General features: G+C 37.9%; 7 protein-coding genes and 1 pseudogene across 7 annotated transcripts; 2 read left to right on the top strand and 6 right to left on the bottom strand.

Moving 5' to 3' along the window:
- The first annotated feature begins 7862 nt into the window (after positions 1-7862).
- Positions 7863-36406, top strand: LOC121414520 (sodium/myo-inositol cotransporter-like). The gene is made up of 16 exons (XM_041607726.1): positions 7863-7931; positions 10279-10372; positions 11367-11438; positions 11943-12047; positions 13924-13983; positions 15439-15543; positions 18459-18564; positions 20028-20108; positions 21909-22126; positions 22370-22505; positions 23455-23562; positions 24451-24616; positions 27983-28154; positions 28899-29111; positions 29425-29563; positions 34874-36406. The coding sequence occupies exons 2-16, from the start codon at positions 10298-10300 to the stop codon at positions 35119-35121; spliced, it is 2004 nt and encodes a 667-aa protein (XP_041463660.1). The 5' UTR covers positions 7863-7931; positions 10279-10297; the 3' UTR covers positions 35122-36406.
- Positions 36407-54392: 17986 nt separating this feature from the next.
- Positions 54393-74686, bottom strand: LOC121414519 (zinc finger protein 345-like). Its single transcript, XM_041607725.1, has 5 exons — positions 74439-74686; positions 68270-68326; positions 67594-67677; positions 62555-62653; positions 54393-57427 (listed from the first exon to the last, which is right to left on the bottom strand). The coding sequence occupies exons 1-5, from the start codon at positions 74452-74454 to the stop codon at positions 55242-55244; spliced, it is 2442 nt and encodes an 813-aa protein (XP_041463659.1). The 5' UTR covers positions 74455-74686; the 3' UTR covers positions 54393-55241.
- A 2509-nt stretch (positions 74687-77195) lies between these two features.
- On the bottom strand, positions 77196-81926 carry LOC121414518 (annotated as a pseudogene).
- Positions 81927-103862: 21936 nt separating this feature from the next.
- On the bottom strand, positions 103863-108344 carry LOC121414517 (tubulin alpha-1 chain-like). The gene is made up of 3 exons (XM_041607724.1): positions 108189-108344; positions 105781-106003; positions 103863-105013 (listed from the first exon to the last, which is right to left on the bottom strand). Exons 1-3 carry the CDS (start codon positions 108189-108191, stop codon positions 103878-103880), a joined length of 1362 nt encoding a protein of 453 aa, XP_041463658.1. The 5' UTR covers positions 108192-108344; the 3' UTR covers positions 103863-103877.
- Positions 108345-111680: 3336 nt separating this feature from the next.
- Positions 111681-115711, bottom strand: LOC121414516 (tubulin alpha-1 chain-like). Its single transcript, XM_041607723.1, has 3 exons — positions 115570-115711; positions 113710-113932; positions 111681-113026 (listed from the first exon to the last, which is right to left on the bottom strand). The coding sequence occupies exons 1-3, from the start codon at positions 115570-115572 to the stop codon at positions 111891-111893; spliced, it is 1362 nt and encodes a 453-aa protein (XP_041463657.1). The 5' UTR covers positions 115573-115711; the 3' UTR covers positions 111681-111890.
- Positions 115712-120899: 5188 nt separating this feature from the next.
- Positions 120900-127338, bottom strand: LOC121414515 (tubulin alpha-1 chain-like). The gene is made up of 3 exons (XM_041607722.1): positions 127230-127338; positions 123616-123838; positions 120900-122649 (listed from the first exon to the last, which is right to left on the bottom strand). The coding sequence occupies exons 1-3, from the start codon at positions 127230-127232 to the stop codon at positions 121520-121522; spliced, it is 1356 nt and encodes a 451-aa protein (XP_041463656.1). The 5' UTR covers positions 127233-127338; the 3' UTR covers positions 120900-121519.
- A 2358-nt stretch (positions 127339-129696) lies between these two features.
- On the top strand, positions 129697-133823 carry LOC121414514 (tubulin alpha-1D chain). Its single transcript, XM_041607720.1, has 3 exons — positions 129697-129840; positions 131927-132149; positions 132523-133823. The coding sequence occupies exons 1-3, from the start codon at positions 129838-129840 to the stop codon at positions 133653-133655; spliced, it is 1359 nt and encodes a 452-aa protein (XP_041463654.1). The 5' UTR covers positions 129697-129837; the 3' UTR covers positions 133656-133823.
- Positions 133824-137785: 3962 nt separating this feature from the next.
- LOC121414513 (tubulin alpha-1 chain-like) lies at positions 137786-143521 on the bottom strand. The gene is made up of 3 exons (XM_041607719.1): positions 143412-143521; positions 139159-139381; positions 137786-138934 (listed from the first exon to the last, which is right to left on the bottom strand). The coding sequence occupies exons 1-3, from the start codon at positions 143412-143414 to the stop codon at positions 137802-137804; spliced, it is 1359 nt and encodes a 452-aa protein (XP_041463653.1). The 5' UTR covers positions 143415-143521; the 3' UTR covers positions 137786-137801.
- Between the last annotated feature and the right edge of the window lie 658 nt (positions 143522-144179).

Here is a 144179-nt window from a genome sequence, read left to right as displayed (position 1 = left end):
TTGAGATATGATATTTCATAGGTTGTTTTCTACACTCATAAAACAACTCCTGGGAAAAAATGAGATCGATCGGTTGAGTCATGCATAAGTAATTAAAGATCGAATTAAAAATGACCATTTTTAAAAGTCACAAGAGTCGTTTTTCAGTTTGTTTAAATACAAAGTTGGGCAAAAGTTGTTTTTAGGTGGATATTATGGTGTTTTTACTATCCATCATTCAACCACTTCAGACCAGATTTTGATATCATATGTTCATGGTTGAGTGAGCACAATGTATTGCAGGGGCTGGGGAAGCGGGGGGGGGGGAGGTGGGCTACAGCCCCCCACTTTTTTCCAAAAGCATGTACAAAAATGTAAAAATGACCATACGATTGCGATTTTTTTTTGCATGGTCAACCCCCCCCCCTCACTTTTGGCTCAGTCCTCCCACTTTGAAAACCGTTCCGTGGCCCCTGTAATGTGACGTATCATCATAGGGGTTTATGGTAGTATCCTCTACAACTTGTTAGATCATGTTAAAATTTGAAAATGTTGGTAGCTCCCCCGATTATAGGCCCCTCCCCATTTTTAAATTCTGGATCCACCTCTGATTTGTCCATACATTCAACTGATTCTCAGAAATTGTTAGGAAAAGAATACATTTATGCATGCATTATAAAGAGTATTCATTCCTAAGTTTTCGAATTTGCTCGTTAAACCCTGAAAATGTTTAAAGTTTGGAAAGTGTGTGGTGATAGAAATGATGGATGTTGAAAACAACAGCAATTAAATTTACATTCAAAACCGAATTTGCCCCCAATATTTACGTTATTACCCTTTAAAATGAGTCTGTGACATTGAAAATACCAAGTTTCCCACTTTGATGCGTGCTCACTCATCCATAAAAAACAAATCGATTTCATTTTTGCACAGAATTTTGCCCATAGGTTGATAAACATTACTGTCAAACGACATTGCTGAAGACAGCCTTGAAAAAAAGTTCCACCATATTGAAAATGAGGTTACTTATTCTTAAACATAAGCACCCATAATGTACACAAGTCTATGAGAGAGGAAGTCAAAATTTTAACAAATATGAAATGAGGGTTTGTTTCATGGACGGTTTTTGTTACTTCTGCCAACAGTTATTTCATGAAACTTCGCACATGGCTTCAGAGTACTATCCAAAAAGGCGCGCACACCAATATAACCATTCGATACGGCACAGAGTGGGGCCAAGGCCTTGAACTTTCTTCTCAATTGCATAAATTTCGAGTATTGTGTGCTCACTGATGCATTAAACATCGGGATTTTCATAAAAATCAAATCAAATTACCTATGCAAGGAGGTTTGTGACAAATTCCCATAGTTACAAATTGCATTTTTTCCAATAACGTAAAAAAAAGCTAATCACATTCCACATGTTCATTCAAACGTGAATGTTTAATTAAACGCCTTTGAATCATTGAAGCATGTTAATTGGTCATGAACACAACGAAAAAGTTGAGAAAAGATCATTTTCAGTAACCAAAATGAATCAATACTTGCCTATGATATTGAAAATCGTATTTTGTGTTTCCAATGAATGTTCATTGAACCGTGAAACGATGAATATTGTTGAAGAAACTTTTCCCAAAAATAACTGTCATCATATTCTATCATTTTTATTGATAGAAGTGTGTAAAAAATCCAATTATAGCAAATTTGGACTTGTGTTTATTCAACCGTGAAATTTAGCCCCCAAAAAATTGTATCGTCTTTTAGAAAGTATCTTTTACAAGCCTTCTATTTTTCATGATGTGAATGTGGAATTAGTTCCAATGAAATGGAATCAAAGTAATGATATTTGGCTTGTGACTTTTGAAAAGTGACATTTTTGCCTTCTGACGGTGGTCACTGAAGCATGACGTAAAATACGTCCATAACATTTACTCGGAGGGTAGCTTATAAAATTACCTACACTCAGATTTCCAAACTTTGTTTAGGGTTTTGTATATACAGTTATGCTCAAAAGTGAGTGAACCCCACCACAAAATGTACTCCTTCATGCGGAGTGTTGTACATATTTTTGAACTAGAAAATCAGCACTCGTAGTGCAGTCATTATACAAGCACTGAAAGTGCTAAATTAGCATTTCATTTTTTACAGTGTAATACAGTGTAATTGTTTGACCTTTATACCCCTGCAGGTATACAGAAAACATAAATAATGAAAGCATGGAGTAATTAAAGGAGCTTTTCACTGACATTGCAAATAAGAAGGGACGCATCAAAGTTGACCTTTATTATAGGCAATGGCACTTTTTATACGTAATTTTTTTTTGACCTATACACCGATATCGATACAGCAAACACAATGATTAGAGTTTGAAACCACTCAAGAAGCCTTACACTAGCATTATTTACAAGTAAGAATGGTCGCAGTAAATATGACCCTAGCCCCAGGCGCTGGTTTTGATATGTAACTGTTTGTCCTATTAACCACTACAAAAACACCAAACATAAATGATGAAAGCATGAAACTAATAATAAAAAAAAGCCTTTGCCTTGTACTGACAATACGAGTAAGAATGGTGGTGGCAAATTTTCAACCTCGCCCCCTGGCGCTGTTTATAATATTTTTTTACCTATAACAACGCAACAGTTACAAAGTCATGATAAATGAATGACGCTAATTTTAGTTACATGAAAAAAACATGAACGAAATAAAGAAGGCTTACCCTGGCATTACAGGAAAGAATGGTAAATGAAAATTCGACCTTGTTCCTGGCGCCGTTGTATTTTTTGTCTAATAAACCAATGGAGATACAGCAAACAATGATAAAAGCATGAAACAACCAAAGAATTTTTACACTGGCAATGCAGGTAAAGGCTTAGTCCACGTCCTGGACGATTTTTACTGATTGGGCAAACCATATAACCAACACACACACGCCCGGGCCCGCGCCCTCCACTGATTCACTTTACCCACTGATTCACCTTACCCACTGATTCACCTTACCCACTGATTCACTTTCCCCGACGATTTTTACTGATTGGGCAAACCATATAACCAACACACACACGCCCGGGCCCGCGCCCTCCACTGATTCACCTTACCCACTGATTCACCTTACCCACTGATTCACTTTCCCCGAAAAAAAATCGTCCAGGCCATCTCGGCAGAGAGAGGGAAGATAATGAAGTTGTGACCTTTGTCTGACCCAGAGGTTACGACCGCCCCTCGCAGATATTGCGCAAGGAGCACATGAATATTCAAGTTGTTTGAACGCAAGCTAGCGCATTGACCTCGCAGGGCGAGGGCATGTCCTGTACTGTGTGCACAGTATACAGTACCATTGGTACAATGAACATAAACAATGCACGTGAGTTTGGATTGGAGAAAAGCATAATGGCTACCAATGGCATAGGCGGATCCAGGGGGGGGGGGCAGAGGGGAGCAAAAAGAAAAAAAAGGGGAAAGAAAGAAAAAAAAGGGGAAAGAAAGAAAAAAAAAGGGAAAAGAGAGGAAAAAAAGAAGGGAAACGTAAGAGGAGGAAGACGATTGAATAAAATAAGATGGGGGAAGACTTGGAAAATAATTTTTAAAAATCGATCCTTCATGTTGGGATGTAAAATTTTCGCTCGCGCTCGCATTGCCTTTTAGCTGAAATATTGAGCTTAGAATATCAAATTTTGAAGTCAATATACACAAACATATTTCAGGTCGGAAATTGAACTTTCATTATTTTTTTTTATTTACAAATTGAATTTAAGAAAGTACTCTGCAAAAATTTATGTTTTACTACTGTGGTCTGAATATTAACAATTTCTGCTTGTGCTGCACGCTCGCAATATTTGTTTGTCAGGTACCTTTTATTTTCGTGTATTCCATAAAGTTATCAAAATATCCCTTTTCAGGTCTGATTGCCAAAACGTATCAGCTAGCGCTGCACGTTCGCATTTTCATGTTTCATTGGTAAGTTATGTATATCTCAATATCAATTCTAAAACAAACTACTTAAAATCCCCATTTGATGACAGTTTATCAAAAATTTCTGCTCGCATTGATTTTTGAAAGATATTAACTCATGCATCATATTCATAATTACAAATTGCTTTAAATGTCCAGTTTTTCAGGTATAGTTTCGCGCTCTCATGCTTTGGAAGCGAAATAGGAAGATAGTCATCATTTTCATATTATGACATAATGTCTTTATAGAATGTCCCGGTCCTATGTCAAAACTCAAAGTAATAATAATGAAACATATCAGCTCTTTTTTTTAACTGTGATCCATATCCACCTCACAATTTTCCCACAAAGTGCTTGAAATACATAGCTTAAATTGACCTTTTTTCAGATCAGAATATCATATATTTCTTAGCTCGCGCTTTGCGCTCGCTTTACTGATTTTCATAAGAAAGATATTTAGAATACCAAATTCTAGGTCACGATCGAAATCTACAACATGCGAGTGCACATTCTTCAGATGCGCAGCTGGTTCTCTATCTAAATCATTATCCAGTTTCAGATCACAATATCAATAATTGTTTGCTGGCGATTTGCTCTCGCATTATTTTTTTCCGCTCGCGCTTTACGCTCGCATCAATTGTTTAGTTATATACTTATCCTTTTCATGATTCAAAAAAAAAGCTTAGAATTTCCATTCTTCAGTTAGAAATGTCAAAAATTTTCAGCTCGCGCTTCGCGCTCGCATTATTAATGTACGTTGATTTCCAATTACTCATCCTTTACATGATTTAAAAATATGAGTGTTCCACTTTTGGGTTTAAATCTCGAGGTTTTTAGCTCGCGCTTCGCGCTCGCATCACTTAATATATGTAACGTCTTCATGGCCTACAAGCAGCCGTTAACAGATCCTTTTTATCAGATCAAAACGTATATCAAAAATAAGTAAAAAGAAAAAAATCTGCTCGCTCTTTGCGCTCGCATTATTAATGTAGGATGATTTTCAATTACTCATCCTTTTCATGATTAAAAAAATATGAATAGAGAGTCTCATTTTTTTAGGTTTAAATCTCGATTTTTTCTGCTCGCACTTCGTGCTCGCATCAATTAATTAGATATATACTTATCCTTTTTCATTCTTCAGGTAAAAATGTCAAAATTTCAGCTCGCTCTTTGCGCTCGCATTATTTGATAGTTGAAATATGTAACGTCTTCATGGCTAACAAGCTGCCGTTAACAGATCCTTTTTTTATCAAATCAAAACATATCTTAAAAATGTTCTGCTCGCGCTTCGCGCTCGCACTTGAACTAAGGCTTATGATATTATATGAATATATATATATATATATATATTTAACTTAGTGACTATTAGGACTACCCCTTCAAAGAAACAAACAAAAATTAACTTTGAGTGGCCGATCGGGGAAAATGTGGCTGAAAAAAAATTCCGGCCCCCCCCCCCCAATTGGCGAAGGCTGGATCCGCCCCTGAGATGGTGTATTGTTTGTGACTCGCAACTGGTAACTTGTAAAAGTTATGAAAGGATAAAGTCTGTGAAAGTTGCTAGAGCTGGATTTCAAGAACAATTGCAAGAAATTTTCGGAGATATTTCGTCCAATTCTTCCGACTGTATTTGCGACAGATGCGTGACAAATGTACGGAATGTGCACAAGTCCATTGAACTTTGCCAGGAACTGAGGGATCGATACGAGTCAACAAAACGTAATCATAGTCACAACCTGTCATCTTCCATTTCTACACCATTAAAGACTATCCCCAACAGGCTGAATGTAGGAAGGGAAGCTAATGAAAGAAGAAAACGTAAAATTGCTTTTTCTCCAGGAACTCCACCTTCTCGAGTAAGTACAACGGGTAGATCTAACTAGTCAAGTTCATGTGCCCATGCTGTCTCGTACATAGTAACTCGTCAAAATAAAAATATGTTTTTATATCGATCATGTCGATATAGCCTGAGTCTGAGTGAAGTTAAAAATCCCAAAGTTTAGGACTAGATTCTAGACCAATCTGACTTTAAGCCCTTATTTAAAAACAGACGTCTAGAAAAGTTGTCTTCCGCTTTCCTTTGAAAATAATCAAATAATAAGTATGGTATATTACGACAGTTTGATAATACCAAAAATAAAGATTTTCTCCAGTGTAATGAATTATGGGTTATGTTGATCTTATTAAGTTATAAGTGATGAGTGATTCTGCAGCATCAGTAGACCTAGTCTGCTATGCAGACTCGTTGAATCAGCTGAGGTACACACACTGCAGATGTGGGTCTACATTTGTAGACTAGCATGGTCCCACTGCACTTACGGATGCAGAGAGGTTGTAAAACGGAAAAGAATCTTGTCACCCGTTGGAAAACGTTATGTATCCGTTGTGTATTATTTGCAACGGATGCATATGCGTATTCCAACGGATGGCAAGATTTTTTTCCGTTTTACATCCGCTTTGCATCCGTAAGTGTTGTAGGACCGGGTGGGTGTTTCATAAAGCTGTTCGTAAGTTAAGAGCGACTTTAAGAACGACTGGTGAACCTTTCTTACGCGCGTACCCATCTCCAATGAATATACCATTTACCACAAGAAAGAATCACTAGTCGTTCTTGAAGTCGCTTTTAACTTACGAACAGCTTTATGAAACGGCCACCAGGCCTTAAAAAGTAATTGTAACCCTAGCCCCTTGCGCTGTTTTTTTTTCATCTATTCACCGCCACAGATAAAGTAAACATATCACTGAAGTGAAAAAGCATCTAATTTAACCAAGGAGTTTTCAGACATGGAGAACCAACACTACGTTCCCTCTATAGCCAGTTTGATGCCGCAATGATAAAATGTGCTACACATGTGTTTCATTGCATATTTCTTGCACATTGTAGACAAAAGATTCCTGCCTAACTACAGACTTGCAAGCGAAAGGAAACATGCTTCTGTAATACTTTACGCTACTTCTGGTCGGATAATATGAGCAGACACATTGCTCACCTTTACAGTGACAGCAAAAATAGATGTTGCATTATTTATTGAAATATGTTTTGAAATTACTCGACTGGCCGCACTTCTGACACAAAGCATCACAAATTGATACAAGTTCAACAAACTAATCATGTGATTTTCATAGTGTGGAATTGTGTGTGATTTTGTAAAATGTTGATCTTTCAAAATGTCGAATTATTCCTCTTTCATCACATTTTGAACCTGCAATCATTCAATATTTCGCCCAATATCAGGACACATTACGCCTTCGATATATATTTCGTCATGTGTTCAATATCTATGTTTGTTCTCAAATAAAAATGGAAATATCCCAGTTATCTTTTTTTGGCCACAAATCCTTTTTTCAGTTTTGCCATGAAACTGGCGGCATCACAGGTCGACACCAAGGGCTTCATTGCACCTGTGTACTTCTTTTGAAGTTCATTAGAAATTGGAAGCTATTTGTATATTGCTGTCTCATCCATGAAGTCACTAAAGAAGCATGAACAACTAAAGAAGCAAAGAATGCATTCAAAACTATCGAATGGAGGCTGCATAGGTCTATTGTTGATCTTTGAACCCATGGGCGGAAATCCCAGGGGGGGACAGGGGGACATGTCCCCCCTACTCAAAATAGTAGGGGGACACAATATCAAATGTCCCCCTACTACATTTTTATTTTTGGTCTTTTAAGCCCGGGCTTTTATGATGGTAAGAAATATATATTAGGACGAGAAGACCTTACTTTTGGGATAACCTTTTTTTGCTTGTCAAATTTATTTTCGTATAAATGACCTTTGTCCCCCCTACCTTTTGGGAGAGATTTTGGCCTCTGTTTGAACCTCGAGCAAAGAATAGAGAAACTTGAATAATGTCGCAGAAAAGAGTGACCCGGGCCTCGTGAATGAAAATTAGACATGGAATATCGAAAGCTATAAAGAGGGTGTTATAGACGACGCTCACACCGTGTTCCGGAGGTTGTGCTGCATATGACAAGTACTAAACTCTCATCAAAAGCAGGTATAATTTTTAAAAATTCAGTCATTTTTCTGTTTTCTAATTGATTCTATTAGTGCTATATTTAATATTTCGATATATATACATACATTTGTTTTGTGTTAAGGATACTGGTAAATAATGTTGGATATTAACTGGTTGAAACTAGATCTTGTTGGAGATTCATGTATATAATTTAGATGTTAAGTGAAAACGGCGCGACTCGCTCAGGCTTGACTTTTACGCGGTTGGGATTGCGTCCCCTCCCATTTCTCAGTTTTGTATAAATTTGTTTCAAATCTAACGCTTTTGAGGCAAAGACAAAATTTAGACCAATCACCTTTTCTATTTTTATCTACCTACGTCTACATACTCAAGCGAGCAAGCTACATTCTAAAGAATGTATTACACACACTAGCGCACCTATGGGGGGCAGGGGGCAGACTGCCCCCCCCCCCGACAAGTCACAAGCAAAAAAAGGAAGCAAAAAAAAGGGAAACAAAAAAGATAAAAAGGGAAAAGGAAAGAGAGAAAAGGGGGAGAAGAAAGAGTTTAAGAGAAAGGGAAAACAAAAACTGTACCGTGCAAACTGTCGGCGCTCGCGTCAATTGATAAGTTAGAAACCAATTTCTTCAAGGTTACCAAAAGTGCTTAAACTATCAATTTCTTAGGCCGGAATATCCAAAATTTCAGCTTGCGCTTCGTGCTCACATGTAACTGTTTAGTTATATCCATCCTGTTCATAGTTAAGTGAAGTGCTTAGAATGTCCGGTTTTCAGGTCGGAATTAAAAAAAATCAAAAATATAAAAATATATCGTTAGAAACCAATTTGTTCATGGTTACGAAATGTGCTTAGAATATCCAGTTCTTAGGTCGGAATATCGAAAGTTTTAGCTCGCTCTTCGCGCCCGCTCGACTGTTTAGATACCCATCCTGAAAAACTGCTTAGAATGTGTCCAGTTAGGAATATCAACATGTTTAGTTCGCGCTCTGCGCTCGCATAATTTATTAAGGAAGATACCCATCCTATTCATAATTAAGTGCACAAAATGTAACGCTTTAAGTCTAAGTTTTCAGAAAAAATTCAGCTCGCGCTTCGCGCGCACTCGCAATTATTATCTTTATATTATTTCAGTGTAAATGTAAACTTTTTTGGGGGGGTGGTGGGGCTTGTCAAAATTATTGCTATACCCCTGCTTACACATTCCTCTGGTTATTACCGTCCCCTTTCTATCCTACGTACCCGATGCCTCCGTCCGCCTATCTTTCTCAGATTTCAATTCCCTCAACCTTCTGACATCCCTGCCAGTGAGTGAGTGATTTTCCCCATATCTAGTGATATGTCATGTTACCATGGTTACAGTCGCATACATTTTCACATTCACATTTAGTTTTTTATGAGTGAATGGATACATTTATTTTTGTTTTAAATCTGTATATGGAAATAAAACAAATGCAAATCTATATATGAATACAACTGAGTTCAATGTCAAAAACCTCTTTTATAACGTCTCCAAATGAGCAGAATTAGGAATATAATGTAACACCTTCAAAGAGGAATAAAAGAAGTATTTTAATATAAACATTGCAACCTTCACTTGATTAAAAATATATCGATTACGATCCAAAACATTTCATTTCTGGAATGATATACCAATAAAAAATTATTTCGACAATAAACATGATAAACATGATAAAGTGCAATCACCCGATAGCAAATATCAATAGTAGCAAGATCCCATTTTTTTCTTTTGACACCCCCTGGGAAACCTTTCCCTCCTTCAGTGCCACTTCCAGACCTATACATCCAAACATGTAAGAAGGGGGGGGGGGGGCTGCAAAATGCAGGGCAACGAGGCCTGCAAGGTACCCAAATATCCTCGTGTATTGGTTATTTTTATGACCGAATGTATAATTTTTGCTCGTTTCACATGTAAAAAGGCTAAATCATAATTGAAAAAATGTTCGCTCGCTCGAAAATTAAAGACTGTGAATTTGATTTTGGGGCAATGATTATCAGCCCCCCTTGAAAAATGTGTGCGTATACGTCGATGCCTACTATCCCCTCCCCCACCTCCCCCACCTTGCTCATCTTTGTCGCTTGCCCCCCCCCCCCCGGACGATATATGCCAGGTATGCCACTGACTGATTATACATTACATTCAAGTGGATCGAACTTTACCTGTTTGTAGCCATTATGTAAAGGTGTATTCACATTTCATTGTGTGCAATTTCTTTAATGTGATATTTCTTTTAGATGTTTTATTTGGTATTCTGATGTTTATTGACTCGAAGTTGTGAAAGAAACAAATTTCCGATATGGATGAATAAACACGAATTTTGAAGTTTTGATAATTTCTTGTCTTTTAGAGCCAATCTTCACCAAACGATGTCATCTCTGACCACCTTAGATATTATCGTCATCATCTGTTATTTTGCCATCGTATTGTGCGCTGCTTTCGTGGTATGTATTCCAACACTTTGACGTCACAATAACGGTCGATGAACTGCTACTGGTTTGCCGAGCAAACCTTTTTTCAATCGATTTTTCCTTTTAGATTTGACTTTTTAAATCGACCGCATGAGGTCAGGGCACTTGCCGAAAGCTAGAAAACGTGAATGTTTTTCTTCAACGATATGTCAATATAATCAATAAATTACCCCAAACTGAAGCAGTTTGAATGCCGAACAAGAATTGAAATTGATGGATCACCGGAGAAAAGAAACTTTCAAGCTCGGAAGTTAAGATCTACCTATACAATCGATACGTCTAACTTCCGAGCTTAAAGGTTTCCTTTCTCCGGTGATCCAGTTACTGATGTGTCTTCAAACTAGGATATATATGAAAATGCTTTACAAGGAATTGGAGAATCTATATATCTTTTTATATTGACGGGTCAAAAGCAAAAACAAGGATGATGAAGTGTTAGGGTTGGACCCCAAAATCCAACTTCACTAACTACCTAGATGGAATTCGTTTCGCGAGAATTTGAAATCAAACTTTATCGGTTGCTCGAGAGCTGAATAAAACTTTTTTTCTTTTTCAACAACTTATCTCCTGAATTCAAAGATGCAGGAATGCCACTTCAGAAAATAAATTCAAGCTAAAACCATTTTGTTTAAATCGTACCAATTCACAGAATTTTACAGCACTTTTTAATCAAAACTATGTACTTCGCGAGATAAGAGGACAACTGTACCCCTTCTGCACAAACATCTTCTATTTATTAGGTCCTTTTATCATAGAAAATGAGCATTGAATTATGGTCACATATACGGAGAGTTTTTCAACCCTCAACATCAATAATTATCTAAATAAAGCGTTGGATTTGTAAAATTACCGTATAATTTCATTCTCCATGTCCTTTTCCCTCTTTCTGTTTGTCTGTTTGCCCCTCTGTCTGTCCGTCCCTATCTCTCTGTTGGGCTCTGTTTCTTTTCTGTTGGTCACGTGATAGGCGCTATGGGTAACCAACAGGAGTACCGTCAACGGATACTTTTTGGCGGGAAGATTCATGACGTGGATCCCGGTGAGTGTATCATAAATACGTGAAACGAGATGAATTCATCAATGTCGTAAAAACAATATAGTCATTTTAATTTGACGACCCCTTTAGCGCGGAAATGATAAAGGCACAAGCCTCATGCCTCATCACTACATACTACACTGTACAACAATACCTTACGATCATCGATGATTAAAAAATTCATAATTTCTTCATTCTTGTTTAGATGAAAACTTTCGTTATAGCTTTGACCAAAGCAGTGTATCCAAATTTGAAGAAATGTGGAAAAAATCGTCACGGTACATGCTATAAGTACGAACATTTACACAAAATATTAAAGTTTCATCTAACGATAGTGGATATGATTATACAGATAATTTTAAAAGAAATGAATAGAATTCGAATGAGTTTCGAATACAACATTAAATCATCCGTTTAATCATCTTTATCACGAGGATGTTATTTTCGTCATTTATTTCAGTAGTCAAAATCTGTTATCATTATACATGCACTTCTGTTTTTTCAAAGGTTGGAGCATCCCTCTTCGGCAGCAACATTGGCAGTCAACATTTCGTTGGTCTAGCTGCCGATGCAGCCAAAAGTGGCATATCTCCCGCCGCTTTTGAATTAAATGTAAGGTATTGTTTAACTTTGTGAGCAGCCGATTTAAAAAATTCTCAAACCAAGATGAAACATGTGTACAAGCTAGTGCATGTATTAGAACTATGAAACCCTGAAAACAACCATTATTGAGAATGAAAAGCTAAAACTACGAGGCAAACCCCGATTTTGTAAATAGGCGTCTTATAGACACCTAAATAGTACACATAAGTGTATGGGATGAAATTAAGATGTTGTTTCCGGTCACTTTATATTTGAATTTTTGAAGCACTAAATAATTATTTTCGAATGCAATTTTTTCTGAGCTTCATTTTTATATCACAGACACAGGTTACAAGTGTGACCTTCTCGCTCAGATTTTTTACAAGTCAAATCAATGTTAACCAATCACTTCAAGTCCCTTACTAAGTATTCCTTTTTTATTTCATAAATCACCGCAACAGTCACACCAACGAAACTGACTTCAAACCGACCGATGGTTTGTCATTGGTAATAATGTAAGGTCCCGTAACACAAAGGTTAGCGATTGATCGTACGCTTGATTTTTATGATCGATTGTACATTGTAGTCAATGCAATCAATCGTCAGATCGTAGAAAAATGTTGTGCGATCATCGCTAAGCTTTGTGTTACGGGCCCCGGGTCGGTCTGGAGTTGATTTTGCCGTCTGACTGCAGCAACATCTAAATCGATCAGACACTTTTTTTTTTTTTGGGGGGGAAGGGGCATGTTAAGGGTATTTTGGAATTCGCTGAGAATAAGAAAAAAATTGAAAAATTTCTTTTCTTTCTCTATCATTTCTCATTCATTTACTTCGGAGTAGGGGGTGGAACGGTTTGAAAGTAGGGACTGACGGGAAAAAAAACACAAACCGTAATTTCTATGTTTTTTGTACATGAAACAGTAGGATGATTTCAGCCCCCAGTTTCACGTCCCCTATACTTCTCTTACCACTTTGATTTTACCAATGCATTATGCCAGTTATACTTTTGACATATTTACATGCAGTTTTAATGTCGTCAATGTCTTTGATGAGTTTATTTTTTTTTCATTTTGTATGTGCACAATCCTCGAAATAATCGTAGTAATAGAGGATTCTTATTAAGCGCAAACCGACTTGTATAGTTCTCTATGCGCTTTACGATCACGAATAAACAAAATATAGACATACAACTACAAATATACAGTTTACAACAAGTAAAGTAGAGAATTATCTGTTTTGAAGGCGTGTTAAGTTGATTTCATGTCTCTCATATAATGTTAATAAAGGATGGTCCGGGCTGATAATATTTATATTTCAATATATAGAGTAGAATTCACTGAGCAAAATGATGAAAATTTCATCAAAATCGGATTACAAATAATAAAGTTATTGAACTTTTAAGTTTAGCAATATTTTGTGAAAACAGTCGTCATGAATATTCATTAGGTGGGCTAATTATGTCACATCCCCACTTGCCGTTTTTTATGTTATTACATAAAATCATATATTTTTTTCATATTTGTGTGAATATGTCTCCTGTATAATGAAAGAAATTGCAGCAATTAATATCTAATGCACTAAATCAGTTGTCAATCCAAGTGTTCTAGTTCTTGGAAGAAAAAAAATGTATAAACCTAATTTCATATAATAAAATACAAAAGAACAAGTAGAGATGTGACATCATCAGCCCATCTAATGAATAATCATGATGACTGTTTTCACAAAATATTGCTAAACTCTAAAATTCAATAACTTTGTTATTTGTTATCCGATTTTGATGAAATTTTTGGCATTTTGCTTAGTGAATACTACTCTATTTATTAAGCTATCAATATTTTCAGCCCGGACCATCCCTTTAAACGATTATTTTCTGTTTTGTTCTTTTCCCTCAACCTATGAAACACAGGCCCTCAGCTTGTTGCAGCTAATGGGATATCTCTTTATCCCAGTCTTCATTGCATCAGGGGTAAGTTGACTGTGTTCCTTTTAAACCCATTGCTTATGTGAACCTGGTGATCCCTGTTCAGGGTCTATAGGAATCACAGGACTCAGTAGCCAACGGGTTAAAGCAGTGTCGATAATAGGGAGTTTTCGCATTCACTACGGGGAAACTGTAGACAACGCATCGATTCCTTTAAAAATGCAAGTCAAATCACAACGGAGAGCTAAGAGGCTTTTGTCGAAAGTTGGTGGACCTGGGCCCCGTCTTACAAGGAGTCACGATTGATCCAATCAATCGTAACTCAATGGCAATCCATCAGTTTCATAATTTTTTTTCTACATGAAATTTTAAAAATATCCTTCGTAAACAAATGCGAACACAACAAATTGTCAAGAAAACAATTGATTTATTAACTTACGTCATATCTAGAAAACAATTTGAACATTCATTCATTGCTGGCCGTCCATAGTTATGATTGATCGGATCAATCATAACTCTTAGTTAGACGGGACCCTGGACAGCATCTGAATCTCTTGACTCTGGACAACGACATATTTGCAATTGTTCGTCCGGTCGAAATCTTCGGATGACCTGCTGTCCCGGTCAACCAACTTTCGACAAAAGCCTCTCAGCTATCAATTGTTATTTGACTTGTATTTTAAAAAGGAATCGGTGAATTGTTAGAGAGCGGCCGCGTTGTGTTTGCGAAAACTCTCTAATTATGACTCCAGGGCACAGTTGAGGCCACAAAACCTGGGGATGGGTGTTTCTACAGAAGAATAAATGGCACATTCATGCAATGAGCCAGGTAATTTGGTTGTTACGTCGTGAATTATCTTTAGAGTCTTTAAGTATACGTAAAGTCCCCTATACTGTTATAAAATTACCATAATAACAGCATCTAAAGAAAATTGATCTATAATCGAGTGTACTAACATTTTTTTTTTAATCTACCAAAATGGACTTTTGATCCTTTTTATCGATCTCTTAAATAATTTTATCTCATTGGCATTTTCATGTTTTCTTTACTCAAAGACTGTTAATAATCTTGGCCTTTCACCAACTATTTTATTGGAGTCAATATATGGTTGTGACTGTGTGAAATTATCGATTTGTTGAAATATAGATACACAGTATATGGAAATGAATTTAGCCTAATAGTACTGCAGCCTTTGCTTTTTTGAAATAAAAATAACAGTGAAAAAATAATGTTACTATACCACACACAGACGACAGACATACTCTCACACACACACGTATTGTGCTTTATTTATTTTCAATCATATGATACTTTCTCCTCGATATTTTCATCATACGTGTTGTAATTAAGATGACTAATCTTAGATCTTTAAAATACAGCTTTCCTGAATTATTGCTGATAAAAACTTAAAAATGAATTAATAAATGGCCAATACATTATGAAATTTGTAATCAGCCCGAACTACCAAGGTAATGGCCTCTAACTTTGCTTTGATACAGGTATGTACCCTACCCGAGTTTATGATGAAGAGGTTTGGCGGTCAAAGGATTCGGGTATACCTGGCTTGTCTGTCGATTACTGTCTACGTGATCGCTAGAGTATCGGTAGGTTACGACATTTTACTGATTTCATTTTCGTTTTAATCTATTTTGGGGTGGATAATTCGTTTCTTCGTGATCAATGCAGTCGTTTTAAAACTGATTTATCATGGGATTTACTTTTCTTCTTCATACGATTGGCGATGTCCGATAATTTTACCCACTATTGGGGCGACGTAGATAGTTGTGCAACTTGCGATTTATTCCACTGATCCTACAGAGGCCGTGGAGATATTCCGTGTAATCGTCCTGCGATATCTTCAACCTCTATTCCTAAATCGTTTGATATCGTAAGATATCATTGGTCGTACGAAAATCATACAGGTGCCTAGACATCTCCATAAGACACGCCCTTACCCATGATATGCGTCTTACGATCATATTACGATATGTTACGATCATCATGCGACCTTCATATACGATTCGTCTCCGAGCGCCGAGCTAAACTTCTCTCATAACATAATCGTCGAGACTATAATAGGGGGTTGTAATATAGGGCGATAGCCGTCTTGTCAGATTGTGTGCCCCTCGGTAGATGTGAGAGAATTACGATGAGCCTAGAGGCCTGTAGGCAGAGAAGTCGATCGGGGGGGGGGGCATATTGATTCGCCCCGCCCCCATTAATTTGACTATACGTCCTAGAAAAGTGTCATCATATTTACTGCAATTACGTGTTTTACTGTCAAATGTTTTATGCGCAAAATTCTATGATATAATTTGGCGTGCAGAGCGCGTCGAAATTATTGTACTTTTTACACTTTAGCCCCCCCAGCCCCTAAAAAAAGTCAGAAACATTAATCGACGCCCCTGACTGTATGATCACGGTAGGCAGAATATGACTTACGCATTTTAAAGAACCCACAAACTTTACTGTATTATGATAATGGTTAAAGTAGAAGCCTGTGTAGCTCATTAACGTGTTAGTATACCAATTATATCCACTACGAACTGCATGTTTAACTACCATTCTTATCGAAATTATCATTTATTATGAACTCAGTAAACTGATCAGAGTATAGAATACATTGATTCCGCTGCAATGCTTTCCCGAAGTTTTGTTGACATAAAAAAGGCCATTCAATCGTCACAGACCTCATAAAAGAGATTGCCACAAACAGAAATATGCCCTAATGTTTTTTATGCTGTTTCAATCGCTGTCTTTCATCTGATATTCGTAGGGAATAGTTTGACCATGGATCCGTGAATAACATAAAACTGCTCCATACAAAAAATTACTGACCCGTAAACTGATGATGTAGGAAAACACGTGATTGTTTGTTACGTTGGGGATGCATTGGCATCGGGGCATTTTTGCAATGACTACACAGGCGCTTTCTATAACACAGAGAATCTATGTCAAGAGCCATTCATAACAAAACAGCCTTTGTCGAAAATGGGTGAATCAAAATAGCAGTGTCGTACAGCATGGACTCTGGAAAACGACATAGCTTTATTTGCAATTTTTTCGTCCGGTCCGAATTTCGAGGCAATGTGCTGTCCCGGTCCATCAACTTTCGACAATGACCTCTTATCTGTTCATTGTGATTCGATGGGCCTTTTCAATAGATTTTCAATGTTTTAGAAAGCGTTAGTTTGTAAAGCGTTTAATAAGGAAAACGATCGAGAGTGGCGTTCCTCGAATAAAAGGAGAACAGTAGGTTTAAGAATAAACATTTCCTTGCTTTCAAACTTTCTTTCTTTTACTTCCCCACTTTTTATTCTCCCCTCTTTTATTTTCTTTGCTTGAAATTAATAGCAGCGGCTGATCCTTGTCTCATATATTTCCGGCATTTGATGGTAATACTTTCTGAGGATTGAAATGAAAGAATTAAAATTGAAATGATTTATACATTAATCACCACAACTCTGCTTAATTTCATCCGATCATGCTGCCAGATTCTACATTCGGAACATGCCCCTTTCTTTCTTTCTTTCTCTCTCTCTTTCTCTCTCTCTATCTATATATCTATCTATCTATCTACCTATCTATCTATCCATCAATATATCTATCTATCCATCAATATATCTATTTATCTATATCTATCTATCTATATATCAATCAGTCAATCCATTTACATTTATCTATCTATCTATCTATCTGTCTATCTATCTAGTAATCTAATTGTCCATGATCTAATATAGGTATATCGAGTATCTGAAATCGGTTGTAAGTATTTTCTTGGGGTTTAGGAATAGGTTAGGTTTTGTCATAATTATCGATTCAGTATAAGTTCCATGCACAATGTAAACTAACACTTCAGAAAGGTTCATCTTTTTTTCTCTCTTCAGTCTCGAGATTGCATTTGATTTTAGCCAATTGTTGTTCGAATCCTTGTGGATCCTTGTGGATGCATGTACTGGAATGCTTTAATGCAAAAGAAACTATTGAACTAATACCATTGTCACATTTGCTCTACGGCGGCCGTACGGCGAGTCGAAAACAGCCGTTTCAACATTTTTTTGTACCAACTACATATAAGTGGTTTGAATTGAAATTAATAAAACGGCTATTGTCGACTCGCCGTACGGCCGCCGTAGATCAAATGTGACCAAGGTATTAGTGATGCCCGTTTCAGTTTGGATATTTTTTTAGTTCAAACAATAGTATCATACATTACATACAGTTTATTGTAAATTGAATCAACACAATAATGTTTCGAAAGTATCTTACAATATATCCTTATCTTATAAAGTTGAAGAGTTTATAAGATAAGACAATTTCAAGTCCTTATCTTATAAACTCTTCAACTTTATAAGCTAAGGACTTGAAATTGTTTGGCACAACCATCCTCTGAAGTAGAGACCTTGCCAAAGATGAGAAAATGAACAAGGGGCACATAAGCATATTGTTTTACGTCTCAAAATCCAAGTAAATCCAAGTAAAGTAAGTATATTTTCTTTCACATCCATGATGCTTACAGGTGGATCTATATGCTGGTTCACTGTTTCTGCAACAGGCATTGGGATGGAACCGGTATTACTCTATTTTGCTGATATTAGCACTCGTCTGTTTCTTCACAGTCACAGGTAATACCTCGGTCACATTTGCTCTACGTTTTAAACTATAGGCGGTTTGCATCGAAATTAATAAAACGGCTGTTTTCGACTCGCCGTACGGCCTCCGTAACATAGAGCAAATGTGATTAAGGTATAAAGCTATCAGTTTCTACGCATTTTACACTCTACATAAATATTGGGTAAACGTACTCCATGAGTGCAGTTATGTGTCCAACCAACATGGGACATTTCTTTTGGGCCTTTTCATTTATCCAGTGTAATGAAAACTTTGCCCATTTCTAAAGTAATTGCTGCTTATTTTTTATCCTAACTGGACAATATTCTTCCCGCTTTGGGTAAAATACCGCCCAAAATTGGTTGGACACATATTTACCCTCATGCCGGTTGAAATTTTACCCAATATTTTTTTTACAGTTTAAAGGTATGTGCCCTTTCATGACATTTGTTGCAACCCGACAGTTACCATAGTAACAGTGAGATACGTGTGCTTCTTAACCAATCAAAATTAAGTAAAGTTACTGGACACCGTAACACATAGGTTACTTATTAATCGTACTCTTGATTTCTGCGATGAATAGTAAACCATAATCAATGCAATCAATCTTTCTACGATGATTGCTATTAAGCTTTGTGTTAGACCCTTGGTCAGACAACATAATATATTGATAAACCAACCTATAAAGATCAAATCAAATCTGAATTTATTCGGGGTTTTTATGGTTGGGGAACTTTGATAAGATTATTAATGGCTACACTGTTAAAAAAACACCTGATTTTACAGAAAAATAAAAGAAGATTTTGCAGAAAGCAATACCAGAATCATTCTTTAAATTCATGAAACAGGAATTTTTCTGCAATTTAACAGAACAGGTCTGTTAGAAAAGGGGAAAAGAGTGTTTTATTTAAGGAAATTTGTAAGATTACACACACCAAATACCAATTTCCTGTAAGATTACGCAATCTGGTAAGATTACAGGTGTTCTCGAGACTCTGCTGCAGGAACTTCTTTTAGTTTAAGGATAAATTTTCTAACAGCGTACATTTGATTAATTTCGAATTGACTCATTATTTGTAATCTTTAAAGAAACTATTTTCCATGACAAGAATAAATTCATGCGTTGAATAGAAAATTATAAATTATTACATTACCCCTCTGATGACAGTAACGACAACAGTTTGAGCACCTCCCCCCCCCTTCCGCTTTAAACGCAAAATCAATTCGTCGCTTTGTTCCCCCAAAGTGGTCTATGAATAAAGTTGCATACCAAGTTGCTATGATGCATTTAATTCTATTTGAGATGACATCATCTGGTTTCATCTTTATCTTTTTATTTTCATCTCGAGATCTTCCGCTTGGTCACAAGTATAAACTTTTTGTGCTATAGCAAACTTCCATCATGAATATCGGAAAGATCCTGCAAGTATATATATCGATATAGTCATACAAGTTTATATTTTTTGCGTGTATATAGGGGGTCTCTCAGCTGTGATGTACACAGATACAGTGCAAGTTTTCATTATGATTTTCGGTGGACTCATCTTAATGGTCAAGAGTAAGTTTGAGAATTGCTTTTTTTATGACATTCATTCATTCATTCATTATTTTTTTATTCATTCATTCATTCATTCATTCAATCTTCCATTCATTCATTCATTTATTCATTCATTCATTCATTCTTGTGTTATGTACGTTTGTATTTACATGTGTATGATGTTTGTATGTGAATGTTATTTATCTATTCATCCTCTATTCATTCATTGAATAATAATGATGATGATGGTGATGATGATGATGATGATAACAACAAAAATAATGTTAATATTTTACATTTTTTATGATAATTCTTCTTTCCTAATCCGCCTATAAAGATCCTACGATAATTTCACGAGTCCTGTGCATGATCAGTAATATATAGGTCATAAACATAATATGAATTCGTTTTATACCTTGTGACAAACGGCCATCAACTTTGTTTATGAACATGTCCGTTTGTCAGCAAATAACATAAATACTGTGTAAATACCATACAGGGTAATATACTATCACTCTCGGCAGGAGGGGGAGGGGGGCAGGTAAGATTTGATATAGGGAGAGGAGGAGATAATATTGACTTGGTCTATAGCATTTGATCTGGGGCTCGTTGCAGAAAGAGTTGCAATCAATGGCAACTGTAAAAATCACCCGCAACTTGATTTTCAACCAATCAACAGCGCGCATTTGGTACTTGCGATTGATTTTTTGACTTGCGTTTAAACGCAACTCTTTCTGCAACGGGCCCCTGCTCTTCAAATGCCCCATGAGTAGAACCACTGGCGGATCCAGGGGGGGGGGGGGGGTTGGGGGTGATTTTTGGTGGTGATTTTTGTTTTACCTGATTGCCTGAAGAAATCATGAATACTTATAGGCAAGCGACCAGAGGACCGACGGCTTAAGGTCTTCTCCGAGGGACTTGGTAATGAGGATTAATGTCTTACCAAAGGGCACTCGCGGACCGTGTGGGAATCGAACCCGGGTCACCGGAATCCGAAACCCCCGCTCTATACCGACTGAGCTATCGCGCCTCCTCCCGAAGATGCCCGATGAAAATTCGTAGCATAAATGTGCCCAACCCACTTTGAAAGTGAGGATCTTTCTTTTTTGCTTGTCAAATTTTTCCTCGGGTAAATGTGCCCCCCCCCCCTCCCTTGAAAAATCTTGGATCCTGTTCTGCACTGCACTTGGTCTGATACTCACTTAGTCTAATTCTTATTTAGTCTAATGCCCAGGTGATGTACTTTCTAATAGTGAACTTTGCGAAAAGATTAGACCTACCCAATACAATAAATCTAACCATGAGTAAACCCGCATTCACGCGCCATTATCGTCGAGCATATCTTTGGCATAAAGATTTTAAGAAGGTGGTCACATTTGATATTCACCTCTAAATGTGCCTCAGAGATTAACCAGGGTGGTCATGAACAGTTCATTATCGTATTATAGTCCTTGAACCAAATCCTGCCAGCTAGACAAACCATGCAAAATAGTTAATCTGGTCCATAATCACACCTCCCTCGCGGCCATTTTTACTAAAGTGAGGTTTTCATCTTTTGAAGAGCATATTATCTCCTTTTTGGAACGAAAGTGTCTAAACATATGCACATTTTACTCCAGAAGGAGCTACAATGCTCTCTGTAAGGTTGTACACTTCACTCCGAAAGGATGGGTCCCTAGTATCACCCCTTGACCATGTTGACGAGTGCGATAAGTGGCTCTTTTGCATATAAAGATTTTAAGTAAGATTTGTTGTCTCTCTGGCATTTATTGTTAGTTGTGACCATGGTCTCCACTTTGTATGTTTTTTTCCTATTTCAAGGTTATAAACAAATCGGGAGTTTTGAAGAGCTGAAAGTGAGGTATTTCCAGGCCGTTCCCAACGACACCCTTCACAGGCCGAATTATTCGTGCGGATATCCGAATCCGCACGCATTCCAAATGCTCCGGAGCGCCGATCCGTACAATTCGGATTTTCCTTGGATAGGATTTCTCCTTGGGCAGACAACCGCGTCAATAACTTACTTTTGCGCCGAACAGGTAAGGATCATGAGAAATATGGGACAGAGAGAAAGAGAGAGAGAAAGAGAAGAAGAAGAAAAAGAAGAAGAAGAAAGAGAAGAAGAAGGAGGAGGAAAAGGAGGAGGGGGAGGAGGAGGAGAGCAATTAAAAAAATAGAGAGAGAGTGATTAAGGGATGACACGATTTTATTTATGTGCAAGAGCAATCTCTAGACATAACAACTATTGAATGTTTATTTATCATTTTCGTCCTTTCTTGAAGGTCATGGTCCAGCGGACATTAGCAGCGAAGAGTCTGTCTCACGCTCAAGGTGGATGCGTCTTCGCTGGATATGCCAAGATCCTGCCACTTTTCATGATTGTTATCCCAGGAATGGTCGCTAGAATCCTCTTCACAGGTCAGTCAAAATTATCGTCATGCCATTTTTATTTTCTAGTAATAATGATAATAGTAATGATAAGCAACATTTATATAGCGCTTGATAAAAATGTTTCAAAGCGCCGCATACTATCACCCCGGCTTTAGCACGGCTGCCCTGATCGGGCGCATCGAGCATTCAAGGAATTCCTCCCTACCGGGTACCCATTTCCTACACCTGGGTCGAGAGTGGCAAATGTAGATAAACGCCTTGCCAAAGGACGCTAGTCCTGCAGTGGGATTTAAACCCCGGACCTTGTGGTTCACAGTACGGAGGCGTATCCACTGAGCCACAACACCTCTCTAATAAATTGGTTACAAACAATACAAAAGGCGCGGTTCTAAATGAAAATTAATTCTTGAAAAGGATCTTTTGTCTGAACGTTCATAATTTGATACAAATTGCAACTTCTACCTCTCTCCACTTTCGCTTAGTCCTTCCAAGACTCTACACATGGTGTACAATAAGCTACTGCCGCGATTGTTTATGCCACCATGCAAAAACACTGTTATTGTTTCTATTTATGGTAGCTCACATAGGAACTCGACAGGACAGCGTTTTGCTGGTAAACGCCAAGCCCGTATATAAGCAATTATCTAGGAAACATTTTACGTCTAGGTTAATCAGTCATAGTGGCTGACCTTATAGACGACAGATATTACTTTCGGGACTTTTTTTATCAAAGTAAAGACAATGGCAGAGTAGGAATTCGAACTCACAACTATGCAATTATGAGGTCAGAGCTCTAACCACTGGGCCACACGACCCAAATTGTAAATATGTTATTACAACAATTTATTTAAATGAGCTCATGGACTACAGCTCATTTTAACAATGTTGTGGTGTATAACCCTTAGATAATTACGAGAATAAACAAAATGAAATAGAATAGCTACCTCATATCTTATTTTCCTTTCTCGTAATTCAGATTTGGTGGCATGTGCATCGCCCGAGGCCTGTCTGGCAGCCTGCGGCAATGAGAAAGGGTGTGCCAACTACGCCTTTCCTTCCCTGGTATTGAACCTCTTACCTTCAGGTATGTGCCAATTCTCATGCCGCACTCACACACATAAACCAATTCCAAACCCGATCACACCTTGTGCAGTATGTCTTATGGCTTGTACAGTATGTCTTATGGTGTACTTTCTGTTAGTTTTGAATCGGTTAAACCGGTGGCACTGTGAAATTTTCCTACGGTCACAGCGGAACCGAAACCGACTACTCGGGAGCGTTTCATCAACGTATTCGACAAGAAAATTGTCACATCTGACAACTTTCCTTTGTTTCTACTGACTGAGAAGCAGTCTGTTACTTTGGTAACTGTCGGATAGAACAGGCTATCATGAAATTTTATACCTGCATAAAACATCAAACTTTATGGATGCGGTTGTGAATAGCTTTGGAATTCAGTAGGGATACTGCATATTTACATACAATTAGTATGCTATATCATATGATGTACGTTTTTATAAGACAACACTTGCAAACTGGTGAGTGTGTTTCTTAAAAAAGGTGCACCCACAAAAGCAAATTAATAAATATATAGATAGATAAATAAGTGAATAAATATATATGTAATTAAATTAGGTAAGTAGATTGATAAATTGAATGAATAAAAAATAAAATAATAAAAACAAAACTGAAATACACACCAACACTAAAATAATATAATAGAAAATAGAACAAATAAATGACTCAATAATGAAAATAAACAAGCAAGATATCAAAATGTAGTTTTGATAATTTTTGGTCAGAGAATAGTTCCTTACATGTTTTGATAGATGACCCATTTGTGGTGCTGGAGCATATACAATGAATGAATCTCTCTGATAACAATTTCCCTGCATCATGAGTATGAAAAATCACGTAATAATACAGCACTTCCTTGATATATATAATCATATTTGTACCTTTACTTTAAAAGGCTACCGTGGAGTGATGTTAGCTGTGATGTTATCGGCTGTTGTGAGTAGCTTGACATCATTCTTTAACAGCGTCAGTACTCTGTTTACAGTGGATGTATGGTCTTTCTTCCGAATCAAATTCTCGAAGAAAGTCCCTTCAGTGCGGGAGATGATGATTGTCGGCAGGTAAGTACTGTATCTCCCCCCATTCCCTTCACATAGCATATATGACGCTCGGCAAAATGTGACGCATGAACGTCTTTTTCCAATATATATGTACATGTAAAATCTATCATCATGACTCGGTATTGGTAATACAAGGGTGTAGGGGAACAACCGCCCCTATAGTTCCCGGAACTGACCACGGAGGATTATCTATTGTTTACTGGGGTTGCTGTGACAATGCTTAACAACCCCGGTAACAATAAAATAATCCTCCGTGGACAGGGCACTGCTAAGTCTTTTTCTTCAAGTAATGAAACATATAAGAGAAAAAAATATAAATGAAGCAGAGGGAAGAGAGAAGACTATAATTAATTAATCTGGATCATGTAATAATTTTTTTATCTCTGCTAATCAATTTAGTCACTTCCAATTGGCCTATTAAAAATCCTTGGCGCTGTCCCCGCCAACAGCCATGAATGGTATGGAGTGTTATGATTTCGTTTATGAACCAGAGTAAGTGTTTCTTAGAGATTATCTTTAATCTGTGCAGATAGTTGCTGCTAGCCATGTCCCCAGTGAGCTTAAAATTTAGCAGACAAGTTCAGATTTAGCGATAATAAGGGGTGACGAGATCATATTTATTATAAAAAAAATCGAATTTGTGACGAGTGTTTATTTATCAAAGTTGAATGGCTGACGAGTTTAAATCTATGAAAATTGAAGGGATGGCGGGATTATATTTATGAAAGTTGAAGGGGTGACGAGTTTATATTTATTAAAGTTGAGGTGAGTAGCTTGTATTTGTAAAAAATCGAAGGGGTGACGAGATTAAATTCATAAAGAAATAAGGGAGTGACGAGTAGGGGCGGATCCAGGATTTGCCAGGGGGAGGCAAGCAAAAAAGGGCTTCAAAAGGGGGCACACTTGTGTTAGAACGGTAAAATTACATTACAAATTTGAATTTTGAATATGTCTCTCCAGGGGGGGGGGGGACAAGGGCAGGATGTGCGCTCCCCTGGATCCGCCATTGTCGACGAGTTCAGATTTATAAAAATCGAATGGGTGACGAGATCATATTTATAAAAAGTGAATGGATGACGAGTTTTAGATTTATGAAAACTGAAGGAGTGATGAAATCATATTCATTAAATTTGAATGGGTGACATATTTATATTTATCAAATTTGAAGGGGTGACGAGATTATATTTTCAAAAATGGAATGGGTGACTAGTTTATATCTATCAAAGTAGAATGGGTGACGAGATTATATTTATATAAATTGAAGGGGTGACGAGTCTAGAATTAGTGAAGTTGAAGAGGTGACGAGTTTATACTTATTACATTGTACAATTAAAGGATGACGAGTTCATATTTATCAAAATTAAAGTTGTGACGTGTTCAGATTTATCATAATTGAAGGAATGACGAGTTTAGAAAAATCAAAATCAAAAGGGTGACGAGTTTGCATTAGTCGAATTTACCGCATGACGAATTTGTAATTATAGCTATTAAGAGAATGACAAGTTTGAAATAGCTGAAATTGAAGGGGTGATGAGTTTAAATCTATCATAATTAAAGGGATGACGAGTCTATACCTATCAAAATTTAAAGTTGGCGTGTATAGATTGATTTATCAACGAAGAAGGGTGACGAGTTTAGATTTGTAAAAATGGAAGGCCGGGATGACGAGTTTAAATTCGTCAAAATCGTAATAGTGACGAGCTTGAATACCAACAGCGATAATGATCAGAACTGAAGGGGTGACGAGTGCGGATATACATCTTTTAATAGGGAGCAAGTTTATTTTTCCCAAAGTTGAAATAGTGGTAAGTGTAGATTAAACTTAAAGGGACGACGAGTTCAGATTTATCAAAGTTGAATTTTGAGATGTCAAAAAGGTTAGTTTCCGAGTCATTGTTTTGTTTAAGTGGGAGAAGTTACTAGTTTATCAAGATTGACGGGATGAAGAGTTTAGATTTATCGAGGTTGGAGGGTGACGAGTTCAGTTTGAAAAAAATTAAAAGGCTGATGAGTTTAAATTTATCAAAATACAAGGGGCGAAGGGTTCATGTATATCTATACCGAAAGGGGATGAGTTAAGATTTTCCGAGGTTGAAAGGGTGCCGAATTTTGAGTTGTCAAAAATGGAATAGCTTTGAGTTATATTTGTTAAAGTTGAAGGAGTGACGAGTTTAGATTTATCAAAATTCAAGGGATGGAGATTTTATATTTATCAACATTGAAGGGGTGACGAGTTTAAATCTCTTAACGTTGAACGTACGAATAGTATAGATTTCCCTAAGTTGAAATGGGTCAAATTTTGTGTTGCGAAAAATTGAGGTTTTCGAGAATATTTGTTGAAGTGACAAAGTTCCGCGTTGATCTAAACATTAATAACAACGGAGAGTTTAGATATGTCGAAGTTAAAGAGTAAAGATTTATCTAAATTTACGGAGGTGAAGTTTAGGTTTATCAAAATCAAAGGAATTACGAGTTCAGATTTATTAAAGTTGGAGGGATGACGAGTTTAGTTTATCGAAACTAAAGGGCTGACGAATTTTGTATTAACGACAATTGAATGGGTGACAAGTTTATATTTATGAAAAATTGAAGGGGTGACGAGTTTATATTTATAGAAAATTGGAGGGTGTCGGGTTTATATTAATCGAAATGAAAGGGATGACGAGTTCAGATATATCGAAAACGAAGGAGTGACGAGTTGAGATTGATCAAAATTAAAGGGAGTAAAGAAAACTTTTTTTAAAGTTGGAGAAGTGACTAAATTAGATTTGTGGAAGTTGAAGAGGTGACAAGTTCATCTAAATAGAGGTGGCGAGTTGGGATCTGTCAAAGTTGATGCAATGACGAATTTACATTTATTCAAATCGGAGGTGTGACAAGTTTAGATTTATCGGTGTCGGAGGGTGGATGACAAGTTAGATTTAGAGTGGTTGACAACTTAGAATTTTCGAAATAGAAGAGGCTTAGATTAATTAAAATTAAATAAGTAATAGGTATAGATATATTGTCAAAATATGTGTGTGTGTGTGTGTTTGAGTTTTGTCAGACGTGTATCAATCAGATATGATTATTTACGTCTGGGACCGACCTTTAACGTCACCATCCGAAAGACGTGACCAGGGCTCGAACCGGGGTTCGACCTCTGCATCAATTTGTAACTTCCCCACAGCTTGGATTACAGGCGCACGCCACAACGCCCAGTTGAAGTATGAAGTATTGTAATGTTTAGCCTTTGTCGAAGGATTGCCGAGTTTACATTTGTCAAACTTGTATTTTTACAACGCCCTTATTTAGAATAATTATGCACCCCGAAAGTATATTTTCTAAATTTGAATATCTCATTTGATTGTATTATTATTTTATCAGGGTATGTGTAGTGGTTATCACTGCCCTGAGTATCTTGTGGATTCCAGCTATTGAGTTACTTCAAGGAGGGGATGGTTTGTTACGTTACTTTGTTCAGATCAAGGGTCGCATTACTCCAGCTGTGTGTGCCGTCTATCTCCTGGCATTGCTCTGGCCTCGAGCCAATGAACAGGTATAAGCGTAGATACATGGTACTTTTGTCCTTAATCATGACTCCCCATTCTCGGCGGAAGGAAAAAAAAAATTTGGGGTGTCTACCTGAAATTTTGGGATGGACACATGTAAAAAATTGGACAAGTGCTCCAAAAAATTTTGACAAGCCCCCCCCCCCCCCAAAAAAAGGTAATCAACCTAAATTTTAGGGGGGGACAACCCACGTTTCAATGGGGGTCCACGTGAATTTAGGGGGGACGCAGAGAAAAAAATTGACAAGAAAAAAAAAAAAGGTTAGCAAAAAATGAATGACTCCCCATTCTTTGTATAAGTAAACAAATTCATAAATTTATGAGTGAATAAACAAACAAACAAATAAATACATAAACAAATAAATGAATGAATTAAAAAGAATAGAAGTAACAGCGATGATGATATTTAAGAAATGAATGTAGAAATTATAATTGAAATTACAATTATGTTACAAAAAATATCAATATAATGAAACAAAAACTAAAATGAGATAAGTAAGTCAATGGTGAGGCAAAACAACTTCTAAAAACTATTCATTTTACTTTATATTTTCGAAAAATCTGTCATCTAACTTTTATTTTAATATGCAGTTATTTATGCAAATAAAAACGTCAATACAAATTGTATCATTGTCAATAAAATAAAGGAAAGATGAGACGCTGAATTAAAGACTCTACCGATGTGGTTTTTTTTAAATGAGCTCCTTGATATCAAATTGAACTTTATCTAGGGAGCATTTTGGGGACTGATGAGCGGAGCCATCACCGGGTTTATCCGATTAGCGTTCGACTTCATCTGGCCGGAACCAGTTTGCTGGGAAGAGGACACCCGCCCGAAGGTCATCCGAATACACTACTTCTATTTCAACCTGATTCTCTTCTCCGTTGTGCTAGTGGTTGACATTGTCGTCAGTCTCCTCACCGAACCACCGCCGAAAGAAATGGTAAGGATGTAGTCACCTCTGATTCAAGTTGCAAAAAAGAGTTGCGTTACTCAGTAGGCGTGTATAATGACATTAATGATGATTAATAACAATGATGGTAAGTAAGCCTCCCCCACCTCCCGAAATAAATCATTCAGTTGCATTAAGACATATTTGAGTGCTAAATCCTTATGCATTTGATGTGTGAAAGATTACCATGACATAAATCACGTTGAATAAACAATTTAAAACGACACTAAGCTGCCGGCATACGATGGCTGAAATGTTTACATGTATTAACCCCTTTTCTTAAAATATCTATTTCATTGATCAGTTAATTCGTACTACATTCCGCACCCGGTTCAGTAAGCAGAAGAGAAATGATGAAGACGACGACGATGACCACGATGAAGCCGATGAAGCAGGGATGATGATGATGGGATCAGCCGAAAACGCCAAACCAGACAATCATGGTTAGTCACAACATCGTAGTCACTATTTTCATGTCATCCTCAAGGAAGCGTTTTTTTAGGGGGGAGGGGGAGTAAAATTGTACGCATGGGTTTGGTAGTCAAACATTATGTTAAATATAAAGTGTGGTACGGTATGTCACTGACACAGCTCCCGTAGGACTAGCGTGCCAAAATTGATTTTTTGGTTGTTTTGGCTTCAATAGGGTCTCCTTAGGCCAAAAACGATGAGGTTCAAATTTTCAGACCCCTCCTTCCCTTTGTGGGGGGTCCTTTTTGGCGCCATATTGGCCTGTACAAAGCCCAATAGGATAATCCATTGTTTTCATCCTAATTTCTCACTTTTCTTCACCAATTATATTTTTAAGTTGTCTGAGGTGTATGAGAATGAATACTTGATGATGTTGTGATGTCAATGTTTTTTAAATTTTACCCTATGGGAGCGGACTTTACGAAAAATGCCCCAAAATTGTAAAATATTGCCCCCAAAATATTATTTTCCCCTTTTTTGGCACTAAAATTAGGACAAAAGGATTACAAAATGAAATGAATATGTCTTTTTATAAAATCCAACAACAGAGGAATATACCACATGTAATGTATATCATTATTTTTGGTCAATTGATGTAAAAATCATCCCCATTTTCATGATTTTATGCAGTGAATACCTTACTACGACACTTGAGGGCGCCATAACTTATGATAAGCACTTCCTTAAAAAAATCAAATTCTAGCCACTGTAATTTTATCAATAAATTTGAAAGCTGACACATTTCAAGAGTAATTATTTCCAATGCCCATTCATAGTATGGGCATCTAATTTGTTTGATTCTACCCACCTCCCGGGGGGGGGGGGGGCAAAATAGCTACCTTAGGCTAAAATAAAAAAATCCTGGATTCTTTTTTTGGTACTTAAGTGACCTTTACTTGGTTTCTATTCAAAGATTTTTGAGGGTGAAGAGGTACATGTATATCGGGAAAAGGTACAAGGACCCAGAAATCCATGATGGCTTCCAAATGGAGTTTAAAATGGCTGTTGATACTTTAAATGGACATAGCACATTTTATATACCTGAGATAGATGGAATCGGTGTCTAGACCATGGTTTCAACGATCAAAATTGGGACAAGAATACCGTTTCCTTTTTTTATTTATTTAACTTTTGGAGGCAATCTTGGACTCAACATACCGGGACAGTCGGTGGTCCGGTATGTTAAAAAATCCAAGATGGCTTCCAAAAATGGAGTTTGAAATTGCTGTTGCTGCTTGAAAAACCGATATAGTTTGTTCAATATCCGGGAATATGAATGTGTGTGACTACCATGGAAAAGTGAGTCTAATGATACATTAGAATAAGTTACAAGGAGAGTCGTTGGTCGAGTGTGTTAAACAATAGAGTATAAAATAGCCACTGTTATTTACAAGTGGACATGTAATATCCATCAATAATATGGTTTGATGTCTAAACCATGATTTTTAAAGTCAGAAAATTAGTTACAACCGTTGGAGTGTTATGGCCCAGTGGATTGGTCTTTTGACTTTGAAAGGGTCGTGGGTTCGAATCCCAGCCATGGCATAGTTTCATTCTGCAAGAAATTTATCAACATTGTGCTGCACTCAACCCAGGTGAGGTAAATGGGTACCCGGTAGGAAGAAATTCCCTGAATGCGCGAAGAAATTCCTTGAATGCTAGAGCGCCTATATAGGCAGCCCATCTAAGGCAGGGGTAATAATAATGGCAAGGCCCGCTGGTAGAACAGTTTTTAGAACTGAAGTGGCTTCCCTAGGTTAATATACCTATATTATTAATATTATCATATCATAACAAGGACAGTCATTGGTCTATGTCGGAAAATCCAAGATGGCGTGAAGAAATCTGAGTCTAAAGTGAATGATGTTACTTAAAAATGGACATAGTTCATTTAAAATTCACCAAGGACATATGATTTTGGTGTCCACTCAATGGTTTCATGATTATAGTGATACTTTCGACTAGTTACAAAGATAATTATGCACTTGTCCATTTTGCCTAAAAATCCAAGAAAGTTTTCAAAATGGCATCTAAAATGATTCCTAAAACTCATTAATAATGGTCAGAGTTCATACAATATTAATATGTGAGGAATAATTTGGATGTCTACATGGTGGTATAAAGGGTCAGATAATACATTCAACAAATAACAAGGATATTTAGTTTTCCATTTTGTCTAAAATCCATGGTAGATTTTAAAAATTCATCAAATGGGTGCTATTACAAACTCATGAATCAATATGATAACTTATCCCATACATTTAAGTGTATATACATTTAATATTTCTCACATGTTGGTATTGTTTGAATAATTTCTCCACTTTTAAGTAACAATAGTCATTTTGGAACCCATTTTTAAAGCCAACTTGGATTTTAAGGCAAAATGGATAACTGCATAGTCATTGTAGCCAGTCCTTAATGAATATTTTTAATTTCAACTCTTGAAATACTAGTGTAGACACCAAAATAATATCCCAGGTTAATGTTTAATGTTCTATATCCACTTTTAAGTAATAGCAGTCATTTAAGCAATCTTGGATTTTTGATAAACTTGACATCCGACTGTTCTTTCAACTTGAAACAATACTTGATCCTTAAAACTCTAGTGTAGACACCAAAATCAAATCCACAATGTGCATTTTTAATGAACTATGTCTACTTTTAAGAACCACAGTCAATTCAGACCCTGCATTTTGGAGGCCATATCGCATTTCTTGACATACCAGACCACGGACAGCCCTTATTTACTTATCCCAATGTCTTATTTGACCCTTGAAACCATCGGTTTAGACACCAAACTGGGGGCCGTTTCATAAAGCTGTTGGTAAGGTGGTGATCTTTTCTTACGCGCTAAACCATCGCCTATGGTGTATACCATTTACCAAAAGAAAGGATCACCAGTCGTTCTTAAAGTCGTTCTTATCTTACGAACAGCTTTATGAAACACTCACCTGATATCTCCCAGGCCGATATGAAATGAACTATGTCCGCTTTAAGTATCAGCAGCCATTTTAAGATAATTTTTTGGAATTCATCTTTGATTTTTGGACATACCAGACCACTGACTGTCCTTGTAACTTATCCTTATATATTACTTGACCCAAACCAGTGGTTTAAAATTAAAAATCGAAATCACATTTCCATGGACGATATGAAATCAGCTATGTCTGCTTTAAGTTTAGCAGCCATTTCAGAATAAATTTTTTGAAGCCATCATGGATTTTTGGACCCACCAGACCATTCACTGTCCAATTTACTACTTCACCCTTAAAATCATTGAATCAAATTGCGGATTTTTAGCACACGGTAGCCTTTTTTGATGCCATCTTATATTTTCCAGGTATCCTGGGGTCATTATATTCACTCTATCCTGTGTCAACAAATTATTTTAACTCCTAGACCATGGAGTATGAAACTGATTAGGATTCTAGGGTGGATAATGAGTGAGTCGTACTCATTAATTTTAAGTGAATGGTGGCCATCTTTGATACTATCTTGAAAATAACAACTTTCCCTGATGCAGATTTTTAGTACATTATTCCTGAGATCAATTAGTACTAAAAACTGTTGAAAAACAATGTAAGTTCGGAAGTTCTCTAAACACCACATGTTATTTCAATAATAATTATGTGCATGTGTGCGTGTGTGGGGGGGGGGGCTAAAAATATATTTTATGTGTTTCTTTCTGTCTATCAGTAATTGGAAATTAGCCGAGAAGTATATAATTGACAATTCGAATTGAAGCCCTTTAATCGTAAATTGTACTCTAGAACGAGTGGCCGAATGGTGAAAGTTGTATGCCAGTCAGTTGGGGGGGGGGGGTAGGGGATATGGTTGGTAGGATGCTCGTCTAACTTGAAGCCTTCAGATATAGGCATTCTAGCTGTCTAGGGATGATAAAATACCATAAAACAATCCATTTTTTAACCGGGCGCAAAATTACTAATACTCCTGATTTTAGTGGGTCTTGATATAGGTGACCCCCCCCCTCAGGCAGTGGGTGAGGGTGGGGAAAATTGGAACCCTATCATTTCCTGATAGATTGGACCAAAGTGAATAATAAAAAAAAAAAAAATTGGCACAAAAATCCTGCAGGAGCTGTGTCATGATATACCGTACCACACTAATATCATCATCATAAGTTATGGCGCCCTCTGGTGTTGTAGTTAGGTTTTCACTGCATAAAATCCTGAAATGGGGGTGACTTTTACATTAATTTACCAAGAACAATCATATAAATTACATGTGATGTATTCTTTTGTTATTGGACTGTACAACAAGACATATAAACTTCATTTTGTAATCTTTTTGTCCCAATTCTAGTGCCAAAAAGGGGGAAAATTATATTTTTGGGGTAATATTTTACAATTTTGGGGCATTTTTCGCAAAATCCGCCCCCCGTATGGTAAAAGTGAAAATATATTGACATCACAACATCATCAAATATTCATTCTTGTACACCTCAGACAACTTAGAAATAAAATTGGCGAGGAAAAGTGAGAAATAAGGTTGAAAACAATGGATTATCCTATTGGGCTTTGTACAGGCCAATATGGCGCCAAAAAGGACCCCCCACAAAGGGAAGGAGGGGTCTGAAAATTTGAACCCCATCATTTTTGGTCTAAGGGGACCCTATTGAAGCCAAAACAACCAAAAAATCAATTTTGGCACGCTAGTCCTACGGGATGACACACCATACCCCACTATTATGTTAAATATAAATTTTTGTTCTTGGTAATAATTATACTTGCTTATGTAGCGCTTAATACTTTGCTGCCAGAAGTCTCTAAGCGCTCTACAGTATAGTATTAAGTCATTAATAAAATAAAGTGTGTAATAACGCAACACGATGTATTCTTTCATTGCGGAATAAAATTAATTCATAAGTGAATGCGAATAAATTAATAAATTTCAATAAAATAAATCAATAATGACAATAATAATATTGATAATAATAATGATAAATAATAATAATGATTATAAAATAATACTACTGCTATTACTACTACTACTACTACTAATGATAATAACAACAATAAAATTATATACTTATTGAGCATATACAAAAGGATGCCTATATTGACTACAAAATAGTTTGTGTAGTTTTCTGTGCGCTTTACAATGCAGAAAACAAAATATTTATATCAGGATAATTAAAATTGAAAAACAAAATAAGGCGAAATTGGATCTATTGATTCGTCATCATAATTCAGTATAACAAAATTCGCATCATATTGTGAATAATCACTTATATTGACATTTTTTATATTGCTTCTAAACAGTTTCCGACTTCCGCACTGTGGGGCAGCGACGGATGAATGGCTGCAACCGTCTTGTTGGATGGTTCTGTGGCTATGGAATGGAGAGTACAGAGAGTCAGCGAAAAGCGCGGGAAGAAGAGAGGAGAATCCGCCATATCAAGTCAATCGAGCAGGATCCGCGCGCCAAGATCTTCCTCTATCTCAATATGGTCATTCTCATAGGATTGTCTGTATTTTTGTATGTATTCTTTTCTGTCGACTGGATCTAGGTTCTTATTTGTGTTCAGGATAGTCAAGGAGTCGTAAATCATACCTGTTTTATGTAGTCCTCTTATAAAAGCTTGTAAACGTATAAATAAGCTTATTGGACCTCTATGAAGAAAGGAGCCATTATATAAAAGGATCTGAGTAGAGTAATCCATCCGTATCTTTGAAAGTTCATGTTGATATTCAGCGACCTTTCATTTGTATAGACTGTACATTATTTTGTAAACGGCAAATAAAACCAAACCAAGGCGAATTCCAATAAAAAGTTACTTATCATCAGATGCTTTTGACGTGCGGTAGTCATGGTAGTTAATGAAACCTATAATTCCATGCAGATATCGTTAAATGGTATGTTGAAATGGTGGGCTACTTATGGCTGTTTACTTAAGCATGATGAATCAAGGTGGGATGTTTTCAAATTTTACAGTGTCAAATTGTTTCACATAATTACCCTTGTATAAATTTGGGAATGTGAATATCCCTCTATGATTCTTTGGCATCCACAAGAAGTCCATGATCTCCAAAAGGCTTCTATACATATAGCTACCATGCCCCCAATAAATGATAACCCTCCTACGAGATACATATCCTTAAGGTCTAAACAATTAAAAATAGATGTTGGTGAATAAATAATTTTGAACCCCTAATCGAGGTTGAAGCTTTTATAATAAAAAAAATTTGAAAGGGTGCTGGATGTCAAATAATCAATATTGAAGGGATGACGAAGTTAGACTTCACACTTGAAAAAGTTGAAAGAGTGGAGAATTTGAATTAATTAAACTTGAAGGGGTGAGGAGTATAGATTTTTTGATATTGAAAGGGTGTTAGTTTATTTTTGTCAATCTTAAAGAAATGATGATTTTATATTTGTCAAAGTAATAGGGGTAAATAATTTAGATTATTGAAATTGTAAGGGGTGACGAGTTTATATTTATAAAAATTGAAGGGGTGACGAGATCGTATCTATAAACAAGTTGAAGGGTTACAAGTTTATATTTAACATAGTTGAAGGGGTGATGGGATAATATATATTGAAATTGAGGGGATGACAAGGTCATATGGAGCGCCTCGGTCAGTCTAACCTGCATTACGCGATTCAATATCGCAGCAGTGCTGTCTTTGAAAATGATTATACAATAATCATGCACAAAAACATCCAGATGATGATATGCTTCTACGTTCATTCACCCTAAATAACATTTAACCTTGATCAAGTGACCTAAGACTTGTGCAAGATTAGCAATGATACTAGATTATGTCCACATTTCATTAACTATCTATCGGAAAAGCGGCGCCTATAGTCTCGCTCTATTATGCTAGCGAGACCAAAAATAAAAATAGAGAGGATGACGAAATGTTTATACGAATTGAAGGGGGGACGAAATCATAGTTATAAAAATTGAAGGGGTGACAAGATCATATTCATCAAAACTGAAGGGGTGACGAGATTCGATCTATAAAATTGAAGGGGTGATGAGTTCATATTCGCACAAATCTAAGGGGTGACGAGATTAGATTTGTAGAAATTGAAGGGGTGACGAAATCATAGTTATGAAAATTGGAAGGGTGACGATATTAGATTTATAAAAATTGAAGGGGTGACGAGATCATATTTATCAAAATCGGAAGGGTGCCGAGATCATATTTATACAAAATGAAGGGTGACGAAATTAGCTCTATAAATATTGAAGGGGGGACAAAATCTTATTTATCAGAATTGGAAGGGTGACGAGATCATATTTATACAAGATGAAGGGGTGACGATATATTTATACAAATTAAAAAGGTGACGAGATTAGATTTATAAACATTGACGGGGTGACGAGATCATATTTGTACAAATTGAAGGGGTGACGAGGTTATATCTCTAAGAATTTGAATCCTGCTCTTTTTGTGATGGCATGATCATAACAAGCATGGTATCATTTCTAAAGAGAATTAAATGATCTTTTGAATGATATCAAATATGCATTGTATAAAATTGGGAGTGAGGAGAAATTAATGGCCAAACACAGAATTCCACATTTTTTGCTCGTTTTGCAACTTTTCAATTAATACATCATCCAACACTTTTGAATCCTGCTCATTTTGTGATGGCATGATCATGACAAGAATGGTGTCATTTTAAAGAGAATTAAATGATCTATTGAATTATTATTATTATTATTTGTTTGGCGTCACCTGTGCCTGGGAGGCGAAAAGCGAACTGAATCACTATGACCCGCAGGTCTCTCCTCCCGATATAACTGATTGGGGGAATGCAGGTGGACCACTACACCGGGGTTACCCCCTACTCTTATACGAATAGTGCAGTGGGTTCTTAACGTGAATAATGTAAAATATGCATTGTGTAAGCTTGGGAGTTGGGATAAATTAATGGCCAAACACAGATTTCCATTTTTTAAGGGGTTTATTTGTACAAATTGAAAGGATGACGAGATTAGATTTATAAAAATTGAAGGGGTAACGAGATTAGCTCGATAAAAATTTAAGGGTTGACAAAATCTTATCAGAATTGGAATGGTGACGAGATCATATTTATACAAGATGAAGGGCTGACGATTATTTATAAAAATTGAAAGGGTGAGGAGCTCATATTCATACAAATTGACGGGATGACGATATATTTATACAAATTGAAGGGGTGACGAGATTAGATTTATAAAAATTGAAGGGGTGACGAGATTAGATTTATAAAAATTGAAGGGGTGGTGAGATAAGATTTATAAAATTGAAGGGGTGATGAGTCATATTAATATAAATTAAAGGGGTGACGAGATCACATTTATACAAAATGAAGGGTTGACGAGATCATATTTATACCAATTAAATGGGTAACGAGATAAGATTGATGAAAATTGAAGGGTGACGAGATTAGCTCTATAAAAATTGAAGGGGTGATGAGATAAGATTTATTAAATTGGAGGGGTGATGAGTTCATATTCATATAAATTAAAGGGGTGACGAGATCATGTTTATACAAAATGAAGTGTTGACGATATATTTATACAAATTGAAAGGGTAACGAGATCATATTCATAAAAATTGAAGGGGTGACGATATATTTATACAAATTGAAGGGGTGACGACATAAGATTTATAAATATTGAAGGGGTGTCGATATATTTATACAAATTGAAAGGGTGACGACATAAGATTTATAAAAATTGAAGGGGTGACGATATATTTATACAAATTGAAGGGGTGACAAGATAAGATTTATAAAAATTGAAAAGGTGACGAGATTAGATTTATACAAATTGAAGGGGTGATGAGTTCATATTCATATATATTAAAGGGGTGACAAGATCACGTTTATACAAAATGAAGTGTTGACGATATATTTATACAAATTCAAGGGTTACGATATATTTATACAAATTGAATGGGTGACGAGATTAGATTTATAAAAATTGAAGGGGTGGTGAGATAAGATTTATAAAATTGAAGGGGTGATGAGTCATATTCATATAAATTAAAGGGGTGACGAGATCACATTTATACAAAATGAAGGGTTGACGAGATCATATTTATACCAATTAAATGGGTAACGAGATAAGATTGATGAAAATTGAAGGGGTGACGAGATTAGCTCTATAAAAATTGAAGGGGGACGATATATTTATACAAATTGAAGGGGTGACGAGATCATATTCATACAAATTGAAGGGGGGACGATATATTTATACAAATTAAATGGGTAACGAGATAAGATTGATGAAAATTGAAGGGGTGACGAGATTAGCTCTATAAAAATTGAAGGGGTGATGAGTTCATATTCATGTATATTAAAGGGGTGACGAGATCACATTTATACAAAATGAATGGTTGACGAGATTAGCTCTATAAAAATTGAAGGGGTGACGAGATTAGCTCTATAAAAATTGAAGGGGTGATGAGATAAGATTTATTAAATTGGAGGGGTGATGAGTTCATATTCATATAAACTAAAGGGGTGACGAGATCACGTTTATACAAAATAAAGTGTTGACGATATATTTATACAAATTAAAGGGTTGATGATATATTTATACAAATTGAAGGGGTGACGATATATTTATACAAATTGAAGGGGTGACGACATAAGATTTATAAAAATTGAAGGGGTGACGATATATTTATACAAATTGAAGGGGTGACAAGATAAGATTTATAAAAATTGAAAAGGTGACGAGATTAGATTTATACAAATTGAAGGGGTGATGAGTTCATATTCATATATATTAAAGGGGTGACAAGATCACGTTTATACAAAATGAAGTGTTGACGATATATTTATACAAATTGAAGGGGTTACGATATATTTATACAAATTGAATGGGTGACGAGATTAGATTTATAAAAATTGAAGGGGTGGTGAGATAAGATTTATAAAATTGAAGGGGTGATGAGTCATATTCATATAAATTAAAGGGTGACGAGATCACATTTATACAAAATGAAGGGTTGACGAGATCATATTTATACCAATTAAATGGGTAACGAGATAAGATTGATGAAAATTGAAGGGGTGACGAGATTAGCTCTATAAAAATTGAAGGGGGACGATATATTTATACAAATTGAAGGGGTGACGAGATCATATTCATACAAATTGAAGGGGGGACGATATATTTATACAAATTAAATGGGTAACGAGATAAGATTGATGAAAATTGAAGGGGTGACGAGATTAGCTCTATAAAAATTGAAGGGGTGATGAGTTCATATTCATGTATATTAAAGGGGTGACGAGATCACATTTATACAAAATGAATGGTTGACGAGATTAGCTCTATAAAAATTGAAGGGGTGACGAGATTAGCTCTATAAAAATTGAAGGGGTGATGAGATAAGATTTATTAAATTGGAGGGGTGATGAGTTCATATTCATATAAACTAAAGGGGTGACGAGATCACGTTTATACAAAATAAAGTGTTGACGATATATTTATACAAATTAAAGGGTTGATGATATATTTATACAAATTGAAGGGGTGACGATATATTTATACAAATTGAAGGGGTGACGAGATTAGATTTATAAAAATTAAAGGGGTGGTGAGAGTAGATTTATAAATTTGAAGGGGTGACTAGATCATATTTTTACAAATTGAAGGGGTGACGAGATTAGATTTATAGAAATTGAAGGGATGACGAAATCATAGTTATGAAAATCGGAAGGGGTGATGAGTTCATATTCATACAAATAGAAAGGGTGACGAGATCATATTTATACCAATTAAATGGGTAACGAGATAAGATTGATGAAAATTGAAGGGGTGACGAGATAAGCTCTATAAAAATTGAAGGGGTGATGAGATAAGATTTATTAAATTGGAGGGGTGATGAGTTCATATCCATATAAATTAAAGGGGTGACGATATCATATTCATACAAATTGAAGGGGTGACGAGATCATATTTATACCAATTAAATGGGTAACGAGATAAGATTGATGAAAATTGAAGGGGTGACGAGATAAGCTCTATAAAAATTGAAGGGGTGATGAGATAAGATTTATTAAATTGGAGGGGAGATGAGTTCATATCCATATAAACTAAAGGGGTGACGAGATCATGTTTATACAAAATGAAGTATTGACGATATATTTATACAAATTGAAAGGGTAGCGAGATCATATTCATAAAAATTGAAGGGGTGACGATATATTTATACAAATTGAAGGGATGACGACATAAGATTTATAAAAATTGAAGGGGTGACGAGATTAGATTTATACAAATTGAAGGGATGATGAGTTCATATTCATATATATTAAAGGGGTGACGAGATCACGTTTATACAAAATAAAGTGTTGATGATATATTTATACAAATTAAAGGGTTGATGATATATTTATACAAATTGAAGGGGTGACGATATATTTATACAAATTGAAGGGGTGACGAGATTAGATTTATAAAAATTAAAGGGGTGGTGAGATAAGATTTATAAAATTGAAGGGGTGATGAGTCATATTCATATAAATTAAAGGGGTGACGAGATCACATTTATACAAAATGAAGGGTTGACGAGATCATATTTATGGGTCATTCCATGCCAATTCACCCAATGAAAGTGCAATTTTGCACCCGACCCTCTCGGAATTCGTTGTAAATTGGTATACATAAAATTCACCATGGCCCAAGCACAAAACAAAAAAAATTAGTCAAATCGGTCCATCGGTTCTCGCGCTACAGCCCGCCCTTTTCTCTTTGTTTTGACAAAAATGGGTGTGACCTTCAACTTTCAATGGCCATTGTGTCGTAACGTGTTGACCAATTTTCACGAAACTGGTACCATTTAATAGGAAATTCAGAGAGGAATCCAAAACATGCATCAAATAATGTATTGGAGCGATTTATAAGGTCGTGACCCTTGACCTATTCTTTGACCTTGAATTTGACCCCCGGACAAATAATTTTTTGACTTGATTTTCGTGTATGTTAATTATTTGTATGATATTGACAAAATATGTTAAAACCAATGATGATATTTTATTTCTTCACCTTTAAAAACTCTTCCAAAGATATCATGAAATTTCACTCTAGTCCCACATACTGATATTCATGTTAGTAAAGTGTTCACCAGTTACATGATTTCTTCCAATCTTTAAGTCACAGTATGCAAACACATGATAAGAAATTAAGCTCATCAGTTCACAAATGAAACATTACACATTTATGCTCATGAATAGGTATCTGTTTAGGCATTTTTATGTTCAGCAATATATATCATATATGTATATTAGGGATTCTTAAATAAGCATATACTCAACAATTTGATGATTAAAGTACCGGGTAAACACTTTACTAAGAAGAATGTATACATATATGATATATATTGCTGAACATCAAAATGCCTAAACAGATACCTACTCATGAGCATAAATGTTTAATGTTTCATTTGTGAACTGATGAGCTTAATCTCTTTTAATGTGTTTGCATACTGTGACTTAAGATTAGAAAAAATCATGTAACTTTTGAACACTTTACTAACATGAATATCAGTATGTGGGACTAGAGTGAAATTTCATGGTATCTTTGGAAGAGTTTTTAAAGGTGAAGAAATAAAATATCATCATTGGTTTTAACATATTTTGTCAATATCATACAAATAATTAACATACACGAAAATCAAGTCAAAAAATTATTTGTCCGGGGGTCAAATTCAAGGTCAAAGAATAGGTCAAGGGTCACGACCTTATAAATCGCTCCAATACATTATTTGATGCATGTTTTGGATTCCTCTCTGAATTTCCTATTAAATAGTACCACTTTCGTGAAAATTGGTCAACACGTTATGACGCAATGGCCATTGAAAGTTGAAGGTCACGCCCATTTTTGTCAAAACAAGGAGAAAAGGGCGGGCTGTAGCGCGAGAACCGACGGACCGATTTGAATAATTTTTCTGTTTTGTGCTTGGGCCATGTTGAATTTTATGTATACCAATTTACAACGAATTCTGAGACGGTCGGGTGCAACCACTGGGTGAATCCAGATGGAATGACCCTTATACCAATTAAATGTGTAACGAGATAAGATTGATGAAAATTGAAGGGGTGACGAGATTAGCTCTATAAAAATTGAAGGGGTGATGAGATAAGATTTATTAAATTGGAGGGGTGATGAGTTCATATTCATATAAATTAAAGGGGTGACGAGATCATATTTATACAAAATGAAGTGTTGACGATATTGTTACATATAAGAATAATAGTAGAAGAATTGTAAAAGCAATTACATTCATCTATTAGTTATTTCCCTTTAAGGATAGCCAAGAATTGTAAAGAACATTCAAGAATGTCTTTTTATTATGCAGGCCTTGCCTATTTAAAAGGCCAAGGAGTTGTATTGTTATTTCTGAATAGAGATTAGGAACAATAGGCTTAGCTATGCTATTGACACTCTTGATTTCAATGAGGTCATTCAAGAGTGTTCTGGATTTTGACTGCTCCTGAAAGGAGAAAGTTTTTTTAAAGAAAATGCTAGAACCTTCCTTAATAGTGAGTTCTAGAAGAATAGCTGCAAACTATATAAAGCTGGCGGATTCTTCAAGATGATCATCACATCATATTAGATCACTTGATCATCACATCATATGAGAGCAGGAGATCACATCACATCATATGAGATCACTTCACCAGATCAGATCAGAGCAGTTTATGCCCACCATCAATGAACTGTTTGCAGTTATTTTGAGAGAGAAATTATCAGTTCTCATCAACAACATCAACCTGTTCAATGAACACGTTTCAACCCATGGATTGCTGAAATTAACTGTTAATCATCATCAACATCGTCTTCACGGACATTTCAACTCGTTACAGTGACTTTTATTATTCATCGGACTTCAACATCAGTTTCATCATCGCCATCATCAATAAGGAATCTTCCCAGCCTACCTGGAATATATATATATTGGACTATAACAGTGAACTATAACCCTGGATTGTACATCAGACACTTCAAGAGATTTATGTAAGATCATTATTTGTTTTATTTATGTATAATTATTTCCTGTAATAAAAAAAAAGGGAAATTTAAATTACATCTTGATTGTTATTTGTTGCAGTATCGTAACAATATATTTATACAAATTGAAAGGGTAACGAGATCATATTCATAAAAATTGAAGGGGTGACGATATATTTATACAAATTGAAGGGGTGACGACATAAGATTTATAAATATTGAAGGGGTGACGATATATTTATACAAATTGAAAGGGTGACGACATAAGATTTATAAATATTGAAGGGGTGACGATATATTTATACAAATTGAAAGGGTGACGACATAAGATTTATAAAAATTGAAAAGGTGACGAGATTAGATTTAAACAAATTGAAGGGGTGATGAGTTCATATTCATATATATTAAAGGGGTGACAAGATCACGTTTATACAAAATGAAGTGTTGACGATATATTTATATAAATTGAAGGGGTGACAATATATTTATACAAATTGAAGGGGTGACGAGATTAGATTTATAAAAATTGAAGGGGTGGTGAGATAAGATTTATAAAATTGAAGGGGTGATGAGTCATATTCATATAAATTAAAGGGGTGACGAGATCACATTTATACAAAATGAAGGGTTGACGAGATCATACTTGTACAAATTGAACGGGTAATGAGAGTAGATTTATAAATTTGAAGGGGTGATGAGTTCATATTCATAAAAATTGAAGGGGCGATGAGTTCATATTCATACAAATTGAAAGGGTGACGAGATCATATTTATACCAATTAAATGGGTAACGAGATAAGATTGATGAAAATTGAAGGGGTGACGAGATTAGCTCTATAAAAATTGAAGGGGGACGATATATTTATACAAATTAAAGGGGTGACGAGATAACATTTATAAAAATTGAAGGGGTGACGAGATCATATTCATACAAATTGAAGGGGTGACGAGATAAGGTTTATAAACATTGAAGGGGTGACGAGATTAGATTTATAAAAATTGAAGGGGTGACGAGATTAGCTCTATAAAAATCGAAGGGGTAACGAGATTAGATTTATACAAATTGAAGGGGGGACGAAATCATAGTTATAAAAATTGAAGGGGTGTCAAGATCATATTTATCAAAACTCAAGGGGTGATGAGTTCATATTCATACAAATTAAAGGGGAATGAGTTCATATTCCTACAAATTGAAGGGGTAACGAGATCATATCTATCAAACTTGAAGGGATGACCAAATCATATTTATTAAAATCGGAAGGGTGACGAGATCATATTTATACCAATTAAAGGGGTGACGAGATCTTTAAACATTGAGGGTGTGTGAGATTACAATTGTAAAAAAATGAAGTGGTGACGAGTTTATATTCTTTGAAATGAAGGGATGACAAGCTCAGATTTATCGATACTGAAATGGTGATGAGATTATATTTATCATAATTCAAGGGTAAGAGAGCGGTGTTGGCTCAGTCGGTAACGCGTCTGCCCGTCGAACCAAAGATCGTGGGTTCGAGTCCACCCCGGGCGGATGACTGAAGCCAGTGCGTTTGTGTGTAAACGTCTCTCCCATGTATCATAGATGCAGGCTGTTACAATGGAAAACACTCCGTCCCTCGGATAGGACGTTAAATGGAGGCCCCGTGTAGAGGAGAGTCACCACCTTTGCACGTTAAGAACCCATTGCACTATTCGTATAAGAGTAGGGGGAAACCCCGGTGTAGTGGTCCACCTGCCATTCCCCCCAATCAGTTATATCGGGAGGAGAGACCTGCGGGTCACAGTGATTCAGTTCGCTTTTCGCCTCCAGGCACAGGTGACGCCAAATAAATAATAGTAACTTTGCCCTCTTGTGAAAACTTGTAAACGTATTCATAAGCTTATTGGACCTCTATGAAGAACAGAGCCATTAGATAAATGGATCTGAATAAAGTGATCCATCTGTATCTTTGAAAGTTCATGTTAATATTAAGTTACTCCTCATAGGTATACACTTTGCATGGTTTTGATCAGTTTTTAAATGGTAAATAAAACCAAGCCACATCAAGTTACTTATCATCGGATTCTTTTTAAGAGTGGTAGTCATGGTAGTTAAGGAAACCTTCAATTCCATGGACGATTCCATTCTAGAAATCAGCCATTTTCACAAAATTTTTTCAACCTGCGGTCCAAACGAACGAAGAACTTCAATTTTCTTTGTGGTAATATTAAAGTACTAATGGGTAGATATGCAAAAAATGACAACCAACAAAAAATGTTGACCATAGGTGAATAAGAGCTTAAAATGTTGCATCGTACGGGACATTTCTGCGTGCCATACGACACACATTTTCACCTATAATTTACCCATAATCATTTTGTGTGTGTGTGTTGGTTATTTGTTTTTCACATGACTTTATCATTGACAAAAAAGAATATTTCATGCAGAAATCTTATTCCTGTATGGCACGTATGGAATCGCCCCCATGCAGATATATTCAAATGGGATGTTGAAATATGGGCTACATATGGGCGTTTACTTAATAATGACCAAGTTGCAGAGATGTCAGCAATTTAAAGTTATTAAAGTTTCATAGACATTTTTTTGAAGGGGAGGCTTTTAATATATCAGAATTGTTTTTTTTCTCTTCCTAAGTATTGCATGTAGATCCCTGGCTGCAGAAATTATAGATGTTTTAAATTAGGGGCTTATTCTAGTTAACCCTATCTAGGCTGGGGGCCTCGCAGCCCCCCCCCCTCATTTTTGCTGCACAATATTTTTTGACCACGCTGCTCACTGACTCTTTACTTTCAAGTCTTGCGCAACTTTTGAGACCAATTTCGCATCACCCGGGTACGTGGTTCCGAAGTTACGCAACGTTATGTAAGTGCATGTCAGACCAAAAATTGCTCAAAAACGTGATTTCGTGTACAAAGTCAATGTAAATTGTGTTTTCAACCAAAAATCATAAATGTATGATTATTTTTAGTTTTGCTGGCCTAAATGTATGTATTTTATGCTGTTTATGATCTTAGAAGAGTCCCCAACGAATTTCATTGAAAAAACAATGAAAAACAAAAGGTCCAAAAAACAAAGAAATACATAAGAAATTGCAAAAAACAATAAAATACTTAAGAAATTGGTCTGATATCACGATTTTTTTCATGTACACTTGCTCAGAACATCACAAAGAGTTTCTATGCCAAAAATTAGAACATTTGGAGCTTTATTTATGGAGTTAGAGGAAAAAGTATGATTTCGCATACTAATTACGCATAAATTAGCATAATTATGTAATAACGATTCGCATGAAAAAAATTACTATACAGTTTAGTAGATTATATCCCAGACAACCTGCGTGCCAATTTTCGGCGCGATCGCGCAGTCAACAGCCGAGATCTCAAGGGGGAGGCCTGCGAGGCCCCCCATATGAACTCCCAAAATACCCCGGCCTAGATAGGGTTAAGAAGGATTTGATGTTTAGGCACCATTATAAAGTTATAGCCATGATTTATAATATGGTATATATAATAAAATCCCAATCCTGAATGTGTTTATTTTTATGTCTGGTCCTACATGGGTTTGGTTCCCTTTCTTTTCTTTCCTCTTCTCCTTTCATTTTTCCTGATGAAATCCGCCAAGCCCCCCCCCCCCGCTTTTTCAAATAATGCCAGTAGATTTTTGTTGTCATAGTAGATGTACATAATCCTACCTGGTATAATGTGTCTGGGCAAGGAGGACTGATACAAAGATACTGTATAAATTTACATACCTCACTCACTAATCATGTGCAAATCTCCACAGACAAATTTACTAATTTTGTGTGAGTAGAGCAAGCAACTTAAAAAAAAGATATAAAAATATACTAAATGATTTGTTAAAATAAATATTGACCTATAAAACAGGGGCATTTCAGGCATCAATTGAACTCATGAACAGAATATGTATATCACTAATCAAATAAGTTTAATTAATTATAATAAGAATTTTTAAAAACTAATCTGACCTTTAAACGGAAAACTTCAAGCCGAGCTCAAATCCTTGAAAGAGTAGGGGAAGGCGGGGCAAGTTGAGCATAGGGGCAAGTTGAGCCACCACCCCAGGCTAACAAACCGCCTCGATCACAAGAATCCCCGTTAAATTACGAGAACTTTTTAAGGCTAAAAAATACCCGTTAATTATTCTTGCATTCACACCGCCCCGAAACACATCCTTCGGGATAAGTTCCCGAAGTTACGAGCATGCGCAGTGTGGTCTGATAAGCAGGCAAGGCGGGAGATTCAAAATCACTAGCCCAGCAGCCACCCACGCCGCCGCGCCCAACGACACGCTGGGATAAAAGTTCCCGTAATTTGCTTTCACATCGCCAAAATACCTGCGACCTTGGAAAAATCCCCACGAAAGTTCTCGTAATTTCGCCAAGTACCTACTATTTAGCGGGTATTTTCTTTCGGGGAAATTACGCGTAGTTTGCTTTCACATTACCAAAATACCTGGTATTTTCTGATCGGGGTAAATTTCCCGATCAGAGAATACCTGGAACTGGCGAACTTCGAGGCGGTCTGAAACCGCCTATTGTGGTGGTGTCATGTATTGATGACCCATTGCACCACTTTATTTCCAACTTTGAATAAAAAGTACTTTTTAGAGGTAAAAATACAAATTTCAGCCAAAAAAGTAAAAAAGGTTGTGAAATAGATAAGTGCTTTTTACCCACACACGTCTTTAAATACTATAGAAATAAGAGCAATATTGTTAGTCCAGGCATGGATTCTCATTCTTGTCAGTTTTTACATGATGAATGCATAAGAAATGGGTGGATGTGAAAATATCGCAATAAGTTCGGACTGGGGCAATTTAAGCCAAATCAATATGGGGCAAGTTGAGACATGTTAATTCTTATGGTGATGTAAATACAAAATTTTTAAAAAGGTAAAAAGCCATTGATATGCAGGCAGAAAGGAGCAAATTCACATGACAGTTCCTTTACTTTTAGAAGATGTTAGTATTTATAGAGAATTAGCAAGTAAAAAGACTTTAAATGAAAAATTGACATCCTGGTTCTGTACATTTGTACATAGTTTTTTGTGGCTCAACTTACCCCAGACGGTGGCTCAACTTGCCCCATATATGGGGCAAGTTGAGCCATTTGACATTGTTTTTTTTCAAAGGTCACGATGACTTTCAGTGTGGGGGTAGAAAGTTATATATGGGTGAAAAACATTTCCCAAGGATCAAATTTAAAGGCAAGGTACTTATTTCTACAATATTACTAGTCATATCAATTCTAACATGCAAAATGCGAAGTGTCACAACTTACCCCGCCTTCCCCTACATATCACTGAATAAATCAACCTTTATAAGACCACCCCCTGGATCCAACAAGAATGAAGATAAACAGTCAACCTGCCTAAAACGTTGAGTCACCTCTCTTCACTTCATCCTGCTACTACTCAAACCATCGCTACTCAAGCCAGATTCTGCTCATCTCATCTGGTTTACAGTCATTTTTAGGACTTCACTCACTTTCAAGAAAAGAATACTCCTAATTTCCTCTTTTCATCCATTCTTGTTTTTCCATTTCAACTTTTCTGCCTGTATTTCCTTCCCTTCTTCACATTACACATGGTGAACCGTAAACCTGCACGCTAAGAATGAGAACTCATAACGAAATCACACGCCCAAAGTAATGAAACTTTTATATACATGATTGTATGTAAGGTTTTACATTTAATCATTCAAAATTTATAATGCACGACTACAGAGCACGGAAATAATGTTATATTGATAACATTGAAACAAAATTGAGTACATCTTTGTAATACACTTCCATGACATTTGCCTCGTCAGCAATTGCACCAGTCTGAATTCCGCACACTAATCAAATAACCAACTTCAACCCTGGGTTTAACACTATACCCCACTCTAAACCCAACCCTTAACCTAACATGAAACCCTATTACAACCCGACATCTCAATACGAAATGAAGCCCGGAGCAATTGTCCCAGGAGCTAATGGCGTGTCACCTGTAATACATGTACAATACACCAAACTGATGACACAGAAACCTATCACTTCCTCCCTGAAATGCTGGAAAATTTTTACTGCGGCTTTACCAACTTTGTATAATATCAACTTGGTCTAACACCGCTTAGTCTATGGCAGGGGCCGCAGAAGCGGGGGGGGGGGGGGGCTGGGGGCTTCAGTCCCTACACTTTTTCCCAAACCGTGTAACAAAAACATAAAAATGACCATATGATTGTGATTTTTTGCACGGTCAGCCCCCCACCTTATAAACCGTTTCACTGCCCCTGTATGGCCCGTACTACGATCTCAGGTTAAAATTAAACCCTGACTTAAAGGCATGAGTTACTGTTATAGACATATAATTAAAAAGCAAAAACAAAGGAGATATAAAAAAGTACATAGATTCCTTTCTATAACCCCCCCCCCAAAAAAAAAGATTACGATGGTGTTTTTGTGCACTTTTTGTTTCACTTTTGAAGCACCAAATTTTTTCTGGGTTTTATTTTTTTCAAAACATACAGACACAGGTAACAAGTGGGACCTCGCAGCTCAGATTTTTTAGCCAATGTCTTAAGTTGTGGTTATCTAGTATGGAGATTCAATTGGACCACAAATCTTTGACAGTACACATTCAATTTATTAAATACTATGAGATCAAAATTTTTCATAATTGCCTGTGAATGATAACTGTTTTTCTTCATTATGAAAGCAAAAGGAGACAAAATAGTAACATAAGAAATAAACAATGTAAACAAAATTTTGAATTTTTGGCTCCACATAATTTTTGCAGACAGATAGAGCATGGTCTAAGTTAAACCTGACTTCAGAATTCGGCCTTTATGCTTAAATGAACAGACTATAACCAAAATTTTCAATTTGACGAAGTAAAAAAAAAGAAATCAAAGTGAAAATCAGACCACCTTGGCATTGGGATAAGCCTAAAATAGGTATTAGACCAAATAAAGTGTAGACCAAATGGCAAATTAGACTAAATTGAGAATAGACAGAATGACTAGAATGTTTTCTCTACCAACAGCTGCAATAAACTCTTATTTTTCCAAAATTACAAGACAGGCCTAGTGAAAATATCACCATACAAGATTCCAACCCCATGAATACAACTTCCATCCCAATCTCATGTACTGAATTTCCATGTATTTCAATATTTTTTTACTTAAATTGACTTAAGAAAAAAAAGGGCATGGGATTTTCCACCAAATTACAGACTGCTCAAAAACCTTGCCCCCCACAGACAACTGACTGACGTTGGTCTTGGGTATGAGGTCTTGTGTGAGAAGCGTTGTAGTCTGATTCACAATACTAGAATAGCGTACAGGTATTATAATAGTTTGCTCATACATGTACCCCCCTCCCCCGCTATCAAAGTTTTACAAGGTCTATACAAAATTATTTCTAGACTACATTGTACATGCATCATGATGGAATATAAATAAAAACAAATACAATTTTTATACTGTTGCACAAGCCATGGGTTTCTTTGTCTAAACATGCACAAAATCCCCCGAATATATATGTAAGCATGCACTCAAAGGAATTGTCACAGAAATTCCTTAGTCCAAATGAATGTAAAAATAATTTGTTCTAAAATACTCCATAATGTAGTTTTAATGTATTGATGTCAGTGGATGAGTACCTGCACTTTGAACCACAAGTTCCAGGGTTCAAATCCCACTGCAGCACAATACACCACTTGGCAAGGAATTTATCTATGTTTGCTACTCTCTACACAAGTTTTAAATAGGTACCACGTAGGACGCTAACACTGAAATCAAATTATGACATTCATTATTTTCAAAGCTTCAAACGCTTTACAGAAATAAGATCAATACCTCATTAAATGACACTGAACTGCATGAAAAATACATTTATAGTAGAAAGTTAGAGCGAGCCCCACCATAAAATGCACCCTTCTTGCGGAATGTTGAATGCAGACACCAACACAACAGTGTTGGGCTTGCCAAGAGCAACAAAGTTAATTGAATGTAATATTTTATCACCTGGATTCACAATTAAATGTCTATAACATGGCAGAACTTTCATTTTCTGATAGGGCTCACTATTAAACTTCTTAGCACCACTGTACCTGTATCCGGGGGGGGGGGGGGGGGGGGGGGCCACTTCCATTCACGAGTGGATACCATGCGCGACCATGGGGTCTCGAAAAGCACCATAAACACGTAATTTTCATATTCTGAAAATGCACCCCTTAACAAGTATTGGCGTGTGAAACCCTACCCTTAACAAGTATTGGAAACAAAACGATACTCTTGGCAAATATTCCATGAAAGGAACCCCTAAACAAGTACAAGAATGTTTTATTGTTACGGGTCCTTCGGTCGTCGGCTTTACCTTATTTGGTTTAGTACGACCCCACCTCCTACACCTCGTGCAAATCGGACTCTAAACACGAGTGTTGGGGCAAAAAGGACATCCTTTATAAAAAAAATAATAATTTTGTTTTATCATTCCCGCAAATTCGACCCTAAACACGTAATTTTCCGAGCGAAATAGATACCCTTTTTTTCATTATTTTTGTGTTTTTGACACCCTTATCACGTTACGAACGTAACGTGCCCTATTGTGAAAAAGACATCCTTTTTACGTGTTTTTTTGGTCACTCATGGTACATGTATGCACTCGTCAATGTAAGTGGCCCCCCCCCCCCCCCGGACCTATATCTGTATTATTAATCACTTATCACTTTGGGTTTATTTTATCTAAAGTCTTAGATGTTTCTGTTGGCAACTGAGAGGTCATCATAATCTCTAGATAAAGCATGAATTTTATATGATGAAAAACTGAAGGCAAGTATAGTCAAGTAAAAATAAGGTTTTAAATACTGGCATCAGACTGAGTTGTCTTTGTGCATTGATACATGTAGTGAACATTGTTTTAGCTGAACACTGTTATAATCTGATGCATCAGTTTCTGTTCCACAGTAACAAATCTCTCAATTCGGTCACCATACGAATGACATCACCTCCTCACACAGAATACATGTACAATGAAGGCAGCATCTTCAAATAGTCAAAAACACACATGATCTTGAAAAGGTGCATGTGTAGTGGTTATAATCACTTAGAATATGTTTAAACACATTAGATTGTATAATAAGAGTAATAAATACAAGCATGTCTTCATAAACAGAAAACAATTCATAAACACCAATCCGTCCTACAACATTTTTTATTTGGCAAGGTTTAATACTCGAAAAGTTGTCTTTACATGATGGTTTTTCAGAGACATTATTAACAATTACAGTGCCAACATGTTTCTGTTATGTTCCAATATGAATGGAACTTATTTTTCAAATACCTGCACAGGCTCAGTAATATCAGTATCATCAGGAATCCAATATTACATGCATGTAGTAATCATTGTCTGGTTTTTTTTTTTAGCTGTTAGCATACAAAAGTTGGTGTCTGGTGCCCTCTCTTGGTTATATTTTATATTCATTTTTATAAATAAGCCATCTGGGCATGAGAAAGCTACAGACTAGATTCAGGGCAAGCTTCAAGAATGGTTTGGGGTTCGAAGGTTAAGAGAAATGCCAGTAGTTGCAGTTAACACTGATTGCGAGAGAAAGTCTGTAAAACCAGGCTTAATTGTCAGTATATCATCGAGGATCTAGATCTGGTACAGTCACATAAACTGAACTTTGTGGAATCTTGAAGTCTACGCTGAAAAATATTCACACTGAAGATTATCAACACAGATAAGTGCATGTGGGACAGTGTATTATTCTTGTTTTGAATGTCGTGCCCCAGGCTTGACCCGAATCCTGAGCTTATTTGCTAATTTCTCAGCAATTACACAATTTCTTCCAGAATCCTTTGGCACATTCTTTATTTATACAAACAGACACTTTGGTGGTCATTTCATTGGATTCTGTAAGAACTCATTTTGATATTGTTACCAAAACTGGCATTTACCTTTAAAGTTAACTCATATATAGGATGTGCACACTCTGCACAATCTCAGTGAAACTTCCAAGCAGTCTAGAAAAGAGGTGTTTTATTTGAAGGACAAGTCCACCCAACAAACAGCTGATTTGAATAAAGAGAGAAAAAATCAAATAAGTGTTACAGTGAAAATTTCATCAAAATCAGATGCCAAATAAGAGAGTTATGACATTTTAAAGTTTTGCATTATTTCACAAAGCAGTTATATGCAATCCTGATTAGTATGCAAATGAGGGGACTGATGACATCATCAACCCACATGAAATATTTGTATTTTCTCCTCATTAGCATGTGAAACAAAGTTTTATCCCTTCCTGAACATGTGGAATTGCCACTGTTTTATCAATTTATGGTTCCGTCAGGTTGGTCATTATTGTCTTATCTGTAAAAAATAAAACATTGTACAATTCAAACAATAAAAAAACAAAAGAAATAGTGAGAAATGTCATTGACTCTCTCATTTGCATATCCTGAGTTGTGCATTAACTGTTCTGTGAAAAATAAGCAAAACTTTATAGAAAATATCATAATTATCTTATTTCACATCCAATTTTGATGAAATTTTCAGCAATATGCTATAGTGATTTCCTGTACTGATGGAAATCAAAATTTTTCTAAGGTGGACTATCTTCAATTTTACAGCTTCAAATTGCAAACAGCATGAAGAATCACTTTTTCGGATTAGCTAATTTTCTAATTTCTGATAAAAAAAAACTATTTGGACTATTCACAGAGAACCTTTCCTGGTGACAAACGGGGGCTGCAGAATGGTTTTTAAAGAAGGGGGGGGGGGCTAACCATGCCAAAATGTAAAAATCAAGTTACTTACATTGTTGGAGCCCCCCCAGTTCCGCAGCCCCTGATTACATGTAATTGATGGTTAAGGAGTAGCTAGTCACAAAGAAGGTACCCCCCAATTCTGCAGTAAACACGAGTAGTGCAAACATTCTATTTCTTTGTATTGGATAGATTGTGAGGCTGTAAGCTACACTTTTGAGTGCTTTATAATATTATACATGCAAGTGAACAATAAAGGAGATAGAAGCGTCTCTTTTACAATAGATAACAGTAACACGATACTCATTATAAACACGCATACTTTACAGTGGATGTAAAATGGGGTGTGGCCCAAAACAATGTGTGATTTCAAGTTTAGAGTTGATGTTTTTGTAAAAAACAACTTATGCCCTTCTTGAGAAATGAAATGATATTCAGTTATACAATGACCCCTAACACTAGAATCCATACGTTTTTGGTGACAACGCTTTTAGTTATTCTTCTGTCAGACTAATGGCCACTGATGGATATCCATAGAGTTATGATTGATTGGATCAATCATAACTCTATCTATGATAGAAAAACACAGCTTGCGCATGCTTCAGGCAATCTACACGTACATACATGTACAAGTGATTATATCAAATGAAATACCTGATTACTTGGCTTATAAGCAATGAGTGATGTCACCTCAGTGAATATATTGCCCCCATTTACAATACAAGGCAGTTATATCCATCGAGGTGACGTCAAAACCTAGAAATAATATAACAAATGCGATCCTTACAGTAATGATCACGGCGTATTGACCTAACACTGATTCGAATCGATATAACCTATGTAATATGCAGCAATACTGCCCTCTACTGTAGAATATACAAGCAGTAGGGAAAATTGTTCACTAGTTTTCTCCAGTGTGTATACTGACATGGCTCATCAGATCCCATTCTGTACTGAACCCTTTATCACATTCTAAGCAATAATATGAGGTTTCTCCTGGATGAGTTTTCACATGGTCCAACAGATCACGCTGCAAGAGGAATTTCTGGTTGCACTCAAGGCAATGGAAAGGCTTTTCACCTTTGTGCATTTTCATATGAACCATGAGGTTCTCCTGTACGGGAAACTTCGTATCACACTCGGGGCAACTGAACAGATTTTCCTTGAGGTGGGATTTCTCATGGACAAGAAGATCGGACTCTACTTTGAATGGCTTTTTGCACTCTGAACAATGGAGCAGCTTTTCTTCCCGATATGACTTGTTGTGCGTCCGAAGATCAGCTTCGATATCAAATTTGTTGTTGCATTGGGTAGGTGGGAAAGGCGTTTCATCCCGATGCGACTTCTCATGGGTGGTCAGATCGGACTCTGTGTGAAACTTCTCCGTGCACTTAGAACAATTGAACGACTTATCTTTTTTGTGCGTTTGCCTGTGGCTCATGAGTTCGGAACGCAAAGGAAATTTCTGAAAGCAGTCTAGACACTGGAAAGACTTTCCACTGTCATGCAATTCCATATGATCTATAAAATCAGATGCCTTATCAAATTGGTGATCACAGTCTGGACAGTGGAACGGCTTCATGTCTGTGTGTGACTTCACATGTTCCAGAAGTTGGGAATGCAATAAAAACTTCTTGTCACACTCGAGGCAGTTGAATGGGAGTGGGCCTTCTTGCGCTCTGACCCCCTGCGTGGCATCGCCCTGCGACAGGAGTTTCTTACAACAGTCAACGCAATATTCCGGTATGTGTTCTATATTCTCAATGGGGACTTCCTTACCGCAGAGAGCACAGTTTACAGGTAGCATTTCACCCGCATGATGTTTCATATGAGCCGTAAGCTGATTTTTACGGAAAAACCCCTTACCGCACAACAAGCATCTATGTGGTCTTTCGCCGGTGTGGGTGCGCATATGATCAGTTAAATGACATCGCTGGCCGAAAACTTTGCCACAGATCTTGCAGCTGTGTGGTTTCTCACCGCTGTGGATCCTCTCATGTCTTATCAGATCAGATCTGAAGAGGAAACCCTTGTTGCAGACGGAGCAACGGAACGGTTCGGATCCGGTGTGGCATTTCATATGGTGAGCCAGATGACTCTTGTGTGAGAACCCCTTCTCACACACGGAGCACACGTGGGGGGCTTTCTCTCCCGTGTGGGAACGCATGTGCTTCTTGAGATCGTTCCTTCGGGAATACGCCTTTTCGCAGAGAGTGCATGCGTAAGGCTTCTCACCAGTGTGGATCCGCATGTGAGTCTTGAGATGGGTTTTCCGGGCGTAGAATTGCTTGCAGACAGGACACTGATGCTCCTTCACCCCCGTGTGAATCCGCATATGATCCGAGAGGTGGCTTCTTTGGGTAAATTCCTTCCCACACTCTTCACAACGGTGCGGCTTCTCCCCGCTGTGGATTCTCATATGACGCTCAAAGTCTGACTTGAAGCAGAAACCCTTCCCGCACACCGGGCACTGCAGGGGTTTATCCATGATATGAATCCTCATGTGATTCCTCAGATTATGTCTATTAGAAAAATCCTTCTGGCACACACTACATTGAAGGTTCTCGTTTTCTTCCACCGGCTTGCGAGGGCGTCCTCTGGGACGCCCAGTTCCCGGAGGCCGTCCTCGGGGACGTCCACCACCGGGGGAACGTCCCCTTCCAGGAGGCCGTCCACGTCCACGGGGTGGTGGCTTCCCCTGCAGGTTCTCATCCACTGTTGGGCAAGCTGGAGATCTGTCTCTGAGTTTTATTCTCAAGTGCGAGGTATGACTATTCGTAATTGTTACTTTCTCAACCTGGTCAGAACTAGTTGCATCCAATTCAGAATGCAACAGTTCTCTGGTTTCCTCACAGAGTTCTTCATGACTTGGAGATCTAGATGCTGCTTCCATCGCAATAGCTGAGTCCAACTGTTCTCTGGTTTCCTCACTGCATTCTTCATGACTTGTAGAGCTAGATGCTGCTTCCATTACGATAGCAGAGGTGCCTGCTGGTGATACTTTTGGTGTGAGTTGTTCGTCTGAACTTGTGAGTGTTGAAGCTTGTTCTCCAGATATGTCACCTTGTGGCTCAATATTGCACATTTCTGGGGAGAAAAAAAAGACAGAAGAGACAAGGTGTTTTAGAAATGTATATTGAAACACACTTCAAGGTAGCACTGATCAAACTGATTTGAATAAAAGATAAATTAATCAACAAATATCCAAATGCAGTTTTTCGTAAAGAAAAAACCTGCAGCAAATCTTAGTCAATAAAAAAGTACTAATGTAAGACCAGACTGTATAGCCACTGGCTGCTATGCAACCAGGTGGGTAGTCTTCTCAGCGCACGTATTGCTCACATACGCGAACAGTATCAGACAAAAGCTGTAGTCTCTGCCCAGATTATAGGCCATATTTGCAACAGAGGATCTATTAAACAGCTATATTGCTTTGAACAAGTACTGTACCATACTGTTGAAGTTGAAATTTTCGCGGATTCCGCAGCAAGATATGCGAGCGCGAATTTAAAACACACAAATTTATGAGCATTTTTAATGCAAGTTTTGAACCGCATTTCAATTGCATGTATCATTTTGGCAAAGAGATTGCATAATTTGACCTGTAGAGGGGGAACATTAAAACAAGCAAGCTTGAGCTCCAAAATCATATGCATCGCAAGAATTTGTTCCAAAGCAACGCAATCATTTTCTAAACAGTCGCAGATCTGTATTTAAATTATGATTTTGGTTGAAATATGAATTGCTGTTTGATTGTTGAGTGCTTAGATCTGTTTCGTTTTTAAGAAGACGTTGGGTCGATCGCACAGGTTTGTTGATTGATCCCATGTACTTTGAATAACCGTAATCCCCCCCCGGTCCTCGGCCGTCCATACCAGGCCAGCAGTGCCTCCATTTGGCCTTCCTCGATGTCCGCCCCGCAGAGAGAAGTTGCGCTAAATGTCACAAAAGCTCATGATTGGATCAAAACAATGCTGAATTACGTCGCTTTAGAGCTAGAATTGTGATCAGAAAATACAATTTTGCCGCTGAAATGTTAATTAAAACCATTCACAGATGGGGAGGAAGTGACTGTGATTATGGAGTGGGCAGCGCGACTTAAAGAAAATTAAAGTTAAAATGTTTTGGAGCCGCCAAGCGAGAAAAAATAATTCTGTGAAAATAACGTTTATGGTACTGGTATCAATGATGCAATAAGGAAAGCAAGACTTAACAAAAATACAAATAGCAATTGGCATTACCCTTTCCTTGGAATCAAGTAAGCATGCAAAGAACTGATTCTAGGAATGCACTTGGCATGTCAGAATGTAGCATTATAATGCTGCAACTGTCTGTACTTGTAAAACAAGTGGAATGCCTCTGGCCGTCTCACCTGCATCACGCGGTTCAATATAGCAGCAGTGCTGATTTTGAATACTACTATAACTCGCACAAGATGTTCAGTGATACATGGTTACTCTTATGTCCACTTTTTATGAACTACATGTAGACCAATAAACTTACAGAGATATGATGGTTATTCAACAAAAAAACCCAACATGGCCAAAGTTCATTGACCTTACATGACCTGGCTGTGACCTTGATCATGTGACCTGAAACTCGAACAGGATGTTCAGTGATACTTGATTACTCTTATGTACAAGTTTCATGAATCAGATCCATAAACTTTCAAAGTTATGATGGTAATTCAACAGATACACCCATTTCGGCCAAAGTTCATTGACCTTTGACCTTGGTCATGTGACCTGAAACGCGCACAGGATGTTTAGTGATACTTGATTACTCTAATGTCCAAGTTTGATGAACTAGACCAATAAACTTTCAAAGTTATGATGGTAATTCAACAGATACCCCCAATTCGGCCAAAGTTCATTGACCCTAAATGACCTTTGACCTTAATCATGAGACCTGAAACTTGCACAAAATTTTCAGTGATGCATGATTACTATTATGTCCAAGTTTCATGAATCAGATCCATAAACTTTCAAAGTTATGATGGGAATTCAACAGATATCGGCAATTCGGCCAAAGTTCATTGACCCTAAATGACCTTTGACCTTGGTCATGTGACGTGAAACTCATGCAGGATGTTCAGTGATACTTGATTAACCTTATGTCCAAGTTTCATGAACTAGGTCCATATATTTTCTAAGTTATGATGTCATTTCAAAAACTTAACCTCAGGTTAAGATTTCGATGTTGATTCCTCCAACATGGTCTAAGTTCATTGACCCTAAATGACCTTTGACCTTGGTCATGTGACATGAAACTCTGATAGGATGTTCAGTAATACTTGATTAACCTTATGGCCAAGTTTTATTAACTAGGTCCATATACATTCTAAGTTATGACGTCATTTCAAAAACTTAACCTCAGGTTAAGATTTGATGTTGACGCCGCCGCCGTCGGAAAAGCGGCGCCTATAGTCTCACTTTGCTTCGCAGGTGAGACAAAAAGCATCTTCAGATGGGTAATTCCACAGGTTGGTGGACATGAGCTTAAAAATTTAAATTCAATATTTTCTTGAATTTTTTAATACTTTAAGTCCTTTATACATGATAGTTTCAGGAACAAGAAATAAAAAGTTTATTTTCATATGTATACTTTGGAAAAAATGGTCAAAAATTGTGTCTTCCATTCTGTACCAAAATACAAGAAAAATAGTGAAAAATGAAATATGCCTTATTACCATTTTGTTATTGCAACAACATACCACTTTATATATTTCTGAAGTTTAGAAGAGTCAAATTACTTAAAATACACAACAGCTTTTCAAGTAAATTTGTAGTACTCATTCAAAAATAAATATTGCAAGCTGCTCAGGTGAGGTAATGTGAGTAACCAAACAAGTGGAATGCCTCTGGCCGTCTCACCTGCACCACGCGGTTCAATATAGCAGCAGTGCTGACTTTGAATACTACTCTAACTTGCACAAGATGTTCAGTGATACATGGTTACTCTTATGTCCACTTTTTATGAACTAGACCAATAAACTTACAGAGATATGATGGTTATTCAACAAAAAACCCCAACATGGCCAAAGTTCATTGACCTTACATGACCTGTGACCTTGATCATGTGACCTGAAACTCGCACAGGATGTTCAGTGATACTTGATTACTCTTATGTACAAGTTTCATGAATCAGATCCATAAACTTTCAAAGTTATGATGGTAATTCAACAGATACACCCAGTTCGGCCAAAGTTCATTGACCTTTGACCTTGGACATGTGACCTGAAATGCGCACAGGATGTTCAGAGATACTTGATTACTATAATATCCAAGTTTAATGAACTAGACCAATAAACTTTCAAAGTTATGATGGTAATTCAACAGATACCCCCAATTCGGCCAAAGTTCATTGACCCTAAATGACCTTTGACCTTAATCATGAGACCTGAAACTTGCACAAAATGTTCAGTGATGCTTGATTACTATTATGTCCAAGTTTCATGAATCAGATCCATAAACTTTCAAAGTTATGATGGGAATTCAACAGATATCGGCAATTCGGCCAAAGTTCATTGACCCTAAATGACCTTTGACCTTAATCATGTGACGTGAAACTCGTGCAGGATGTTCAGTGATACTTGATTAACCTTATGTCCAAGTTTCATGAACTAGGTCCATATATTTTCTAAGTTATGATGACATTTCAAAAACTTAACCTCAGGTAAAGATTTCGATGTTGATCCCTCCAACATGGTCTAAGTTCATTGACCCTAAATGACCTTTGACCTTGGTCATGTGACATGAAACTCTAATAGGATGCTCAGTAATACTTGATTAACCTTATGGCCAAGTTTTATTAACTAGGTCCATATACTTTCTAGGTTATGACGTCATTTCAAAAACTTAACCTCAGGTTAAGATTTGATGTTGACGCCGCCGCCGCCGCCGTCGGAAAAGCGGCGCCTATAGTCTCACTCTGCTTCGCAGGTGAGACAAAAAACTGACTTTGATTTCTGAGAGAAAAATTCTACACAACTAATTGGTGGGATTTTACATTCTCTTCCTTCAAACAATCTTTGACACAGTGATGACTATCAAAATCATTAAAAAGTACAATTTTTATAAAAATGATGAAGAAAACTGTAACGTGAGTAACTTTGTAACGTAACCATCATGTAATGTGAGTAACCAGTAAAGATTATTCAGTTAGGTAACATTTTCTGTGGGATGTCAAGTTTTAAGTCTCATGGTGAGTTGTGAAGTTATTTTTGATTAATTAAAAGCAAAATGAGGGTACACCTCTTTGATATGACTCTTTGTTCATCAAAATATCAGTGGTCATACAATCACACAAAAAAATTGAATATTAGTAGAAGTATTCACAATGCGAGAGTGCATTAGTAAGACTTGGTTTCAATTAACCAAACTTTAAAGAGTGTTCGAACAACACATTGAATGCTCTAACCTGTAACCCTATCACGGCCAGGGTATGTTGGGAGTTGATATGGCCCGGGGGGGGGGGGGGGGGTGGCCATTAGCAGCATGATCACGCCAAAAATTTGCGCGCAGGTTGTCTTGGACATAATCTACAATTCTATACAGTAATTTTTTTTCATGCAAATTGGTATTAAGCGATTATGCTAATTTATATGTATGCATAATTAGTAAGCGAAATCATACTTTTCCCTCTTACTCCCCAATAAAGCTCCAATTGTTCAAATTTTTGGTATAAAATCTCTTTTTGATGTTCCTAGCAATGAATTTTACACACATTATTAAATCTTTAATGACATGTGTGTTGTTAACCATACATGGACAAAATGTAACGTGAGTAACCGTAACGTGAGTAACCATATTATCTGCATCCCAAGTAAAAACCATGTGTTCTTTATTTTTTTATACAGTTTGTCTCCCTAATATACTTCTTTGAAATGGATATAATCAACTTTCATAAAAGCCTTGTATGATGAGACTTTTCAATTATGTCGACTTTTAATTTTATGCATGTCCAAATCATGTAACGTGAGTAACCGACACATTCCAAAGATTTGCCAGGAGCATAATAAAATTTCCCAAGTTTTGTTTTTATACAAAGGATATTCAGACTGTGTACTTTGCTGTGATAAGGAGATGTTTAGTTCCTATCAATATTAATGGAGTTACAGCTCCAAGTATGAGTCAAGGTGTCTCCAAATGTAACGTGAGTAACCGTGGAATAGCCCAGATGATGATTGGTTAAGTTACATGTACATGTATTTACCTTCTGCTGTGGTCTGTGATGAAGGTAGCTCTTCGGAATTTGTGAGTGCTGAATCTTCCTGAAAAGAAATCTCTCCATGATTCTGGCTACGATCAATCACTGAAAATTAACACATGTTGACAAAGTGTCAGTCAATCTGGTGTGCTCAACACAAAATAAACATTACCAATTGGATGGTGATGATGAGAATAGGGAGAAGAAAGAGGAGGGGGAGAGGGAGGTGTGGGAAAAAGATAAAGAGAAAGAGGAAAAAAATGAGAAAGATGAGAAAAGGAAGAATGAGAAGTAAAAAGGAGGGGAAGGAAAATATGCAGAGCTACCAACCCGAACAAGAACATTTCAGTATTTCTAAAGCTGAAAATCAGTATTTTGGTGAGGACATCAGTATTTCCAAGGAAATAGCAAAGGACAACACATAAACTGAAACTTTAGAAATCAGTATTTTGCAGGTAAACCATCAGTATTCTTCTCATTTTTCAGTACTAAATACTGAAAATCCATACTACTTGGCAGCTCTGAATATGATAATGCATATTCACCTGTCTTGAGGAAAGTGGGATGGCAACTTGTGGAAGAATTTTTTTCGGAAATGAATACTGTTAATGGTAATGTTAAAAAAAAAAAGCAAACTCAAACTCAAACTCAAGCCTTATAACAGGATACATATTAAAACATAACAAGGCATAGTCTAGCTCATTTTAAGTACATCCTTGACCTTCCAATTTGGCCTAAAATATTGAATCCCATTCTAAATGATCATAGCGTCGCCTAGCTGGCAGAAGTCTGGTAGGTTACTTGTGTTGTGTGACATTTTCCAATTTTCACGCAGTTGGTATTGGGGTGTTATCTCAAACACAATCAACAAGAAATGTTCACTGCATGCGGGACTTAAACGCCACTCTGTCTGACTACAGGAATGGAAATTGACATATTACTAATACTAAAATGCAGCATTTACATGTACATGGCACTTTAAAAATGTTTCTAAGAGCCGCATACTTTTACCCAGCTTAACCCTATTCCAGGCGGGGCTTTTTTGGGTGTTATATAACTGGGAAGGGGGGGGAGTTGATTCAAACTCCCCCCTTGAGATCTCAGCCGCTGATCGTGCACGAACGCCATGAAAACTGGCATGATAATAGCATAGGATGTGATCTATAGGCTGTATGGTAACTCTTTTTGAAATAATCTTTTTCACATAAATTCATTATGCTAATTTATGTGTAAAACATACTTTTTGCCGTAATAAATTGCTAACAATTAATGAAAAAAATTCTGCTTTGTAAATGAATTTCCTATGTATTTTATTGTTCTATGAATTTCTTTGTCACATTTTGTTAAGCGTATATACATGTATGCTAAAATCAATCAATTTCAGCTGATGAAAGTAAAAATAATATCTCTATGAATAAGATGAGAAAACTCAATGTACGTTGACTTTGTACACTGTACACAAAATCACGTTTAGCAATTTTAGGTCTGACATGCAGTCACGAATTGTTGCATAATTTTTCATTTTTCAAACGCATTCCAGGGCATCATGAATTTGGTCTCAAAAGATGTGTAAGAATTCAACAAAAATGTATGTGAGTGGCGCGGTTGAAACATTACATGTACGTGCAGGGGAATGGTCACAGAAATGGTCGCGGGGGTTGATTCAACCCTACAACACTGGTATTTACCCAAACTATTTACAGTCAGTAATACTGTACGGTACTGGTGCTGCTGAAGTGCACCCCCCCAAAAAAAAATCTTATCATGCTGCCAACAGTCACAAATCCTATCTTCATTTTTGTTCTTTACTTTTTTTTACAGAATCATATGAACCAAAGATCGTGGGTTCGAGTCTAACCCGGGCGGATGACTGAAGCCAGTGCGTTGTGTGTATAAATCGCCTCTCCCATGTTTGATAGATGCAGGCTATGTTACAATGTAAAACACTCTGTCCCTCGGATAGGACGTTAAATGGAGGCCCCTTGTACAAGAGAGTCACAACCTTTGCACATTGAGAACCCACTGCACTATTCGTATAAGAGTAGGAGGAAACCCTGATGTAGCGGTCCACCTGCATGCCCCCCAATCACTTATAATATCGGGATGAGAAACTTGCAGGTCATAGTGATTCAGTTCGCTTTTTGCCTCCCACGCACAGGTGACGCCAAACAAATGATAATTAATGATATTAACTTGTATCAATTTTTCAGTATTACAGTACATAGTTTTTACTGTTGAATTTTCCAGTGCTCCTTCTTGAGTTCCTGACTCTTATGAGCATTTTGGGGGCATTTTTTTTCAGGGGAGAAGTCACCCAAAGCTCCATGTAATTTCTTCCCTGCTTCTCTCACTCAATGATCAATCATTCTCCCCCCCCCCCCTTCTTTAGCACACTTTCTAATCCCCTCTTGACTTTGTCTAGGTTTTCTTCCATCTTTCACAATCATCTCTCTTAATTGATAAGCAGCCTGACATCCACTTGAATTATTCTGCAATTTTTCACCATGAAGCTGGATACTCTCCTCACTCTTGCCAAGACAGAAAATCAAAGAAAATACCACTTCTTAACATTTGTGATTTTCATTTCTATTATTCAATTAACAGGGTTTTTTATACACAACACATGGGATTACAATGACTGTTTAAAGTAGAAATATATTGAAAATCGTAAAACTGGAGAATCATATATCACAATAAAGGAGAAAATAAGGAGAACACGATGGTGTACATCATTTATCATGGAGACGGATGAAACTCAGTTAATTGATAGTTTAAAGTTCTCTCTCTGAATGCTTCAAACACGCAGAATTACGTCCGCGAAATTGGGGATTTTTTTATGACGTCACTGTCTGTACGAGAGGCGTGATTGGCTCTCCCACGTGAAGCTCCACTTGCATGCAAAACCTGTTGCAAGGGTACATTTTCTCCACATTGTCACTGAATACTTCGATCCCGAAATGATCGAAAGAAAACCCAGAATTTTATCTAGATTTGGATTTTCAAATTGATGATTTTGAGATGAAGAGAATGATGATGAAGTAAAACAACACAGTGACATAGTTGGAGGTAAATTGGGGGAATTACGCCGATGATGATGATGATGAAAATTCAACTTGCAACACAATCACAAGTAAAGTCATGTACATACCGATTCGCTACCCATTCATGCTGCTGGAAGTGCTAGCTACACCGCGCGGGCCAAATTGAATTCATGCTGAACATGAATAACCACATCCAGACAGTCTATCATAAGAAGGAAAATGATATAACTGTACTTACAAACAAGTGAATAATCCGAACCTGAAGGCAAATCAACTCAACGAATAGTACCAGACGATATGGCATATGCACTGACGATAAACTTCATGTGGCTGGATAGATTGTCACTCGTTCTGTTAGATGTAACTTTTATCTCATTAATTTGACAAAATTATGAAACTCGGGGAATTATTATTCTATATAAAAATATAGTAACATCTCTTATCATTTTTTGAATTACGATAAAACCTGTTTTGAAGGAAAACGTTGAGGTAAATTAAAATTAGATGTAAAAGATCATCCCATCATGCGAACAATGTAGCATTATGTCATCGTAAACAAACCATCACAACAACACATGCCGTATTGTTTGCTCGCCTTTGCTGAGACTGAGAGAATAGATCTATGCACGTGTTGCACAGCTCTCAATCAGCAAGGAAGGAATACGTGCATGTTTGCGATGGTTTGTTTGCAATGACATACAAGCTACGCATGTTGGGGGGGGGGGGTTTAAAAGTAATTTTAGTTTATCTCAACGTTTTCCTTCAAAAGAGGTTTTATCGTAATACAAAAAATAATAAGAGATGTTACTATATTTTTTTATATATAAATAATTCCCCGAGTTTCGTAATTTTGTCAAATTAATGAGTTACAAATTACATCTAACAGAACGAGTGACAATCTATCCCAGCCACATGAAGTTTATCGTCGGTGCATATCGTCTGCTGCTATTCGTTGAGTTGATTTGCTTTCAGGTTAATTCGGATTATTCACTTGTTTGTAAGTACAGTTATATCATTATTTTCCTTCTTATGATAGACTCTCTCTGGATGTGGTTATTCATTTTCATGGATTAAATTGGGCCCGCGCGGTGTACGTATAGCTACCACTTGTAGCAGCAGCTGCATGAGTTGGTAGCGAATCGGCATGTACATGACTTTACTTGTGATCGTCAGGCAAGTTGAATTTTCATCATAATCATCGGCATTGTTCCCCCATTATTTACCTCCAACTACCTCACTGTGTTGTTCACTTCATCATCATTCTCTTCATCTTTAAAATCATCAATTTGAAAATCCAAATCTAGATAAAATTCTGGGTTTTCTTTCATTTCGTGATAGAAGTATTCAGTGACAGTGTGGAGAAAACGTACCCACGCAACAGGTTTTGCATGCAAGTGGAGCTTCACGTGGGAGAGCCAATCACGCCTCTCGTACAGACAGTGACGTCATCAAATTCCAGTCAATTCAGAGACCGATGCGAGGCATATTTCGGAGGGGCATTTTAGCGTTTTTTAATCGGCGATTTTCACCTTTTTGTATTATTTTAGGTATTTTTGAATGACCCACTGATGATCCCCACATCATTACCTTTCCATTGATATATAATAAGACCACATTCATATTCAATATATTTCTCCTTTAACACATATTGCATTCTTACACAAAACAATCAATACGGCTTTTCCTACAATAATACAAGTTGCATCATAATAAGATGAAGTAATATCAATAATTATAGAATAATGACTCATAACAATAAATCTGAGAAAAATACTTAACTTGAAGGATTATTTTTTACAAGAACATTGCCATTTTGGGCAAAGTAATTTCACACTTTTTGGTGACCAAGGCCTTAAAATAAAAACAATTCAGCAAAATGGCTGATCAATACTGTAGCTAGAGTACCAATACCAGCACACCTGGTGAAAATAAAAATCATTCCCATGGATGTGGCAGATTAGAAGTAGAAGTTGATTTCAAAATCTTCATTTACATTTTACATACCTTCTGTTGTTGCTTGAGAACTGGTATTCACATCAGAATCTATTTCATTTAATACCTCATCTTGAGTCTTGTCTTGGCCAATTTCTGAAATGAATCATGAACATGATAGGATTATTATATTAAACCAGAAAAACAAATTAATGCAAATCAAAATGATCCCTTTATGGGTCAGCCCTCATTTTTCTTTTTTTTCTGGGGGTGAGGAAGGATCCCCCCCCTAATTTTCAAAGTGTAGATGCATTCATTCCTGTTTTCTAAGCATAATGCAATTTTGTATTTGCCCTCCTATCCAAAATATGCATATGATGGAAATTATTTATTCAAGTTGCCGGAGAGGCAAATGCACACTTTGAGCTTTTTAAACAAAGGCATTCCTTTATGATTTGTACCCATCAATCACTGCCCTAAAATCATAAAGTTATATGCCATAATGTACTTGGTTGATTATGACACATGCAGAATGAATTCATTTATGTATCAACAAATAATATTGTCGTAGATCCAGATGTTTTTAAGATAATTTTCAGTTCACATGTAATCGTATCAACTTCAGCTGGGTTTTTTTTTTACTGAAGTTATGAGCAAATACTGTAGTGTGAGACTAAATTTCACTTAAACATAACTGCTTGATGATCAACAAATTTTGTTAATTGTTGGCTAAATGATGATCTCTTACCTTGTTGGAAAACATCTTCTTGAAGTTTCTGCTCGATAGCAACAGAAGCAGTTGAAACTGGTGTAAAAGAAGACAAAAAAAAATTGATTGTAAGTTGGTGACATAACATCGATCATGTGCATGATATCAAAATTTAACCCAATCTTGGTTTTAATACTTTTGAACCTAAGTTGCTGAATTGATAAGAGTTCATCATATTCCACCTTTCCTTGTATTGGATTGAGTATCTATACTAGGGTAATGGAACACATTAATAATATCAGACCTTCTAATAAGATAGTTCACCATTTTCATAAGCAATTATTTCATTTCAAGCTGCTCTTTCAGGTATCCACATGGTCCTTGTTTTGGCTACTACTGGGTGAATCAATTGTCAGGCTGAATGATCAACCCATTGATGCACAACTACTGTCAGTTTGACCAAAGCCAAGATGGTAGTTCAAGCATGGAGCTATTACTGAGGAGAACCATCTTCCAATTCCTCTGTTAATCCTTTGTTATCGCTTCCTTCGGGCAAAGGAACGAAATCTAACATCAATCGGCGAGCCGCCAGGCGAAAGTTAGAGCCTGCTTACATAACGCGATAAACCCCCTTGTAAATTCTGAGGTCAGAGATTTTTTGAAGGACCCTGCGAGGCACCGCCGTAAACAACGTTCTCCCACATAACTTCCCCCCGAGCTCAGTTTTTTTTTCAAAATTGAAACACGACTTGCTGTTCTTCTAACATCCATATCTCTTCGTACAGATTCCTGGTGTACATCTTTTATGTATGGTTAAACTTCTGAGATGATCCCCTTTGCATACATACCAAATTCGTCACAATCTGATTTGACTCAACAAAATTACAAACGAAGTTGGAGATTGGTCATTTTAAGTATGTCTGTCTTTCTTCCATAGTTAAATCTTTCCCTGCACGTACATGTTTTAGAAATTATAATACGGAGAAAAAGCATACTTTGAGCCTAATTTTGATGCAAAGATCATCAGCATGATTACAATGACTTTGATAATATAACGACGAATCTGCGGGGCATTTCTCTGGCATTTGTCGCATCGTGGAGTACCCTCCGGTGCCCCACGCACTCCTATTTGTGTAAGTTGAAAGTGAGTGTAATGAATGACGGGAGCTCTGTGCTCGCTCAGCTCTTGTCTCTGGATCGTTTTTGGAAAATAGCAGGGGCCGCGGAGCGAATAAATTTAATTCACAAACCAGTAAAAAGGAGAAAGTACAAAAAAAAGTTATTCTACATAATAATGAACTTAAAAACAACATGTTTGGGACCACAAAGAAGTATACCCAGTTCTATGTCAGGACGATTCATTTTAAGTTACAAAGTCATTTGGAAAAAATTACAAGCGAAGTTTGACAATTTTTAGTACAAAAAAATAATCATGATTTAAAAAATATTACAGGGAACAAAATAAAAGATGATTACAACTATTGAATTCATATTCTTAGTTTAATCTAAAGAAAAAAAAGGAGGCTTCCAAAATATAGTGTCCGGACACCCGACCTCCCCCCTCACTTCTAAAACATTCTATTTCTGTTCTAAATATATTTAGAAACACCAAATATCATTATGATTTTTGTTAGATTATGGGATTTTTTGTTTGTTTTAAGATTGTACTTTTTTCTTTAATATCGTTTTTTCTTCATTATTTTATCCTTCCTCTTTGCCCCTTTTTTATTCCATCCTATCGGCTTTCTTACCTGATTGTCTCTCTCTGTTCATTTTTCCTTTTTTTTTCCTTCTTTGTCTTGCTCTCTTTCCCCTTTTTTATTTTTTTCCCTTCATTTTTTCTTTCCTTAAACTTTTCTTTGCTTCCTTCTCCCTTTTCTTTTTGTTCTTTCTCTCCTATTATTTTCTCTTTTTTTCAATTCTCTCCTCCCTTTATTTTTTCCTCCCTCTCTTTCATTCTTTCTTTCTTTACTAGATTTTTTCCTTCTACTTTGTGTCCTTTTTTTCTTTATTTCCCTCCCTCCCTTCCTTCCTGTTTTTCTTCTTTCTTTATTTCTTTTCTTTCAAAGAATAAAGGAAACATTTTTCTTTTCTTCGCTCTTTCTTTCCTCCTTTTTTCTTGCTTCTTTTTTTTCTTTCCCTTATGTTTTCTTTCACACATCTTCCCTTCCTTTTCTTTTTCTTTCCCTCTTAATTCATTTCAAAGAATGACGGAAACGTTTTTTTTTTCTTTTATTCTATCTTTAATCATTTTATTGTAACATTCCTTTTTTTTCTTTATTTTTTCCTTCATTTTCCCCTTCATTTTTTCTTTCTTTCCTTTCTCAATTCAACTCTTTTCTTTCGCCTTTTCACTCTCTCCTTCATTCTTTCGTTCACCCCCCTTCCAATTCTGTACATTTTTTCCCAAGTTGAACACCGTGTAGCCTCCTTTGTTGATCTTTTTTTAAAACCTGGCTCGGTCGATCCGCTCATGCAGCATATACTTTGTCAATTGTCACGTATTTCTTTTGGAGAAATCTGGTCACCCTGCATTCAGCTGGTTCCAAAACCAGATTTTCGTCTTTGAAATCGTGAGCCACCATGTTTGGATAAAATTCGTGAAGCCGATGTGAAATGCATAATGCTACTGCGCAAGCGCAAACCCGAGCTGTCGATCGCGTCGATTAACTGTTAATAGCTCTATGGTTCAAGTTAACCATCAGCTAACTTCTTTTCTTCTTCCGAAGTTCCGGTAACAGTCTGGTGTACTATCATACTGGTTAAGTGCAGTGTGCATTTAAGATTTTCGGTCTAGCATCACGGAAGAGACAACAGATTTAATCATCTTTTGGAATGGTCACATTTTTTTATCACATTTTTTACAAGATTGACGGTTCCATCAGCTCAGCTTGATTAGCCATAGACGGCTGGCAGCTGTCTGTTTTGAGGAGTTTATAAACAATTTCAATTGTTTTAATTTCTCCTCGAAAACAGATGACTTGCGATCGTACAGCTGCCATTAAGGGGTTGACAATACTAAAACCCCCGACAGGACAGGGCTCCTTGATTTTTGTATTTCTAAAAATACATAAAAAGAGATGATGCGGGGAGGGCCCGGGGGCCACTTCCATTGACGAGTGGATACCATGCGCGACCATGGGGTCTCGAAAAGCATCCTAAACACGTAATTTCCATATTCTGAAAATGCATCCGTTAACAAGTATTGGCGTGTGAAACCCTATCTTTAACAAGTATATTGGAAACAAAACGATACTCTTGGAAAATATTCCCTGAAATGAACCCCTAAACAAGTACACGGGTCCTTCGGTCGTCGCTCGGTTTTACCTAGACCAAAAGCTTCAGTCTCTGTATTTTGGTTGTTCCGCTGAACTGCGTTGGCTCCACTCACCATACATAGACTGAAGTGGTTGGGGGTCCGTGGCTACAGACAACGTATAGTGAACTAGCGTTTTATAGATCGCGATTTAAAACTGTTTTTTGAGCGAAATTTAAGTTCACTATACTACAGACATAGTATAGTGAACTAGCGTTTTATAGATCGCGATTTAAAACTGTTTTTTGAGCGAAATTTAATGATGAAATTCAGGGAAATACAAATAATTTAAGTAATTGCATACCTTGGACCGGATTTATTGATAAAAAAATCCACTGGATGATTGAGAAATCTGTCATCTAAGCCATTTTCTCCTGACCTGACGGTTTATCTTGCAAGTTGCCATCTTGAATGACGTCATTATCGTTAATGTCTCGATATATCGCGATTATAACTATTATCGTTTGTCTTCGTGAGTGTATCGTATCCGTATCGTATTATTGCCTTGTAGGTGTGCTGGTGGAATGCAATATCGATATCACATTCGTACATTGTTGACGCCCTCTCCGCGTTCGTTTGTAAATATTTCATGCCATTTTGACCTGTTTTCCTGTGTCGTACCCAACTAAACATCGGTAAAGAATAATTTTCATGCATTTTCATCTATATTGTATCGTTTAAATTTTTGTAAAATTGAATATTTAAATATTAAGAATGTTTAGTTTAAATATCCTTAGATTGTAACCTCGATGTGTAAAAGAACCTCAAACTTTGGACTCTGGTCGGACAAAGGTGCTGGGGTTATAACGAATGGGAGCCCACACGGACACTTTACCGTCGGTGAATGGGGATTACAGTAAAATGTCAGAAATTGTTGAATAAATCCCCAGAAACGACGGTTATTCCTGTCTAGGTTTTACCTTACACATCATTTTGTTTAGTATGACCCCACCTTCTACACCTCGCGCAAATCGGACTCTAAACACGTAATATTGGGGCAAAAAAGGACTTCTTTTAGAAAACATTTTAATTTGTTTTTATCATCCCCGAAAATTTGACCCTAAACATGTCATTCCTAGCGAAATAGATACCCTTTTTTCATTATTGTTGTGTTTTTGCCACCCTTATCACGTTACGTACGTAACCCAATCTTGAAAAAAAAACCTTTTTACGTGTTTTTTGGTCGCGCATGGTATCCACTCGTCAATGTAAGTGGCCCTCCCCCCAGGCCCCGGGGCCAGGGGGGAGGGACATGAGGGATGGTCAATGCGATGGAGATGATAAAAAAAAATTGGTAAAAGATAATTTGTTCAAATATTGAAATTTGCATAGTTTTTATAGTTTGAAAACAAAGTGCGAAGCTTTAACGTACCGGTGCTAGGTCCCCCCCCATCATGTTCACATGCGCAGGCATTTTGGGGCCTCCGCGCACCAGTCTTGTCCTGGGGCGCGGTAGCCAGGGGCGTTGTGGGGAGTGAAAGTTATATACTGTACGTAGCTCACTCCCCACTAACGCCAGGAATCACCGTACATGCCTTTGCGTATCGGACAGGATTACCCATGGTGAACCTAGACCTAAATCACCAATTTTAGTTATAGTTTTTCGCCCAAAGTTATGTACATGGGCAAGTTTTATGTTTACCCCCATATGATTATATTTCTTTTATTTTTCATTAAATAAATAGTTGTAAAATTGAAAGAAATTAAGAGCAATAGCGTTCACTTACCCCCGTCTGTTTACGAAGCCATTTTGATTTCTTTTGTTATGATACCTAGATACACACGCATGCAGAGCTGCAACTTAGATTTAAAAAATACTTGCATTTGTCAATAAAAATCACGATTTGTAAAATATTTGTTTTGGTTGAAAAATATGAAATAATTTATATGATATATATGATGTCGCCAAGCGGAAGACAAAGAAATCAAGATGGCGACGTAAACACGGAAGTAAGCTCTTTCCATCTTTTCAAAACAAATCTCTCGTTTTTTTAATGAATTCTTCTTTAAAAATGAAATCAATATCGCTGAAATGTTGGAAATGAAGTTGGACCCCATGTACATGTTTTAGGGCTAGATCTTTTAGAGGGAAAGTAGAATTCTCGGGGGCGAAAGTTTCTGGTTTTGTACCCGTATGTGGGGAAGTATAGGGAGGAATCCCAGGCGTTAGTGGGGAGTGACTCCATACGTACAGTATATAACTTTCACTCCCCAAAACGCCCCAGGCTAGGTTCACCATGGGTAATCCTGTCCGATACGCAAAGGCATGTACGGTGATTCCTGGCGTTAGTCACTTGTTCACTGCTACCATCTGGCCTGTGGAGAATCTACAGGTAGGACTATGGTATGCCAATGCTGTATAGAGCACACACTTTAAAAAATCATTAAAATATCACTTTTGTGACCAAAATTACTAATTTCCATATAGTTTTAATTTATTTATCATTAGTAATGTTGTAATAATTTTTGTATTCACCAGAGCGCTCAAAAACTTGAATTTTGGGCATATTTTTGTGTACGCCCTCTATTGGTGGAAAGTAATATGGCAAGAAAATTTTCATTTTTTTATCTCTATTTTTAATTAAGAAAAAATGATATAAAGAATCAAATTTAAATAAGAGCCAAGTGGTATGAATTAGAAGGTCTAATGGAAACTGTCTGTGTAAAAAAATCAAGCATTTGCCCCAAAGAAAAAGAGAAAATAAGCCAAACATTGCCACCCTTATTTTGTCACACATGGAGATATAACTGAGAACAAGGTTATATTATAACCTTGTTCATTGAATGAGTGGCGTTATAGTGGGGAGTGAGCTACGTACAGTATATAACTTTCACTCCCCACAACGCCCCTGGCTAGGGCGCGGCCGGGGGAAGTCCGGGCGACTCACTCACCTTGTTCCGTTGTCATATTGACTGGGCAGACTCGCACAGAGAAAGGCTTGCACTGCTCTGCAGTCTTGCACGATCACTTCTTCGAAAACTGCAGTGTTTTTGCCAGTGAGTTCCGATGAAGACCATAGACAGCAGAAGAATTAAATACCGTTATATATAATCATTATGATACACGAACAAACAACTCCCCGCTATATTAGATTTTTTTTATTGATGAATGAATGGTGTTTTCCGGCAAGACGGGTCGCGTCGGGGTCGGGGGTCATAGCTAAGAGCGTGGATATCCGAGATATGCATGGCCGATCCGGTGACGTGCACTCCGGAAGAACATACACATGAAGGATTGATAAACATCTCCACTTTCGTATGACAAAGTTTGGCATGATAAGCAGATACAAGGCTCTCTCCGGGGGCTCTCTCTATAACGTCACACTGTGATATTAGATCTTTTTTTATCCAAAAATTGTGAAAATTCTTCATGAAAAAATCATAGTCCTAGCATTACGTTTCTCTAGATCGTATGCCTACGTCAGGACAACCTCTTAGACTTGGGACCGAAGAGACCTACTGTAAAGTACACAATGCCCCACAGTGAGTACCCCGTGTGTACCACAGTGGCCCGTATTCTGAAGTCAGTTTTAACTTAGACCACGGTCTAAGCTAAAATTATGGGGAATCCAGAAATTCCAAAAGAAAATATATTGTTTATTACTTATGTTAAGTATTTTGTTTCATTTTGTATTCATAACGAAGAAAAATACAGTTATCATTCTCAGACAATTATGAAAATTTGAGTGTCATATAATGAGTTATTAAATTGAATGTTTACTGAATAGGGATACGTGCCCCAATTGGCTCTCCACCACTGGCGTAAATCCCGCGGGGGGGGGATGGGGGGATATATCCCCCCAGTTTTCGAGGAGGGGTGGATGGCCTGTACAAACATCCCCCCACTTTTTACGAAAGAAATGAAAAAAAAATCACAAGATAATTGTTTTATTGGTGAAAATTCTTCCTAAAATCCCGCTTAACAAATAAAACAATATTATTGAATCATAAAATGCAAATAGAGAGCCAGTTCACCATTTCCAAACGAAATATTTATGTCCTTATTATAACATTGAAAAGAAACCCCCGTTTCTTCCAATTCATCAATGTTGGGGTCTTTGGGAAGGGATTAAGATGGAAGGTGAAACAATTTTTAACGTAATCTCTAACAAAACCATTTAACCATCATGGGGAAAAAAAGATAATATGTTGGAGGGGTATTTGCCATATGGACATACAGTGGGGTAACTACGGGGGAGGGGCATGGGGGCACATCCCCCTCCCCTAAACAAAAAACGGGGAAAAGGGGGGAAAGGAGAAAATAGGGAGAAAGGAAGAGAAACGTAGTGGGAAATAAGAAAATATTATTCATCAAAATGTTATATATATTTTTATTCTGTTATGTTACATTACATAATAAACATTTTTATCATAACTTTATGAAACATAATTTGCCCAGGGCCTACGTCTTCATTGTTCTGGTGCTCGCATTGTTTGTTTAAAGAGATATATAAACCTGTTGTACTAAAACATCCCGTTTTCAAGTCAATATAAACCAAATATATTTCTTAGCACTTGAATTATCATTGTTTTATGTAGTGGCGTATGCTTCTTTTACATGAATCAAAAAGTGATTGCCCCATGTTAAGGTCTTGTATGAAAATGTATGAAACATTTCCTGTCCATGATAACGTTCGCATTAGTGGATTGGTGAGATATGTCTGCTCTTCATGAATTCCTAAAATCAGTCCTTAAAATGTCCCTTCTGATCTGAATATCAAAAATTTTCAGCTCGCGCTTCGCGCTCGCATCATTTGGTTAATGAAATTCGTCTGGTCCTAGTTAATTCCTACCAAGAAACCTTAGAATGCCCCACTTCAGGTCTGAATTATCTAAATTTTCAGCTCGCGCTTCGCGCTCGCAATATTTGAGTAGTGAGATGCATATGATAATCATGATTGCAATGACTACAAAAATGTTTCATGTGTTCAGATGTAAATTTGATAAAATCAGCAAGCGCATGGAACTCGCATTAGATGCTGACGGTGAGAAATGCATACTCTTAATGGATTCCTAAAATATATTCCTTAAAATCTCGCTGTTTGGGGTCAAAATATACAAAAATTTCAGCTCGCGCTTCGCGTTCGCATTGTTTCGCGAGACAGGTACCTATCATGATTACACAAATTTGATTATAATGTCCCTTTTTAGGTGTGAATATAAAAAAAATTCAGCTCCCGCTTCGCGCTCGCATTATTTGATCAGTGAGATACATATCCGTTTAATGACATTGTCCTTAAAATGTCTCTATTAGGTCAGTATAACTGGCAACTGAGCGCGCTTCGCGCGCTCACTCAGTGATTTAAAAATTTTGCTGGTGCCCCACTATGCCGTGACTCACGGCACGCCACTGTGGACATATCAATGACAATACCTTGCATATCTAAAAACATGTTTGCACAAAAAGCCAAAATAGTATTTCAGTCATCCCCCCACCCATCAACACGGATTTACGCCAGTGCTCTCCACATTTAAACCACAACATTAAACCAGGGTTTTATTTATGACCACTTTTTTATTTATTTATGACCACTCGGCCACGGCACCTCCTAATCCACAGTCGATTTCAGTCGTAAATCGTTTTTATTTTCACAATCGATGAGTCGGCACCTACAGAAAACTTGCAATAAAAACTAATGCACTTCGAAATACAGTTCTTTTCTCAACTTTATTTGATATTCAGACATTGACACAGACATGGCAACAATAAATCAATAGAATATATTCAAAATAAGCCTCATTGAGTCTCGGTTTTTCACTCTATGAAGCAGCCTAACTCATGACATGGCAAAGAAGTTACTCTTGAAATGGTCAAAATATATTGGGGAATGTATATCCGACAGAAAAATGAAAATGGAAAAAAAATCAGCCCAAATGTTGGGACATTCTAAACAATGATTTTGACAATTGTTTTCGGTGGATTCACATTCACCAAATTCACCATTTTCAAGAGAGGGTGTAAGACTCCATAGAGGTTCACAGCCCTTCTGTGACAGTCACACAAACCATACAGACGTCAAACCGATCAAAGATTTGACGTTATTTTTAAAGACAAACTAGTTTGGAATCGGCTTCGTTGGGGTGTGAATAGCGGGGTCACGTAACACAAACATTAGCAATTAAACGTACGCTTATTGTAACAATTGATTATTCATTGTAGTCAATGCAATCAATCTTAAAGATATTCTTCTACGATGATTGCGAAGCTGTGTGTTGTGGACACCAGAGCCCGTCTTACAAAGTTATACGATTGATCATATCAACCACAACGATGGAAAGCAAGCAACTTCGATATCTAAAATACAAAATGTTTTTTAGATATGATGTATATTCATACATCCATTGTTTCCTCTAAAATTCAGTGTGCTTCTTGCCCGGCATCTTGTTCTTCACAAAGTAAATTGTGCAAATTTCATGTAGAAAAAAAAATTATGACACTGATGGATTTCCATAGAGTTACGATTGAACTGATCAATTGTAAGTTTGTAACTCATTGTAAAACGGGACCCTGAAGCGCAGGTTGACGTTTTGGGTTTGTTAAGAGTCGAGGCTTGCAAAGAGCAAATTAAACCAGAGAATCTCAAAGAAAGACATTGGCAAGAAACATAGCAAGAGGATTATACATCATACAATCATCATCGATAGAAATATAGTATGATCATATAATTTAAGTAGAACATAATCACAGAAATATCACAATATTTGGACTCATTTATCATAACAATATTCATATAGAAAACAAAAATATCTCCTGATTTTTCATAAAATTGTTTAAGATATCATTTGGGAATAGCAGTCTTATTGTGGTGAGTTCACAAACATATTATTTACCCAAAGTACGCATAATGTCTTATAATTTAATTTGATTTACCCCCCCCCCTTGCATCCATTATCAGCTCGGCCGCTTTTCTCCCTCTCTTTCATTTTGATCCATACATTTCAACAATCATACCTCCCACCTTTCCCAAGAATAAATTCTGGTGAACGTATATTGACAGGTAATAGAAAGTTTAAAGTTTTTTGTTGAGATGATGTCATGACGAGGCAGTAGTAATGAAATATGGAACTTCAATTGGGTCTTGTTTCACAAAATTGTAAAACCTGATATTTGATAAGATAACTGTTAAAGGCTGATGAAATAATAGCATTTGATTGGTTGATATCAAATTTGTAGTAATTTTAATTGCTTTTTTATAATTAATTTCAGGAAACATAGTCCCGATCGTCTGGATATCTAATAGTCTTCCTCTTCATCTTCTCCTCCTTCGAGAGAGTCGATACCGACTTCTTCGTAGTCCTTCTCGAGAGCAGCCAAATCTTCGCGAGCCTCGGCGAACTCTCCTTCCTCCATACCCTCTCCGACGTACCAATGGACAAAAGCACGCTTGGCGTACATCAGATCGAACTTGTGATTCAAACGACCCCAAGCCTCGGCGATGGCGGTGGTGTTGCTCAACATGCAGACGGCACGCTGCACCTTGGCAAGGTCACCACCGGGGACGACGGTGGGTGGCTGGTAGTTGATACCGACCTTGAAGCCAGTTGGGCACCAGTCGACGAACTGGATGGTACGCTTGGTTTTGATGGTAGCGATGGCGGCGTTGACATCCTTGGGGACGACATCACCACGGTACAGGAGACAGCAGGCCATGTACTTGCCGTGTCGAGGGTCACACTTCACCATCTGGTTCTGAGGCTCGAAGCAGGAAGTGGTGATCTCAGAAACACTGAGCTGCTCATGGAAAGCCTTCTCAGCAGAGATGACTGGGGCGTAGGTAACAAGGGGAAATGGATACGGGGGTAGGGCACCAAGTTAGTCTGGAACTCCGTCAGGTCGACGTTGAGGGCGCCATCGAAACGCAGAGAAGCGGTGATGGAAGACACAATCTGGCCGATCAGGCGATTGAGATTCTGGTACGACGGCCGCTCGATGTCGAGGTTGCGTCTGCAGATATCGTAGATCGCCTCGTTGTCGACCATGAAGGCACAGTCGGAATGCTCGAGGGTGGTGTGGGTAGTGAGGATTGAGTTGTAGGGCTCGACAACAGCAGTAGAAACTTGAGGTGCCGGGTAAATGGCAAATTCCAACTTGGACTTCTTGCCAAAGTCGACAGAGAGACGCTCCATAAGGAGAGCGTTTAGCCCGGATCCAGTTCCGCCTCCGAAGCTGTGAAAGATCAGGAAGCCCTGAAGACCACTGCAATTGTCAGCCTGTAATGAGAAAGTAACAAGGAGATGATAATTACTTTTCCCGTGTGACACATTTCCGAGACTATCGATACACTAAACATGCGTTTTTCAAGAACTCATTATCTTTACTATGATTTTAGAGTTAGTCTGGTAGAATTTGATAGCCTGCCGGATGTGTTTTCTATAAAGAGACCAGTTTTAAATCAGGTCCACACATATCCATATCAAGAAATTTTATTGAAATTTATATAATGATTGAATTTGTATCATATTGCATTTATCTAAGCCTTTATTAACCTAAAAGAAATGCAACTGTGTACGCCAACGTTTTTGGGTGTAATGGCCGTACACCAAATGGAGTGACATAGCCATAAAGTATTCAATACCAAATTATTATCAATCCTGTCAATTTGCCTCTTACGTGCTAGCAACAAAGATCAATACTATTGATCTTAAACAAAATTTGACTTACCAATCGCCTAATTCTGTCCATGACATTGTCGATGTGTTCCCGACCAATGGTGTAATGACCACGGGCGTAGTTGTTGGCAGCATCCTCCTTGCCGGTGATCAGCTGCTCAGGGTGGAAGAGCTGACGGTAGGTACCGGTTCGAACCTCGTCTGAAATGAAAGTAGGTAGAACATGAGCAATCTCACTCTTTTAGATGTATGCATGTCAGCGATTTAACACAGAGTTTTTTTTCCGCCTCCTCATTGGTTAAAACTTCTCTTTGACATCTAGCTTAAGTATTTTACAGGCATTTTATCCTTTCGTATAGAAGTCTTCATCCTTGACTTTCTCGTCATGTTATCGGGAATATTGTGGAATGAAAAGGGGAATGGCTATACCCGTGTTCGCATTTCATTGTTCCACTCTTCATGCCCTTAAAATCGTATCGTCCTTTCCCATTTACCCTCAGCTCACTTCTTCGACTCCAAGTCGGGAGCGATGCTAAACGGAGTGGGCGACTTTCTGGCCCATATTATTTTGTAGGTAGTACAAGAAAATGGAAGAGAAATGGGAGAAAATTAGAAAGAGAGAAAAGAAGGAGGTAAAAAGGAGAAGATAATGAAAAGTTAGCCAAGGTCATCTAAGTCCATCTCGAAAAATGACGTCACGATAGATCGTCTTGACTCTTGGCACCCCTCCCCCATTGAAATACCATGTCACCGTGTCTGCAGCAAGTGCTTGTAAAATAATGTAAGTGGTAACGAATCTTACCTACGACAGACGGTTCGAGATCCACGAAGACGGCACGGGGTACGTGCTTCCCGGAGCCAGTCTCGCTGAAGAAAGTGTTGAAGGCATCATTCTCCTTGCCGACAGAGGTGTCTGAAGGCATCATGCCATCGGGCTCGATGCCGTGCTCAAGGCAGTACAACTCCCAGCAGGAGTTGCCCATCTGGACTCCGGCTTGGCCAACATGGATGGAGATACATTCACGCTGTGGTAAACAAAATTAGGAAATGAAAGTTAAAAATGGTTAAGTATCTATTAAATTCCCTAAAATAATTACCCAATGATTATCATTACAGCGTCCTCGTCACCAGAAGTACAGACAACGTCAATATGTTCCATTTTTTTTTATAATAGCCGTTTTCTTTAGCAAGATCGACCCGATAGCTTTTTGGTGCATACAGCATGATATCAATTGTTTTCCATGGTTTCAGGGGCACCATGCAATCTGTACGCATAATTGTTTCTTGAAATTAACTAAACCAAATCGTCTTAGTTTTTTTTAAGTTTCCCATTTTCAGCTCTGTTACATATAACGCTAGGATAATCGAAGTGTCGTCGGCAACACAAATGTTGTAAATTTAAAAAGACATGGGCGTGTTTTCATTAGAGCTGCGAAAGTTGCAACGAAGTCTAAAGTGCTAATGCTCCCCTTTTTTTTTCTTATCCCCCCCCTCTCTCCCTCTCCCCTCTGGACAACGGGAAGTTTGACAGATTTATGCATATTTCACTACATATGGGGGCGCTCTTCATAAAATAGCATTCATGAAAAATTGACGGTCACAAACGGGAATTGGTTGTTGTCGAGAGCGAAGTCGTTCACTTGTTGCAAGAAAAGACAGTAGACGGTTGGACCAAAATGAAAAAAGCGATGAGCATGATAGTAATACATTTACCTGTGGAGCCTGCTTTGTGTAAAGTTTCGTAATTTTCTCCATGGCACAACGTTTCCTCAATAATACATATATTCAAAATCGGCCGCCAGACATAAAAATCCTAATATCCTCTTAAGAATTTCCTCAAATTAATAAGATTCCGCGTCTTTTGCCAAAAATATGTGAATTCTGTCGCATAAATTTCCAATGTAATCCATGCAACTCTGCCCGACGTTGTGGGTGAAATATTAGTAATGCCTTGCCTATGTAGGATTCCATGCAGGGCCCCTTCATATTAAGGTGGTTTTAGGATACTACAGATTAGGAGTAAGAAGTTTCTTAAATTGGATATTTTGAATCACTTCCGCGACAGGTTGCATGTATGATGTGGCACGGGATTTTGCTAATTACCATGCGGGGAAGAGTCACACAGCACAGACATTCGGCATTTTGCCACGTTTGAAAAATAACACTTGGTACCTAGCCGTCGTGGAACATGTAAAGTCGAGTCCGTACGTGCCCCTTAACTTCTGACTTTACAAATTTTAAAGAGATAAAATAAAGTAGGTCGCATGAAAATCATGAAAAACTTTTGGGATTCGCTAACTGACAGTAATCATGGTAAGAACATTCGAATGGTGGAATACAAAAGTTTGATTTCGAGCAAAAAGGGTAAATAAGTTTCCATGTTTTGAGTTTCGTATTGAATTGACCGGGCTTCTATCGAGCAATAGTGGAATAAAATCATCCTCATGGCCAAACGTAACTTCTTAGGGGAGGGGCACAAGAAGGCTGGATCATAAAATGATAATCATGGTATCAAGAGACCCTACTGGAATTGAACACAGTGGTCCACAGTATGTGTCACAGTGTGGAACACAATGTGAGATCCCCTTCGCAATGGAATGCTTAAATTTAACAGTGTGAAGGGGAACTCACATTGTGTCCACACTGTGAACACACTGTGGCACACACTACACTTATCCCTATTGGACAGAACACGGTGTCCCACAGTGCGTGCCACAGTGTGTTCACAGTGTGGAACACAATGTGAGATCCCCTTCACACTGTTAAATTTAAGCATTCCAACACACATTTACTCCATACACATATCCCTATTGGACAGAACAGTGTCCCACAGTGTGTGCCACAGTGTGGAACACAATGTGAGATCACCTTCACACTGTTAAATTTGAGCATTTCAACACACATTCACTCCATACACTTATCCCTATTGGACAGAACACAGTATGTTCACAGTGTGGAACACTATGTGAGATCCCCTTCACACTGTTGAATTTGAGCACTCCAACACTCATTCACTCCATACACTTATCCCTATTGGACAGAACATAGTGTCCCACAGTGTGTGCCGCATTGTGTTCACAGTGTGTGTGAACACAATGTGATTTCCCCTTCACACTGTTAAATTTGAGCATTCCAACACACATTTACTCCATACACTTATCCCTATTGGACAGAACACAGTGTCCCATAGTGTGTGCCACAGTGTGTTCACAGTGTGAACACACTGTGAGATCCCCTTCACACTAGTAAATTTCAGCATTTCAACAGTGTGAATCACATATTCACCTAATGATTCGACCATGCACTCTGACCACGCTGAGTGTGAATATTATTTTCACACAGTCCACACTGTGAACTTACTGTGATCACAGTATGTGACACTGTGTTCATTACAGCAGGGTGAGGCAATAAATGTGTTATTTATTTAGTTTTTGATGGGAGGGGTGCCTTTCGTCATTTTCAATGAAATCAATGACCAACGTTCGATCAGACTATAATTATAGCGTGTGTGATAACTTTAATAATAATATCTGTATTGAGTGGTATTCAATATATGTGTATTCACTGCCAATAATATGTTAATAGATTTTAAAAAAGTAAATATATTCGAATTGTATATCTGCAAGTATTATTTGAATAGTATCATAATGATTATTTTTATCCTATCCAAATTATTTCAGTCATATAAACAAAAAGTTGTTTGCTCCATTCCTTTAGAGATCTTTGAAACTAGGGAAGGAAAGAAAGAAAAGCTTACAACGCAAACAATGCATATTGATAGTGTAGATCTTCTGTATCATCGCGTAGCCTTCTAATAGTGAATTGTAATGCCAGTTTATATCATATTCATGACTTCCTTGATCCAATGTCATTTGACACACATCGGATGATCCCGACAAATGTCGATACAACGGTCATGATGGCAGCGTCATTTCCTGTTTATACTAATAGTCTTTTTCTTTCTTCCTTTTCACCATATTTGTTGTTTTTGTGTTTATGTTTTTGTAATTGTTATTGTTGTTGTTGTTGTTCTTCTTCTTCTTCTTCCTCAATTTCTTCTTCTTCTTCTTCTTCTTCTTTCTTCTTCTTCTTCCTCTTCTTTCTCTTCTTCTTCTTCTTGCTGCTGCTGAATCTAATCAGATGAGGGGAGGGGGCTTGGGGTCTCCATTTCGAACCTTTGACCCCTACCCGATCCTTTCTATAAAATCCTTTTGTTGCCAAAGACATCTAAAAAGAGTACCCAACTTATATTATTATTTTTTTACATCTCCACCCTGCACTTCTTCTTCCTCCCTCTCTCTACCCCCCCCCCCCCCCCTCTTCCTCTTACTATTTTTTCTGTCATCTGTCATATTCAGAGCAAATGACATCACGTGACTCACCAGGGTAGTTTAGAATTAAAAGGCGTTTCCGGAAGACATAAAGCCACAAGCATGAGGCCACAAACCCTTGTTAAAGGACAAGTCCACCCAAACAAAACTTTATGTGAAAAAAGGAAAATATCAGATTTGCGTAACGGTGAAAATGTTATCAAATCCCATACAAAGGTTAGCACATTCTAAGCTTTTGCTTATATTTAAAAATTTAAATTAAAACATTCACTCAAATATCCACATTCGCTATTTTACTCAACTGCTTTACACATCACCAGCACCTGCACCTGCAATGCACCCACTTGGCCAGTAATTATCAATCTTAGTCACGAATCTTCTATGAGGCCGCCATCAATTCAGGCCTAACCGCTCACGATGGCGGTCTCCTGCGTTCATTTATTACATTATATATATATATGTTTACATTCATAAAAGATTAATTTATACTCACATCCTTATTTGTATTTATAATGTAATATGACCACATTGTTTATTTTGAGAATTATTTTGTATATTGCAATTGTTAATATTTTTGTATTGTGTTTTTGAACGCAGAAATAACTGCAAACCAAAAAAAAAGTTTTATACATATCTACACTCTTAAAACAAATCAGTCAAACTGACTATATATATATATACATAAATCAGTAGTCAATTGTGTGTGACTGATATGGCAATCACTGATGGTCACATTTCTGACATATATTCTTTTAAAATAACTCTATTCTAGTCATGCTAGTAAAATACGACTAGAAAATAGTCAAATATGACTAGAATAACAGTCGTACCCAGCTGACCATATTAACTAGTCATTTTGGACTTATTTGTTTTTAGATTGTGGTCAGTATGTAAACAAGCAAGTCCATGATGTCACACACACAACCACATTTTCCTTTGTGTTTTATTGTAAGATCGAATTGTAAAATATAAATGTTCTTCTCAATAATGTAAAAATTAAAAAAGTTTAATTCCTCCCTGAACTTTCGGAATTGCCATTTTCGAAATTCATTGTGATTTTATAAAAAGAAAAAAAAAGTCTCCTTAATGTCAAGTCTGCAAAAGAAATGAAATACTATATAATTCAAACAATAAAATGCAAAAGAAATTGTGAGTGGGTAGCGTCATAGACTCTCTCATTGAGCAGACCCCTGTAACGTGCGTATAACATGAAAATATTGTAATATATTGTAAAATCTGCTAAATTTCTTATTTTACATTTGATTTTGATGAAATTTCTTTGAATGATGAAACATGAAACTTGTTTGTTTGATTATTTTTCTTTTTATTAAAATCGGGGTCCTTTAGGGTGGGGTGGATGTGTCATGTAATCCTGGGGGGCAGTCATTATTGCTTTACACATGCGTGACCAAAAAACGCGTTTAAAGGGGTGGGTTTTTTCAGTTTTGGACCTGGGCCGCGCGTGCACTCATTGAGGGTACCAAAACACCGATTTTCAAGAAAATGGGAGGTTTTGGAAGACTGGTCAATGGTAAATCTTGGGGTCAACCGTATTAAGTTTTTTTTAAGACTAGCCAAAGTGTTTAGGGTATGCCCCCCCCACCCAGCTTTTCACCGGGCTTTTTCCTCTTCGTATCTGAAAAGTGTTCGGTTCTTCCCGATTGTATACAAACTTGTTTAGGGGTCATATTCTGGCGACAACTTGTTTAGGGGCCACAATGTGCAAATAAATCCCGCGAAAAACTTGTTTAGGGGTTAGTTTGCACACAGAGAAAAACTCGTTTTGTCGGTGTTTGGAAATAATTTGGTCACGCATGTGTACAGCAATACATTTGACTCCCCCGAGGGAGGGGCTGTAATAATGTAGTAAATGTCAGATTCTGCAATTAAAGACTATAAAGCAAGTATATGCTCACGAAGGTAGCTCCATCGATACAATTCTATATAGTACTGGAACATAGGCTCTCCTCAAGGGTTTTGAAATTGTCGAGGTATATATATATTTTCTAATTGCTTTTTAAAAGAAGTCAATTTATTTGCGGTTGAATCTTCTTTTGTTTTTAGGGCCTATCTTTGAAATGTGTGTATTTCTATGTCCTCTTACTTGGCATTGTTACCGTGAGAAGAATGAACGATATTTATTAATCAATCCTAGAGGACGATAAACAAGTACTTTCAGTTTCGTTTTCAATCATAACTTAATTACCATGTCATGACCCTCAAGATGGTAATATATGTGTTGCAATTTCCTTAAGGTTTACAGTTCTTTTATCTTTGGATCAAAAATACGTATACTTTTGTCACAAGCAGTATTATTTTGTGTAGGAACTAGATGTTCTTTTTTAATCCTTCTATTGAACGCATCACGAGAAATTCAAACGTCAATAAGCATTTCCTCCTATATTAATTACTATAATAAATTCATTAACAATACATAGCCCATGATAAATTTCATGCATAACCACTGAAGCTGCAAATTGAAATATGGAATATTATATCAAAAAGATAGAAGTAATAATTGTTTGAAAATCTTCGAATATCAAAACTGAAAGATGAAAACTTTGTATACCTCGGACGAATAGTATAATCATGATTAGTGATAAAAAAAAATGTATCATTTTCAGCCATTTTGAACAGGTCGTGTTTAAAGTCAGGGGCAAAACCAACAGGTTTTTTTCTTTGTAAAGGGGCACACGAATCACTGAACAGATCTAAGATTTATAATCCCTTCTTTTTCACAAAACTCTCTAGCAAGCACAAAAAGGACTGCATATGGTCTCATTTCAAAAGGGGGTAGATTCGGTATAACTTTCTGATAAGCAAAACAAACTAATCTTTAATTGAATGAATAACTTATTCGTTTGTTTGTTTGTTTAAAAGGGTTTTTTCACAATGGGATATTATTCGCAGCCGTGTGGGCGAAATTCTTTTCAAAGCAAAAAAAAAAAAAAACCGCAAACAAAATTACACCAATAAAATTTCAGTATATGAAAATCACACGAGGATTTTTGCATAATTTCCAGACAAGCAAAAGCGGGTACCACCCCCAAAACCCAAATTGGTACTTTCATAAAAGCGGAGTCCCGTGCAAGATTCCCTTCTGAAACGAGACGAAAGGGACAGAAGGTGCCCCTCCCCCGTTTCCAATCCTGTCTTATCATTCAAAACTGATTAAGATTTGTAAAGTTTCACTTGTACACTGTAATAACTGCGGTGTTAAAACTGACACCAATTGGCGTTAATATAGAGGACCACACCCCGGCTGAGGTGTTAAAATTACACCCTAGAGATTAAACATAACACCAAAGAGTGTAAATGTAACAACAAAATATGTTGTAATAACACATATAAGTGTAAAACTAACACCACCAATTTAACACCGGTGTAAAATAACTGGTGTGGTCCTCTTTGTACATCGGTTAACACCACAGTTTTTGCTGTGTATGCAGAGGTGTGTACACATGCTATATCTCTTGTAAACAACAAAACTAAAGCATCAGATTAAAAAAGGTCGAAATGGCAGAGGAATATTGACGTTTTGCAATGGTAGACAAAAGAGGTTCTGACTCCTGTCTAAATGATTTAGCTACCATTTTTTACTATTTAAGAGACAGTGTACATTATCCATTTAGTGTTTTAAAGTGAAGAACTGCAGCTGACGGTTGCTAATTCGTTAGAAGAGAAGGCAATATATGCTGTATATTTTGTAATCGTATCATCCAAAACAAACAAATAAAGAGAAAATAGGGAAAATAACAAACAAATACCCTTAGCCAATGGCTACCATTCTAAGTCATTTTATGAGTCATGTCCAATTCTACTATTTATCAGACATGTCGGAGGGGTTATCTATATTCATCGTTCTCTAGAAACCAAAACGTAATGTCTTAAAAGGGTGCAGAATGAGACCGCATTTTCAAAACGTAAACTATATGTTCACCTCATCAGTGATATAATCAACATCAATGGCCCAAGTTAAACAACCATCGTGTTGAATCAAACATCTTCAGATTATTACTAATTTGCAATAAAGCTAGCATTCGAAAATGCTGTCTCCGAATAATGATTTGTCACGCTAGATTTTCAGAGTGAACTTATCATATTTATATCATGAACAAAACGAATAGGACTGTATAATCTTGACTTACCATATTGATGGATATTTAGACTCAACAACTGAGAAGAATTGAAAAAGAAGAAGATGGTTATTTTGATATTTTCGATGGATAAAAGTTCCTGCGTCTTCTCAGAGCCGTCTTCGATGGGCGGACCAAGAAGCAAGAGGGTGGTGGAAGCTAAGCTGAGTATTATCAGAAGTGAGTTTGGTTTATCGGCTGGCGCAAGGTTTTATACTAACTTTTAACATCCGGGGTTAACCAACGCCAGGAACAGGAAGGGGTGATTTGGGATGCGTTTTAAAGGGATGGTCCGGGTTCAAAATATTTATATCTGAATAAATAGAGTAAAATTCACGGAGCAAAATGATGAAAGTTTCATCAAAATAGGATAACAAGTAACGAAGTTATTGAATTTCAAATTTTGTCAATATTTTGTGAAAATATAGTTATATGCACATCGTCATGAATAATTCATTAGCTGGGGTGACGATGTCACATCTCCGCTTTCCCTTTTCTTGTGTTATTATATGAAATCATAAATGTTTCATTTTTTCATACATGGGTAAATGATGTGTCTCCATTATGATGAAATAGGCTGAGGCAATGAAAAAATAATGTACTTAATCAGTTGTCAATCCAATTGTTTTAGTTCTTGGTAGAAAAAAAAATGATTAAACCTAATAAGACATGCCTAGAACTGTTTTACCGGAATAATGCAAATCTTTAGGATTAATAACTTCGTTATTTGTTATCAAATTTTGAGCATTTTGCTTTGTGAATTTTACTCTATTTATTGAGATATAGATATCTCCAGCCTGGACCATCCTTTAAAGGGCAGGCGAATCACTTCCAAAAGAATGTTTTATTTTTAATTACCTCGATTTTTTCATGAAAATGAACTTGTTGTTTAATTGAATTTTAAGAAATCTACAGCTTGTATATGCCTACGATATTGGCAATGTCGTGGATGAAAAGGGGGAAATAAGCGAAGATTAATTCATACACTTACAAAAAAAGATCAATTTTAGACCCCATCCCCCTTCCAACTTCGATGACATATATATTGGTGACACGATATTTGCTTTCGTGGACAATTGCTCTGGGCTTTTATTTCGACTAAGATATAGGGCTAGGTTTTTTTTTTAGGATAGGGCATATTCATGATATTGTTAAATCGAGGATCGCATTTGGTCATTCCACGAGTGTGGTGTTTTCCTTCAGCAAGAAATTTGCCCAAAATTGTGCTGCGCTCAACCCAGGTGAGGTAAATGGGTTCCGGCAGGAAGTAATTCCTCTAAAAGCTGTGAGCACCGGAATTGGTAGACTAGCTTAGCCTTGGTAATACAGGAGTGCCTTGAGCACCTAGCAAGGTGGATACGTGCGCTATACAAATCCAATATTATTTATTCATCTATTTATTATTCATTAGTGCGTGGAATTTACAGCGGATCAATATTGTCGCAAGAGCAAAATTAATGTCATGTAACCGGATATTAACCAATGGATTACTCCGTTAGTGTCTAATCAATGTAGATATTTTTGTTGGTGAATTGGGCCGATATGCAAAGACGTAGCGGCTTCCCATTCGTTATTATTTGTTATTCAGCAATGATAACACAAATATTATGATATCAAAATTATCTCAATGACCTTTTTTATATGTTTATCAAGATCATGGGTCAGTTCCATAACGTAATATAATTACTTATCATTATAGTAACTGTCGTAGCAGAGCCCTGCATCCAATCAAATTCGAGATTTCAGTTGGTATACACCTGCAGAATGACAGTTACCATGGTTACTGTAATCGTAAGTTATTCATGAAACGGGCCTCGATTCCAGTTCACCTGATTATCTCAGAAGACCTGCTCACTTCTCAGTTTGATTTTTATGAGTAAAATTGAATTTTGAATAGATTATCACGTTCATGACCATAATAGACGATTATTGTTGCATTATTAATGTAAATTGCGATACCTTCGTGATCATAATAGACGATTGTTGCATTATTGATATAAATTGCGATCAGTTCTGAAATGGATATGCATACCAAATTGATTAAAAAATCTGTTCAACATTATAAATGATAGCTAGATTATAATCACGATCATAGCCAATCATCAATCAATCAAACAGTCAATCAAAGAAACAATCAGTCAGTCAATCAATGAATGATGAATCAATCAGTCAACCAACTAATCAATCAATCAATCAATTTTAGAGTTTATTTGGAGTAAGGGGTACATGGATTCAGAAACAGTCGCAAACAATCTTGTGGCAAAAGATAGGAAATTAGGGACCCATTTCGATTGTATCAATTATACCAATTTATTTCAATACTATTCCATATCTAAATCGTCCTCCAAAATATCTAGGTTTGAATTTAGCCTATAATATCTAAAACAATATTGAGAGGGTGAATTGTATATATAATGAAGGTGAATACGAGAGTGTTGTGGTAGAACGTTTGTCACGATGTGTGTGCTTATCACGGATATGTGACATTAAACAAAACCAAAACCTGTTTCCCTCGTTTTTCTTACAGGACAGTGGCATAACAATTTTGTTTCTTTTGGGCGGGGGGGCGCAGGGAAATCAAAAGGATCTGAAAACAACCTGAAAATTTTGATTTAATTCGCGTTGTTGTTTGCATTTTCATTTTTCAAACATTTTGGGAGCATCTATCCTATTTTTTGTTCATTTATTAATTTTTGTCGATGTTCTCAATGCAATATTTGCAATATTGCAATATTCTATTTGGGTCTTCCTGTCACATTTGTATTTTGTACCCTGAAGCCGAGACTTTGTAAACAAAAACAAAACAAACAAACATGCATTTCTAATGCTATCCGTGTGCTTTGACTGGATTGAAATTAATTGAAATTGAATTGGGATAGTTGCCCCACCCTCACACTTTTTTTTTACTTCCATATTACTGTGATCTAAGTTCCATGATAACAATTCAAACAACAACAGGAAAGACAGTTGCCTTTGCAGGAAACAACAATAAGAGGAAAACACGCTGCCGGAAGTGATTGTTCAAAGATTATCATCAGAAAGGAAACATGGGAAGGCTATGGTGGCTTGTGATAAATGGTAAAACTTATTTCCCGGTGCAATATGCTTCATACTAAACACAATACCAACGGCGGCGATTTCGTAACCTTTTTTGACCATCTAAGGGAGGGGGGTGACGAGACGACCAACTATCATAAGACATGTAAGATGCTGTACACAATTTTAAAATGGAGGGGCGTCCTTCTGGCCCCCGCGATAGCTGCCAATGGACAATACTAAGCAATTATTTGCAGCTATAATAGTGTGATATCATAGTTTATGGAATACTTAAAGGTCAAGTCCACCTCAGAAAAATGTTGATTTTAATCAATAGAGAAAAATCAGACAAGCACAATGCTGAAAATTTCATAAAAATCGGATGTAAAATAAGAAAGTTATGACATTTCAAAGTTTCGCTTATTTTTAACAAAATATTTTAACAAAATATGAACGAGCCAGTTACATCCAAATGAGAGAGTCGATGATGTCACTCACTCATTATTTCTTTTGTTTTTATTGTTTGAATTATACAATATTTCAATTTTTACGAATTTGATGATTAGGACCTCCTTGCCTGAAGCACAAAATGTTAAAATAATGGAATTCCACGTGTTCAGGGAGGAATGAAACTTCATTTCACATGACAATGAAGAGAAAAAATAAAATATTTCATATTTCATATACTAAAATACAAAAGAAATAGTGAGTGAGTGATCTCATCAGTTCCTCATTTGCATACCGACCGAGATGTGCATATAACTGTTTCGTGAAATGAAGCGAAACTTTAAAATGTCATAACTTTCTTATTTTACATCCGATTTTGATGAAATTTTCAGTGTTATGCTTGTTGAATTTTTCTCTTTTTATTCAAATCAAGTTTTTGTTGGGGTGGACTTGTCATTTAAAAAGGTCAGTTAGAATCAATAAGAAGGATATTGATGGGCCTTTTAACACAGAAAAAAAGGATACATGCCACGTAAATTTTAAAAAGAAACAAATAAAAGTCAAGGAATTACTTTAATCTCTCAGTGCATTAATGTACCGGGAAATGGTAAAATATTTACATGAATCAACGATATGAGACACAATCTCGAAAATGTATTTGTTTTTAGCTTTTTATAAAGCATAATTTGTTCGGGTTTCAATGTGGATTCTGCATTGCATTCGTCCACTAATTACCATATAATTAGCTTCATCGTTCTTACTATGCTATGATAAAGATGAGACGAAATTGACAAAATCGTCCTTCCTGCACATCTGAAATAAAATATTTTGAAGTATTCAATTGTCCAACCGTCTGTTATGCAACAGGAAACCGACAAAGCCCGTCTAACAAAGAGTCACGATTGATCCGATCAACCTCAAGTGTATATGGAAATCCCTCATTGTCATAATTTTTCATATATAAAATTTGCACAACGACCTTTGTTAACACAAAGAAGCACACTGACTCTTGAAGAGAACGATGAATGTAGGAATATACATCATATCTAGAAAATATTTTGAACAAACATTTGTTTTAGATGGGGACATTATTGCTGGTGTTCCATAGCTGTGATTGATTGGATCTATCGTAACTGTTTGTGAGACGGGACCCAGGGCCACGCTCCGTAAAGAATTCCGTTGAACGAAAGTTCTTCAAAGACCTCTGATTGGTTGAAAATCGAATTGCGTTTGATTTCTTTTTAAGATAATTATGTCTGATTGCAAGTCTAGCATCTGTACTACGTGCGGCCTCTATACAACAAGGGATACCGTCACACCTGTGAAAGCGCGACTTCAGACTGACCAATAGTATGCCAACCATTTTTTCTTTAAACAAAGGCACACCTAGTTAACAGGAATGCGTATAGCATTTCTATTTATTTGAATACAGGATAAAAGAGCATCCCTCGCGCGGCCGGGATCGAACCCCGGACTTTGCATGTACAGTCGAGCACCTCAGACAACTCGGTCACTGCAACTCCGCATTGCAGAACCATCAGTCGATTAATCGATTTGGAGTCAGTGTCTATTATGTGACTGGTTTTCAAGCTATGGACTGTTGACAATGGACAGTCAAATCTGATAGAGGGCCAATCCGTCAAAGAATCATAGGACTACATTAAGGTCCGATAAATATGTAAAATTCTCCACTGCTCCCTGTATCACGAAAAGGGGGAATTTCATAGATTTCAATACTTTAAAGAATAATTTATATTCTGATGATATTTTGAGTGGGAGCGCCGTGGTGTAGCGGTTCTGACTCTCGCCTTGTAATCAGAGGGTCGTGTGTTCGAATCCCACCATGGCCTAGCGTCCTGTTTGTTTGTGGTAACTCCCGTAGGAACTCGGCAGGACAGCATTTTTTGCTGGTAAATGCCAAGCTGGCATATAACCAATTACCTATGAAACGTTTACGTCTAGGTAAATCAATCATAGTGGCTGACGTTATAGACGACAGATATCACTCTCGGGCCTTTTTATCAAAGTGGAGACAATGGCAGAGTTGGGATTCGAACTCACAACCTTGCGATTATGAGTCCAATGCTCTAACCACTGGACCACACGACCCTTTGACAAGGCATCAATCCCCAGTCAACACATTTGCTAAGGTCGCGACCCCCAAAATTAGCGTGCTCGGCGATCTGGCGGCGAGTTTTTAGCCTATTTCGCCCGGGCACCGAACGGCGGCCGTCCGGGCACCACTGGTTTGGGTATCGCTTGGTCGTTGCTCAAGATTTGGCGCGGAATTGAATTTCTGGTGGCGCCTGCTCACTTTTCACTCGCTGCCCTAAATACGCTCGTTGCCCGGGTGGTCGCCGTCCGGGCGCCGACGTAATCAATTTAGGTCCACACGGGTCGTGTGGTCCAGTGGTTAGAGCTATGGACTCATAATCGCAAGGTTGAGAGTTCAAATCCCTACTCTGCCATTGTCTTCACTATAATATCTGTCGTCTACGTCAGCCACTATGACTGAAACTTGATGTAAAATGTATATTATATACCAGCTTGGCGTTTACCAGCAAAACGCTGTTCTTCCTAGTTCCTACCTGAGTTACCATAAACAGAAACAGGTCAAAACTTGAACTCGTTGGATCAAAGGCTGTCGAGCGGTCACCGGCACCTCAGAGATCGGTCGATCACCCCCCCCCCCCTCTCTCTCTCTCTCTCTAGCTGTCTTCTTTCTTCATATCATTGTGATAAGACCTCAACGGTGTGTACCGGAAGGGTGGGTAGCGTCGCATCGCGTTGACGCGACTGACCCAACCTTTCGTCCAAAGCCCCCCCCCCCCCCGATCACACTGCGGATGGCCAACATTTTTTTGTACAGAAATGTTTACATTCCTGCATGGTTTATAAAATGTTTCGTATGCCACTTGGCAGATCGTATTAGAAAGCATACCAGGTATGAAAATTAATTGATACAGTTATTAATGTTATGATTCTATATGGATTATTATTCCTTTTGAGAATGATAGGGGTTTATACCAGAGAATGTAAATCATTTAATAAAAATATCAAAAATACAGTATACGGTACTCTTTGATACTTTACGAACATGGTCGGGAATAGTTTCCTTCCTAAATGGGTAAATCTCAAGTTTAAAGATTATTCTTTAAGTACTACATAGCGAACAAAATTTAGTCCTGGATAATGTTCGTAACACTGGAACAGAAAGTATTAATCCGATTATGATAAGTGTTTAAAATATAGGAAGGTCACGAGACTGGGGCCATTTCCATATCGTCCACATGTTCAAAAATGCTTCCCTGAACTTCTTGTTCTGTGAGGCGTATATAAATGGGTTGGCACACGAGTTGTAGCAAGCGAGAAGAAACGTGAAGCGATGAAACTCTCCCGATAGGTATTCCCGAGGCACAATCCCGACGTTGTAGCAGAAGTAACTTGTTTGGTTGGGGCCAACGGTGGTCACAAATATGGCGACTACGATGGCCGTCATCTTCAGCACCTTCCGTCGTGCGACCAAGTGGAAGGAAGGGATATCAGATGGGCCATTCTTTGCGGAGTTGAAACGTCGGGACTTCCGGAGCAACTTATGGGCAACGATTAGTTGTGATGTGAGCATGACCAGGGCGGGTAAAGCGAAAACAAAAAAGAAATTCAGAGAACCACCGATGACCCGACTATAATACCCTGACGACAACCTGCAAACGCTCTTTGATATATCCAGACTGGTGAAAGTCGTTGTGAATTGGCCTACTGAGGATACCAGCCAAGTGAGAGCAATGGACAAGGTGCAGCTAGCGCCCTCTCGTTAGCCAACGATTGAACTGCAGAGGGTAGACAACAGCAACGTAGCGATCGCAACAGATAACGACGAGTATGTAAATCGAGGAGAAGATGCAGACCAGACGGCAGCTCTGTGTATCTATGAAGCCACAATATAAGAACCCAGCCCAGCTCTGAGGTACATTCCTAACCGAAGGGATTGGCAGAAGAAACACTGATGTTAGAAAGTCGGCCACAGCAAGATGGCCGATCAGGGTATCTGTAGATCTATTCTGTGACTTTCGTGGAAACAGGATAGCCATAACCACTAGGTTACCAAGACATCCTAAACATGCAGGAACTAACTAAAGCAGTGTGTGCCAATCGTCCCAATCAATCGCATCCCACGACCAAGTCGGCGACGATGTTCCATTGGTAGACGCTGTCAACATGGTGTCGTGAAGAGGATGTTGAGTTTGGTATGTTGGGATGCTGTAATGATCGAGTGACTGCTTACCCTGCTGTATCGTGTAAACATTACTCCCGTAACTATGGCAACCAAAATCAATGAAAAGCGCTGACGTCCCCCGAAGTCACACCATAGGCCCATGACACAAAGCTTAGCAATGATCGTGGAACATTTTTTTAACGATTGATTGCATTGACAACGATGTACAATCAATCGTAAAAATCAAGCGTCCGATTAATCGCTAGCCTTTGTGTTACGGGACCCAGATGACAATTGTTTGGAGAGAGAGAGAGAGAGCAAATAAGCCATCGCTACCTTAATTGCCGACAGTTGGGGGTGTAGGCACATTCAGCAAACAATATCACAGATTAGTAGTGATTAATCAACTGTTTAGCTGATGGGTCGGCAGTTTTGCTGCTCGTTCTCATGTGATTAAAAAAAGTATTTTTTTGAAGAGAAAATGATAAGAACGCGGTAAAACGAAACGATTGTTTTTTTCAGTTTGCAGTCTGTAGAGATACTGATTCAGTGCCCCCCCCATCGGCTGGCCAACAAAAAAAAAACGGGGGAAAGGAAAACGGATGTGGGGAAAGAAGAAATTACTGTATATTATTATATATTATGTTGTATCATGGAGCTCTGTAATGGCTCCATAGTTGTATTATACATATACATATGATGATAGCTTTATGAAACATAATTTGCTTAGGGTCTATATGTATTCATCATTCCTGGTGCTCGCACTGCCTGTTTAATGAGATAAATAATCCTGTTGTACTAAAACATCAGGTTTCAAGTCCACACCCAATATATTTCCTTGCACTTCGACTTATTATTGTTTTATGTAGAGACATATGCTTCTTTTTCATGACTACTTAAAGTAAATACTCCCTTTTAAGGCCTGACTATAAAACAGTTCCAGTTCGTGCTTACATTCGCATTGGTAGATTTGTGAGATATGTCAGCTCTTCATGAATTCCTAAAAACACTCCTTAAAATGTTCCCTTATTTCTGGTATGAATATCAAAACTTTCATCTCGCGTTTCACGTTCGCAACTTCTGGTTAGTGAATTACGTAGGGTCTATAGTAAATTCCTACGAACAAGCCTTAGAATGCCCCTCTTCAGGTCTGAATTTCAAAAGTTTTCAGCTCGCGTTTCGCACTCGCAATATTCGATTCGTGAGATACATATCATGTCCATGATTACAATGACTATATAAAATGTGTTTTATGTTCTGACAAAATCAGCACGCACGTTGGCACTGGCATTAGATAAATACATGGTGAGATATGTATGTTCTTTTATGAATACATAGGAAATAGTCCTTAAAATGTCCCTGTTTGGGGTCAATATAAACAAAAATTTCAGCTTGCGCTTCGCGCTCGCATTAAGTGAGAAAGATACGTATATGGATTAAAAAAATTGCTTATAATGTACCTTTTGTAGGTATGAATATTAAAAAATTCCAGCTTGCGCTTCGCACTCGCATTATTTTGATCAGTGGGATGCATATCTATTTAATGACACAGTCCTTAGAATGTTTCTTTTAGGTTAGTATACCTGGCAATCGATCGCGCTTCGCGCGCCCAAAGGTGACAAACAAAAAATTGCTGGTGCCCCCCATGCCGTGACCCACGGTACGCCACTGTATGGATTCCATCTTAACCAATAAGGAGCAATATAATTTGGGAAATGATAAAATTAGTTGCGGACTTCTTTTCTTAGATAAACATGAACATGATACAAGTATGATATCATAATCAGCTTTTAAAAACGGGGATTCGTACGTTTTACGTTTTTACGAAAATACGAAAATCAGCTTTTTAAAATGAAGATTTAAAGTAAACGCACGAGCTCCATGCTCCATCCATTGCCATGCCATCGAGTGCATTCATGGAGTATTAAAGATAATTTGTGTAATGGCGGTAATAAAATGAGTGGCATATTCTTGTCATACTCACAAAAACGAACAAGAATTCGTGGTCTCGTAAATATGATAATCGGGTTTTAAAAAGTTAGTAAAATTTTAACAGTTGTCGACCTAGTTCTTTCATTTCACGGAATGCTGATTTCGCAAAAGGTCGTATCAGATATAGGTTTGAGATTTACGGGGTCTATATTACTTACTATGGAAGCGCGTGTGACAATGTCTTTTTAAATGACATTTCATTAAAATTAGCTTATTCACACCATGTCGCACTAAACTTACACTCTATCATGCAAGGTCATTAAAATGCTTGTGAACGTCTTTCAAATATCATTAACGCATCACTTTTCAGCAAATGTTTGACAAAGCCGTTACCAGGTACACATGCAAGTTTGTCTGTATCTAGGGGGTGCCGGTGAATTTCGACATAGGCGTTTTTCTCATCAATACATTAAAGAGATATGGTTGTTAGTTCAGTGTACAAGATGAGATAGGTCTCATTTTCTATGCTCGTCATGTGCCTGCCTTCTTTTCCCCCCTTTCACCATCCATTTTTCCTCTGGCCTACTATATTTTCGTAATTTAATACAAATTATCAATCTTTCAAATGTGAAATTGTCAACCATTTCATCTGTAAATAATCCAACCTTGTAAAATATGCAATGTGGTCATGGTGGTTGCAATAATTTATTTTTATAATATGAATTTCATGTTGTTTATTTAATATAGCTGGACCCCTCGGCAGAACAGTTGTCCTGTAATGGCTCAGCTGAGTAGGGCGATCCATCCAATGTTATTTTATCATGTATTATATTATGTTGTAATTTTATATGTATTGTTTTTATATTGGCAAATAAAATCAAATCAAATCAATAAAGATTAAAGATTGAATATATTCGTATTGATCGCAAATTTAGCAGGGACCAGCTTTCCCTTTGCCCTTTGTGGCATCGCCTCTGTTCGTATCCTATTCGTAATTAAACGAATCCCATTTTGATTTTAGTTACACTGAAATATCAGTCACATAGTTTGTGAATCACTAAAGAAGTATTTTTTTTACAATTAGAATTAAAAGATTATAGACCAGTATTCGATAATTTGGAATCCAGTACCGACAATGGTAATGCCAATTTCGAAAGTGATTTGAGTGTTTGTGAAAGTGGGACCCTATCACTCTCTCTCTCTCTCTTTCTCTCTTCAAAATATAATTGCATTCATGGGGGATCCGAGCGAGCATCCACACTTTGCGTTTGTCAGAGGATATCCCGCGCACTGGGACATCCTCAATATACATGACATCGGGGAACAGTCTGAACGTGGCAAAACAGGATTAGGGCTAACTGAACAAACAAGGATTCCTAGACCCTTTTCAGGCTTTTGCGTCTTACAGTTGTTGTTTTTTCTCCTTATTTTCAGTTTATTCATTTTAGTCATTAAGTCTGAGTAGATTTCGTTAGATTTTGGGTCTCTCAGAAGGCAGGGAGAGGGGGGGGGGGAGCGAGGCGATCCTCACCATAGGCTGCTGTAGGGGAAGGCGGGGTAAGTTGAGCATTGGGGCAAGTTGAGCCACCACCCCCAGGCCAATAATGAATGAGTCAGACATTGTGGTGGTGTCATGTATTGATGACTCATAGCATAACCCCTAACCCCACCACATTGTTTCCAACTTTGAAACAAAAAGTAGTTTTTTAGAGGGAAAAATATGAATTTCAGCAAAAAAAAGTAAAAAAGAGTGTGAAATAGATAAGTGTTTTATAAACACACACGTCTTTAAATATAATAAAGACGTCTTAAAATATAATAACAACATTATTAGTCCAGGTATGGATCTTCATTCTTGTCATAGTCTTTTATATGATGGATGCATAATAAATGTTTGGATACAAAATTATCGCACTAAGTTCGGACTGGGGTAAGTTGAGCCAAACAGCATGGGGCAAGTTGAGCCATGGTAATTCCTATGGTAATGTATCTTAAAAAACAAACAAACATAGAGGACATAATATCATATGTTTCAAATACATTAATTCCTCTTTTATCCGGTTGCCGCTTGTCGATAACAACCTAGGTTTGGGGGTAGTATTCGCTTTTATTTAAAACCTTAACATGTCTGAGCAAATGGTAATGGGCAGATCACAATAATTGCGATATTAGTGGTAGGGTATGATGATGATGATGATGAGAGAAGAAAAATTAGAACATGAAGAAAAGAAAGGGGAAGAAGAGGAAGAAAATGAAGAAGATGATGAAGGAGGAGAAGAAGAGGAAGAAAGAGGAGGAGAAGAAGGGGAAGAAAGAGGAGAAGAAGAATGAGGAAGAAGGTGGAGGATGAGGAGAAGAGAATAAAAGGAAGAAGATGATGATGAAGAAGAAGAGCAAGAAGAAGAAGATTTTTTTATTCGAAGATGAAATAGAAGATGTCGAAAAAACAAGAAAGGTCAAAAGAATTAAGAAGAATAAATGTTAAAAACGGTAAAATGGTGAAGATAAGATTTCTGGTTAACCACGACCAAGTGGTCTGTCTACGACGAGTATGTTATTTGTTCATTATCCTCATTTCTCAAGTTAGGAAGATGCAATGAGATGGCGCCCTGCACATTTGTAATTTTAGCACATTTAGTTCATACCCTACACTAGCGTACAATTATCAACAAGGGGATTGAAATATTTGAGCTACTGAAATGGGGGTTAAAAGAGAGGGAGATGGAATGAGAGGGAGAGAGAGAGGACGGGTGATCACCACTGTTAGCAGTGGTGATGATGGTAGACGATATCAAGACTCTTCAGGAGGCGTTACCTTTCTCCTTTCTACACCCCACGTACCCAGGGCCGTCGCCAGGGGGGGTGCGGAGGGTGCGAACGCACCCCCCTTCAGAACCAAAAAAAAGTAATAAAAAAAAACAAACAAAAAAACAAAAAAAAAACGAAACTGCATTGAGGAACAATAGGCATGTTGACCAGTATGTACTTTCTATATCCATTCTGGCCGGCGGGCTATATAACTGCATGAAATTGAGTTAATACGTTGTTTTTTGTGTTTTTGTGTTTTTTTTCATAAAAAGCACCCCCCCCTAGAAAAAAGCTGGTGACGGCACTGCGCACCCGTTTCCTATCTGATGAAGACCACCTCAAAATAATTAAAAGTCCTGCAATAATTGCTGTAAGGGTGACGAAATTAATATTTATATGGCTTCTGCTATTTTTCCCGCATCCATTCGTAATTCCGAAGCTTCGTTGTTCCGAAGGTTCGTTATTCCGATGGTTCGTATTTCCGAAGGTTCGTTAGTCCGAAAACGAAATGAGGTTCGTTAGTCAGAAAACGAAATGATTAACGAACCTTCGGAACAACGAACCTTATTTCGTTTTCGGACTAACGAACCTTATTTCGTTTTCGGATTATTGAACATTCAGAATAACGCCACACATGTTCGGATTAACGAACCCTTTTACGTTTTCGGATTAACGAACATCGAGATATAGGCAATTTACGTGTTTCGGAATTTCAAAGTGTAACCATGTCTCCTACTATTAATGAGGAGAGATTAGTCTATCCTGTACCCCCCCCCCTCTCTTCCACGTCCTCTCTTTCCTTGTACCTTGTACGCTGTCTCCCATTCAATCCACTTAAACCATGTAAACATATTATACCAAACCTATCTTAAGTGAAATATTCATCTGGCAAATTATTGTTTTTCTTCTAAATTTACTTTAATCCACTAATATAGAAACATGTAAGAACACATTATATGTAAAATATAAATATGAATCGAGTTCAAAAACATAAATACGATGTAGTTGTGTTTTAAATAAATAAAACGGTATTGGGGTAATATACATCTGAATATGACATTAAAGACCACCTCAGCTATCACTATTGAAAGCAAGAAATAGGATAAAAGTACTGATAGATATCTGGTTAAAATCAGACATAGAAAACTGAGTTTTCATGATTTCAAATTTGTGTCGTCCCTTGTGAGCAGCTACATGTATTTTACACGTCATGATATGAAATTCATGTATCTATAAACATGCATGAAGAAATACACATGTTTATATATTGGAGGTATAGGTGAAGTTATTTTCATTTCTTTTCACAAAAAATGTAATTATGGAATTTACATTACATGAAAAGTGGAGGACTACTTGCGTGTAACGCCGGGAAATGAAACTACAAGACTTTCTTTTTTTTATAAGTCAATGATTTTTTTTTTGCGTAACTGATCGTTCAGGTTGTGTTCATCTCATTCTTAACAATTAACTCTGATCTAGTTTCAATAAACGTGGGTGGAAATCGACTCTTTCATTTAGTCATTTGAAAAGTCGACTCCTTCTTTAATTATAACATAAAAGGCAAGTTGAACAACTGAATGCATATGTACATGTATGTAAAATCAGTAGTCGCACTATTGCCAAAATTTAAATACACAAATATAGAACAAAGCTGAAACAAATTGTTTCGTCATCTTTTACATCATCATTGACACCAACATTTAAGTCACCACTCACACCACCACCACCACCACACCAACAACAACAACAACAACAACACGAACTCCAACATCATCGTCGTCGTATCATCCCCACCACAATTATCATCGTCAATGCTATTACCATGCACCGTCAACATCATCATCATTTAGCATCGTCATCATCTCTTATCATTTTCATCGCAGTCAGAAACGTCGATATCACCATCATCATCCCTATCGCCGTCACCACCATCATCAGTATCATCACACATGTTGTGTTTAAAATATAGCAACATTTTGTGGCAACATTTTGTGGCAACATTCCCGTTGCCATTACACTCCTTTTGCCACCTTTTTTTTTAAAGTTCTTGATTATGGCGCTTAAACAACTACTCAAGGAGGACGACTTCCCCGGGAACTGCAGGTATTGTCGTTAGGATATTGACTATTTGAGAAAGGTGTCTTCGAGAGTTGTCTTCTAATGGAGTTGTGCCCGGATATGAATTTTGTCTGGGATACTGAATGAATTTTGTAATTCTATTTACCAATTATTATTTTATGCATTGACATCATTGATGAGGTGGCGAAGGCAATGTAACATCAGCAACGTGACCAACAAAACGCTAAAGGCGACCGCACACCTTACGACTGGTCTGCGACCAGATTTTGGAACTAATCGCATTTTGCTCATTTTCTGAAGATGTGAATGGAACATATCATTTTATTTGAGGTTAGAATTAATTGAAATGATAATATTATAACCATTTTGATAGATTTCAAGCCCTTGTTTTGGAAAAAAGTCAAAATTAGTTTCAAATCGTAGCAAATCGTATGACTGCTATGACGTCATTACGACTAGATATTAAATTCGCTTTTATTCTAAGAAGGATGATAGCATAGTCACAAATTTGATCATAGGTACTCGTACGATGATTTAGAACATTACACAGTAAGATATTCCAAGTCTCAATATCAGCATCAAATTCTACTTCATTTTATTCTAAAATCGGGTCGCAGACCAGTCGTAAGGTGTGCGGTCGCCTTAAAGCATATGAAATAAATATGAAATAAATAAACATACAATCATAACATAAAAAACTGTTGTACTTAGAGCTCAGAGAGAGGGGAGAATAACTTTAATATTCATCCTGTTCATCATCTTCACCTTCTCCCTCCATGCAAGAGTCGACACCGACCTCCTCGAAGTCCTTCTCGAGAGCAGCAAGATCCTCACGAGCCTCAGAGAACTCTCCTTCCTCCATACCTTCTCCGACGTACCAATGGACGAAAGCACGCTTGGCGTACATCAGATCGAACTTGTGGTCGAGACGGGCCCAAGCCTCGGCGATGGCGGTGGTGTTGCTCAACATGCAGACGGCACGCTGAACCTTGGCAAGATCACCACCAGGGACGACGGTGGGTGGTTGGTAGTTTATACCGACTTTGAAGCCAGTTGGACACCAGTCGACGAACTGGATGGTACGCTTGGTCTTGATGGTAGCGATTGCGGCGTTGACGTCCTTGGGGACGACGTCACCACGGTACAGGAGACAGCAGGCCATGTACTTGCCGTGACGAGGGTCGCATTTGACCATCTGATTGGCTGGCTCGAAGCAGGCATTAGTGATCTCGGCAACGGTCAGCTGCTCGTGGTAGGCCTTCTCAGCAGAGATGACTGGGGCATAGGTAGCCAGAGGAAAGTGGATACGAGGATAGGGCACCAAGTTGGTCTGGAACTCGGTAAGGTCGACATTGAGGGCGCCGTCGAATCGCAGGGAAGCGGTGATTGAAGAGACGATCTGGGCCATGAGACGGTTAAGGTTGGTGTAAGTAGGTCGCTCGATGTCGAGATTACGACGGCAGATATCGTAGACGGCCTCGTTGTCGACCATGAAGGCACAGTCGGAGTGCTCCAGGGTGGTGTGAGTTGTAAGGATGGAGTTGTAGGGTTCGACGACAGCGGTAGAGATCTGTGGAGCGGGATAGACGGCGAACTCAAGTTTCGACTTCTTTCCGTAGTCGACGGAAAGACGCTCCATCAACAGAGAGGTGAAGCCAGAGCCGGTGCCACCACCGAAGCTGTGAAAGATGAGGAATCCCTGGAGACCTGTGCACTGGTCAGCCAGCTTCCTAACCCTGTCAAGGACAATATCGATCAGTTCTTTTCCGACGGTGTAGTGACCACGGGCGTAGTTGTTGGCAGCATCCTCCTTGCCGGTGATCAGCTGCTCAGGGTGGAAGAGCTGACGGTATGTACCGGTTCGGACCTCATCTGAAAAATGAAAAAAAATATCACTTGTATGGTCGATATGATTGCAATCGTCTCTATATTCGTCTTTTCATCAATCCATTTTTAAGTCCCTAATAATCATTGTATGAGCAAACCTTTCGAATTTACATACCCCTAAATATTCTATAGAGCCCTTACTCAATGACTTACCAGTCCCCTTCCTAAAACACACAGAACACTAAACATTGTGAAGCCAGATAGAGGCGGTGCTATGATAAGGGGTGGGAGGCATACATGTACACTCCCTATGGTATTGTTTTCAAGTTATTGCAATCGTTTTTTTACTATGTTTAATCGTAAATATATAAAATGATACAAAAATAATAACAAGGTAGGATAGGGGTAAAGTGAAAGATACACCTGGATCTGAGGTACCCTTCAATTTAGATTCATTTCTCGAAAAAGGATACCACCCTTAGGTGCAACGCCCTTAAGTATAGATTTAGGCCCACCTACCAAACTCAGTATTGAAGAAAATACCAAAGAAACATTCGACAGTATTGCAAGTATTTCTTAACATTTTACAACAGGATAAGTAAATCGTTATAGGATAAGTTGACAATCGGGGTTGACAATAGGTATACCCTATCTGTATGGTTTAAGTTTACCAAGGGCAAACTGCATGAATTTCAAGGGAAAAGGAGAAACAGACTTAACAGTTTGACCATGATCCTATAGGTCCATCGTTTGACACAGGAGATCAGAGAGGGAGGCAATTAATTGTTTCAATGTGGAATATGTATATTTACCGACTACAGTTGGCTCGAGATCGACGAAGACGGCACGCGGGACGTGCTTGCCGGCTCCAGTCTCACTGAAGAAGGTGTTGAAGGAGTCATCACCACCTCCGATGGTCTTGTCTGAGGGCATCTGACCATCAGGCTGGATGCCGTGCTCAAGGCAGTACAACTCCCAGCAGGCATTACCGATCTGGACTCCGGCTTGGCCGACGTGGATGGAGATACATTCACGCTGTATTGAAAGAGGGAATAAAGTTAATTCAGTGACATAAATGTTTATATATTTGCGTACCTGTCAGCGTTGTGGCCCAGTGGATTAGTCTGTTTGCGTTATTTCCTTCAGCAAGAAATTCATTCGCATTGTGCTGCACTCAACCCAGGTGAAGTAAGTAGATACCTGGCAGGATTATCAATTCCTTGAATGCATATGCGCTGAAAGACAGCTCGAGCTAAAGCCGGGGTAATAATAATGATTATTATAACAGCGCGCCTCGGAACAGAATATTTCTAAATAGATGGTGCTATATAAATGCCTATCATAGTTATTATTATTATTACTACTACTACCCTGTGCTTGGGGGCACCGGCGAGACCTAAAAGTTTAATGGTCAAGTAAAAAATAGAAAATAAAGAAATTGAAAATGGGTGTACTATGATACATTTGTCTGAATATCATGTCAAAATTAATCGCAAATTTGATTTATATCATATTTTTGAAAAATAGAAAAGATATTATTGTAGCTCTCTGGCTCATCTAGCTAGGTTCGCTCTATCGCACTATTTTCTTGACCCCCTCAGTTTTTTTGTTGTGTGGATTGTTACGGCACCGTTTCACCATGAATATAAATGCGTAGATCTCGATGATGATGTTGGAGAATACAGGAGAAGTGCGGCCGGTATCTTCTCTTCTTTTCAAATATCCATAATTTACTATATGATTTGTCGGGAGTTGGTAATCTATCATTTGAGGCTCTCCCGACGAAACCTTAGAAGACGATAACGTATTCGATTTCGTGTTGACATTTTTATCAATTAATGAACTACCATTTTCAGAAAAAATATTAGTTTTATCATTCCAGTTCATTCATTCGTCGATTCATGCATTTACCATTCTCCTGCGAATTTTATGTTCCTGAAATGCATCTTCTTCGAATAAATACATCTACGCCAGGCAATTAAATTATCCCCAAGGACCGTGCATGGAAACATGAAAGTAACACCACGGAAATAGTGTTAGAATCCAATCCCCATGGTAACCAAAACATCACGTATGTCGAGCGTCGTATCGAAGTGCGAGTTATAGTGGTTGCAATGGGTATTGAGTAATACCATGGAGGTATAAAGACCTCTATACCTCCACGGTAATACGAACCTCTGTGCTAATATTGTTAATTCGGCAACATATACGCTAATACTGCAGACATTTTTATTGGTTTTAATTATGTGTTTATTAATGGACAATATAATATACCAAGGAGTGATCTGTCTCAGTAATCTCTTACTACAAGCCGAATCGGAGACAGACGTTTGTTCTCATTTGTATAAATTTGCCCTTTTTTAAATTTCTCTTAGTTCTCTTAACTTTTATGTTTTGCTCTCTTCTAACGCGCCTTGATCATTTGATTAAAATGGAAAAGACGCTATATAAATCATATGTATTATTATATAGATATAGGCGTAATGTCGTCAATCAAACAATTTGTAAAAAAAAATAGGCTGCACATAGAACAAATCATTGCAGTCTCCTTAAATGATGATAATAAATCTTGAAAGTTTGATTGTACATGCATGTAGGAAATTTACCTAGTTTGGGCCTCCATGACTATAATAATCGCGAAATAATTATCATGAAAATACAGGACTGTATTACAGTTACAATTGGTATGTTTTTATCAATGATGATGTAATGGTTTTTATTTGATTTGTTATTTCTTGTTCTTAAAATCATTTATATTTTTTTCATTATCTCACCGACGTAACATTTATCATCATCATCATCATCATTATCCTCCTCCTCCTCATTATTATTATTTCATTATTAATTTTGTTATTAACATCTTTATCATTATCATTAATATTATCAATATTTTATTATCATTATCATCATCATTATTATTATTATTATCATCATCATCATCATATCATTATAATCATCATTCTGTCCATATCCAGGTTGTGGGTGAATATCTGTCAAATCAATGATACAAAACGCAATTCTACTTGAGAAGGTGATAAAACAATAATACAATATTTTCGTATGTCGTTATAGACTACATGTACATGTAGTATTATATCATGGCAAAATTCAATTCTGTCAATTCTTCAATGAAAAGTAAATAATACAGTAAATTTAAGTGCAATGATAATGGAATATCATATGGAAGAATGTCAGATGTAAAATAAAGATATAAACTTACCATGATGGTAAATCAAGGTGTACACAATTTCCACAAAATGCTTCTGACGTGCGATGTGTCTATCAGCAAGTTGAGAAATAATTGCGAAAATGGCTAGAGCAATGCAAAAAGCGATACACGCATTTACAACACACTCGCACACATGGCGGAAAGCTTTTGTTTACCTTGCCTATAGTAAACACAAAGAACGCCATTGAGTTGGTTGCTATAGCCGTGCTAAGGCATTATGGCGTTCGATTTTCGTTTCGGAGTCATGAATGCAGATGATGAATTCGGCAATCATGAACAATAAAAGGATTTCGTAATCTTTATAGAAACCTTCTTTGACAGGTCCTGAAGGTGACATTCTTTTTTTTTAATGTGGCTCTATATTTTTTGCGGCACTGCACGAAATGCTTGGACCATGGTACAAGCAAAAAAATACAAACAAGATGCACATTAGAGAAAAAAATACACAAATTGACAAATATCAACGACTTCTTGAAAATATTGAAATCCCAGGATTGCGATACTCTCCTTAATTGTCTTTTTGGAGAATTTGAATCAAAATCTTTACCGGAGGAAATATATGAATTGTGATTTTAGCACAATTTTACCATAGGCCTAGTAATTATTCAATGGAGATGATCGATTGGGACCATCCGGTTCATCGACATCAGCTATTATCGCCACCACCACCACCATCATCATCATCACCATCATGATCGCCATCATCACCACCATCATCATGAATCACCATCATCATCATAGTCGTCATCATCAGTACCATCACCACTACCAACATCACCATCATCATCACCATTATCATCATCATCATCAGCAGCAGCATCACCACCTGGTCCACAATCACCATCTCCACCAACATTATCATCTTCACCAAAACCACTACTAACACCACCACCATCATCATCATCATCATATTTTGTATTTGTTCTACCCTTTTCTGTGGAGGGTTCATTACTCAAAACATAAATTTTACCATAATAGCAAATTTTTAAAATAATACTATGCCTGTGTACTGCATACTGGATCGTTATCGGCTTGTTAATCTACTGTCCCAAGTCATTCTGTTCTATCAGGCATGACGATGTGAATTACAATAACCCTTCGATGAATGCCGGATAGAATAGATTTGGGAGCCTGACCCCTACCCGAAAAAAAAATGTTTTAAAAAATGCTATCAAAGGGAAACGTGAATCACATTCTGTCCATTGTGTGTTCCGGTAGGAATTTGGAGGCAGTTACCATGGTTACATTGGATCCAAACCCGGTGATGAATTTAGGCGTACTCCAACGAGTATTGGGGTGCTTAGGGTAGGGTATCCAGGGTTGAAGTAGGACATTCGATTAGTGTGTTTTGAATTTAGGGCAGAGCAATTGTCGGCGGAGCAACTGTCATGGAGCAGATAAAACAAATTTTAAAAATAAAAGATAATATAAAGCATGTTTGCAAAAGTGTGCAATGCATAAAGGATTGATTCATACTACTAACAATATCATAGACGCGATACTTACAGAATGCAAAACAGGGATGGAAACTCATATATGAAATAGATGTTAGATTTCTGCGCATTTATATTAAAATTATATTGAAATTGTATAAAGAGGGTGTTTGGTATACAAACTTTTCTTGACCATGTAATCACATATCGACATTCCTGGTCCGGATTTCTCTCCAAAGATTGTCACAATCAGCAGTGGCCCACAGATGCATGCAGGGCCGGGTCATGGCCCCCACCCTATTTTTTTTAAAGGGGAAAGGGAGGGGGGAGAGTGAAATATATTATTTTCTGTATATGACAATCTAAAGAAAGTATTATTGTATCGAAAAGGTTAAACAAAAATGTTCGCTATTTCTCATCTTTTGAGAACTTTTGCTTCCTTCGTGATGTTTGCCCCCTAATTTTTTCTCTTTACGCTACCGACAATCTCCAGTACCTTTAATCTGCAGTGATCGACCCCCCCCCCCGAAAGTGAGGATATGAATAAGTCACAATTTTTACCATTCATTTCCATTCATTTTGCACAATTAACCTTAGTCCAATTAGACCAAATGGTATATGGACTAAATGGCTATTGGACCAATTGATTATTAGACGAAATGGTGAGTGGACAAACTGGTGGTAGACTAAATGATAGTAGACGAGTTGGCATATGGACGAATTTGAAATAAACCCATAAAAAATCACGTTTTCCTTGGATTTCCCACCCTGAATAATGAATACATAATTTTCACAATTGGATATCTTTGAAAATCGTACCCTTCCCCCCCCCCCCGATTTTGGCATTTTTATAGATTTTACGGGGCGTGTTTTATGTACACATTATTATGACATTGAACCCCATGTAGCCCCTCACCCCTACCAACCACCGCTCGGGGTTTAATTCTTAATATGAACGTTGTTTAAAAAAAATGTGAATGATGGAATACAATAGCTTGTAGCTAGAATCGAATAAAATTGATTGTATTGGGGATATAGTTCATTGGATATATAAAAAAACATGTATAAGCAACCCACTCAAACCTAGCATGGGCGTAAATCCCAGGGGGACAGGGGGACGTGCCCCCCCCCCCCACCAAAAATAGTAGGGAGCACAAATCAAAATCCCCTCCTATTTCTGATCTTTTATGATGGAGAAAAAATCATCATTCACAATCAAAATAATGCCTGTATTTTTTTACTTAATGACCTTACATTTCGGGGTGAACTTTTTTTGTTTTGTTTTTGCTGTCAATTTTTTTTACACTTTGGGTGATAACTTGTCAAATTTTCCAGCCCCTGGTCCCCCCTACCTTTTGGGTCAGATTTCCGCCTATGAAACCTTGATAGCTCTCCTTCACCCTCTCCCTTCCACTCTGTCTCCATATTACCCTTCTCTCACTCCTCCCGTTAGCTGCCTCCTCATCTCTCATCACAAGTATCTCTCCCATCTTCTTTCACTTGCCATAGCACATAATCCCTTGCCACATTTAAACCCGCTTCTTCTTCATATTTCCCTCTTGTCTTTAACAGCCAGCATCACTTTCGTACACATAACACTCCCCTATTTTGAAAAAAAGTGTAACTTCCTGCAACAAGAGTAAAATTTTTCCACAATTTACATAAATTCAAATGTAATAGCATGATGGGTAACCAGCCATTTCCGGTTTCTGATTCATTACTTTTCTGTAGAATGTGGTCTAAATAAAATCATAAAATTTTGAAAACAGATTAAATTAAAAATATTTTTCAAATGTCACTAACTTATAAGTAGGGCAGTATCTGTACCTCTGTATCGCTCTCACCAAAATTAATGAAATCCTGTATTTACATTTGTAAACAAAATTTTATATGTTATGAAATGTACAAAATTGCAGTTTTCCTGCCCAAATTGCGGACACTCGCTACAACACATCAACTCATTCTGAACAAACCAACAAAGAAAGACACCTGACGCAAGACCAGTCAACGCAAAACAAAAAATTACTAAAAACAAGATGAGGAAAATGTTAGGTTGATCATGATTTAATCTTAATGATCCCATTCTGTGGAGATATTACCGTTTTGTGTTATGAGAATAATTTTACTTTCCCTCTGAAAGTCGCGAGCAAGTGGACGGAAATTCGATTAAGGTATTGTTAGAATATCGTGATCTTTTCAAGGATGTTTTTGCCGATGATTTCTGAAAGGTTGGGTTCATTGTTCGTCAAATTGAAAGTTTTTAATACTCGTCGCCTTCTTCTTCTTCTTCTCCCTCTGCGTCGACGGAGTCAGTGCCGACTTCTTCGTAGTCCTTCTCGAGAGCAGCCAAATCTTCACGAGCCTCGGAGAACTCTCCTTCCTCCATACCTTCTCCGACGTACCAATGGACAAAAGCACGCTTGGCGTACATCAGATCGAACTTGTGATCGAGACGAGCCCAGGCCTCGGCGATGGCGGTGGTGTTGCTCAACATGCAAACGGCACGCTGTACCTTGGCAAGATCACCGCCAGGGACAACGGTTGGTGGCTGGTAGTTGATACCCACCTTGAAGCCAGTTGGACACCAGTCGACAAACTGAATAGTACGCTTTGTCTTGATGGTAGCAATGGCGGCGTTGACATCCTTGGGGACGACGTCACCACGGTACAGGAGACAGCAGGCCATGTATTTGCCATGACGTGGGTCACACTTCACCATCTGGTTGGCGGGCTCGAAGCAGGCGTTAGTGATCTCGGCAACGGTCAACTGCTCGTGGTATGCCTTCTCAGCAGAGATGACTGGGGCATAGACGGCAAGAGGGAAATGGATACGTGGGTAGGGCACCAAGTTAGTCTGGAACTCGGTAAGATCGACGTTGAGGGCACCATCGAACCTCAGAGAAGCGGTGATGGAGGAGACGATCTGGCCGATGAGACGGTTCAGGTTGGTGTAAGTAGGTCGCTCGATGTCGAGGTTACGACGGCAGATATCGTAGATGGCCTCGTTGTCGACCATGAAGGCACAGTCGGAGTGCTCGAGGGTGGTGTGAGTAGTGAGGATTGAGTTGTAAGGCTCGACGACGGCGGTAGATACCTGAGGTGCTGGGTAGATGGCAAACTCCAGCTTGGACTTCTTTCCGTAGTCAACTGAAAGACGCTCCATGAGCAGGGAGGTGAAGCCAGAGCCGGTGCCACCACCGAAGCTGTGGAAGATGAGGAATCCCTGGAGACCTGTGCACTGGTCAGCCAGCTTCCTGATCCTGTCGAGCACAATATCGATCAGTTCCTTTCCGACGGTGTAGTGACCACGGGCGTAGTTGTTGGCAGCATCCTCCTTGCCGGTGATCAGCTGCTCAGGGTGGAAGAGCTGACGGTATGTTCCTGTACGAACCTCATCTAAAAAAAGAAAAGACGAAAAAATCTTTTTCATTAATTTACAATTAATAAAATTCGTCAACTCAGTGGTCTCTTATTTTTCAAAACACATTTTCGAAATCTAATTCCCATGAACCTTCAGTAACTGCATCTTATAATGAAATTCATATACTCCGATTTAAGAATTATCTCCTCTTTACATGACACTTTGTAAATTGGGGGCAGAATTATGTTTTGAGCCCTAATTTCCTTCAATGGGTGCCAGAAATATACATTGTAAATATTTCTAACACAAAGAAATAGGGTTTTGCTTCAACAATGTATTGTACAGTACAGTAAACATGAATATGAAGTAATAAATCTTCCAGCGATAATTTCATTTATCAAAATTGTAGTGTGTTGCACTAAACCCAGGTAAATGAACTGGCCAGGTAGTACTTGGCGATAATTTACTCACTGAAAAGCTGGTCTATTAAAGGGTATGCCTATATGCTCCATTATTACTGTAAACAATAATTTCATTATTTTGTTGGTCTACTAGGTAAAGAAATCGCGTGAAAAGTTCACTTCTTAAGTACTAATTGGCAAGATCACTTAATTTGGAATATAAGAGTCCTTTGAAAACATCGTTCTAATTCATGGCATGTACATGTACGTGATGTTTGTTACGCCATATAAAATGATTGATTACAATTGTTGCTCACCGACTACGGTTGGTTCGAGATCGACGAATACGGCACGGGGGACGTGCTTGCCAGCTCCAGTCTCACTGAAGAAGGTGTTGAAGGAGTCATCACCACCTCCGATGGTCTTGTCTGAGGGCATCTGACCATCAGGCTGGATGCCGTGCTCAAGGCAGTACAACTCCCAGCAGGCGTTACCAATCTGGACTCCGGCTTGGCCGACGTGGATAGAGATACATTCACGCTGTAATACAAGGAAACATATTTGTAATTATAATATTAATGTTTCATCCGTTTTGATTTCATAATTCAAATTTAATAGCTTTTGGTGAAAACTTGTGTTAAGACGATTGTCGGGCATTGTGCTTCTCTGATGTAAAGACCCCTCGACTTTATTTTTTTTTATATTCTCGTTTTCTTTCCAAATTTATTTTAATCATTCGATCCATCTAAAATGAAACAAAATAAGAAATTTGAAGATTAATTTTAAAAAAACCTCATACACTGTATTCATCTGAGGTCATTTTTAAACAGGATAATTTTCTAGTATCTTTCCCCTTAGTAAAAAAAACTATTATTACTAATTAAAAAGTAATGAGCCAAAAAATCTGAGTCAGGGCGCACCACGACATATGGGCGAAATTGCTAGTAGAAGTTGCAAGCACGTGTAATTTCTCATTTAAAATAAGTATTAAATCCACGCATACTTTATTCTGTTCAACAGAACAGTTTGCTTGAACGCGCTGGCCCAAAGATCACATGTACCCGAACGTTTGAAACCAATAAATTACAGAGGTCTCACGAGGTCTCATCATTCGTACACCAGCTTCTGGTATTCAAATAAGGGCGAGACATTCAGGTCCCCTTTACTGTCAACTACATGATCATGAATTTAGATTATTCCACATCATATTTTCACGACTGGCCGACATACAAATGTCTGCAACATTTCGCTGTGATTATCATTACATGTTCTATTCCAACATAAGCGATAACGCTATTCCCGGGGGGGGGGGGGCACTTACATTGACGAGTGGATACCATGCGCGACCAAAAAAACACGTAAAAAGGATGTCTTTTTCACGATAGGGCACGTTACGTACGTAACGTGATAAGGGTGTCAAAAACACGAAAGGGTATCTATTTCACTAGAAAAATTACGTGTTAAGGGTCGAATTTGCGGGGATGATAAAACAAAATTAAAATGTTTTATAAAGGATGTCCTTTTTGCCCCAACACTTCGTGTTTAGAGTCCGATTTGCGCGAGGTGTAGAAGGTGGGGTCGTACTAAACCAAATAAGGTAAAGCCGACGACAATAATAATAAAACATTCCTGTACTTGTTTAGGGGTTCATTTCAGGGAATATTTGCCAAGAGTATCGTTTTGTTTCCAATACTTGTTAAGGGTAGAGATTCACACGCCCATACTTGTTAAGGGGTGCATTTTCAGAATATGGAAATTACGTGTTTATAGGGTGCTTTTCGAGACCCCATGGTCGCGCATGGTATCCACTCGTGAATGGAAGTGCCCCCCCCCCCGGCGCTATTCCTGTCCCCCTTGAAATTCGTGTCTCACTACGCTACGCTAATCGTACTATTCGTAGCCAGGGGTTGAGAAAAATAAACATACATTTATACAAATAATCAAAATGAATTTATTGAGCATGCGAAAGTTAATCATGTTTAAGGAATACTGAGCATAAAGTTCAGAAGAAAAAAATCTGACTCATTCTGAATTACATATCTCCTCATTCATTTGTCATTCGCATTGGCTGTATTTCTTCCAACAGCATGCTACATTACTTGACATCTAATGCGATAAAACTCCACATACTATAAACTAACTAAAATCAGACATGAAAGCATATTAATGAAACTTACCATATTGAGGTATTTGAGTTGGGATGTTGTCGAAAAAGAGAGATGAAAGTTGACTTGAAAGTCACAATTCACTAGTGCCGCTGACGTGCGATGTGTCTGAAGCAGGTTATGAATGGTGGTTTGCCAAACGGGACCTCTCAATTTATACAATTCTCTCCCCGATACCAAATAGCAACCAAACAACGGCCTGTGATTGGCCAACGGTTGGCGCCTCTCAACGGTCACCAGGCTGTCTTTTGTTGCAAGAGGGGGAAAGATGAGGAGGGGGGGGGGGGTCAATGGCTTCCCATTCATCAGTCCTCGCCTAACGTTTGCCTATTGTGCGATCGATCGAAAATCACCACCGGTATGCTCAATTCTTTTGTCCATTTGAAATGCAAACCTCGTGACGGATGACTGTGTACACGGTTGCTGTGGGCAACGCAACGTTGAGCTAACCATTATCGTTTGAAATGAATTGAAAGCGCATGAAATATGTCATCAACGTGTGGTTCGATTATCATGATTTATGGAGATGGAATTTTGAGAAAATTCCCCTTTCCAAATTGTATGGATTGCAATTTACAAATAGCCTAGATCCCGCATTAATTATCTAACCCAATGGAATCCACAGCCTTGCGCTAGAAACAAGACAAATGGACTCTGAATGGTGATGTTTATGATGGTAGGAATGAGACGGTGAATAACGTGTACTTGCCGGGGGTGGGGCAGATTGAAGTCATCTATTGACATGATTATTCCTTTGCACTTTTCGTGATATAACATTGATTGGTTTACGGTTCACCGTGTAATATGAAGAAGGGGAAATGCAATATACAGGCAGAAAATTGAAATGGAAAAAGACGAAGATCATCGAACATTGCATTTTTCATAGAAACCCTTGAAAATGATGACAATGTTGCTACCGTGAGACACTTTAAATTCTCCTGACACCTTTAATAGCCCACGGGCAAATGCTCCATAGCCCACTTTCGTTTTACACTAGCGATATTAACCCCGTACTATCGCTCTTAGCACCGCAATTGCTGGGATAACCCTGCTTTTTTGCAGGGCCAAATAATCCCGTACTAAAGGTGGGGTTAGCACACTTTGCAAAAATGCTGTGTAAAAAGAAAGTGGGCTAAGCTTAACCCCGAACTATAGGTGGGGCTAAATGGCAATTTAGCCCCACCTATAGTACGGGGTTAAGGAAATTTTAGCATGTGTAAAAAGGGTAAAAAAATCCTATAAAATACCCCCTTCCATATCCTGCTTTAGTTACAAATCTTTGGATTACTTCTCCCTAAAAAGTCCCAGTTGCAGGTCTACATATCAATAATATTCAGCTCACATTATGTTAATGATTACAAAAATTGCTTACGGTTATTCAGTCTAAAGATCTTAACAGCTCGTGCTTAGCCCTCGTATTAGGTCGATTTATTGACTGAGAAACCTTATCATCTCTATGATTTCCTAAAATGGCCTCTTTACATATTTTTTTCAGGTCTGAATATCAATAACTTTTTTAGCTCGCGCTTAGCGCTCGCATTCGTTGTTTAGTAAGATACGCATCATGTTTATGATTACAAAAACTTAGAATGTTCAGTCTTAACGTCTTAATATTGAAAAATATTCACACTCGCATTGTTATCTTGACTGGACGTGTGTTCACAAAGTTTAATATATATTACGCATTGAAAGGGGTGCGATTTAAGCGCTTGCCCCGGTCGCCGTTTGTCGTAGATACGCCACTGTCTATTTGTACATTGTACACCACTCAATGATAAACTGATTGACGTTGAATACATCAGGAACGAATTCCATTTTGTTCACGTTAGACTGTGATGAAATTTTCAGTGATGCCTCAGCTGACAAGGAAGGATATGGAATCGAGTCAAGTTAAGTCTTGCTTCTTGTTCCCCTTCTGGTACTATGAAAAAACTGTGGTGTTAAAACTTACACCAATTGGTGTTAATACAGGACCACACCCTGAGGTGTTAAAATTACACCCTAAAAATTAAACATAACACCAAAGAGTGTAAATGTAACAACCAAAGGTGTTGTATGACATCTATAGGTGTAAAACTAACACCAAAAATTTAACACCGGTGTAAAATAAATGATGTGGTCCTCTATGTACACCGGTTAACACCACATTTTTTTGCTGTGTACTACTAGAGGACCACCATTAATCAAGAAAAATGCTATTTTATTTTTATGTCAGAAAGATGGGAAAACCGCCCATCAGTACGAATTCCTCAAAAAGCGAGAAAAATAATCGGGTCTGGGAATTAAAGGTATTGTTTAACTTTGTGAGCAGCCGATTTAAAAAATTCTCAAACCAAGATGAAACATGTGTACAAGTGCATGTATTAGAACTAATAAACCCTGAAAACAACCATTATTGAGAATGAAAAGCTAAAACTACAAGGCAAACCCTGATTTTGTAAATAGGCGTCTTATAGACGCCTAAATAGTACACATAAGTGTATGGAATGAAATTAAGATGGTGTTTCCGGTCACTTTATATTTCAATTTTTGAAGCACTAAATAATTATTTTCGAACGCAATTTTTTCTGGGTTTCATTTTTGTAACATATCACAGACACAGGTGACAAGTATGACCTTCTAGCTCAGATTTTTTAAAAGTCAAACCAATGTTAACCAATCACTTTAAAGGAAACTTCACCGTGACAAAAGTTTGTTGCAAAAATATTAGGAAAAACATTTATAAAAAAATATTAGTTATGGTTTGAGGAAAATCTATCAAAGATTAAAAAATTCATTCGAATTTTAAGTTTTTTGATATGTGACATCTATATGATATGTAATATAAAATTGTTCATTACTAAAAAAAAGATTCTTCAGGAACGGGTGTGAATGCATGTTGGTATATTCTAGGTACAATACAGTAAAAGCCATTTTCATTTATTTTGAGAAATTAGCATTTCATTGATTTTTAACTAAACGATATGGGAAGCTGCTAGCATATGACGTCACAAATCAATAGATTAAAATTCTAAAATCTTTGATGGATTTTGCTTGAACCTTCACTCTTGTCTAAAATTCCTGCTTTTTTACGATAAAGTTTTTGTCAGGGTGAATTTCCTCTATTAAGTAATGGGCATATACCGTCTTTTGATTATGTAATAACATGTCTACCACAAAAGAGTGCGCACTCGCTGCGCTTTGTCGTCGTGGTATGTGAAAGGTTCCATGACATTTGGTCCGGCGACAAATGCTCCGATGGAAAATCTGCACTTTAAGCCTAATAAAATAGACAAGTTCGTAGTTACTTCAGGGACAATTTTCGTCAAATGACCTTTCATTTCTTTCATTATGATAGGCAGATTTCAAAGCAAGATATTACGCAAGCTTGCCTTTCATAGCAGGATGAAGAAATTGAATAGACCAGGTGGGTGTTTCCTAAAGCTGTTCGTAAGATAAGAGCGACTTTAAGAACGACTGGTGATCCCTTCTTGCAGTGAGATGTATATTGAATTGGCGATGGTTTAGCGCGTAAGAAAGGATCACCAGTCGTTTTTAAAGTCGCTCTTAACTTACGAACAGCTTTATGAAACACCCACCAGGTGACTAGAATAGCACACCAATGAACACTTTATGAAGATATTTGTTGCATTCCTCCTTTGAATGCATATCATAGCATGTTGCACAATGTTTGTTTGTTTGCATTTATTTCTGCGTTCAAAAACACAATACAAAACTATTTATAATTACAAAATACAAAATAATTCATAATATAAACAATGTGGTCATATTACATAATAAATACAAATAAGGATGTGAGTATAAATTAATCTTTTATAAATGTAAACATATGCATATAATGTAATAAATGAACGCAGGAGACCGCCATCGTGAGCGGTTAGGCTTGAATTGATGGCGGCCTCATAAAAGATTCGTGACTAAGATTGTACTTGGCAAACTGTGAAATACCAGTCGTTCGTGGACGCATTGCTGTTTTTTGTGGATGTAAACGAAAACCACAATTCAAGAGAATATATGAATAAACAAGACATCAAAGTTGGTGCTTATCTCATTAGATTTTAAACCGCCATGTCACTTTAGTACAAATGACCTTCCTCTGATCATGCGCAGAAAGGAACTACGAACTGGCTTATACCTAAACCTTCAGAAATAAATAAACCATAATCATTATTATTTACATTATTCTGAACCAAAACTCTATTACCATCCTAACTCTAAACCCTATGCCCTCGAGTTAATAAAACCGGAGCAAACGTCGCAGGATCAAATGTCATGTCAATATATACAATTAGAAACCTTTCACATGATTGGACCTCATATGACACTCTCCCCCCCCCCTTCTCCCCATTATTGGTAGATCTCACTTCTTTGTTTTGTACAGTACGACCTCCCCTCCTTCCTTTTTAACGACCGTGCATACATATATTCTTGTCAAAATGAACACCATATCCATAATGACTGTCGCCATCATCATCCTTTCCGTCGCTGCATGACGCCATTGACATCGTCGAAATCATCATCATAATAATCATTATCGTGACCGTCAGGACATCATCCTTATCATTATTCATAATCGCAATCACAATCAACGTTATCAATCATCTTATCAATATCATCATGCTTATTATAATATCAACATAACCAACAAGAACGACATCATCAATTATCATCATCACCAATATCATCACCACCACTACCATCGTCACCATTACCATCACATCATCATCGTCGACATCATCATCATCATCGTCGTCATCACAGTCTTCGTCATCACCGTCATGGGAAATTGCCGATTCGTCTATTGCCAACTTGTCCACTCATAACATGGTCTACCTTCATGAAGTCTAATGCCACTCTGTCCATCAACATTTCGTCTATAACAGTCATTTGGTCCAATAACCATTTGATCCAATAATCACTACGTCTAATCACCAGTTCGTCAGTATGACTATTTTGTCCTGTAACTAGTTGTAGTAGTCCATGGTCCGATACCCATTTTCTTTTAATTCATTTCGCCCAATTAACACTTAGTCCAACTTCGACCAAATGGGGGTATGGACGAAATGGCAATTGAACCAACTGGTCATTAGAGGGAGATGGTGAGTGGACGAAATGGAGATTAGACCATGTGGATAGTGGACGAACTGATTGTAGACGAAATGGTAGACGAGTTGGTAATTGGAAGATTTGGCATTAGAAATAACCCTTATCATCACCATCATAACCATCACCAATCGCAATCACCACCATCTGACCATCATCATCATTATCATCACAACCATCATCGTTTTATTCTTCCTTAACAACAGCATAGCGACAGCAATAGGATTCCGACGCCTTAGTGAGAATAAGTACAATTCATTTATTGCTGATACAATGATATATTGCATTTTAGAATTTAATTTCCTGGTGCACTCCCTTCTGTATGGAGCCATCTGATGAAGCCAGAAAATCAATTGCTTCCTGAAAATGGGAATTATATATTATTAGGCGATCAACATGATCTACCACCATAAGAAATGTATAGCGAAACCACGGAATTCATTCCAGATGATCGACCTACAAGGAGAATTTTTCACCTTTTTTTTATAAAGATACATAGATATATAACATTATGCAGTTCCACAAACTGTCCTCTTCCCAATAACCTTATTTATTTTATGCTTTTCTTTCTTGAATTCTTATTCTTTTTCGTTCATCTTGTCCTCTTACATTATTCGTTTGTTGCTAATTCAGACTATCACAAAGTAAACCACCTCATGGCCTTTGTTGTTAGCCCGTTCATATTTTTTTAAATTAAATATTTACCTTTTCCGGAATATTAATATATTTGTATAGTCCTGCTAGAGCAGAGATGAATTGGTGAATTGCATGAAATAAATTGTTCAAAGCATGTGAATATGTGAAGAACTGCTACACCCCCCCCCCCCCTATTCGTCTCTTCAACCAGACAGTGCAATTTCTAATATTCGTCCTCTTCCTCCTCTCCCTCTTCGTCGACGGAATCTACACCGACTTCTTCATAGTCCTTCTCGAGAGCAGCCATATCTTCACGGGCCTCAGAAAATTCTCCTTCCTCCATACCCTCTCCGACGTACCAATGGACGAAGGCACGCTTGGCGTACATCAGATCGAACTTGTGATCGAGACGGGCCCAGGCCTCGGCGATGGCGGTGGTGTTGCTCAACATGCAGACGGCACGTTGAACCTTGGCGAGATCACCACCAGGGACGACGGTGGGTGGTTGGTAGTTGATACCGACCTTGAAACCAGTTGGACACCAGTCGACGAATTGGATGGTACGCTTGGTCTTGATGGTAGCAATGGCGGCGTTGACGTCCTTGGGAACGACATCACCACGGAATAGGAGGCAACAGGCCATGTACTTGCCGTGGCGAGGATCGCATTTCACCATCTGGTTGGCGGGTTCGAAACATGCGTTGGTGATCTCGGAAACCGTCAACTGCTCGTGGTACGCTTTCTCAGCAGAAATAACTGGAGCATACACAGCAAGAGGGAAATGGATGCGTGGGTAGGGCACCAAGTTAGTCTGGAACTCGGTAAGATCGACGTTTAGGGCGCCATCGAATCGCAGAGAAGCCGTTATGGACGAGACGATCTGGCCGATTAGGCGGTTCAGGTTGGTGTAGGTGGGACGCTCGATGTCGAGGTTACGTCGGCAGATATCGTAGATGGCCTCGTTGTCGACCATAAAGGCACAGTCGGAATGCTCTAGAGTAGTATGGGTGGTTAGGACAGAGTTGTAAGGCTCGACGACAGCGGTAGAGACCTGAGGAGCGGGATAGATGGCAAACTCCAGTTTGGACTTCTTTCCGTAGTCGACGGAGAGACGTTCCATAAGCAAGGATGAGAACCCTGAGCCAGTTCCACCACCGAAGCTGTGGAAGATGAGGAATCCCTGGAGACCTGTGCACTGGTCAGCCAGCTTCCTGATGCGATCTAGAACTTGGTCAATTAGTTCCTTCCCGACCGTGTAATGACCACGGGCGTAGTTGTTGGCAGCGTCCTCCTTGCCGGTGATCAGCTGCTCAGGGTGGAAGAGCTGACGGTAGGTACCGGTTCGAACCTCATCTATATAGAAAAACAAGATGAGCATTTGTATTTTTAATAATCCATCAATACCAGTGGAGTAATTAGCCAATAATTTTGAGGGGCAGACGTTGCGTATGAGGCAAAATTCCCCTACTTTTTCAAATAAAATACCTTTGTGATTTTGAAAGAATGTTAAGAAATAATATTATTTCAACACCATTCCTTAAGATCACTTTTCTTTTAGTATTTTTTGGTCGTGAACTTTGGGGGAGTCCAACCCTCCCCATCTGCACGCCAGTGTTATCATTATCTTATCCTAAATTTGAGTTAAAGCGTGAGGTATAGGGTTACACTTGTACAATCTACCCCCCTCCCCCTTCACGCGAGTGCTTAGATAGCTATTTGGGTATTACGCATTAACATTAGTATTACCATTTTCATGATTAAAAGAAACATTTTTTGTAGTTTGAAAAGTAGGGGTTATAATCGTACAGGTCACCCCTGCCTTTCCGAAAATAGGGGGGGGGATATATCCCACCGATATCCCCCGGGATTTATACCAGCGTACACATTATTGTAAATATTAATAACTTCTCATACAAACCTACGTGTTTACTTGTTTCAAGCTCGTCTTCCGTGTCCGTCTACATTTTTGTATATAGTTGTAAATATAATTTGATTATAATTAGTATTGAAAATAAGTTTAGGGACTTGCCTTTTATAAAAGCTTTGGTTTTCTTGGCAAGTCCGTCCGTTCATTTCTACATTCTTTTCATAGATAAAATAATTGCAAGACACTTTAGTTGTTTGATTTATATTTAACATTTGTTTCGAAATGTCATTATAGTGAATATGTATTGTTACTTTGATTATATTTTGAAAATTCTGTTGAACGGAAATAAATAAATCTAAATCTAACTTATTTTTTTAATAGAGAATGAAAAAAAATTGATTTAAGAAGTCTGTTCATCACCTTGGGCCTTGCTAAGGCTACTTACTACTCACCGACTACGGTTGGTTCGAGATCGACGAATACGGCACGGGGGACATGCTTCCCAGCTCCAGTCTCACTGAAGAAGGTGTTGAAGGAGTCATCACCACCTCCGATGGTTTTGTCTGAGGGCATCTGACCATCAGGCTGGATGCCATGCTCAAGGCAGTACAACTCCCAGCAGGCATTACCGATCTGGACTCCGGCTTGGCCGACGTGGATAGAGATACATTCACGCTATAGTAAAATAAATTTCAAAAATGATAATTAAGGAAAGGTCAACAATATTGTACTACATAATATTTTTCGCCTAACGAATTGTACATGTTTAATAAGAATTCGCTGTTCCAAGACAGGGGCCGTGGTTCCGCGGCGGCTGAGGGACTTCAGCATCCATCCGCATTTGATTTTATTTGATTTATTTTATTTCCACATTTCAAAACAAAAAAAAAAGTTTATACAAGTATATTTTTTTCAATATTACATAATAGACAAATATTATTGTAAACATAATGAATAATGTACATAAATCATCATAAAATATCAACTGTACTGTGAAAATTATATCTATATATACATTTTCTTTAATTACTGAACATATATATATGTATATAGAAATGTGGGAGAGCTCCATCTTAAGCTTGAAAGTGATGGAGGCCTCAAAATAAACCGTGTAAACAAATACCGTGTTATTTTGGTTTGGTCACCCCCCCCCCCCTTCAAAAATTCCCCGAAATTTAAGAAACATAACAGAAAACCACACCCGCACATCCCACACGAAAAATCAATGAATCAGGGACCCCGTTTCTCAACTCCTGGACAAGTTAGTCATATCTTTATCCACCAACCACGGAGTTAGTACCAATCCTACTAAACCCGCTTCACGAAAGGCTTCCTAACTAGAATCTTAACTAACCAGAAAAATCCCAGATTTCGTCATATTTTGATGGCAGAAAACTGATCAGATTCACGTTGTATATTTATTGTAATTGTGACTGCTTCCTTTAGTCTGACAAGACTGACTGATGGTGAGATTCTTCGCCTTTTTTTTAGAAAAAAAATATTTTGGATGATAGAATTCGATAGAGGACACCGACACGGCCCGTGTAAAAATGTTTATTACAGAGTTGGTTGGCCTATTTAAAACTCATTTTGAATACATCAAATTCATTGAATTGTGTTAACATGTAGTTTTATCTTAACATTTCATCATGCATGCTCTTGTTCAGCAATTTTCTGTGTTTTTCATTGTGAGGCTTTGTGGGACGGATTTAAACCCTCGAACGACCTGCAGATTCCGGCTTCGTATAAAGGTGAGAGGCGTTTATATAAACATTTTTTTTATTTATTGCCATTGATATTTATGATCACTAAAGTATAGCATTGCCCTTTACATACTTTACGCTTTAATTTGATATGTAATTCGTCATATTTTGTGACTGGCAATAAATGTAAACTTAAAATGAAATTATATATATATATATATATATATATATATATATATATATATATAAAGTATATAGCAGGGCGACTAAGGCGTAACATCAATTTGGACTGAACTCAGTATCTATTCTTTAAAACAAATAATGATGGTCTAGAATATCTATTTTCTTTATTTTTTTAAGTATGTTTTTATTGTATTCTCTCAAATCAAAATACACATTCCATAAACAAGTTCTACAAATTATTTGAAACATGATTTTGAATTATGGGTCATTCCATGCCAATTCACCCAATGGAAGTGCAATTTTGCACCTGACCCTCTCGGAATTCGTTGTAAATTGGTATACATAAAATTCACCATGGCCCAAGCACAAAACAAAAAAAATTAGTCAAATCGGTCCATCGGTTCTCGCGCTACAGCCCGCCCTTTTCTCCTTGTTTTGACAAAAATGGGTGTGACCTTCAACTTTCAATGGCCATTGTGTCGTAACGTGTTGACCAATTTTCACGAAACTGGTACCATTTAATAGGAAATTCAGAGAGGAATCCAAAACATGCATCAAATAATGTATTGGAGCGATTTATAAGGTTGTGACCCTTGACCTATTCTTTGACCTTGAATTTGACCCCCGGACAAATAATTTTTTGACTTGATTTTCGTGTATGTTAATTATTTGTATGATATTGACAAAATATGTTAAAAACAATGATGATATTTTATTTCTTCACCTTTAAAAACTCTTCCAAAGATATCATGAAATTTCACTCTAGTCCCACATACTGATATTCATGTTAGTAAAGTGTTCACCAGTTACATGATTTCTTCCAATCTTTAAGTCACAGTATGCAAACACATGACAAGAAATTAAGCTCATCAGTTCACAAATGAAACATTAAACATTTATGCTCATGAATAGGTATCTGTTTAGGCATTTTTATGTTCAGCAATATATATCATATATGTATATTAGGGATCCTTAAATAAGCATATACTCAACAATTTGATGATAAAAGTACCGGGTAAACACTTTACTAAGAAGAATATATACATATATGATATATATTGCTGAACATCAAAATGCCTAAACAGATACCTACTCATGAGCATAAATGTTTAATGTTTCATTTGTGAACTGATGAGCTTAATTTCTTTTAATGTGTTTGCATACTGTGACTTAAGATTAGAAGAAATCATGTAACTTTTGAACACTTTACTAACATGAATATCAGTATGTGGGACTAGAGTGAAATTTCATGGTATCTTTGGAAGAGTTTTTAAAGGTGAAGAAATAAAATATCATCATTGGTTTTAACATATTTTGTCAATATCATACAAATAATTAACATACACGAAAATCAAGTCAAAAAATTATTTGTCCGGGGGTCAAATTCAAGGTCAATTAGAGAATAGGTCAAGGGTCACGACCTTATAAATCGCTCCAATACATTATTTGATGCATGTTTTGGATTCCTCTCTGAATTTCCTATTAAATAGTACCACTTTCGTGAAAATTGGTCAACATGTTATGACGCAATGGCCATTGAAAGTTGAAGGTCACGCCCATTTTTGTCAAAACAAGGAAAAAAGGGCAGGCTGTAGCGCGAGAACCGACGGACCGATTTGAATAATTTTTCTGTTTTGTGCTTGGGCCATGTTGAATTTTATGTATACCAATTTACAACGAATTCTGAGACGGTCGGGTGCAACCACTGGGTGAATCCAGATGGAATGACCCTTATACAATATATCCGTATCTCATATAATTATACAAATTATACATCAAACTTCAAAGATACTGGAAATTAATACTTATGGTTTCAACAATTACAAAATGAAATATTAACAAGATGTATATTAATGACAAGGGAGAGAAAAAGGATAAAAAGGTGATGTTCTAACCCCCCCCCCCCCCCGGTCTCCAGGTAAAGAGCACCCTCCCCTTTATGCCTCCTTTACATGGAAGAGTCTCAATTTCTCCAAACTTGTCATCGATAGATGCAACGTGAGGAAATAATATCATGAATACGTCACAACTGATGCCGATGCATAAGGGCCACATCCACTTTTGCAGTGCTAATCCTAATTCTTTCATTAAATACAACATTGTTACGACGAAAAGATACGGTGAAATGTTACAAATTAATATGTAGAAAATTACAAATCAAAACAGAACCATTGACTTACCATGTTGAGATGTGTTTAGTAAGATTCCAAACTTCTTGACGATTCAAACGATAACCTCGACGTGTGATGCGTATGAGGCTCTATCGGACTTTAAACTGGCTTTGAAAATTACCTTTGGGTTATAGGAAATATCTGAATAGAGTTTGATACTTCACTGCCCAGAGATTCACCCCCCAGTGGACATACTGTATAAACTAGGTGCACACTTGAGTAATCGGGGATAATCTGTAGACGTAAGTAACCATGAAAACAATGTATTTTGTAGCAATCACTAGGAAACAGTGATTTTTTTTCAACCCCACACCCACTTAGCATGGTTCTGGGGTATACGGTAACTGAACGTGCTGAATGGGATTAGTTTGAAATGAAATTCCGCGGTTTAATACAAAGTGAACTCTAACGACCCCAACAAACCGACGAGCCCATGGCAACCAAATTTTATTTATTCATAAACGATATCATGGACCCTCCTGCAAATGGTTTGAACACGATCAGGGCTTTTCATCTGAACACGACCGCCGATATTCTGATTTTTTAAAATCTTCTTGAATGCAGGATTTCAATGGCTTGCCTAAAACCTCTTCTTAGGGCTTGCCAGACATAGCAACGCATATTGTTGAAATATGAATTCAATCCTTATGATGCTTTCATACACAACCGGTGAGTTAGATACGTCGCTACGTGGGGTACCTCGGTTTAAGCAAGGCACTTTGCAAACGGATTTTTTCTCCCAGTTATTATGCCCAACGATGTTTTTTCGGAAAATTGGGGAGACCAATATTAGCGACAAATTTATGACGTCATAATGAGGAGCAAAAATGGCGTAAGGAGCAATTTTGTTTTTAGTTAAGTTGCGAGCAAGTGAAAAAAAATGAACTTATTAAAATCAAGATTAATTTCGTAATAGGTTTTGACTTAAAATCATAAAAAAAGTATCATATTGTCATTTCTGTTGGTCGTGAAACTTTTTTGGTAAGGGGGCGGTGTGCCCCTACCCCTCTACATACCAATGATATAGGCCCAATTGGTTGGCTGCTGAGCCCTGCTGTCATCGAAAACAAAAAAAAAACATTACAAAATAATAATAACGGTCCACACATTCCTGTTTTTCCCAAGCGCTCTGGAACCAAATCTTTGTAACTATAGATACCTAAAGAAAAAAGTAAACAACGTTTTTTTTCAACCGTACAATAATCGGCCTTACACTTTCGTCGAGGGTCATCTGTGCACGATCAAATGTAGATCAGACAACCCATTGAAGTGATAAATGTAATTGTTACGTCATGACGGCCATGCGATGGTGGTACTGATGTACAGATCAGTGAACGGTGGTAGGCAAATGATATCCATAAAGGACCTGGGAGAGAGAGAGAGAGAGAGAATAGGGGAAAGAGAGAGAAAAGATAGAAAATACTTGTCTCCCCCCCCCCCCTCGATCCGCCACATGATATACAAATAGATGAGGGGCCTTTCTATCGAACACGTCCATGACGTCTATAAAAACACGTGACGCACGCTCTCCAATCATCCGCCCGGGTTGGACTCGGAACCCCGATCTGTTTTTCAACAGGTAGACGCTTTGCCGATTAAGCCAATTCGCTCCGCTTATACCTAAGTCACATTTACCCAACGGAAGCCGCGTACGGCGAGTCCAAAACGGCCGTTTTATTCATTCCTGTTCAAACCAATGAGCTGCTTGTACAAAAATGTTAGAACGGCTGTTTCGGCACTCGCCGTACGATCCCTGTAGAGAAAATGTGACTGAGGTATGTCAGCTTATCATAGTTTGACTGGATTCCTAGAAGACCCAGTGGCTAGTGCCTCTAGTCACAATGAAGAAACCGATTTCAGAGTATTCAATTTCTTTACGTTACATCGAATGACGGAACATTGGTCGGTTTGAATTCGGTCTCGGTGGTGTGGCTGCAGCAATTACAGGCATGACAGGAGGCAGTTTCAAAAAGTCTTGCAATCAAACGCAACTCCAAAACTCACTCGCAACTTGAATTTCAACCAATCAAAAACGCGCATTTGTGACATGCGCTTGACTTTTTTTAATTGCGGTGAAGATAACTCTTCATGCAACGGCCTACAGATAAGAATACTGCAAAGATACAGGGGATGACTCTTCCACAAAAAAATATTGATATTGTGTGAAGGTCGAGGGACGTTTGAGCGTCGCCAGCAGTCGGTATTGGACATGTGGTCTGTCTGTCTGCACGAACAAAGAAATCAGTTAATGAAATATCGATTATGAATCAACCTCAAGTACGAATCCGGACACCTTACGAGTCATATAGCATGTATAGGCAAGATCAAAGGCGACAACTGGCCTCATTTTTTTTGTGATTGGTTAGAGTCCCTGATCTCCCCAGACCAGTGGGTGTCGCCCCGACCCCCATTGGCTGAGAGCTATCTACAAACCATTGATGGTCAGAGCCATAGCAACGGGAGAACTGTATAAAACGAGCATCGCCTTCAGTGAGTGGACATACTTTCATCTTTTGCTGTAGACACGTCGCACGTCGAAGGCATCTTGTGAATTTCGGACATCACTGTCAACAATTTTTAATTTTTCCTGAACACTTAATAACTCAAGAACCTCAATATGGTAAGTTGCCTTATTTCATTGTAATACCATTGACTTCCTCACGTACTTTTGTATTATTTGACTTTGTTTAACACCCCCCCCCCCGGATTGTACACTCCAAAACAGTAAAAAAAAAACCGATGTCATTGAATTATTGGCTAATATATAATTGATATATTGATATTGACCCGGATTAATTTTATCCCCACTCACTTTCTGAAAATCAATAAGTCATTATTTACATTTCGTCTTCATTTGTTTGGGTTTTTTTTATAAGTGGTCTGCTAGGGCAGCGACTGTCGAGGCTGCATGCCTATGAGGGACGGCGCCATACATGACGCTTTGTTAAGGACATCAGCGACTCTTTGGCCGGCGTTTGACCGGTCTCAGCAGGGGCCGCAGAACGGTTTTACAAGTAGGGGGGGCTGAGCCAAAATTGGGGCTGACCATACAAAAAATAACAATCATATGGTAATTTTTCCGTTTTTGTACACGGTTTTGGAAAAAAATGGGGGGGCTGAAGCCCCCAGCCACCCCCCCCCCCTCCCGCTTCCTCGGCCCCTGTCAGCTTGAGTCGTGCCTGTTGCGGTCCCTCAGAGGCACCTACTGGTGTTTCTATATCTATGTGATATTTTGATTACTGTATTAAATTCACTGTAGAAAAGTGTCCTGGGCGTATATTGTAATATGCAGATTTGCAAATAAAGTGATATACAATCAAATACACTCTATTCTGGTATATGAGGCATATATGCATTGTCTATGTTTTTATGAAATAATGAATTCTATCGTTTTTAATCGGGGGAGTTAGATTCGTTTTAATGATATTTTTTCATGTCCATTTCCTTTTGTCCCCAATAATTAGTCATAAAACAGCGCCCTATCAATGTTATTATCATCATTAACAGTTTTTCTTAACATTCATGATGGGTATAAGTTTTGTGACGTTCTGTGCTTTTGTTATTTACCCCTTGCTCCTAATTTGCTTATTACTAAAAGGATGGGGCTTTATGGCTGTAGAAACAAAAAATAGTTTCGATCAAATGCCTATATCAGTTCCAAATTCGGAGTCATCTGACGGTAGATCTATACATTTATACTTCTTGCAAATCGTGTTATTTTTATTTATTGTTGGTGATGAAAAACAGATCAACAATCCACTGCAAATTCACAATACATGGTAAGATTTGTGTAAACTCAGCTCCTGAGGATCTGAATTAAAAGACCAAAAATTTGAACTCCAACCACGTGACTCGACTTGGGAGTTTTTCTTTGTTACGATTGATTTTTAAGACTTCAAATTGATTTGCGATTGATTGCATGTCTCCCTACACACTACCCCCTTATTGACCGCCCCTATCAAAATCTACAAAGTCCAAACCATGATTAAGTTGGCAATATTTCTTCATCGCCGTTGCCATGGTAACGTACAAGCAGGTGGTGTCGTGGTTTAATGAGACCCGAATTATTACCTAGTTAGGAAGTTAAATCGATTCTTCGTTGATGAAATAATTCATGGTGTGCAAAGAAAACGTGCCGCTCTAGTCAGGCTGCAATCTGCCCTGGTGTCGACGGGCTCGTAAGATTAATAATGCAACTGATATTGCTTTTTATTAAATGGTGATACGGATCCTGATCAATTGATTGGCTGAAATCTACCACGTGACCAGATATTTATTCTATAATAGTGCTTCTGAAAATTAGTTATGACAGTTTCTATCCATCGGTCATGGTTTTGATATGAGGATGACTTATCAAATACAAGGCTCCATATCACTGTCTTATAAAAAGATAATGCACATCAATTTGATCGGGCAGTAGAATAATTCGGGGAATAATTACACACACTTATTACCATGGTTACCTTCCAAACAGTCCAATAATTTTCTTAGTGCTAAAACTGTTTCAAATGCCTTTTCAGCTGATCCTAGTGTGTATATTTCTTGCATAATTTATGCCCTTGATGATCTTGACAACGTACACTATTTATTCACTAGCTTTCATTGTAACAAAAAGATTGACGCCAATGATCAGGTGCCAATACCGTCACCCACTTCCCCACACAGAATGTATCCTTACACTGTATTTTATTTCATTCATATCCTAGCGTGAATGTATCTCTATCCACGTCGGCCAAGCCGGAGTCCAAATCGGTAATGCCTGCTGGGAGTTGTACTGCCTTGAGCACGGCATCCAGCCTGATGGTCAGATGCCCTCAGACAAGACCATCGGAGGTGGTGATGACTCCTTCAACACCTTCTTCAGTGAGACTGGGGCTGGCAAGCACGTCCCCCGTGCCGTATTCGTCGATCTCGAGCCAACCGTAGTCGGTAAGCAACATAATATTATCTTGATTTCGCATAACCATGATAACTAGATGGATGCCAACAGAGAATACCATTTTGATTGATGGTCTTCCCAAGGTGTTACTCTCAAATCGATAAAGATCTGAATAAAAGCCAAGCAGATCAATAGAAGCGAACCTTCAAAATCAATAACTGAACAAAGGGCTACATCATAGAGAAATGTCAATATACCTTTACGCCAACAATACCAACTGTCAAGCAGAAAAAAATCAGGTAAAGCGCTGATGTGGTTAAACGTATTATTCTAGACTGATTTGCATTATATTATCGTTCTTCATTACATTGTACCAACATTTATGGATTCGCCATATTTATCATGTTTATATAATTTTTACAGATGAGGTTCGTACTGGTACCTACCGTCAGCTCTTCCACCCTGAGCAGCTGATCACTGGCAAGGAGGATGCTGCCAACAACTACGCCCGTGGACACTACACCGTCGGAAAGGAACTGATCGATATTGTCCTCGACAGGATCAGGAAGCTGGCAGACCAGTGCACAGGTCTCCAGGGATTCCTCATCTTCCACAGTTTCGGTGGTGGCACCGGATCCGGCTTCACCTCTCTGTTGATGGAACGCCTTTCCGTCGACTATGGAAAGAAGTCCAAGCTCGAGTTTGCCATCTATCCCGCTCCCCAGATCTCTACTGCCGTCGTCGAGCCATACAACTCCATCCTGACCACCCATACCACCCTCGAGCACTCCGACTGTGCCTTCATGGTCGACAACGAGGCCATCTACGATATCTGTCGTCGTAATCTCGATATTGAGCGACCTACATACACCAACCTGAACCGTCTCGTCGGTCAGATTGTTTCATCAATCACTGCATCTCTTCGTTTTGACGGCGCCCTCAACGTCGATCTGACCGAGTTCCAGACCAACTTGGTGCCCTACCCACGTATTCACTTTCCTCTTGCCGTCTATGCCCCGGTCATCTCTGCTGAAAAGGCCTACCACGAGCAGTTGACCGTTGCAGAGATCACCAACGCCTGTTTCGAGCCCGCCAACCAGATGGTGAAGTGTGACCCTCGTCATGGGAAATATATGGCATGCTGTCTCCTGTACCGTGGTGATGTCGTCCCCAAGGATGTCAACGCCGCCATTGCTACCATTAAGACCAAACGTACCATCCAGTTCGTCGACTGGTGTCCAACTGGCTTCAAGGTCGGTATCAACTACCAGCCACCCACTGTCGTCCCTGGTGGTGATCTCGCCAAGGTTCAACGTGCCGTCTGCATGTTGAGCAACACCACCGCCATCGCCGAGGCCTGGGCCCGCCTCGACCACAAGTTCGATCTGATGTACGCCAAGCGCGCCTTCGTCCATTGGTACGTCGGAGAGGGTATGGAGGAAGGAGAGTTCTCTGAGGCTCGTGAGGATTTGGCTGCTCTCGAGAAGGACTACGAAGAAGTTGGAACTGATTCCGTCGAAGGGGAAGGAGAGGAGGAAGAGGGCGACGAATATTAGCTTGCCGTTAAACCCTAAATCATGGATTTGGTTTGAGCAAGTATCGTTTTCATCTAAAACAGTATCTACCTAATTCCTCGAGCTTTCCCATGTGGGAGGGAAAATATGATTCCCATTTTAGTATTTGAAATAAATGTCTACCTTTGACATAACTCTTGGCAAAAAGGACACCTGGCATTAAATGTGCAATCAGTCGTTTCTTTGTGTTCGGAGTGTACGAGTGAAATGCAGTGACTGATGCAGGACTGTTCTATATCAGTTTGACACCAGTTTGATTTGTTCGACTATTGTGATGATGATGTTTAATGATGATGATGATAATGATGATGATGATGAATGTGACGTTGACGATAGTGAAGATGATGATGATAGTGATGATGATGATGATGATGATGACGATGGTGATGTTAATAAAGGGGATGACACCGATTATGTATGATTATAATGACGGTACTGGAGGATGATAGTAATGATAATGATGATGGTGATGGTGGTGGTGGCGATGATAACGAAGATGGAGATTAGAATGATGGCTTTGTTTTGATGATGACGACGTTGATGATGATGGTAATGGTGACGAAGAAGGATAATGGTGATGATGAAATTGGCAAAAATGGTAATGACGACGACGATGAAGATGATGATGATATGATTTATGACGAGTGGTAGGGGAAAGAAATTGTTTGTTATGCATCAGGTGACGGCAATTATCAAGTTACCTGGATGACGATGTTGGCGTTTTTAAATATCCTTATTAGTGTTTTGTTGCTCCGCGATACATAACAGATTCAAGAACATAAAAAATGTATTGTCAAACGCCATGCAATTCAAAGAGCAACCACGAAGACTTTGTCGACACTTGGTAAAACAAAACAGCAGTTTCGTTATGTAATCCTGACAAACGGCATATTTGCGATTTTTCGTCACATCTGAAACGTAGGACGAAACTGCTTTTCCAGCACGCCAATTTTCAACAGACATCGCCCATCTGTCCATTGTCATTTGATGTGCATTTTCAATATGTTTACTGTGTTATTGGATTCGTTCTGCGTCGCGGTTAAGGAAAAAAATCCCCAATTATCATAAGGACGACCTGCAAAATACCTTTGTCTATAATATGCCTATGTTGAAACTACAATGGACGCGGTCATGACGGTGGGCTGAACGAACGATTCATCGTGTTTGTAGAGAAATGTCCACCTTATACCTACCTTGAAATCTCATTTTGATAATACATGATATAGGCAAAAAGAGATTGGAAGCAGGGCTAGATAACATCAACAAAAAGATTACTTTTTATCAGAAGAAATAACGAGAGAAAGTGGTGACATTAACGGAGAGAAAGAGCGGGGGGAAATCTTAGTTTAGAAGGTAAGGATGGGAAGAGGATACTGAAAGCCAAAGGTGGGGGAAATAGAGGGAAAGAAGGTGGAGAAGAAAGAGGGTATAGATAATTCACTGTAAGAAAATTTATCCTTAAAATAAAAGGAGTTCCTGCAGCAGAGTCTAGAGAACACCTGTAATCTTACCGGATTGCGTAATCTCACAGGAAACTGGTATTTGGTGTATGGAACCGTACAACCTTTCCCCCTTTTTAAACAGACCTGTTCTCTCAAATTGCAGAAAAATTCCTTTACAGAATGATTCTGTTATAGCTTTCTGCAAAATCTTTTTTATTCTGAAAAATCATGTTTTTTTTTGCAGTGTAGATAATTAAATATAGAGAGAAGGCATAGAATATCAAATTGATGGTGGGGATCGGGTGAGCGACGGGCTGTCACACCTACAAGTTTTAGACCCGTATTTTCGTGTTATACCTACACAGTTATGTCAGTCAGTTATTAATAATCGTGTTTCTGGGAATCCTAAATTCCTTGATACCAATAAATGCAATTTGGGAAGAACACAAAATTATTTTTTTATCATCATGAGAGAATTCTTACTAAAAATACAATTTCTTGACATCAAGAAGTATAATTATTTGATCAAAATATGTGTCCTACGTGCGACGACATACTTAAAATGAGAGATTGTTATTTTATAAATGAGGGTGCGTGGGGGGGAGTCAAACAGAGATATTGTCGAGGATAACTGACTGAGATCATTCATTCATCAGCATGATTAGTATTTGGCGACGACTTTAACATGTTTAACGTGAATCGAACGTTTGAATCGGTTCCCCCATTACCCCCGCAAAAAAACATTTCATGAACAGATTTATTCTCACATACATTTATTTTGCAGCTAAACCAATCATGCTAAGGAAAACGGCTGGTGATACGTCATTCAAAGATAATTTGCTTTTTCTTCCAATATTTCTGACTCCGAATTTAAGTAGAAAGACATCTCCCCTTGCTTTCTTTAATACTATATATCTCACTCGTTCCTCCTCCCACCCACCTAAGCCTCCTTCCCTCTTCATGCTCTTTTCGTTTTTTTCATTCTATTTCTCTCTTTTTTTCTTTTCCTCTCATCTCGATATCCCTAGTTTCTCCCCCTCTCTCTCCCCCTCCCCCCTCTATCCCCCTCACTCTCTCTCTCTCCCTCCCTGCCTCCCTCTCTGTCTACCTCACTTTTTTTCTCGTTTTCCTTTTGATATAGCTCATATTGATACAAACATATACAGAAGTCACACGACTCATGCTGGTTTGGTTGTCATATTGTTGTTGCGAGAGGGTGTCAAAATCGTTCATGTACACAAACGATAAAGGAAAGTTCTCAAGGTTTATTTAGTTCCTTCATTATACACGAAACATTAACAATTCAAGGTTTAGCATTCAGAATAAAAGGATAAAATTTAAAGTGGCGATTAACATACGAGAAACCTATAATGACTTCATACTAATTTACACATAATAATTCTCAAACGGCCGTGATCCTGAATAGAGTAGCCGGGGGGGGGGGGGGGGCGCTCGCACATAATGGCAGTATGGGTATATGAAACCATTAAGAGCCTCTTTTCATGCCTTTGCCACCCGTTCAACCCGTTCTTCCCCGTTCTTTAACTCCTCATTTCAGGAGTCAGTTCCCAAGCACCCATATTTTTTGCACAGGGCCACCTAACACACCTAACTTCGCAACTTCCGTTCTTAAGGGTATGGTTTCAGAGTTTGAGGCCACACACCCCATCCTTTCCAAATTCAAGTGCCCCCCCCCGCAAGATTGGCCCACTAGTCAAAAGGGAAGTTACGTCAAAGAGGGGGGGGGGGTTCCCGAGAATGATAAATACTTAATCATGTTAATGGAATAAAACCAAATGGAACATCCGTTCTTTGCATGCGACAAGGATACCTGGCAACGATACTGTTCTCTATCTCTTGCACTTTCATGGTCTTATTCAGGCACCAAAATCAGAGGTCACCTTGCGTAAAGGCAATATATAAATATATGTAATTTCATGTTCGGCTGAATTCTATTATACATTTAGTATTTCAAGATCTCAGGAACTTTCCCGTCAGTTAACGTAAAGTCGCTTAAACACTCTCAGTGTGGTAAGGGGAAAAACGTTTATGGTTGAATTTCATATGCCACTGATAATATGATCTTATAGTAGGCCTGTTTGGCAAAATAATGTAGCTTGCCTTGTTGCTTGAAAATTTATCGTGGGAGAGAAAGTTAAAAACAAAATGAAATATTGCACGACCTGTGCATTTATTGCTCGTTGTAACCAACTCTTATATAGGGTTGGCCGTTACAAAATCACTGATGATTATAGCTGGAAATCCATAGTCATGATAGTAATGAGATATGAGCTTCGAAAAGTGGTAATTGATTAGAACAAATTGTCATCATCGTGATCATGGTCGTCAAACATAATGATCATGATACTGTGATAGCATTACGCTGGTGGTGATATGTATGTTCGCCCTTCTAATTTACTAAATCCATCGATATTTATGATTTTTGGAGGCTGAATAAATTCTCTTATCATAACCTGAACATACTGAATGTAAATAGAACGGAGGACAAACATTTAATTTTTGTAAATTGCTTGATACGAAGAATGGATACAGCCAAAGGGATCGAGTGAGCAATGAATAAGTGATTTAATATGTAAACATAGTTTCGGAACACCGACTCACGCCTCACCCCCCCCCCCCCCCCGCCCGCTGCCAATCTTTACGAGGCTACCAGATAGTGCTACTTCTAATACTCATCAGCTTCCTCCTCCTCTCCCTCTGCGTCGACGGAATCAACGCCGACTTCTTCGTAGTCCTTCTCGAGAGCAGCCAAATCTTCACGAGCCTCAGAGAACTCTCCTTCCTCCATACCCTCTCCGACGTACCAATGGACGAAGGCGCGCTTGGCGTACATCAAATCAAACTTGTGGTCGAGGCGGGCCCAAGCCTCGGCAATGGCGGTAGTATTACTCAACATGCAGACGGCACGCTGAACCTTGGCAAGATCACCGCCAGGGACAACGGTAGGTGGCTGGTAGTTGATACCAACCTTGAAGCCAGTTGGACACCAGTCGACGAACTGAATGGTACGCTTTGTCTTGATGGTAGCGATGGCGGCGTTGACGTCCTTTGGGACGACGTCACCACGGTACAGAAGACAGCAGGCCATGTATTTGCCGTGACGGGGGTCACACTTCACCATCTGATTGGCAGGCTCAAAGCAAGAGTTAGTGATCTCGGAAACGGTCAGCTGTTCGTGGTAGGCCTTTTCAGCAGAGATGACTGGTGAATATGTGGCAAGTGGGAAATGGATACGGGGATAGGGCACTAAGTTGGTCTGAAACTCAGTAAGATCGACGTTGAGGGCGCCATCGAACCTCAGAGAAGCAGTGATGGAGGAGACGATCTGGCCGATGAGACGGTTCAAGTTGGTGTAGGTAGGTCGCTCGATATCAAGGTTTCGTCTGCAGATATCGTAGATGGCTTCGTTGTCGACCATGAAGGCGCAGTCGGAGTGCTCGAGGGTGGTATGGGTGGTTAAGATTGAGTTGTAGGGTTCGACAACAGCCGTAGAGATCTGGGGAGCGGGATAGATGGCAAACTCGAGCTTGGACTTCTTTCCATAGTCGACGGAGAGCCGTTCCATCAACAGAGAGGTGAAGCCAGAGCCGGTGCCACCACCGAAGCTGTGGAAGATGAGGAATCCCTGGAGACCTGTGCACTGGTCAGCCAGCTTCCTGATCCTGTCCAGGACAATATCGATCAGTTCCTTTCCGACGGTGTAGTGTCCACGGGCGTAGTTGTTGGCAGCATCCTCCTTGCCGGTGATCAGCTGCTCAGGGTGGAATAGCTGACGGTAGGTCCCAGTGCGAACTTCATCTGAAATTACATCATATTGTATAGGTGTTGTTATTATTATCGTCGTGTTTGGACATGTTTATGGGGAAATAGATTATTTTCGATCTCAGTGTTCAAAATTATCCACCCAATATATTAAGTTAAATAACATGAATATCATATTTCAGCATTTTCTTCATGAAACGAAACGGCATTTGACATGTTTAAGAGCTTATTATAAATGAATCCTTGGAAGGTAACCTTACCAACTACGGTTGGCTCGAGATCGACAAATACGGCACGGGGGACGTGCTTCCCAGCTCCAGTCTCACTAAAGAATGTGTTGAAGGAGTCATCACCACCTCCGATGGTCTTGTCTGAGGGCATCTGACCATCAGGCTGGATGCCGTGCTCAAGGCAGTACAATTCCCAGCAGGCGTTGCCCATCTGGACTCCGGCCTGGCCGACGTGGATAGAGATACATTCACGCTGAAAAGAAATATGGAAAGGGGGTTATGTGGAATGTGGATTACTCCAAATCCAATAATGTTCTAATTTGGAGGTGACTTCATGACAAGAAGATTATTGTAGCTGGAATTTAGTGAACATTATACAAATAGCGAATAGGCATGAGTGCGATGGTGCGAGATTTCGCATGAGGTGAAAGAAAGATGCTCTATTCAACGAGGCGTTAGCCGAGTTGAATAGAGCGTTTCTTTCTTTCACCGAATGCGAAATCTCGCACCATTGCACGAATAAGAATATTCGCTATTTGTGTTGTACAACGCCTCGGAATCTAGCGAAAATATGAAAAAACACAAGAGTTTTTCCCTCCAGTAATCTATGAAAAGGGAGCAAAAATATTGAAAGCAAAAAGCAAAATCCCACAAGCCGGGCCCACAAGCGCACATGATCTTGGACAGCATGCGCATTTAGCCAGCGGGCTGTACGCGCATTGTTACCTTATTCAATGAAATCGCATTGTGACGTCACCTCCTAAAGCCGTGCAATGGTACATTTTGGACGGTACATTTTGGATGGTACGTCTTGTGTGCAACGGTACGAATGTGTGACATTCAGCCTCCCATTTGATCGCGTACAACAAGCTAAGTAGGCGTTGTACAATTATAATTGTACGCGATAACGTAACATTGAACAGCATACCTGACATACATGTAAGAGGGAGGGGCATTATACGTGTAAGGGGGAGGGGCAAGTAATTTATGATTGCCAACCTTCCCCCATCAACCCTTTCTTTCTGCACAAGGTCATGATGATGATGATGATGATGGTGATGATGATGATGATGGTGATAATAATGATGGCGATGATGGTGATGGTGATGATGATAATAATGACGATGGCGCTGATGATGATGGTGGTGGTGGTGATGACGGTGGTGGTGGTGATGATGATGATGATGATTATGACGATGATGTTGATCATCATGACGATGATGATGATGATGATTAACAGCATTTGTATAGCTCCATAATTATGTCTGTAAAAATCATTCAAAGGCGCCAGCTCCCAAATATGTCACACATTATTCAAAAGTTGCTAGAAAAGATAGGTCTTTAGTTCGGATTTGATAGTCTCAAAGTTGACACAATCGGGAAGTTGGATTGATGTATCTGTCATCAGCATGGAAATCATATCATGAAACAAGTAGTCATAGATTTCAATTACTATTGTGCATTGCGCCAATCACATGCAAGTATTTCAGTAGCTTATAACAAATAGTCATTGAACAGCACTGACTAGTTTCGTGAAATGCTCCATTGTTGTCAGCACAACCAACTATTGACCTACTACAACGGCACAACCTACACCAAGCAGTATCCTAACAAAAAATATCTGTACAGTGATAATTGTGAGGGTCTGGGAGATGGGGTAAATAACTTTCTGACATTTCAAACAACGTAGATTGGAAATATGATTTTAAGATAAAGTTTTAGATATCAATGAAATACATATCTTTCTCATTTTCTGATATGATTCACCCTTTCACATTCAATTCATACACTTAATATCTCCTCGCGACTTGCCGTAAAACGTGACGTTGCACGCGTAAACTTTTAGTTTATTCCGTTGCTACGATGGCACACGGAGTATAGATGGTGATGTCACGTAAAGCATGGGGGTAATCAATGAAGATATTTACACTTCTTGATCAAAGATGAGTCGTTTGAAAATTTTATGGCCACTATTATCATGATTATCAGATAACGCCATGTCAAGTCGCCAGGAGCTATCAGTTCGAAAGAATCTATCTTTGATTTTATGGAATTCTTCTGATAAAATTCTGACGGCAAGCATAATAAGTTATGAATATTATCCATGCCCAAGATATAATGATCATGATAAGGAATAAGCTTATCCATGTCTGAGATATACTACGACTCAGCATTCTCAAATCCGTTTTACCAATATTCTCTGAAGGTGTTGTTTGTCTTCTTGTAAATGACTTCAATACAACGTGTGTACTGTAAAAAAAATTACTTTCTATTCATAAACATACTGGTCAATCTCTTTTTCAAAATACCAGTCAACCAATGAATCTAAGGTTAATGATTATTTTTTTAGAATTTTTCCTTTTTCTCACATGTTTTTGTGTAAAATATGTTAACTATCAAGCCCACATGGACTTTCTTGAATTCCCTTGTAATGGTATTCATATTTCACGTTTCTAAGCATTTTCAGCAGGAAATTCGACGCGTGTTTGGTATAGACAGGTTATAGCCTTTGCCACGTGATGGGCCCTTGAAACCAATTGATCAACTGCTTTAATTTGAACGTTGCATGCAAAGTTCACGGATCATGAAAATCATAATCAATATTTGTGGTTTCCAAGAGATAACATCAAATGGGGTGATTTCTACTTCGAGATATATCCTGTACTTTGGACTGCACTAACAGACAGGTTGGCAAATATGTGCATAGCCAATAATGGGAATATGCGAGAAATCAAATGATAGAATTCAGGATTTGCACGGCTCTGATTTTCCGGGTACATTTCGTGATAACGGTCTCTGTTTTATTCAAGACAGATGTTGTAGCAACGGTTCAATGAGGAATCTCGTTAGTCCAATTAAAATTTCTCAATTTATACATGCATTTTTGGCTTGCCATTAGTATTTAACAAACTCCAATTACTGATTAGCCAGCTCATTGTCTGTACACTGTTAAAAAAGCCGCGATTTTACAGAAAAGAGAGAAGATTTTGCAGAAAGCAATTTAACAGAATCGATCTGTAAATTCATAAACAATTAATAAAATATGAATTTTTCTGCAATTTTATAGAACAAGTGTGTTTAAAAGGGGAAAAGGGTGTTTTGTTTAAGGAAATTTGTAAGATTCCATACACCAAATACCGATTTCCTGTAAGATTACGCAATCTGGTAAGATTACAGGTGTTCTCGAGACTCTGCTGCAGGAACTTCTTTTATTTTAAGGAAAATTTTCTAACAGTGTATGTGGAGACTTTCAGATTCATATCAAACGAGCTGTTTGGCTTAGATGTACCGCTATCTCATTTCAAAGAATGCATGCAACAGACGAAACTTAAAATTTCTCTCACCAAAAGTAAATTATCCTCTATGATATTGAAATTGTTCAAACACTTGGGGGGAAAGATCATTTGCTTTTGCATGCCTCACTTTGTGGAATAACCTTTCTGAAGACATAGGAAAAACTTACCTCTGTCGAAACTTTCAAAAATCTTCTAATAACTTATTTTTTATTTAAGTCTTAGCTCTTCATGCGCCTTGAGCACTCTACAGAGAGGATTTGACGCTTTATAAGTCACATTATTATTATCATTAAAATCAAAGTTTCTAAAACAATTGCTTCTGAAATACAAATGAAATGATAATGAGATTATGAATCTGGTTTGGTTTATACATGTAGATCTTTGTTAGCAAACAAGTTATAGGATTGGGGGAAATTTTGACTGTTTTCCCCCTTCCGCGATTGTCAATGAGAAACCTGGTTTATCAAGAAACGATTCGTCGAATATCGCACAAATTGCTCGAAAAATCAAATGAAATTATTGATATTATTTCGTGTTTAATTTTGTTTTACTATTTCTAAAAGAATCATAATAGGAAATGAATACTGCAAAAAAATACTTCATATTTTGGCTGAAATGGTCATTCATGACAAAATTCTTGGAAGTTTTTAAATTAACAATAAAAACGTGAAATGAATATTACAGTATGAAACACTTCACAAAATAATGAGTAAAACACCACTCAAATGTACAATTTAAATAGTATTATTCCTAATTGAATGTAAAGAAGTTTATCGAAAATAGAATGAAGATTGCGAAAAATTTGTTACAAAATCGGGTGAAATATATTTGAATTTGAATTCCTGGCATTTGATAAAGTGAATAAATGAGAAAAAACAAATCCCAAGACAGGAAGTTTATATGAACATCAATAGTGGTAAATCATCTGTATGGTAAATTATCACCAATCAGTATTATTGATGGTACTAAAGGAAATATTCGTCTTACCATGATGAAAGTTGAGTCTTTGAACAGTAGTTATGTGTGAATAAGATGAACAGTAATTTTCGCAACTGCTTTCGACGTCTGATGTGCCGCGAGCAATCAACCAAAATGACGGTTTCCCCTCGAGGGCGTTATTATTTACTATTCACCTGTTTGGGCAAACCATAACTCCGTTGCCGTGTATAATGCATATGAGATAAGAAAAGTCGTTTCTATGGTTAACGATGCACTCCGCCACGATTGGTTGCTCGTCAGCCAATACAAAGCGAGAAGGTGTCATACCGTCTTAGTTCTCTTTAAATATGCACAACGGCATAAATGCATTATCAGATCTGTTTGGGGACACCAGCTAATTTTCTGACTTCTTAGGTTTACAATGATGCCCTTTAGTCGGCAATATAACGACAAGGCGGGTTCTCAAAAGCAACAGATTGTCGACGGACACAGCAAACACACGGGGTACATTAAAATTTCTGACTTTGTGACTCAAGCTCCAAGCCTGTGGGTAGGTAGAAATATGAATGTATGAAATCAAAATAATTTTGTACAAGATTTCATTTCACTTCGGATGTTTTTCTTTAAATAAATTATTATTTTTTACTGCAGTATCTCTGACTCCCAAGAAGTTGCAACTCCCCGGTATATATCTGGATACATTAGCTTTATATACATGTTCTTTCATGGCCTTTAATCATGTTAACTGAGCGAAACATTCTTGAAGTTAGTTTCTAACCTTATCCCAAAAGCATTTGTCTTCATCTAAAGCTCATC

Source organism: Lytechinus variegatus, chromosome 4 (assembly GCF_018143015.1).
Source record: "Lytechinus variegatus isolate NC3 chromosome 4, Lvar_3.0, whole genome shotgun sequence".
NCBI lineage: Eukaryota > Metazoa > Echinodermata > Echinoidea > Temnopleuroida > Toxopneustidae > Lytechinus > Lytechinus variegatus.
Note: the sequence above shows the minus strand (reverse complement) of the source record. Positions and strands in the feature narration are given on the sequence as shown.

Coding starts and splice junctions, on each gene's coding strand:
- LOC121414520 (XM_041607726.1), top strand. CDS start 10,298: ATGTCATCTCTGACCACCTTAGATATTATCGTCATCATCTGTTATTTT. Junction 18,565..20,027: donor CTGTTTCTTCACAGTCACAG/GTAATACCTCGG, acceptor GCGTGTATATAG/GGGGTCTCTCAGCTGTGATG. Junction 29,112..29,424: donor AACCACCGCCGAAAGAAATG/GTAAGGATGTAG, acceptor TTCATTGATCAG/TTAATTCGTACTACATTCCG.
- LOC121414519 (XM_041607725.1), bottom strand. Junction 67,678..68,269: donor AGAAGATGTTTTCCAACAAG/GTAAGAGATCAT, acceptor GATTCATTTCAG/AAATTGGCCAAGACAAGACT. Junction 57,428..62,554: donor ATCACAGACCACAGCAGAAG/GTAAATACATGT, acceptor TTTTCTCCCCAG/AAATGTGCAATATTGAGCCA.
- LOC121414517 (XM_041607724.1), bottom strand. Junction 105,014..105,780: donor TCTCGAGCCAACTGTAGTCG/GTAAATATACAT, acceptor TTCATTTTTCAG/ATGAGGTCCGAACCGGTACA.
- LOC121414514 (XM_041607720.1), top strand. Junction 132,150..132,522: donor TCTCGAGCCAACCGTAGTCG/GTAAGCAACATA, acceptor TAATTTTTACAG/ATGAGGTTCGTACTGGTACC.
- LOC121414515 (XM_041607722.1), bottom strand. Junction 122,650..123,615: donor TCTCGAACCAACCGTAGTCG/GTGAGTAGTAAG, acceptor TTTTCTATATAG/ATGAGGTTCGAACCGGTACC.
- LOC121414516 (XM_041607723.1), bottom strand. Junction 113,027..113,709: donor TCTCGAACCAACCGTAGTCG/GTGAGCAACAAT, acceptor TTCTTTTTTTAG/ATGAGGTTCGTACAGGAACA.
- LOC121414513 (XM_041607719.1), bottom strand. Junction 138,935..139,158: donor TCTCGAGCCAACCGTAGTTG/GTAAGGTTACCT, acceptor ATGTAATTTCAG/ATGAAGTTCGCACTGGGACC.